At 48.8% G+C, this 125,915-nt stretch overlaps 6 protein-coding genes across 18 annotated transcripts; 1 reads left to right on the forward strand and 5 right to left on the reverse strand.

Moving 5' to 3' along the window:
- The first annotated feature begins 4,567 nt into the window (after positions 1–4,567).
- Positions 4,568–9,379, forward strand: LOC123454770 (leukocyte immunoglobulin-like receptor subfamily A member 5). The gene is made up of 4 exons (XM_045134152.1): positions 4,568–5,238; positions 5,396–5,677; positions 5,828–6,130; positions 9,043–9,379. Exons 1-4 carry the CDS (start codon positions 5,055–5,057, stop codon positions 9,267–9,269), a joined length of 996 nt encoding a protein of 331 aa, XP_044990087.1. The 5' UTR covers positions 4,568–5,054; the 3' UTR covers positions 9,270–9,379.
- A 20,014-nt stretch (positions 9,380–29,393) lies between these two features.
- On the reverse strand, positions 29,394–39,219 carry LOC101608868 (ret finger protein-like 4A). The gene is given in 4 exon segments (XM_045133326.1): positions 29,394–29,450; positions 31,023–31,546; positions 33,998–34,292; positions 39,098–39,219. Coding segments are annotated over 4 exon segments (954 nt in total). The 5' UTR covers positions 39,176–39,219.
- Positions 39,220–45,754: 6,535 nt separating this feature from the next.
- On the reverse strand, positions 45,755–70,608 carry Epn1 (epsin 1). Of its 5 annotated transcripts, none has more exons than XM_045133871.1 (12): positions 70,499–70,607; positions 68,487–68,590; positions 66,961–67,288; positions 55,078–55,243; positions 53,142–53,266; positions 52,703–52,777; positions 52,103–52,186; positions 49,267–49,567; positions 48,794–48,904; positions 48,597–48,683; positions 46,530–46,787; positions 45,755–46,359 (listed from the first exon to the last, which is right to left on the reverse strand). In XM_045133871.1, exons 3-12 carry the CDS (start codon positions 67,186–67,188, stop codon positions 46,151–46,153), a joined length of 1,644 nt encoding a protein of 547 aa, XP_044989806.1. In that variant the 5' UTR covers positions 67,189–67,288; positions 68,487–68,590; positions 70,499–70,607; the 3' UTR covers positions 45,755–46,150. The 5 variants fall into 5 exon arrangements, with proteins under 5 accessions (XP_044989806.1, XP_044989802.1, XP_044989804.1 ...); XM_045133867.1 differs by having other exon boundaries at positions 55,078–55,327; XM_045133869.1 differs by having other exon boundaries at positions 55,078–55,327; positions 66,961–67,305.
- A 493-nt stretch (positions 70,609–71,101) lies between these two features.
- Positions 71,102–96,106, reverse strand: U2af2 (U2 small nuclear RNA auxiliary factor 2). Of its 2 annotated transcripts, none has more exons than XM_004672904.3 (12): positions 95,933–96,106; positions 91,283–91,418; positions 90,543–90,587; positions 90,113–90,216; positions 89,599–89,750; positions 88,206–88,322; positions 86,994–87,132; positions 79,792–79,871; positions 79,592–79,714; positions 79,201–79,299; positions 78,716–78,964; positions 71,102–71,859 (listed from the first exon to the last, which is right to left on the reverse strand). In XM_004672904.3, exons 1-12 carry the CDS (start codon positions 95,979–95,981, stop codon positions 71,725–71,727), a joined length of 1,428 nt encoding a protein of 475 aa, XP_004672961.1. In that variant the 5' UTR covers positions 95,982–96,106; the 3' UTR covers positions 71,102–71,724. The 2 variants fall into 2 exon arrangements, with proteins under 2 accessions (XP_004672961.1, XP_004672962.1); XM_004672905.3 differs by having other exon boundaries at positions 79,213–79,299; positions 95,933–96,105.
- Positions 96,107–97,492: 1,386 nt separating this feature from the next.
- On the reverse strand, positions 97,493–101,781 carry Ccdc106 (coiled-coil domain containing 106). 6 transcript variants are annotated; one of them, XM_045133436.1, is made up of 6 exons: positions 101,645–101,781; positions 100,812–100,889; positions 100,578–100,682; positions 100,306–100,482; positions 98,637–98,849; positions 97,493–98,032 (listed from the first exon to the last, which is right to left on the reverse strand). In XM_045133436.1, exons 2-6 carry the CDS (start codon positions 100,840–100,842, stop codon positions 97,716–97,718), a joined length of 843 nt encoding a protein of 280 aa, XP_044989371.1. In that variant the 5' UTR covers positions 100,843–100,889; positions 101,645–101,781; the 3' UTR covers positions 97,493–97,715. The 6 variants fall into 6 exon arrangements, with proteins under 6 accessions (XP_044989371.1, XP_044989372.1, XP_044989369.1 ...); XM_045133437.1 differs by having other exon boundaries at positions 101,627–101,776; XM_045133434.1 differs by having other exon boundaries at positions 101,563–101,767.
- A 4,095-nt stretch (positions 101,782–105,876) lies between these two features.
- Positions 105,877–108,595, reverse strand: LOC101606847 (zinc finger protein 580). 3 transcript variants are annotated; one of them, XM_045134000.1, is made up of 2 exons: positions 108,444–108,595; positions 105,877–106,831 (listed from the first exon to the last, which is right to left on the reverse strand). In XM_045134000.1, the coding sequence occupies exon 2, from the start codon at positions 106,817–106,819 to the stop codon at positions 106,301–106,303; it is 519 nt and encodes a 172-aa protein (XP_044989935.1). In that variant the 5' UTR covers positions 106,820–106,831; positions 108,444–108,595; the 3' UTR covers positions 105,877–106,300. The 3 variants fall into 3 exon arrangements, with proteins under 3 accessions (XP_044989935.1, XP_044989937.1, XP_044989936.1); XM_045134002.1 differs by having other exon boundaries at positions 108,508–108,582; XM_045134001.1 differs by lacking the exon at positions 108,444–108,595 and adding an exon at positions 108,343–108,392.
- Positions 108,596–125,915: the final 17,320 nt, after the last annotated feature.

Genomic DNA, 125,915 nt, shown 5'->3' on the forward strand with positions numbered 1-125,915 from the left:
AGAGATTCCTGCTACCCCTGGGCAGTTGTTTACTGCCTCTATAAGCTTGGGGAATGGTCCTGTGACCTTTTAACTTTCAGCTCTTCCTGACCTATTTCTGGACCTCCTGAGTCACCCACACCTCCTTCCTCCAGGAGGGAGCATTTCAAATCAGAGGAATTTGCTGCACAATGCCTCTGTCTCATCTAAGCCTCAAGGGAGGCCTATGACCTGTGACCACTGTGTGTCAGAGGCTTACTGGGTTTGAGAAGTTCCACACGGAGCAGAGAAGTCTCGTGGCAAAGGTGCCATCAACATGTGTAAGATGAAGGCCGCATTTTTCTTTCCCTTTTTTTTTTTTTTCCAGTTTTCCGAGGTAGAGTCTCACTCTAGTTCGGTTGACCTGGGATTCACTGTGTAGTCTCAGGTGGCCTCGAACTCATGGCGGTCCTCCTACCTCTGCCTCCCAAGTGCTGGGATTAAAGGCGTGCGCCACCATGCCCGGCAAAGGCCTCATTTTCATTCCCAAGATCAGTGAAGAGCTGCTGCTGGACATTATCACTGTGTCTGCCTGGAAGGTTCCATCTGGTCCCCAGTGAGACTTGAGCTGGAGGTGGCCAGTGAGGATGTCATCCAGGGCTCTGTCCCAGGCTCAGCAGTGAACTAACGTCTGTCCCCAGAAGGGCATTAGTCTTACTTGTCACCACGATGGCCTAGACACAGTTCCACCCTGGATTGGGCACAGAGCTGGCTCTGCTAGGATATGGACTAGGTCCCAGATACGGTGGGAGAACTTTTCACCTCAATAGAATTCGGGTCTTTTGCGCCAGAGAGATGGCTTAGTGGTTAAGGCGTTTGCCTGCGAAGCCTAAGGACCCATGTTCTACTCTCCAGATCCCATGTAAGCCACACGCAAGATCACACATGCCCACTAGGTGGTCAAAGCATCTGGAGCTCGCTTACAGCAGCTGAAAACCCTGGCGTGCCAATTCTCTCTCTCTCTCTCAAAATAAAGAAATAAGTAGATTTAAAATTCATTTCTTTTCACTAGGAGTGCTGTTATTCTGACCTTTCCACTGATCCACTGCTTGTGGTGGACCCAAGAATATGTAGGAACCCTATCTTTGAGACAGGTCACATAGAGAAAGCTTTGGGGTGAAATGTCCCTACCTCTGTATGATCAATCCCCAAGATGTCCTTGGGTATGGTGAGAGACTATAGGAGATAAATAGTTTTCTTGGATAGGTAGACAGAGGCACCTTGATAGGTGGCTTTATTCTCTTTCTGCACTGATCCACAATGGTGACTGAAGATGGCCAAGAGGACTGCTCACTTTCTGGTTCTCCCACGAGGACAAAGGACACAGAGGCACCCTGTCTGGAACATGTGCAATGCTGGGTGTGTCATGGGCCAGTCAGTGTCTCCGTCTTAGTTTAAACTGACCAAGCATAGACTCTGGGTGGAAGGCCTTCTCTTACCCAATACAAAGCCCATTGTTGCCGGGCGTGGTGGCGCACGCCTTTAATCCCAGCACTCGGGAGGCAGAGGTAGGAGGATCGCCATGAGTTTGAGGTCACCCTGAGACTCCATAGTGAATTCCAGGTCAGCCTGAGCTAGAGTGAAACCCTACCCAAAAAAAAAAAAAAAGCCCATTGTCCCAGGGGTGGTGGAATTCCACCTCTGGCATGCCTTCCTCAGATTAGGAGTCTATTTCTTTTTGCCCCTTTACTTTCACTTTTCAAATAATATTTAGTTTATTCATTTTATTTATTTGAGAGAGAGAGGGGGAGAGAGAGAGACAATGGGCATGCCAGGGCATTCAGCTGTTGTAAACCAACTCCAGACACATGTGCCACCTTGTGTTTCTGGCTTACGTGGGTCCTGGGGAATCAAACCTGGGTTCTCTTTAAATAAACTTTGCTCTCGATTGTCTTTAATTAAACTAGAAGTGCCTGTAAGGAGAGAAATGTCTTTGAACCTGTAAGAGAGAATCTGGTCCTTCCCCATCTCTTTTTCTATAAAGAAGTAATTCCTTTCCCTAGAAACCTGGCAAAGTGTCTGGATATCTGGTGTGAAGGCTCTGCCTCTATAAACTCTATAGTAAAATCTTTCTAAACATCACCCCATATGTTCTGCAGATTTCATTTATCAAAATTTATAAGACAAGAACTGATTCAGTGGAAGTTTTGTGTGGCCGTGAGCTTTAGGCACCCTAACTGCTGGATTAGAGCCCATCTGAGAGCCAAGAAAAGCTCCATCACTCTCAAAGATGCCCCACATGCCTATATCAAAAGTCTAGCAGGAGGAAGTAGCCCACCTCAGGGAGGAACAAGCTCATCTTCCTTTAAAACAGAGAGTCTTGGTCTGTAGATAAAGCGCAGCAGTTAACGCTGAGTTAGTTAAGGCATGTGCCTGCAATGGCTATGGACCCAGTTCTGATTCCCCAGTACCCACATAAAGCCATATGTACAAGGTGGCACATGCATCTGGAGTGGGTATACAGTGGCCTGAGGCCCTGGTGTGCCCATATTCTTCCTTTCTCTCTCTCTGCATCTTTCTCTCCACTCTCTCTCAAATAACTAACATAATAATTAGAAGAACAGTCTTTCCTCCCTTCTCGCTTCATTCCTCTGGAACTCAACCATCTTGTGAGTCACAGGCACAGAGTCACTCAGGCCTGGCGTTACCCCCTTAGTTTATCATGTGGCGGTGACGTGACCGCACTATCCTAGGACACCTGCGGGTGACACACTGGCTCTGTGGATGAGGTCAGGATCCAGCACACCCTGACGCTCTGGCAGGGGAGCAGCTCCCGCATCCATGGCGACCAGACGGCTGGTGTGTGCTCACTTGGCAGGATCAGAGCAGACATGGTGCCACTGTAACACCCCAAGTCTCCCGTCCTTTTCTAGGCTCTAAAACAGTCATCTCCAATTGAGGGTTCACAGAAAGCGAGCAGTCGGATCTCAGGAAGCATGGAAAGTGAGCGGGAACAGACTTGAGCACAACTTGGCTTTCTCTGTGTTAGTATCTATACTTACTCATCTACACAGACATCTAGGCAAGATTTTAACAATATGATCAACTTTATAAGGACTGCAGTGATACAGATAGATGTTGCATGCACCCACTGGGAGGTAGATATCGACATCACAGGCCCTATAAGGGCATGCTGGCCAGTGTAGGTAAGTTCTCTGTTAAGACAGAAAATGGCCAGCTGCCCCTCCACCATGACCCTCAGCTGCCGTGCTCAGGCTGAGCTCCATCCACACCGCTCTCCCGCTGTCAGGGCCACTGCTGCTTCAGTGTCTGTGACGGCGTCAGTGGTGACGCTCGGGATCTGTGTGTCCAGCTGTCTAGGTGGACTTGTCTTATCCTCCCCCCTTCACCCTCTCCCCATGCATAAGGGGCCTTGTTACATCATGGCTTCTTCAGTTTCTGGAAGTCTCACGCTCCAATCCGACAGAGGTAGGGGACAACTCAGGGTCCTGTGCCCTGAGGTCACGTCAGAAACTGAAGGTGCTGGAGCTCTGACAATCGTCGCCGTGGGGAGCTCGCACCAAGGTTGGCAGTATGACTGTGGGAATCCCACAGAGGACCCACCTAATGCTCAGCACATGACACCAAGAGAGACTTGGATATTGGGACACAGGAGGGCCTCAAGAAACTGCTAGAGAACTCACATCTCTTGTCTCAGGAATGAAAAGCAGAGTCATTCAAACTTCATCCATGCCAACGTCCGATGGGCCATTTCTGAATGGACAGAGCACATAGAGATACTTCACTGTGCGCCTACATTGTGCAATACCGTGAACCTTTCAACACCACGAGCTTTTCACGCCCCAAACCCATGTTGTTCTCTAGTCCAGACGTTAGTGATGGTGGAGCCTCTGCATGCCCCAGACGTCGCTGGCTGCACAGCTCTGAGGAGTGAGGTGAGGCCCCCAGACTCCAGCTAAGGAAGCCTCGACTCCAGAGACAAGACGCTGACCACAAGCTGCCAGCGGCAGTCATTAACTAGACGGGAAGGAACTCCCAACTAGCCATGGGATTCTGCCACAGAAACATGGGCCTTAAGAAGAGAAGTGTCGGGCTGGAGAGATGGCTTAGCGGTTAAGCGCTTGCCTGTGAAGCCTACGGACCCCAGTTCAAGGCTTGATTCCACAGGACCCAGGTTAGCCAGGTGCACAAGGGGCACATGCATCTGGAGTTCATTTGCAGTGGTTGGAGGCCCTGGTGTGCCCATTCTCTCTATATATCTGCCTCTTTCTCTTCCTTTCTGTCACTTTCAATAAATAAATAAATAAAAATAAACGAAAAATTTTTCAAAAATAAAAAGAAGGAGAAAGTGTCACTCAGGAGTTTGATCCAAGACATATGGGGTGATTTCTGTCAGTAAGGAAAAAGGGAAGTGTGTAAAGAGGACAGCTCAGCAGAGGAAACTGACGCCCAGAGCCACGAGAACAGTCACGCCGCCTCCGTCTCCCTCTTCTCTCGTCTGTGCTCATCCCCAGGAAGAAGCTCCTCTGAGCTGCCCAGCCAGGGGCTCAGTGTCTGCTGCTCGGCGTCTGCCCTGCAGCATCACCTGCACCCTCCCTGAACCTTCTCCAGGACTGGGGCGACAGCTAGACGAGGAGAGGACCCCGCAGTGCTGTGTGGATGGAGAGGCTGAAGTGAAGCTGGAGTGAAGGAGACTCCATGGGGAGGCCCAGAGAGGACAGATCAGACCCTAGCTAGCTTCCTCTGGGGCCTATATGCTGACCTTTGTTGACATGAGGACCAAAAAGTCAGCTGCTGATAGGCTCCGGGAGAAGGTCTGACATATGTGTCTGCAAACAGCCTTGTCCCATTCCTCCTGGTGTCCCAGCCCTAGGAAGATAAGGACCAGGCTCCTGTGGAGGACAGTTCCTCTTTCTGTGTGGCTACTGATGTGTCAATCCGTCTCCCAGAACACCAGGGCAACAAAGGCCACATCCTGCCTGTCTGTCCATAGGCCATTTGCAGAGCAGCAGCCAGTGAGACAACACTATGACCTTCACCCTCACTGTCCTCCTCAGCCTCGGTGAGATGCGAAGATGGGAAGGAGATATGGAGTCTGGGACAGACCTCACCCCACAGCCAGGCACTGGCCTATGAGGAGACACCAGAGCTTCTGGAGGTGGTGGGGGGAGAGGACCTGCTCGGGTTCCAGGGGCAAATCTTTCATAGGGACCTCTCTTCCAGGGCTGTGTCTGGGCTCCAGGAACACAGCAAAGGCAGGTGAGTTTGTGTCCACCCTTCCCAGGTGCCTCTACCTTACTGGCCAAGGTTGTACATCTGGGTAGTGGGTATGGAGAACAGCTGATGGTGGGGATGCCTGGAGGGTCCTGGGGCCAAGGGCTGGGATCTGAGGCAAGAATGTCTGATTTTCTGGCAGAGATCTCCACACCTACCATTTGGGCTGAGCCAGGTTCTATTGTCACCTGGGGGACACCTGTGACCATCTGGTGTCAGGGGACCTTTGGAGCTCTGGAGTATTATCTGGATAAAAAAGGAAGCCCACCACACTGGGACAGACAGACCCCACTGGAGCCTGGGAACAAGGCCAACTTCTCAATCCTGTCCATGACAGAGCGCCATGCAGGGCGATATTGCTGTTACTATCGCAGTCCTGCTGGGCTGTCAGAGTGCAGTGACCCCCTGGAGCTGGTGGTGACAGGTGAGAGGACACTCAGGGGTCTCAGCCCTTAGGACCTGTCCCCAGGAAGGGCTGTGCTTTCAGGGATGTCCCTCTCACACCGCCCAGACCTCGCAGACAGCATGCGAGGTGTGAGTCTTTTTAACAAGCTGCTGCCTCTTTCTCTCCTAGGAGTCTACAGGAAGCCCACCCTCTCAGTCTTGACCAGCTCTGTGGTGGCATCAGGCAGGAACGTGACCATTCAGTGTGGCTCCCAGCTGGCATTTAGCAAGTTCATTCTGAGTAAGGAAGGAGAACACCCGCAGTCCAGGACCCTGAACGCACAGCTTGTGCGCAGTGGACAGATGCAGGCACTGTTCCTTGTGAGCGCCCTGAACTCTACCCAGAGGTGGACACTCAGATGCTACGGCAGTTACCAGAACAAGTCCCATGTCTGGTCAGAATCCAGTGACCCCCTGAAGCTCCTGGCGTCAGGTGAGGATGTGTTGCCATGAGCCCCACTTCCATGAACCACTGTTAGGAATAGCTAAGAGGAGTGGGCACTCCTGACCTAGAGACCAAGACTGTGAGAAACAGTAAGTCCTGCAGAGCAGGGCAGGAGTGGACAGGTGCTGGTCACAACCAGCTCCTCTTCTTCCCCGCTGACTGTCCAGAAACTCCTTCCTCCTGACCCAGAATGGCCTTGTCCTAGCCCACGAAAAATCCTTACCTCACAGGGCCTCTCTGTCATTAGCTATGACAAACTTGCTCTGTCAAGGAAGACAGTGTGACCTCCCCCACATCCCAGTTCCCTGACTGGTAGCACAAGCTGGGCTATCTCAGACCCACTGCCCCTGGATGCTGTGAGTGGCCCCTACAGGGTCCTGTAAAGAAGCTGCAGTGAGCACAGCCTCTCCTGCAAGTGGTCAGACGCCAGCGATGCCCCAGGAGCCCTGAGTACAATTGCGGAGTCTAGAAGGTTCAGCCAAAGACTCAGACTCAGGCCATCCTAGAGGAGGTCAGGAAAGGGTGGCTGAGATGCGCAGCGGGGACATCTGATAGAGAGAGGCAGAAGCAAGGGAATATCGGGAGGCACAGTGTCACAGCAAACAGAGACAGAGAAGCCCGCGTCCTCAGAGGGAGGCTCCGATGATGGCTCAGCTCGGGACGAGGTGTACAGCCCCCATCAGCCTTCTCGCTAGGACAGCCCCCTGTCACACCCGCCCTGTCAGTGCAAGCAGGCTCCACAGTGTCCTCGGGAGAGAATGCGACCCTGCTCTGCCAGCCCTGGAGCCCCGAGGACACTCTCCTCCCCAAAGAGGAAGCAGTCAATCTTCTCCTGTATCTAAGATCTGAAGTCCTAGCTCAGCTGCACCAGGTAGAATTCTCCATGAGTGCTGTGACCATGGCCTTCGAGGTGATATGAAGAGGCTGAGACTGAGTTTCTCAGTCTCCTCTGGAGGCATCAACTCAGGCTTCCTTCTCCCTCCTGCCTTAAATGTCTCCATCTGAGTGAGGGACGCTACCTGGATGTGACCTTGCAAGGGCCCCTCATTGATATTCTGATATTCTGTGGCTTCCTAGACCTGCTCTGGTCCCGAACCCTTATTGGGTCTGTCTTGCTTCTCTCAGTAAAAGACTTGTGAGGGTGAAAAAGGCAAGGGAGGGGGAAGGTGCAAGGCATTTTACCCATAATTCTTGTGGGGGAGGGTCTGCCTAGTAAAGAGGAAGCCACAGTATTATGGAAACAGCAAAGGTTTATGAGAACCCACTGGTTTAGAAGCCCTTCTTCCTGGATGACATCAAATCCTTCTGATTTTATCTTCGGAGCCACTGCATGACCTGGTGGCAATGTGTCCTGGAGTGTGTGCTGGGCGAGGAGGAAGGAGAAAGGGCCCCATTCTCAGAATACGGTGTGCAGCCTGACTTGGACATAGTGGAGATGCTGGGCTGGTGGGAAAGAGGAACTGGTGAGAGAGGGACAGGGCACAGAGCACAGGGACAATCCCTTTATGGCCCTTTTTTTTCCCCAGTTCTTGCAAAATATTTCAGCTCCCTCCTTTACACCTGAGGGGCCGTGAGGCCTCAGACCAGGGTGGGTGTCATGCTAGAGACATGTTTCTTTAGAAAAACACATCCCTGACGGCAGTCACTGCTCTGCACAGTCCCTCCTGAGCTCTCCAGGAGTCCACACTCAGGGCACACCTGAGGCTGAGGGGAAATTTGCACCTGCTCGCTACAGAGGTTTGGGAATCCCTGCCTGGCACATCTTGTGGACAAGTTGTGTCCTCTCTACATTTTCTTATTTTTAAAAAATATTTTCGGGCTGGAGAGATGGCTTAGCGGTTAAGCGCTTGCCTGTGAAGCCTAAGGACCCCGGTTCGAGGCTCGGTTCCCCAGGTCCCACGTTAGCCAGATGCACAAGGGGGCGCAAGCGTCTGGAGTTCGTTTGCAGAGGCTGGAAGCCCTGGCGTGCCCATTCTCTCTCTCTCTCCCTCTATCTGTCTTTCTCTCTGTGTCTGTCGCTCTCAAATAAAAAAAAAAAAAATTTAAATATTTTCGTTTATGATCTGGGGAAATGACTTAGTGGTTAAGGTGTTTGCCTTAAAAAAAAAGCCTAGGACCCTGGTACAATTCCCTAGGACCCATGTAAGCCAGATGCACAAGGGGGCACATACATCTGGCTTACGTGGCATCAGGGGTTCCTTTGCAGTGGCTGGAGGCCCTGGCGTGCCCATTCATGAGAATGATGATGGTTAAGGGGAATAGTCTGGGGGGGATGCAAGGGAGGTGCCCCCAGAATGTTTTCGGGTTCTGGTAGTGACATTGTGGAGCCCCTGAGGACCAGTCCCAGACACCTGATCCCTCATAGATCCTTGGCTGCTGAGAGAATTAATAATTAATTATCTGTGCCCAGGCTGAGCAGAGAGCAGAGAGGATTTCATTAGTTCTGAACTGGGGATCATTTGTCACTCATCCTGAGCTCCCCAGAAACCCAGATAACCGTTTTCTTGCCAGGTGACTGAGACACGAGGCTGAGCTCACAGAGCAGAGCGAGGGTGGATTACGAACGAGGTCAGAGGGAAAACATCTGCTGGGGTCTGCATGAAGTTAGGGCCTGAGACTACGACATAGGAATGTGCATTTCAGGGGAAAGTTGGGGTCTCAGAAAAAGCTTCACACACCCTTTTCTGCTTCTTTATTTATCACACACAGCTGAGACCATCATCCCATCACAGAATAAGTCACACACAAAGACAACTGAGCAAGGAGAACGCTGTTATGGGCGCTAGATGTGAAGGTCCAGTCCTGCCCATGGGAAGCCAGTGTGTTAGATGGGGGTGCAGGGATGCTCAGGTGATTTGTGGTTGTCCCTGACTTCTGTGACTTTCTTCTCCAATTCTCAGAGTCACAGCCCCAGGACCACACAGTGAAGAATCTCATCCGGATAGCTATGGCTGGCTTAGTCCTCGTGATTCTTGGGATTCTGCTGTTCGAGGCTTGGCACAGCCAGAGAAGGACCCAGCACGCAGCCATGAGCTTACATAGGAGAGAGACCCACAGCTTTGGTTCTCAAGCACATACCCAAGTGGGAAATATATATGTGCAACACGATGCAGTCACAAGAATATGAGCAGGAGTGTCTTTTTGGAAATACCAAAGGTCATAAAATAGAAAAGTCCATCTATCCAAACAAAGAACATATTCCGGCCATCTATGGCCACACTGGAATATTACAGAGGAGAAAATGCAGAAACAAGATCTACAGTGAACAACATGGATCAGCTTTCAATACTGATTTTTAATTAGTTAAATATAAAGCCTGAATGATTTAAACAGAGTTCCCAAAAGAATAAATACAAAATCCAAGAAATATTTTGAAGATGTTCAGCATTGTTAGACATTAGACAACTACAAATCAGGCTTCCTTCTCACTCAAGTCAATCTGGCCATGTTCAAGACAACAAATGACAACTGATGACAAGAATGTGGGGAGGGCTGGAGAGATGGCTTAGCGGTTAAGCGCTTGCCTATGAAGCCTAAGGACCCCGGTTCGAGGCTCGGTTCCCCAGGTCCCACGTTAGCCAGATGCACAAGGGGGCGCACGCGTCTGGAGTTCGTTTGCAGTGGCTGGAGGCCCTGGCGAGCCCATTCTCTCTCTCTCCCTCTATCTGTCTTTCTCTCTGTGTCTGTTGCTCTCAAATAAATAAATTAATTAATTAAAAAAAAAAAAAAAGAATGTGGGGAACAGACCTTTGAGTATTGTTGGTGGACATGTAAACGGGTGTACGCATTAAGAAATTAGTATGGATTTGGAAGAAGGAGAATCAATATACAATTTTTTTACTTGAAAATGCCAGAATCATACCTAATATTTTGTATTTAACTACAAAAAACAACTAAAAATAGAACTGCCATATGTCTCAACTGAACCACTTCTGTAAATATAGCTGAGGCTTCCAGGTCAACAAACCACGGAGCTATCTTCACATCTACATTTATTTCAGGATGATTCATATATAGGACCACCTTAGATACCCATCAACAGAAGAATGGATAAAGAAAAGGTGGTCTGTGCCCACAGTGGACTTTGATTCATCCATAAAGAAGAACAAAACTATGGCATTTGAAGGAAGATGGATGGAACTGGGGATTATCGTGTTAAGAGATATAAGCAAGAGGGCTGGAGGGATTGCTTAGTGGTTAAGCGCTTGCCTGTGAAGCCTAAGGACCCCGGTTCGAGGCTCGGTTCCCCAGGACCCACGTTAGCCAGATGCACAAGGGGGCGCACATGCGTCTGGAGTTCGTTTGCAGTGGCTGGAGGCTCTGGCGCACCCATTCCCTCTCTCTCTCTCTCTCTCTGCCTTTCTTTCACTGTCTGTCACTCTCAAATAAATAAATAAAAATAAACAAAAAAATCCTGTATTTAAAAAAAAAGAGATATAATCAAGAGTTTGTCAAATATCACATGCTTCATCTCACATACATACACTAGAATACATACATTAGATAGATAGATAGATAGATAGATAGATAGATAGATAGATAGATAGATGATAGATAGATAGATAGATAGATAGATAGATAGATAGATAGATAGATGGAGATATAGATAGTGTGTGTGTAAGACATGGAAGGTGAAAGGATTCCATTTGGTGTGAGGAACTGTACTAATAGGATGGTGCCTGGAAAACAAGCAATGGATAAAGAAAAGAAAGAGAAGCACCATGCATTCCCTCAAATGTGGAACCCAGATTTAATAAAGCTTGTGTATTTAGACATGAAAGTAGCAGGATTCTGCATGAAGGAAAAGGGGAACAAGAGCACTGGGAAGGCCAAGAATGGACTAAGGAGGCCGTGTTAGTAATGTGCTCTGATACACACATGAAAATGTCACGCTGAGTCTATTGTTTCGAATGCTGACTAAAATAATAAACACAAGAATGCATTTAAAAATACAAATGCCAGATCAAGCTAAATGCATTTCTTGTTTTTTTTTTCCTTTTTTTGTTTTAAAAGTAGAATTTTCTTTCAAAAGGTAGAATTTTATGATTTTGAATAAGTACATAATTATTAGGCTGGGAAATGCCTTTATAATCTGAACCAATGTTAGAAATGCCATTATGGGATTACTTTGTTCTATAAAGTATAATTGCAGTAGTAATAATAATAACCACTGGTTGTGTTACATACTACATATTCAGGACAGTTGAATCTCAGATAAAGACAACAAAATGAATGGAAGGTTTAACGTAATTATCCCATTTCATAATTCTAGATAACAAGGACAGGCGCTGAAGAGAAGATCTGAGGTCTGAAGTTTCCAGGAAGCCATCTTCCTCTTTCAGCCACATGGAGAGAAGAGGAAGCCATGGTCATCACGTCTTTGGGCTGTGGTTAACTGGGAAACCTGGTGAGCTGGGCCCCTCACCGGACCCTGTGTGCTTTGGCTGGGCTCTGTCTCTGGCCAGAGGAAACAGCACCATGTTGCCCACAGCTCCTCAGCCTGCTGTGGGCTGGTGAGTCCTGCCGGGGTGAAGGGGACAGAACACCAGGGTGGCAATACCGCCATGGGAGGCTGGCTCTGTCCACCACAGAGAGCCTGGGTCTGTGAAGCAGGCGGGCATGGTGCCTGGGTTGACCATCACTGACCAGGGTCAGGCTGCTGAACCCCATGCGCCAGACAGGGGCAGAGGGAGAGAGGCAGGGCTTTATAAGGAGGTGAATTGTCCATCATGAATCTTTCTTTTCCTTTCCAGGATTCTTCTTGGTCCAGAGGCCTTGGGCACAATTGAGTGAGCCATTTTCTAAACCTAGGGTCAGCATCCACCCCACAAGGATAACCCTATGAAAGGGGAGCAGGGAGCAGACGGCACAGGTTTGGGGCTGGTGGGTTCACGATGGGGAAACTTGTGGGGGAGTTGATTGTGAACCAGAGAGTAGAGGCCATGGAGACCTGGCCCCAGACTCTTCCACCCTCTCCTAGCACTCTGCCCTCGATGACATTAAGCTTTACAGGCAACTGGGGGAGAATTCAAGAAAGCAGTGTGTCTCAGGGAAGTACGCTTGCCTGTGTAGTAAGGAAGGAAGCAGAGCTGGAAACAGCCGCCCCTCTGGACCAGCTTGGGCTGCAAACACCCAGTACTTACTTCTGTGAGGGAGAAGCATGCAGAGGGTGCCTGCTCTTGTACCGAAAGAGGACGGGGGGTCTTGAACTGTGCCTGAGGGATGTTCTGATGCAGGCTTACATGTTAATGCTGTTCTCATGTTGATTGATGCCATTTCTCTTACATGGATTTGGACCCCTGTTCCATGTCTTGTTTGTTTGAGGCAGGGTCTTATTCACAGAGGCTGACCTGGAACTCACTCTATAGCCCAGACTAGTCTTGAGCTCAAGGTGACCATCTTCCTTCAGCCTCCTAAGTGCTGGGATTAAAGGCATGCACCACCATGCCTGATCCCCATGTCTTTTTGTAAAATTTTAATTAATTAATTAAATTTATTTATTTGAGACAGAGAGAAAAAAAGAGAAATGAGCAAGCTAGGGCCTCTAGCCACTGCAAACAAACTCCAGATGCATGTGCCACCTTGTGCATCTGGCTTACATGGGTACTGGGGAATTGAACCTGGGTTCCACAGGTCATAAGCAAGCACCTTAACTGCTAAGCCATCTCCCTAGCCACCCCCCCCCATGTCTTTGTTTACTTGAGAGAGAGAAAGAAGCAGAGAGAAGGAGAGAGCAGTACATAGAAAGTGAACGGATGCACCAGGGCCTCCCGCCGCTGCAAACACACTCCAGATGTATGCACCACTGTGCATCTGGCTTTACATGGGGACCGTGGAATCAAACCTGGGTCCTTTGGCTTTGCAGGCAAACACCTTAACTGCTAAGCCATCTCTCCAGCCCCCATGTATCTTAGTCCCAGCCTGACTTCAAAGGTGATTGCCCTAACTCTTCCTCCCAAGGGTGCAGATTAAAAGCGTGCACCACCAGGCCCAGCAGGAAGGATTTTCTTGGGGGGAGGGTGTGTGTCCCCATTGTCTAGTGTGATCAGTCACTCAGGTGTAGAGGCACAAAGGTGCATCTCGTGATCTCTGCTTTGGGATGACTGACCAGGAATGCCCAGCTGGCACAAGTGTCCCAGGGGAGCTATGAATGTGCCCAAATGTTTGTAGATGTCAATGTCACATTGTAAAGTCCAGACTTTGTGTGCCTCGGCACTCTTGGCAAGGTGCCTCTGTGGGTCTCAGGACCGCTGTTGGTGGTGGTTTAATGGTAAGGGGACTGGAGCACCTGGGACTGGTCCTGGTGTGCAGAGCAGAGGAGGCCTTTCTCCCTCCTCGGAGCCTCCCCAGCCGGCAGATGGCCTTTACAATCAGAGTCAGCAAACCTGTCTATACAGTGAAATATGGCAAACATGGCTAAGGATGTGGCTCAGGGGAAGAGTGCTTGTCTAGCATGTGCACAACACTGGGTTCAACCTCTAGTACTACAGCAACTCCGTATGGTGGCCCCCACCTTAGTCCAGGCACTGTGAAGATGGAGACAGGAGGATCAGCAGTTCAAGGTCATCCTCTGCTTCCTACGGAGTTCAACACCAGCCTGGATTACATATGAAACTCTGTTTGCAATCACATGAGCACCTGGGTCCAGATCCCAGAACCCATGTAAAGCAGGGCGCAGTGGCAAGTTTCTACTCTCCTAGTGCAGGTATGATAAGAAGGGAGGCAGAGACAGTGGAACCTCCTGGAAGCTCTGGAGCCAGCTACCCTCATGAGCAAACCAATGAACAATGAGACCCTGCCTCAAATGAGGGAAGGACTGACACCAGAGTTATCCTCTGTTCTCCAGATGTCACACACACAGTCTGCTACATGCGTACCATGGAACATACCTACCCCCATTCATATGCACACACACATACAACATCATATATATAGGGACACACAGCCAGAAAGAAATATATCATTCAAAGTTTTTTTGAGGTAGGGGCTCACCCAACCCCGGGTTGACCTGGAATTCACTATGTAGTATCATGGTGCAGCGTGGCTTTGAACTCACTGTGATATACCTACCTCTGCTTTCCAAGTGCTGGGATTAGTGTGTGTCATCACACCACAGCTTTCATAACTCACTGTTTTATGTATATATTATTAATTTGCTAGCAGATAAAAAGATAGATAATGAGAAAAGAGAGAGAGAGGGAGAGGATGAGTCTGAGCATGTCAAGGCCTTTAGTCACTGCAAGTGAACTCAAGATGCATTCACCACTTTGTGCATATGGCTTACATGTGCACTGGGGAATCAAACCTGTGTCTAATTTGGAGCCATCTCTCCAGCCCTGAGATACTTGTACTTTCAAAAGAGGCTATGGGCTGGATCTTACTTGGGGAATGCAAATGCCTCCCTTATAATCCAGGCTGATTTAGGACACCCAAGGGCATAGAGTCATCATCCCAGGGCCAGGCAGACATGGGATCACTTGCCCCACTCTGCTGAGGTAACTCAGTGCTCAGATGCAATGCCTGGGAAGCAGGGAAAGAAAATCATGTCTTCTACCCTGTCAGGTTCTGTGGCTGTGAACTTGCCAAGTTAACCAAGAAAGACAAACCAGGAAAAGGGCCAGTTCCGTAGCTTTTCATAGTTCAATGTCATGCAAAATATCACAGAAAAGAGAGTGAAACCACCGAGAATCCATCCACCCCAATACCTTCCATGTCATTTTGTGTGTGTGAGAGAGAGAGAGAGAGAGAAACAAGAGAGAGAGGAAAAAATGTAGTGTGCCAGAGCGTCAGGCCACTGAAAGTGAACTCAAGACATGTGTGTCATCTTCTACACATGTACAACGTTGCACACTTGCATCACCTTGTGCGTCTGGATTACATGGGATCTGGAAAGGTGAACATGGATCCTTAGGCTTCGCAGGCAAGTGCCTTAACCACAAAGCCATCTCTCCAGCACCTTCCATGGCATTTTAACAGTGGCAAATGTGGGGGGAAGTGATCCCAACTTTCTCCTCCCTCCTTATTCTTCTCCTAGTCCTCCTTTCTTTTTCATCCCTCTCAATCTCTGTCATTCCTGCCCATGGGGTCTGCAGCTTTGCTCCACTGTCTCATGATTTGCAGCCTTTTTGGCTATAGTGATTCATGCTGCTAGGCACTCGGCTGTGGAAACAGTGGCTAAGGTCTGTACTCCCAGTTCTTTGACAGAATCTACAAAGAAATGCAATTGGCATATCACGTAGTCTCTCCTCATTTTTTGAAGGACTGCAGTGATTTGGGGATCTGCAGTGATGGCTCAGCATTTAAGGCACTTGCCTGCTAAACCTACTGGTCCAAGTTCAATTTCCCAATACCCACATGGGCAGATACACAGAGCAGTACGTGGGTCTGAGTGTAGCTGTAGTGGCTGGAAGCCTAATGTGCCCATTTCATTTTATTTTTTTTCTGTCTCTCTCTCTCACTCACTCTTCCCTCTCTCCTCTGCCTGTATTTTCTGCTTACAAATCAATAGAATATTTTAAAACACTAAAATATGTTACTTTTGAAAATTCGTCCAGAGCTCTCATTATGTCCTTTGCATTGTGCTCAAGGAGACAAGTGTGTGACCTGAGTCTTCTCTATCTTCTATCTATGCCTCTATATCTAAATCTATATGGAATAAGTCCTAAATCGATATTTTGCTTTCTTTTTTAAAAATATTTTATTTGCAAGCAGAGAAAGACTGAAGGAAGAGAGACACAATGAGCATGCCAAGGTCTCTAGCCACTGCAAAAATGAACTCCAGATACATGAACCACTTTGTGTATCTGACTTATGTGGGTACTGGGTAATATGGGGGGGCCTGGGTCAAATTAGATTTTGCAGGCAAGCGCCTTAACCACTGAGCTATCTCTACAACACCTAAATCAATATTTTTAAAAAAAGACAGGTTCCTTGTCCCATCCCAACCCTGTGCTCAGCCTATCAGAACCCTGTTCCCTCTACAGAATCCATATCAAGGCTGACCCAATTAGGGCTCCACCCGAATCCCATTTCTGTTCATGGTACTTATTTAAGTGCTGAGCACTCCTCTGTCACTTCTCAGCACCATGGTGCCTTCTGAGTCAGCCCAAGGTCACTGTCATCTGAAAAGAGAAGGTTCTCTAACAAAAAGTGAGAGTAGCGATAATATATGGATATGAACACTAACAGAAGTGCTTACTGGGCAGTTTGTTGAGCATAGTATATACATTTAGGCAGACACCAGCAGACGTTACACACGGAGGGCTTATGACTACCCCTGACATAGGTTTTCAGTGTCAGGGATGTATTCCCTCCCATGGTCTCCAGTCCAGTTAGAGGGTGATTGGCTTTCCCCATAAGAGACATGCCAGAGTAGTACCCATAGTGGTCAAAGGAAAGACTGAGCCAAGTGCAGGCATGGTGGCTCATGCCTTTAATGCCAGCCCTCGGAGTCGGAGGTAGGAAAGTTGCTGTGCTTTCAAGGCTAACTTTGAACTACAGATTGAGTTCTAGGTTAGCCTGGAAAAATTACATTCCGCAAAAGGTGGTAAAGTCTACATATTTTTTTTTAATTTTTTTTAATTATTTATTTATTTGAGAGCAACAGACACAGAGAGAAAGACAGATAGAGGGGGAGAGAGAGAATGGGTGCACCAGGGCTTCCAGCCTCTGCAAATGAACTCCAGACGTGCGCGCCCCCTTGTGCATCTGGCTAAAGTGGGACCTGGGGAACCGAGCCTCGAACCGGGGTCCTTAGGCTTCACAGGCAAGTGCTTAACCACTAAGCCATCTCTCCAGCCCAAGTCTACATATTTATGGGGTAAACAGTCCAAGTGACATTTGCCATTTTTTAGCACTATTGCTCAAAAAAGTGAGCTGCTTTTTGACATAAAAATAATGCAAACATATTACTAAGATGCTAAGCTGACAAGAATGGAAAGGAAAATTTAAATGCTAAGTGCAAAGTTAGATGTAAAAAATCCATAAGATGTCTAATGAAAAGTTTTTTAGATTGTCCTAATATAAGGCAAAAAAAATCTGATACTAAGGTAAAATGATAATGAAAGTTTTGTGTGGATGTCTGTGTAATTTTATGCTGAAATAGAATGCTTAAATGGTAAAAACATATGTAGACATTCTGAGAAACTGTTAAACAGGGATTGAGTGTAAAAACTTAGTCAGATGTGGTGTCACACGCCTTTAATCCCAGCACTTGGGAAGCAGAAGTAAGAGTATTGCCATGAGTTGCAGGCCACCTCAAGACTACGGAGTGAATTTCAGGTCAGCTTGGGCTAGAGTAAGATCCTGCCTCAAAAAAAAATTACATAATAATAATAATAATAATAATAATAATAATAATAAATATTTCATCTTCTAAATTAATCTCAATTCTTAAATCAAAGGAATTGACCTCAAATTATAAATCTAATACCTTGAGGAGCAGTTCTAAGTTTCAGTTCTCCTAGATTTGATTTCCTGAATCAGCCTCCTTCTATTAGGAGGTGCTAGGGATTCAGCAAAGTCTTTGAACCCCAAGCCCTAAGTTTATGTCATATTTTAATCAAAGAATTAACTAAAATAATAATGAGATGGATAATTATTCAATTATCATATTTATTAAGGGAATTACAAAACCAAGGAAAGACACCTGCATGGCATAACGGCCCACATGGTGTAAAAAAGTCCCTGGAAAAACCATTGAAGGAAAATCCCGGCGTGGTGGCTCACGTCTTTAATCCCAGCACTTGGGAGGCAGAGGTAGGAGGATCGCTGTGAGTTCAAGGCCACTCTGAGACTCCATAGTGAATTCCAGGTCAGCCTGGGCTAGAGTGAGACCCTACCTCGAAAAACAAAACAAAACAAAACAAAAAAAAAACAACATTGAAGGTACAGAAAAGAGGTCAAAGAGCTCTGGCCATGAGGAGAAGGTGCCCATGTGGAATATAAGGGCAAGCGCTCTCCCCTCACTCGGGCTGGCTGGGCCTGGACTGAGTTGAGGGGAAATTAACCAGCAACTGAAAGTTCTCCAGTGGTTAGGCAGCTCAGAGACTGGCTTTAAATGTTGAATCCAGTTTACAATGTTTCTCTGCCAACAGCTAGAAAACATAATCATCATGACAAAGTTTATTAATTACTGATTATCCTTTCATAAAGCTACAATTAAGTCTGCCTAAAAATGATGTGATTTTTTAAATAATTATTATTCTAAGGTAAAAACAAAAACTAAATGCTGCTAATTCTACCAAGTAGTCATTTCTAGGTTTATCATTTAAATTTTACATAAAAATAATGTGATTTCAACATTATAGAACTTTTCCTAATAATAATAAAAAATGTTGCTTTATTCTAAAATCATACTTTTTTTTTTTTTTTTTTTTTTAGGTAGGGTCTCGCTCTAGCCCAGCCTGACCTAGAATTCACTATGTAGTCTCAGGGTGGCCTTGAACTCATGGCTGTCCTCTTACCATTGCTTCCCAAGTGCTGGGATTAAAGGCGTGCACCACCACACCCGGCTAAGATCATTCATTCTGACCTAGAAATTGATGTTAACTCCAAATTATAACACTAAATTCAATTATTGATAAAAATATGAATAACATTTACCCATTGTTAGGAACAGATGGGCTCCCAAGATGGAGTCACGAAGATCAGCAGAATGACTGAGGCAAAGGAAAGTGCATTATCCGCAGTCTTCAAGAAACCACCCAGTCATTATCCCCTCCTTGCCTAACAATGCCCCAGGGCATGGTTTCCTCCCCACTTTTCTCATAAATTACACTGTTACTGTTCTGATGTCACACCCCTATTTTAAATGGTTAATGTAATGATCTCCCCTAAAGGAACTTCCCTATTCAACTTAACAAAGGAGTTCTTTCTCTTTTCTTTTTTATTTTATTGACAACTTTCATAATTGTAAACAATATACCACGGAGGAGTTCTTTTTCCTTCTTCATCTTCCCCCAAGTGCAAAAGCGCTATAAATCCCACGACCCAAAACCCAGGTTGGCTCTGCTCCTCTCTTGTGAGTGAGCCCTGAAGTTTGTGCTTTTCTCAGTATAAAAGCTTTCATCTTTGTCTCAGAGGGGTTTGTGTGTTCTTGGTCACTCCCAAACCTTGCATCTGATGCCATGACTCTAATAGCAGGCTTCCAGTTGCCCCCTTGGGCAGCCAGACCTTCCTTCTCCCTACCTAAGTCCACTGAGCTTCCATTGACCCTCTGAAGGCTTTGGGCCATCTCCACCTGATACCGGCTCTCACACCCACCACAGTTCGGCCTCGCTCTTCTTCCCTTCCTCATCTCCTCCCTCCTTCTCAGTAAGCGTCCCTCTTGGATTGGCCTGCTCTTGGGTTTAATCCCTCCTTGTGGAAGCTGAGCAGGCATGCCAGGCTACACCCCTCACCCGCTTTTGGGCTACAACCCTAGGTCTTGAGAAAGACGCACTCTCGACACCTCAGGTCTCTCGGTCTTGGTCCACCATGCCCTAAGAGGCACCTTTTGGTTCAGCTGCACCATCTCGGACACTCTCCCCCTTCCTCCTCTCCCTCTACCTCCTGGGCTCTCATCCTTCACTGCCAGCTGCTTACTCCATCGGGAGCACAGATGCCCACCTTGCCCACTAACAGGCTAAACAGCCAACAGTTGTGACCTGTACGGCCTCTGCCCACGTGGGAGGTGCAGGCCTATTCACCCTATCGGGCCCGGGGTCATATTGGGGTTCTGTGTAAGCCCAGCTTAAGCCCTGGCTCCTTTCTCTCACCCTCCTTTTGCTCTTTCTCTGTCCCCTTAACTTAAAGCCTCTAAGACTCTTGGACAGTCAGACCTCACTGTATGATCTTTCTCTTCACCACTGCCTGACCACAGTATAAGCTGGACAATGGGTCCAAAATGGCCTGGAAGTGGTACTTTCGATTTCCAAATTCTCACTGATTTAGAAAAACTCTGCCAACATGCAGGCAGGTGGTCCGAAATACCCTGTATTGGGCGCTTTTCCCGCTGTGTGCACAGCTCCCTCCCTCTGCGCTACCTCCTCTTTTCACGTACTCGTTCTCACAGGGACAGAATTTACCCTTGACGTGAGGTCACAGGCGCTGAGGAAATTGTTCGCGTTCATGTTCCTTTTCCATGTCTGATTTACCCCAGACTGAGAAACGCCTAGGGTCTTTCTCCACCAATCCAACATGCTATACCAAAAACATTTGCTGCTTCACCCAGGCCTATGACCCGACCTAATGTGATCTCTTTGTAGTTCTTTCCTCCACTCTCACTGATGAACAAAAATGCCTCTAACATACATCATGGTTAATGAATCTAAGATTCTCACTTGTGATTCAATAATTTTACAGCCAACTGACAATAATTATTAGAAAACATATAGTCAAGCAATCTTAATCAATATTGTATTCAAGTGACTCAATTCTAGAATCAAAAAAGATTCCTGTACTTAAAAATAATTAACTCTCTGAAAATCAATAAAATACTTGATGAAATGATTTTTAGATGGCTCTTTGATTTTATATTAAGGGAAAATAAGTACAAAGGTAAATATTTAGAAAACTTGAAACAAATAAACATTTATACAATATATAACTAAAAATGTAAAAACATTAAGGCAAAAATAATCTAGAGCCAACCTCTTTCCAAAAAGGCATTTTGGATGGAGAGATGGCTTAGCATTTAAGCACTTGCCTATGAAGCCTAATGATCCCAGTTCGAGGCTCAATTCCCCAGTAACCACATAGGCCAGATGCACAAGTTGGCACATGCATCTGGAGTTCGTTTGCAGTGGCTGGAGGCCCTGGTGCACCCATTCTCTCCCTCTCTCTCTCTCTCTCTCTCTTTTTCTCTCACTCTCTTTCTCTGTCACTCGCCAACAAATAAATAAAATAAAATTTAAAAAATAAAAAGGCCTTTCCAATAATCAAATATGTCAAATATCCTTGCACAAGGAGGCATCTGGAGTTTGCAGTGGCTAAAGGCCCTGGCATACCCATTCTCTCTTTCTCTCTATATGGCCCTCTCTCTATCAATCTCTCTCTCAAATTAATAAGTAAAATTTAAAAAGCTAGCTGACACGATTTTAAAAATACACATATAGTGTGGGGGGGAAGGTATTACCATGGGATATTTTTTTATAATCATGGAAAATGTTAATAAAAATTAAAAAAATAAAAAACCAACCAAACAAACAAAAACATAAATAAAAATAAAAAAATAAAAAAAAGAATTAAAGTAGTATCAACCAACAAAAATAAGTTTATCTCATCAAATGTGCACAAAGTACTGTTCATTTATGCTTCCATGTAACAAATAACAATGTGGAAATCTGCCTAAAATATTCTACCCAGAGAAAATTCAGAACTGTCTCCATTCACCAGCTTAGTCTTTAAAGTAACCATGATTCCAAAATGTTCATGTGTTTCCTGTACCTGGTAAACAAGCCTTACACAGGTCCCAGTCCTAGAGGGTGGGCAAGACGTGCACGTGTGACAGGATACCCACTCAGATGACTGTGTTACACAATTTTAGCAGCTTAGAAAGACCAAAGCTTCCTTGTAATGAAAGGACAGTATTGCTAAGGTATGGTGGTTCCATATGGGAACTGAAAAACCCTCATGTCTAGGGAAAGATGGAGACCTCATGTCACATAAAAGAAAGTGAGTTCTATTGATGAGCACAGAAAAGACACAGTGATATTCATATATGTATATATACATATTTCTATAAACTGCACAAGCTACCTAATCTGACCAAAAACATATTCAAGCCGCACCAACATTCTTTTTTTTTTTTTTTTTTTTTTTTTGAGTTAGGGTTTTACTGTGGCTCAGGCTGACCTGGAATTCACTATGTAGTCTCAGGGTGGCCTCGAACTCATGGCAATCCTCCTACCTCTGCCTCCCGAGTGGTGGGATTAAAGGCGTGCACCACCATGCCTGGCACACCAACATTCTTAATCTATGTATTACAAAAGATAAAACTATGTCTAAACTACGTAAACTATGTATAATAAGTTTTAAAAATAAAAAATACACATATAATTGGCTAATGCTTCTCTAAAAACAAACTCAAAAGTGAAAACAGAAAATAGATCTACTTATAATTCATTTTTCAAAGCTTTATGTAAACATTAGGGCACTCAAAAGATATTTAAATTATCCATAACCCAACCAAACAAGCCACTATTTAAAAAAAAAAAATCTAACACAACTTAAAAAAACAAAACTGGGGAATCTAGAAGATCATATGACTCCCCAAGAACAAATATGCACTCTCAAATTTTTTAAAAAATTTCTGCTCTACTTAAAACCTTTGGTTGTAAGTGTGTATATATGTATATATACATATATGCGTGTGTTAAATATATTTATATACACACACATATTTCAAAAACCATAATAGATAGACCTCAATGACAAGACCCACTCAATCTTTGCTCTGGGACAAGGGATGTGCTGCCGTTTTGCTTCTACTAAAACTTTAAGGAATCATGTTGTCCTGTGAAACCTTATTTTGAGCTGTCACTGCAGTCACCACATCTTAGTGCCTGACATCAACTGGCTGAACATCAGACCCCTCCTGAGACCATCTCCAGGAAGAGACACTGTGAACACGTCAGTATTTCCCCCTTTCAACAACCATCTGGCAAATATGAGAACAACCATCACTAACTGCTGGGGATTGAGATCCACAGTAACCTGAGGAGACACCACCATGACCATTGTGTCAGGGACTCCTGTCACCACCAGCAGTTGAGATCACTCTCACCTGGAGTCGCTGAGTCCACTGTTGTCAGAATGAGCCGAGAACCACCGTTCACTGTGGGACGTGTGCCATCAGTTACCTTCCTGGTCTCAGAAGAACTGTCCCCTGTTGAATGAAGAAGCTTGACAACTTTGGTCAGCTGAGCCCATGGCTGCCTGCTTCACCTGTATCCTGTGTGGTCTGGAGTGGCTGATACACTTCCTGAGTGAATCACTTTGCCTGCAAAACTGGAGAAGCAGTGAGTGTCCGCTTCCTCAGCTGAGGTACCTTTCATGTGGATTCCGCAAGAAGAATGTTCCCTTGTGGATAGAAGACTATTACGTGCTGGTGGTGACAGCAGTTCTACCTGGGGAAGCGGGAGCAGTGTGCTTGACAAGCAGTGGTTCCTTCCCTGTTGGAGAAGCAGTGATAGGTGTGAGAGTAGACTACCTTGTTCTGGTGGATCTGAGAATGACGGTTGCTGGATGACCCTGAGGAAACAGCTCACGTGGACAGCCCACAAGTTGAATCCAGGCCTGCGGGCTTTGCAAGTCATGCAAGCACTCTTGCTTGAGTGTTGAAAGCGCACTGTTATATGGAGGGGCTGGGACTGTGCTTTCTGCTGAGCAGACAGCCACCGTTAACTTTGCTCTGAGAGGACGTGATTGTGGACCCACCTCGAGACAGGTTCTTGGGTGACTGAGGTCACTGTGACATGGATGTGCTGCGACCATGGAGACCTCACAGAAATCCATGAATGGGAATTCTTGTACCTGGGTTATCTTAGATCATTGTTTCCTAGGTGAATTGGTACTGTTAATTGAAGGAGGGGACAGTCCCTGTCAGCGGGGACTGGGCTGGGGGCTGGGGATGGAGAGCAGGTATCACCGTAACTTGGTGAAGGTAACAAACCTTGGTCACTCAATGAGGGGGGCACTGTTAGCTAGACTTGCAGACAACACTCATCACTGGCTGAGCTGAGATCATCTGGTGCCTGTGGGAGCTGGTAGGTCAGTGACCTGTATGACTTCAGCAGGCTTGTTCTCTGTGGTCTTGGGAGCCATGGTTAACAAGGGCCAAGTGGGACCAAGGTCACTGTGTTGCTCTGTCCCCTGTGATCTGAGTAGTTGAGACCACTGCCACCATGGCAATGTTAATTGGGAGACTTCGGGTCACTGTTTCTTCCTGGAGCAGAAACCACTGTTCTGTGAGTGAGCTGAGGGGACAATGTCCTGTGAGGTCTTCAGGGTCTGAGACTAGTTTCAAGGTAAGTTCAGAACCTTCTGTCACCTGGGGAAGGTGACCTGACCTTTTCCTGCTTCATCTGAGAACCACATTTACCAGGCACACAGTGGTTTGGATGGAATCCTCTGTTAACAGGAGGGTTGGAGCCTGTTAGCCTGTTACAGGAGCTGTCGGCCTCTATTACCATGGTAAGCTGAGATCACTGTAAACCTGGGCGAAGGGAATGGGGTCACTTACACGAGTGGCTGAGGTGACTGTTGCTTGTGGTAGGCGAGTAACACTATTTATGGGGTGTTGGGGTGAGCTGAAAGCCACTATTTCCTGGGTGAACTTAAACATCGGTTACCTGGAGCAGCTGAAAGTGTCTCACCTGGTGGTGTAGAGGCTACTGGTACAGGTGCAGGAGTTCGACCTCTGTTCCTTCCGTGAGCTGAGGACACTGCTCCCTGCCTTGGCACCACTGTCACTGGTCACTGTGAGCTGATGTCACTGTTTTTGGGTAAGTGAGAACTGTTCCCTTTTGATGGGGTTCCCCACTTCATAAAAGATATTCAGATCTTCTTTTCAAAATATTTACCAGGGCCTCTGCAAACTAATGTCTGTCAGGCTTTATAGTGGTGGCTGAGGAGTTGAATGCAGGCCTGCAGGCTTTGCAAGCTAGGCAAGATACATGCTTTTGACTCCTGAGCCATCTCCCCAGTCCTCTTTAGTCTGGTGTGAGAGGAGGTTCTGGGTGTCATTTCAGAAGGAGAAGCATGCAACAGAGAGAAGCAGTTTCCTCCATGAAGGGCTTGCAAGCCCCTGCTGGCTGCAGGCCTGCTTGCTGGGAGCTGATCCTGGCTCTCTACACTGACAAGTAGATAGCGCGGTACTGACGGGGGCCGTATGCGAATGTGGTGGTTCTGGGTGGCGAGTCCCCATAGTTAGCCCACTTGCAGCACACCAGACCTCTGCTTCTGCGTGTGCTCATGTGTGCGCGCAGCACTGGCAGCCTGCTGTGTGGTCGTCACTGAGGACAGTGACGTGACAGGAGACATATGATGAGGGTGACGGGGCGGGCGCTCATAGAGAGCTTCCCTGGGCAAGGGGTGGGCAAAGTTAGCTGAAAACCTCTGGAGGGTAAGGAAGACACAGAGATTCTGATGGAGTGGGGTGGTTTGGCCTCTGTCCTTACTCAGAGACCCATGGGAGCACCCTAGGGCAGGGTTTTTGCAGGAACACGGGGTGCTGTGGACAGGAATGGACTAGTGCTGGGAAGGAGGTAGTGGTGGGTACTTCAGGCCCCTTTAGGATGAGATGTAGGCAGGGATTGGGGGGTGACGGACTTGGAAAACCAGGAGTGAGGAGAGCCACACTGGCCCTGTGGTGACTCCTCCTCCATCTCCTGTGTTTACTTGGGTTTCTGTAGTTCTCCTTCAAACCCCTTCTTTTCTCTCTCTCTCACAGCCATCCCTTATGGATGTGGCTGGTGTGTTCATAGCTCAGACCCCTCTGCAGACCTCAGAACCCTGAGGGGGTCCCGCATGTGTTGTCCTCTGTGTCTTCCCCAAATTCCTGTCTATGTTTATGTGAGAAGCCTCTCCCTGAAGAGACACCCAGAGCCTGGACAGTCACCGCTTGGGATGAGCTGTGAACATGCCTTTCTCAGAAGCCTTGATTGTCCTGACTCAGTGCTGGAAATAGTCTTTGTGCTTACGCGGGTCTACCACTATCTGTGTGACTTGTTGAGCAGTTGAGATGTGGCTCAGGTACATGTGATGACTTTGGATGTGTAAACGTGTGTGCAGGTGCATGGGCGTGCGTGTGGGTGTGGGTGGAGGTCAGAGGCTGATGTGAGCTTCCTTCCTCAATCCCTCTCCACCTTATTTTTGAGAAAAACAGATAGAGGGAGAGAGAATGGGCTTGCCAGGGCTTACAGCCTCTGCAAACAAACTCCAGACGCGTGCGCCCCCTTGTGCATCTGGCTAACGTGGGACCTGGGGAACTGAGCCTCGAACCAGGGTCCTTAGGCTTCACAGGCAAGCGCTTAACCGCTAAGCCATCTCTCCAGCCCTCCACCTTATTTTTTGAGACAGGGTCTCTCACTGAACCTGGCGCTCAACAATGTGTGTAGCCAGCCAGCCCGCCTGCGCCAGGCGTCGTCTTCTGTCTGCCTCCCTGCGCCGGGATTACGGGCGCCCCGCACTCTGCTGCTTGCTGAGCTCACGTCCTCGTGCTGGGGTGGCAGACACTTCACAGACTGAGCCATTCCCTGAATTTAAACAAAACTTATGAAAACCCCTTCCTCTATGTGGTTACTGAAGTCCCTTGAATTTTGGGACTCTTGTGCAGCAGAGGGCGCCAGAGATTGCGGACAGGGCAGGCTGGGCTGCTGGCAGGCCTCAGGGATCCTTCATAAGCCTGCGCTCCTGCGGTGACACGGGCCCACGGGAGGGCAGGTCAGCCAGCAGCTGTCCAGTCCTCGCCCGCCCTGCCCGGGCGTCCTCCCAGTCCCGCGCTCACACACGCCTGACTCTGCTCTCAGCCTCTCCCCACGGTCCCTGCGCCGTCACAGGGTCTCCTTTCACAGGGTCTCGTCCTCATCACACACACACACACACACACACACACACACACACACACATACACATACACACACACACACACAGGCTGTAGGTTTCTCCCAACACCCAGATGAATAGTCACTGTTAGGACTGGATTATGTCTTTCCTAAATCCACGTGTTGATGTCCCAACCCCATTTCTCTCTGAATCAGAATTGTAAATAAAAATCAGTTTATGTTGTTTAAGCCACCCAGTCTGGGAACTGTGTTGCGGTGGCTCCAGCAAATGTGAGTACACCTTCTCCCAAGTCCTTTGGGAATCCACAACATATATGCCTCTTCTTGGCGGGGCGCCTGGCCTGACAAGTCCAACGATGCAAGGATGCTTCCCCATCCCATAGCTAACTCCTTCCTCCTACAACATGATAAGGAGAGGAGAGGTTCCAGGTGGAGCAGTTTTGTTTCCAGGCCCGGGTTGATAAGTGTCCTGAGTGATCCGTGGCACTAACATCACAGACTTCATAAGCATCTTTGCTGGCTACTGTACCACATACACATCCATGATGGACACCTCAGGGAGTCCAGGGGAGATGGAAAGTCTGGGCAGATTTGCAACCATGCCACACCTTGTGTTCTTCACGTAACCATTCAAGGAACAGCATGGAAGCTTTACAGGTCTTGGAGTTAACCTCTCTATCAGGGGCTGAATAGGGAACTTCTTAGTACCTGTAAACCCTAAGAAGCTAGTCTACAGAAGGAATCAGTCTGGATGTGGGGAGAGCTCAGCTGTTAAAGATGGTTCTAGCCATGCCTGCTGGCCGGGGTCTGCGCAGCACCCACCTAAAGCCACAAACAAAACGTGGACTGCAGATTGAGATGATGTAGCGTATTCCTCATTAGGAAAATCCTCATGTAGCTTAAAATGTTCGAGTTGGTGAATATTCACAGGGTGTGGGAAAGCATGATACATCCCGTAGATTCTCAGTTCCCTAAAACGAATGTCGTGTATACAAGTGCAAGATGCAGGCGTGTGTGTCCAATGGAGCTGTCTGTGGCTGGATTACTGCTTTTTGCTTGTGCTTTTGCTTCCAGTAATGTACATGTTAAGAAAAACCATGAAGTTTCTTTTAAAAGCTAAGGAAGGACTGGGGAAATGGCTTGGCAGTTAAGGCATTTTCCTGCAAAGCCTAAGGACCCTGGTTCAATTCCCCAGTACCCATGTAAGCCAGATGCATAAGGGATGCATGTGTCTGGAGTTTGTTTGCAGTTTGTAGTGGCTAGAGGTCCTGGAGTGCCCATTCTCTCTCTCAAATAAATAAATAAATAAAAATAGGTTTTTTTTTTAAAAAAAAAAGGCTAAGGAAAATAGGATGTATTTGCAAGATGAAGACACCCAGGCATGCCCACACAGACACACCTATGAAAATACATAATGAAAGTGCAGTTGCCATAGACACAGTTCATCATTACTGGCAGATCTGTTTTGTCAGCGCACATACCTGTAATCCCAGCACTTGGGAAGCTGAGGCAAGGAGGCATGTGAGGTCAAGGCCAGCTGAGGCTACACTGCAGAAGACATCAACCTAAAGATTCAAGATTAGGGCTAGCCGGGCGTGGTGGTGCACGCCTTTAATCCTAGCACTCAGCAGGCAGAGGTAGAAGGATCTCCATGAGTTCGAGGCCACCCTGAGACTCCATAGTGAATTTCAAGTCAGCCTGGGCTAGAGTGAGACCCTACCTTGAAAAAACAAAAAAAAAAAAAAGAGAGAGAAAGAAAGAGTAGGGGTAGAGAGATGGCTTAGTGGTTAAGGGACTTGCATGCAAAGCCAAAGGACCCAAGTTTGATTCCCCAGGACCCATGTAAGCCAGATGCACAAGATGGCACATGTGTTTGCAGTCTGCAGCAGCTGGAGGCCCTGGCACTCCCATTCTCTCTATCTCCCTCTTTCTTTCTTTCAAATAAATAGATTTAAAAAATAGTTTTTAAAAAATTCAAGAAGTATGTAAGAGCCAAAGGCAGAGTAGGACTCCTTACAACGTGCTCCTCCAGACACAAAATGACCTCAATATCCATGACCTCACAGTGCCTGACACTACCTACACAAGATCATAATAGGAGGAAAAAATCATGACATCAAAACAAAAATGAGACTGATTGAGAGAGGAGGGATATGATGGAGAGTGGAATTTGAAAGGGGCAAGTGGGGGGAGGGCGGGAATTACCATGGGTTATTGTCTACAATTATGGAAATTGTCAATAAAAAACTAAAAAGAGATTCAAGAACTAAACTCAGCAAAAAGAAAACAATGTGTGGACATTATGATAAACTACAGTGAGAAGATGGACCAGCCATTAGAGTCACTTATTTCAAAGGCTGCTAAGACATTCAATCACACACACACATGCACACACACACACACACACACACACACACACACACACACACAATCGCTGCACACAAAGGCGGCACGTGGCAGGGCGCCCTGGGTCGCGCTGTGGTGCGCATGCTCGTGGGGCTTTTCACGTCTGCTCAGGTGCAGGGCTGCAGCTCGGGCCTTGAGCCTGACCCCAGACCGTGGGTTCACTTTTGGAGGAGTTGCAGAAAGATGTAGAAGAATAAAGGTCTTGTTGGAAAATTCCACCAGAATAAAGAGAACGTGATGCCTTTACACGTGAAAAATCCAAGACCGAGACAGAAATCAAGAGCAAGTTGCAGCAGTCGTCACAGGAGGAACCGGAGCTTGCTGACAGTGCAGTGTCCGCTGCTGTGGCTGCTCCTCTTACAACAGGACACGCAGTGCAGATCAGGCATTATGGACGGGACCGGACAGATGAGTTTGTGAAGATCTACATTACCTTCACCAGAGTTCATCAGGTTCACATGTGTGTGCAAACACACACACAGAGAAATAAAAAAATGTAAAAATCTATAAAGAGCAAATGCTAAAATGTTCAGACTAGTAACAAAAATGATATAATCAGCTGGGGGTGGTGGCGCATGCTTTTAATCCCAGCACTTGGGAGGCAGAGGTAGGAGGATCGCTGTGAGTTTGAGGCCACCCTGAGACTACATAGTTAATTCCAGGTCAGCCTGAGCTAGAGTGAAGCCCTACCTCAAAAAAAAAAAAAAAGATATAATCATCAGATTGTAGTTACAACTCATATTGACATTCTGACCCAGATATTTTGATTTGGGAAGCTGCTTTTTTTTTTTTTTTTTTTTTTGAGGTAGGGTCTCCCTCTGGTCCAGGCTGACCTGGAATGCACTATGTAGTCTCAGGATGGCCTCAAATTCATGGAGATCCTCCTACCTCTGCCTCCCGAGTGCTGGGATTAAAGGTGTGCGCCACCACACCCAGCTGCCTCATGATTTTTTACCATAGTTAGGAACATTGGTGAACTCTACCTACTGAATTTATTGTGTGTGTGTGTGTGTGTGTGTGTGTGTGTGTGTGTGTGGTTTGCTCTTGTGAGCCCAGGTGTGTGCACACTCGAGGTGGTCTGGCGAGGTGGTCTGGCGAGAAGAGTCCAGTGGCTTCCTTGATCACTCTCCTCCTTGCTTATGGAGACAGGCTCTCTTGCTTGAGCCCATGGCTCGCTGATTTGGCTAGTTTAGCAGCCACGGGCATTTACGTGGGTGCTGGGGTCTGAACTACTCTCCTCGTGCTTGTGTGGAAAGCACTTTACCCACTTTACCCACTGAGCCATCTCCTCCACCCTGAAGATGCTTTTTGTCATTTAATTGGCCACAGCAATGACAAAAATAACAAATGCAATGAATCGTTTTCTCTTGCGTCCACACTCTGGGTCCACACTGAATGACTAACCAAGGTGCATGCGGGATGAATGTGTGGTTTTCATAGTTGTGGGTGAAACCAGATGTAGACATAGAAATTTACTGTTTTATTTCCTTAGAAAAACAATCAACCTGCCAAGTCATATCTAGATTTTTATTCACTTTATTTACATGTAGATTATTACTTTATTCTACCACACAGTAATTTGATATCAAAGAAAATAAAAAGAAAAAAGTGGAAGCTTATGTTAAAGTTTAGAATACATCAAAAGTTCAAGATAGATTAATGGGAATTAAAATATATAGATACAATTTACAAGGAAAATGACTATGAAATACTTTATGTTCAAAATGTAGTTTTCCCTAACTAATTAGTATTCATGAAATGCACCATATCTTTCTGCAATGTCTCTGTGTACCAAGCACAAAAATTCTTAGCCAAAGGCGATGTGTGGGAAAAGGAAAGGAATAGGAATGGAGAGGGTAATGGAGTAGTGGATATAATTTTAAAAAATGGCATGCATATATGGAAAAGCCCAATTTTCCCTGCAGGACAGCTCCCAGGGGTTCTTGATGACCAGGAGTTGGATTTGGAGGAGCAAAGAATGGTCACAGTGGCTCTGAGGAGGGAATTTCAGTGAATGTGAAGATGTCAGAGGCATCCTTGACATCATAAAAAGAAATGTTCCTCAGCAGCAGGTCAAGGAAGATCCTAAGCCTGCGCAGCCAGGGGTTCTTCACCAGCAGAGGAGTCATGGGCTCTGTGCTGGCCGCATAGACCTCTCCGTTTCGCAGCCCCACGGTCCAGAAGCCCCGTCCTTCCGCCAGGACCACTGGCTCTGTGCGGTCAATGGATTCTTTGCAAACGCCTATATCCCATTCTCGGCTTGATCCCACATCTACTTCCCAGTAATGTCAGTGGGAAGTGAACCTTGAGGAGCCCAGGACGCACACTGAGACCTGGAATCTCTGAGCACATTGCTTCCTTCCCTGTTTGCCAGAGCCACAGTGGACCTTCCTCAGGTCGTCAGAAATGATGAGATGGTCATGGGCTGTGTCCACATCCAAAGTCATGTCCACTGGGGATGAAAACCGAGTAGGTCAGCAAAGACAGACACACCGCACTCAACCTTCACTTCCTCTCCTTTTCCTCCTCCTCCTCCCATCCCTTCTCCATCCTCCGAGTCTCCCCCACCACCTACTAAACCTTCACTTCCACTTCAAGGGCTAGATAGGTCCCTTTTACTTTTGGTTCATTTGGTTTTTGAGGTGGGGCCTCGCTCTAGCCAGGCTGACCTGGAATTCACTGTTGTAGTTAGCATCATGTTGCTGGAGTGAACCTCCAGACCAGACAGTTATGGAGGAAAGAATTTTGTTGAAGCTTATAGATCCAGGGGACATTCCATAATGGCAGAAGAAACTGGCTCCTTTTCCAGGTCCACACAGAAAGAAATACCACCCCCACCCCGCAAGCAAGCACTCCAGGAATGCTGGTATTCAAGGTGGGCACCACCATGCTCTGCTGCTTATACTTATTTTAATCTTCTTCCTCTTGCCCTACCTCACTTTCTTTCCCCTCCTCTCCCTCCTCCTCCTTGTGATCAATCCCCGACAGGCTTACTTTGACCATTTAATAGTCCTCCTCCTCCTCATGTCCCTTCCCCACTCCATCTTCACTTTAATTGCAGTGGAGCAGAGATAAAAAAAGAAATAAAAAAGAAAGAGAGAGAGAGAGATAAAGAAAGTTTTATTAGCTGAGCATGGTGATGCACACCTTTAACCCAGCACACAGGAGGCAGAATTAGGAGAACCAGCATGAGTTCAAGGTCACCCTGACACTACATAGTGAGTTCCAGGTCAGCCTGGATTATACTGAGATCCTACCTCAAAATAATTATTTATTCGTTTATATGAGAGAGAGAGAGAGAGAGAGATGCAAGAAGCCAGTGATGCTGTCCTATAAAACCTCAAGCCCACCCAAGTGACACTTCCTCCAGCAAGGACACATCCTAAAGGTTCCACAACCTCTCAGAACAACGCCACCTGCTGGGGACTAAGTATTCAAACACACGAGTCTATGGGGGACATCTTCCATTTGAACCACCACAGTGTACCAAGAACATGGTACTGCACTTAGGTCCAGAGTGGTACTAGACCTAAATCTACCTACTTTCACATCTGCTTCTGGGGGTGGGGAGGCTCTAGGATGATGCCATCTGTCAGAGTGTGTGCCCTCATGCTCTCTGGATAGAATCACCTGGGGACTGTTTATAAGCACTGCTGATGCTGGGTCTCCCTGCCAGATGCATGGGCACAGGGTCTTGCTACTTGGTGATGGCCCATGAGTCAGTGTCATTTGCTCTACCTGGTTGTTTCAGGAATTCTTCTCATGAAAGCCCAGTACTTCAGGATTATTCTGCATGGAACCAGATCCTCAAGTCCCTTATACATGTCCAGATTTGAAAAACCACCTTCTGGCCAGTGTTGTCAAAATAAGTCCCAAGTGAGTGCAAGCATGTTTTAGATTTTCTTGTAAATATGTAGAAGAAACAGTTATAATCAATTGTGACAATATATTTTACTTAATGTCTTTAAAGTATTATTTCCAGGCTGGAGAGATGGCTTAGCAGTTAAGGCTCTTGTCTGCAAAGCCAAAGAACCTTAGTTCAATTCCCCAGGACCCATGTAAGCCAGATGCACAAGGTGGTGCATGCATCTGGAGTTTGTTTGCAGTGGCTACAGGCCCTGGAATGCCCATTCTCTTTCTCTCTCTCCCTCTCTTTCTCTCTCTTGTTCTCTCTCCCTCTTCCCCCCTCTCAAATAAATAAATAAAAAGAAAATGTTTTAAACAATAAAGTATTATTGTTTCCACATGTGGCCCAAGCTATTTTTAAAGTAGTCAGTAGCTACCGTGGGCTACCATATTGGACATCCCAGGACTGGGAAAGAACTTACAAGTCATATATCCTTTTGTAAAGACAAAATCTCTGCCTCCCAGGCTTGTCTTGATGCACAAGGAAGATGAGGATACCTTGAACTCCTGATCTGCCTGTCTGTGCCTTCTGAGTTCTGGGATTACAGGTGTATACCTCTACACCAGTTTATGCAGTGCTAGGGATCAAACCCAGACTTTTTTTTTTTTTTTTTTGGATTTTTGAGGTAGGGTCTCACTGTAGCCCAGGCTGACCTGGAATTCACTAAGGAGTCTCAGGGTGGCCTTGAACTCATGGCGATCCTCCTACTTCGGCCTCTCAAGTGCTGGGATTAAAGGCGCGCGCCACCACACCCAGCAAACCAGAGACTTTTGAATCATGCCAGGCAAGCACTCTACCCACTGAATTACATCCCAGCCCTGTATTTCCTTAGAAATCTGCAGGTCTTTCTAATCTGTACTCATGCGCAAACACCATCCATGGGAAGAAGAAAAGTTCAAGCTTGACTTGAGCCAATGCCAAATTCAACAGGGAGACGTTTGAAAGGTGACATCCTCAGAGCCCTCCCAGGCTTGGGGAATGCTGCCCAGTCCTCACCCTGGAACTTCCTCACCCTTGGGTTCATCTTTAGAGCACCTTTCATCTGAGGCTCTAGTTCTTTCACCTTGGAAACCAGCGTCCCCAGCTGGACAGCATGCTCAACGTCTTTCTCCTCAGAGACCTCAGAGCAATGGGGGCACAGCAGACCCTCTCCACGGGGATTCTTCTGCATGCTGTCCATGCATCGGAAACAGCAGACATATCCACATTTCAGGTAAACAGGGTTGTCAAAATAACGCAGGCAGACAGGACAGGCGCTTGCATCTTTAAAGTGGTGAGCCACGGCCTGGGTCTGAGGAAAACATGCATGACAGTGGAGTGACCATGAGCTGGATGATGACGCGTCCTCAGACACCCCCTCCTTCCATGCCTAGAGGTGAAGGGGACGACTGCCTGCACTCACTGGCCCTAGGTTATAAAGACACAGCAAAGCCACAAACATAGACGATAATGCTAGAACAGCGCCCGAGACCTGTCACTAACTGAAGACAAGGAAGGGGGAGCAGATGAACGGGCACAAATGACATATGAACATCATGAGGGAGGACACAAGGCAGGGAAGGGGCCCAGGAGAAGTGGGGGATGATAGTCAACCAAAGCCGATTGCATTTAAAAAGTCTTAATACCTAAAATTCTGTATTGCTAACTAAATGTAAAGTATAATTTAGGGCTAGAGAGATTGCTCAGTGGTTAAAGCACTTGCTTGCAAAGCCAAAGGACCCAGGCTCGACTCCCCAGGACCCACTTAAGCCAGATGCCCACAGTGATGCATGTATCTGGAGTTCGTTTGCAGTGGCTGGAAGCCCTGGCATGCCAATTCTCACATGCTCTCTGTCTCTAATAAATGGATATAAAAGTAAATAAAATTAAAGTATAATTTAGCTAGGCACATGCCTTTTTAATCCCAGCCCTTGGGAGGTAGGAGGATCGTCATGAGTTCAAGGCCACCCTATGACTACATAGTGAATTTCAGGTTAGCCTGGTCCTACCTCGATTATGTATATATGTATGTGTGTGTATATTGAAACAACCTCTGGTGAACACACCTAAGGAAAGCCATTTTAGGCCAGTCAGCCATCTTGACATTCTCAAAGAGCCATAGGAGTTTAAAGATTAGCCCACAGCATTAGTTACAAGGAGGATGTGGTCCCAGTAAAGCATCTGGTGTCTGCTCTTGCCCTGAGGTCAAATGGCCTGATATTTGGTATTTGCTTCATTCCTGGTGCTAACTACAAAAATTCTGCTTTTGTAATCATGCTTCCTTGCTTGCTCTTGCTAAAGACAATTGAGAGAGAGAGAAAGAGAGAGAGAGAGGGAAGTAGATGGAGAATGGACGCACTGGGGCCTTTACCACTGTAAACAAACTCCAGACACATGCACCACCATGTGCATCTGGCTTGATGGGTCCTGGGAAATTGAACTTGGGTCCTCTGGCTTCATAGGTAAACACTTTAACTGCTAAGCCATCTTTCCAGCCCTCTTTCTATTTTGTTGTTTTAATTAAATTTTTAAAAATCTATAGCTGGGCATTTACAGTGGCTAGAGGCCCTGGCCCACCCATTCTCTCTATATATCTGCTTCTCTCTGTCTCTCTCTCAAATAAATGGATAAGATATATTTCTTAAAGATTGTTTAAAAGCCAGACATGGTGGCATACACCTTTATTCGCAGTACTTGGGAGGCAGAGGTAGGAGAGTTATATGAGTTCAAGGCTACCTTGAGATGACATAGTGAATTGCGAGCCAGCCTGGGCTCCAGTGAAACCTGACCACAAAACAAAGGGGCGGGGCTGGAGAAATGGTTTAGTGGTTAAGGCGCTTCGGCTCCCCAGTACCCACATAAGCCAAATACACAAGGGGGCACATGCATCTGGAGTTCATTAGCAGTCGCTAGAGGCCCTGGCACACTCATTCTCTCTCTCTGTCTCTCTCTCCCTCCCCCTGCCTATTTCTCACTCTCTCAAATAAATAAAGAAAACTAGAATCTTAAAAAAAAAAAAAACACTAGTAAACTGGGTGGGGTGGTGCATGCCTTTAATCCCAGCACTCGGGAGGCAGAGATAGGAGGATCGCTGTGAGTTCACGGCCACGCTGAGACTTCATAGTGAATTCCAGGTCAGCATGGACTACAGTGAGACCCTACCTCAAAAACAACAGAGGAGGGTACTTAATAGGTTGATATTGTATATATGTAAGTACAATGATTGTGATGGGAAGGTAATATGATGGAGAATGGAATTTCAAAGGGGAAAGTGGGGGGGGAGGGAGGAAATTACCATGGGATATTTTTTTATAATCATGGAAAATGCTAATAAAAATTAAAAAAAAAACTGTTAAAGTGATTACCTATTAGACTTTTTCACTATTTTATTTTTAGTCATGGTTGACATGGAATTCACTATGGAGTCTCAGGATGGCCTCGAACTCACAGCGATCCTCCTACCTCTGCCTCTGGAGTGCTGGGATTAAAGACATGTGCTACCACACCCAGCTATAGAGTTCTTTATGTTTTAATTTAATTTAATTTAATATTTTGATTTATTTGAGAGAGAGAAAAAATGGGCTGGACTGCAGATATTGCTTAGTGGTTAAGGCACTTGCCTGTGAAGCCTAAGGACCCAAGTTAGAGAATGGGCACACCAGGGCCTCCAGCCACTACAAATGAACTACAGATGCATATACTACCCTATGCTTCTGGCTTATGTGGATACTAGGGTATTCAATCTGGGTCCTTCCTTAGGCTTCACAGGGAAACGCTTTAACTGATAAGCCATCTCTCTAGCCCTTCTTTTTTTTTTTTTTTTTCCTAAATAGAATCTCACCATAGCCCAGGCTCACCTGGAACTCACTCTGTAGTTTCAGGCTGGCCTTGAACTCACATCAGTCCTACCTCTGCCTCCTAAGTGCTGAGGTTAAAAGGTTTGTACCACCATACCCAGCTTAGAGTTCCATACTTTGATATCTAATAAGCAATAAATAAGTAATAATTAAATTTTCTTTACTGTGGCTATTAAAAAGTTTATCATTATATATGAGTCATGTTACGTTGCTTGGTTTTGGTTTTATACATCCATATATGTGTTTTGTGATAGGGTGTCATGTAGCTCAGGATAGCCTCAAACTCAGTGTGTGGCCAAAGATGACCTTGAACTCATGATCTACCTCTCAAGGGCTGGGATTCTAGGCACGTGCCAACCACACCTGGCTTTTGTAGTCCTGGTGATTGGACCCAGGTTTTCCTGCATTGTAGTCAAACACTGTACCAGGTGTTTTTGTTTTCTAGTTATTTGAAGCAGGGTTTGACTCTAGCCCAGTCTGGTTTTAAACTCACTGCAATCTTCCCTCCTCAGCCTCCCCAGTGCTAGCATTATAATTGTGAGCCACCAGGCCCGGCGTCTCATTTTCATATTTCTATTCATATAGAAATATTGTGCTGGCCTTCACACAGAAATGTCCCAGCTTCCTCAGACCCCCCCACCCACCCACTCCCCTGGCTCCAGACCATGCAGAATCCAAGAGCTTGGATGAGTCAGCCAAGGGAGCACATCTCCCCACTCATAGCATTGGTCTTTCTCAGGAAGATGAAGACTGTCATTTCTCCAGCCTAGGGACTGGAGGTGTCTGTCCTTCCTTCTGCATCCCTGCATGCACACACTCCCTGTCTGGGAACTTCCGTCTAACAGCAAGGCAAGATAACAAGTGATTTTGCTAGGCAGGCCTTGCTGTGCCCTGGGCAGAGATCTGAGAGGTGAAAAAGAACTCTCCTAGGGCTGGAGAGATGGCGTAGTGGTTGAGCGCTTGTCTGTGAAGCCTAAGGACCCCGGTTCGAGGCTCGGTTCCCCAGGTCCCACGTTAGCCAGATGCACAAGGGGGCGCACGCGTCTGGAGTTCGTTTGCAGAGGCTGGAAGCCCTGGCGCGCCCATTCTCTCTCTCTCCCTCTATCTGTCTTTCTCCCTATGTCTGTCGCTCTCAAATAAATAAATAAAAAATGAACAACAAAAAAAAATTTAAAAAAAAAAAAAAAGGAACTCTCCTAGCCTATTGCTGAAGACTCCACATACTTGGGCTGCAAGGCCATTGAGAAATCCTGCTGGAACTGAGCTGATAACCTCCTCCATGTAGACCAGCTGACAGAAAGCTGGAAGAAGCCATTCTGCATGCAGTTCAATGGAAGAGAGAGAAATCACCAGTGAAGATACTCAACCGTGGACACTGCAAACCTTATATTTGGCCAGCCAGGCATGTGGCATGTCTGTCATGGTGGAAACCAACTGTCCTCTAACTGGACTGGAGGACCGCTCCATGGGAGGGAATACATCCCTGATACTGAAAACCTACAACAGGAGTAGTCATGAGCCCTAGGGGTGTAACGTCTACTGCTGTCTGGCTAAATGTATATTCTATGCTCATCAAACTGCCCGGTAAGCACTTCTCTTAATGTTCATACTCATATATTAATGCTACTCTCACTTTTGGTAGAGAACCTTCTTTTCAGATGGCAGCGACCTTGGGGTGACTCAGAAGAATCATGGTGCTGGGAAAAAGTGACAGGAGTGCTCAGCACTGCAATATCTCTATCACATATTCCAAGACTCAGGGTCTATTGCGGAAGAGGCGGCAGAAAGAATGTAAGAGCCAAAGGAAGGGTAGGATTCCTTACAACGTCCTCATCCACAGACACAAAATGGCCTGGATATCCATGACCTCACAGTGCCTGACACTACCTACACAAAACCATCATAATAGGAGGACAAGATCACGACATCAAAATAAAAGAGACTGATGGAGAGGGGGAGGGGATATGATGGAGAATGGAGTTTCAAAGGGGAAAGTGGGGGGAGGGAGGGCATTACCATGGGATATTGTTTACAATCATGGAAGTTGTTAATAAAAATTTAATTAATTATAAAAAAAGAACTCTCAGGGGCAAACGGAGGGGGGGAGGGAGGGTATTACCATGGGATATTTTTTATAATCATGGAAAATGTTAATAAAAATTGAGAAAAAAAAGAAAAACCAAAATAAGTAAATAAATAAAAAATTTAAAAATAAATACAAAAAAAAAAAAAAAAAGAACTTTCCTAGGATTGCACTCACCTTTGCACTGCTTGGTTCTTTCCTAGTCTCCAGCTGCTTCCACCACCTGCTGAGGTCTGGAGAGGGTTCTGCCTCCATGGGGCTTATACCAGGGCAGTGGCCTCCTCCTCCTCCTCTTCCTTCTCCTCCTTCTGAACACAGCCTGCCTCTTCTCCTTTCTCCTACCAAATTTACATTAAATTCTTTTTTTTAAGATGCTTTAATATATTTATTAGAAAAAGGCATGCCAGGGCTTCTAGACACTTCAAACGAACTCCAGACACATGTGCCACCATGTGCATCTGCCTTACTTGGGACCTGGAGAATCGAACCTGGGTCCTTAAGCTTTGCAAGCAAGCACCTTAAGTGCTAAGCCATCTCTTCTGCCCAAGATTTACATTAAATTCTGATCCAAGTGAGATTCCTTTAAAATGAAGGACACTTCAATTAAAATTTTTCAAATATAGAGCTGAAGGGATGGCTTAGCAGTTAAGATGTTTGCCTGCAAAGCCAAAGAACACTGGTTCGATTCCCCAGGATCCACATAAGCCAGATGCACAAGGGGGCGCATGTGTCTGGAGTTCGTTTACAGTGGCTTGAGGCCCTGGTGTGCCCATTTTCTTTCTCTCTCTCTCTCTCTCTCTCTCTCGCTCTGTCTTGTTCTCTCTCAAATAAAACTAAAAGTAATTTTTTTTTATCTTATGGGAAAAAAAGAGGTTTATTTTGTATTACAGGCTCAAAGGGAAGTTCCACGAAGACAAGGAAAATGACATGAGCAGAGGGTGGACATCACCTCCTGGCCAACATAAGGTGGACCATAGCAACAGAAGAGTGTGCCAAACACTGCCATAGTGAAACTGGTTATAACACCCATAAGCCCACCTCCACCAATACACTCCCTCAAGGAGTCATTAATTTCCAAATCTCCATCAGCACAAAATCTTTCATTCAGAACACAAAGTTTATGGGGGACACTGGAATGAATTCACCACATTCCACCCGTGGCTCCCAAAACTAATAACCATGCGTAATATAAAATGCAATGCAATCACCCAACTTTAAAAATGAAGTGATATAGTGGAGAGTGAAGTTGTGAAGGGGAAAGTGAGGAAGGATGGAATTATCATGGCTTATTGTCTAATATTGTGGAAATTGTCAATAATAAAAAATAAGAAAAGATCCTGCCACATGGTGAAGGCAAGGAAAAAAATTAAAGATAGCAATCTATTTGGTCCAATAACATAGGTGTTACTACAGCCAAATAAACTAACAAGTGCCATAAAGCTTGAAGTCTCCTAAAGCCACATCTGTCTTCTGTTCTCTCCTTCCAGCAGAGTGTAATTAATTTCTACAATACCAGGGCCCATCCGGAAAAGTAATTTTTTAAAGGTTTGATGAACTAATGAGTTTTGGGGCTTACTCATGGAGCAGGGTGAGGGGTTGCTTACAGGAGCAACGGATGACTCAAACAGCCGCACCACGAGAAGTCTCATCCCCTCCTGGATGACGACCTCCCCACAGCTGCTTCCAGGAAAGGCAGCTGCGCAACCAGAAAGCCCAGCGCAGGTGAGGACGCAGGGCGGCCGAGCGCTGGAGCGCACTGCACTCGCTCCGCGGGAGACTCTGCAGTTGAGTGCGGAGGGAGCGGCTGCAGGAGCTGCCCGCTGGTGGTGCCCCGTGCTCGAGACTATGACTGCGTGACCTGAGACTTTTCAGGGGAAAGGTTTCCTGTGACAGAGGCTTAGATTACATCTGGATGGACAGCCATTCACGCAGTCGTTTCCACAGTAACCATTTGGTTGTTGTGTGCCAAAGAGTCTTTCCCCCCTCCCCAGGTAAGGTCTCACTCCAGTGCAGGCTGACTGGAACTCTCTGTACTCCCAGGGTGGCCACGAACTCACAGCAATCCTACGCCTCCTGAGTGTGCTGTAAAGCATGTGCATCATGCTCGCCTGAAGATTCAGCTTTAAAAATATTTAAGAAAAGCCAGGCATGGTAGTGCACACCTTTTATCCCAGCACTCAGGAGACAGGGGTAGGAGGACCTCCATGAGTTCGAGGCCAACCTGAGATTACATAGTGAATTCCAGGTCAGCTTAAGCTAGAGTGAGACCCTACCTCGAAAAACCAAAAAAATAAAATAAAATAAAAATAAAATATTTAAGAGAGCCGGGCGTGGTGGCGCATGCCTTTAATCCCTGCACTCGGGAGGCAGAGGTAGGAGGATCACCGAGTTCGAGGCCACCCTGAGACTACATAGTTAATTCCAGGTCAGCCTGGGCTATAACGAGACCCTACCTCAAAAAAAAGAAAAGGAAAAAATATTTAAGGGCTGGAGAGATGGCTTAGCGGTTAAGCGCTTGCCTGTGAAGCCTAAGGACCCCGGTTCGAGGCTCGGTTCCCCAGGTCCCACATTAGCCAGATGCACAAGGGGGCGCACACATCTGGAGTTCGTTTGCAGGGGCTGGAAGCCCTGGCGTGCCCATTCCCTCTCTCTCCCTCTATCTGTCTTTCTCTCTGTGTCTGCCACTCTCAAATAAATAAATAAATAAAATTTAAAATATATATATATTTAAGAGAGGCAGAGAGAGAGTACTACAGGACAGAGCTTCCTATCTCTGCAACAGAACTCCAGACACATGTACCACTTTGAGTATCTGTGTATGTACTGAGGAATGGAACCTGGGCCATCAGGCTTTGCAAGCAAGCACATTTAAACATTGAGCCATCTGTCAGGCCCCTGAAAATTTATTTATTTATTTCCAAGGAGAAAGAGAAAGAATAAGTGTGCACCAGGGCCTTTAGCCACTTCAACCAAACTCCAGAAGCATGTGCCTCTCGTGCATCTGGCTTTATGTGGGCACTGGTGAGTCGAACCTGGGTCATTAGGCTTTGCAGCCAAGTGCCTTAACCACTGATCCATCTCTCTAACCCCGTGTTCTCTCTCTTAATAAGGAAGCCCGACATACTGCATCAGGGCAACCATAACACCCTCATGTCTCCTTAATTACCTCTCTAGTAGGTCCTATCTCCAAACCCAGTCTCATACTGAGAGCACTGGGGGTTGGGACTTGAACATATGAATTCGGGAAAGACACAGGTGTGAGAGTGCCTACTCATCTGTGTGCGGAGAGCGCTCCAGCCCACGTGTCTATTAGAAATGAGACAGAGAGCCCGGGGAAGGAGAGCTTGTGGCAGCGCCAGGAACCGTGTGCCCACGGGGAGGAGACTGAGACCAGGAGCAGGGGCGCGTGAGAGTGGGACTGAGAGGACGCCGGGGCAGGGCAGGGGGCGGACAGGGCGGGGGTTGAAGTGACCTGCACTCCTGTCTGCTCGTGTCACCAGCAAGAGCTCAGGCTTAAACCAAGAAACCTGCCGCGCCGCCCAGAGCGCCGTCCAGTCTCTGGCGCCCTCTCCTGGACAGAAAATTCAGTCCACTACAGTAACCACCCACGCCTAGAAAGAACTTTGATGTTTAAATTCAGTGTAAATCTTCACAAGCCTGGGAAACAGCTCAGTCTGTAAGGTGTTGGCCGCATGAGGACCTGTGAAGAGTGGACTGCAATCCTGTGTCAGTGATTCCCAGCACAGGATGAGGATACTGGGGTCGGCTGTTGTCTAGTGAAGCTGAACTGCTGAACTCCAGGTTTAGTGAGACCCTGATCCTCACCCCCAGCAACTCCCCCTCCCCCCTCCAGAAAAAAACTAGTAGAGAGAGATTGAGGCCTGCACCAAAAGTCAACCTCTGTCCTCCACTCAAGTGCACACACATGCACCCATGCACACACATATCCCACACAGCAAAACCATCACTTACACTAGCCACATCTCCAGTTCTCGACTGCTGCATATAGCTCGTGACAACCCCTTCTGTGTAAGCACAGAGCATTGCCAGCATTCCAGAAAGTCCTGTCATATGCTCTACCAGTCCATAAAATCCCTGTAAAAATATGGGAACCCCAGACCTCTCCCTCCAATCCACCTACCCCTGTTCCCAGTTCCCCCCCCCCCCAACACACACACACACGTGAGGTGGTGGTCTGGCATGTCACTGGCTGGTGGCATTTCCCACTTTAGAACAATACCATATTGGCAGAAAGACAGCCACAGGTACACACATGCCCTCCCTCCATCAAGAGTCCACAGCTGACCATTTCAGGATGTGAGGGCTTAGGGCCACAGGAGATATTTGGTATTAAAATGGTGAAAGAAAATTGAATGAACATAGTTTGCATGAGGGACGTCAACGTGTTCATTTTGTCAAATTAATATCTGATTTATCAGCCAGGCTGGTTCTTGAAAGCCCAGTGTGTCCATCTGTCCACGGTGGTGCACTGAGATGGACCTAGAAGCAGCAGGCAACTGGGAACCAACTGGACCTTGGAAGTGAGGGACCTGCCGTCTCAGCCAAGTCCCTGCAGTAGCCCAAGGGCAACCCTGGTGCCACCAACTCTCTATGGACCCACAGACCCATACAAAACCTAGGTGTAGGAGATGGCTCAGTGGTTGAAGGTGCTTGCTTGCAAAGCCTGCCTGCAGTGTTTGATTCATTGCCACCAACGTAAAGCCAGGCCTGAAAAGAAGTCAAACATGTGGCATTCATTTTCAGTAGCAAGAGACCTTGACCCACACAAATAAACTCAGGAGTTTGTCCCTAATGTGCTTGAGTTGGCTTTTGTTGTTTCATGTACTTGGTGTGTAGACTTGTGTGGGTGCGCATGAGCACAATCTAAGTTACATGTTGACAGTATCTTCCTTGATGGCTCTCCACACTTTATGTACTGAAGCAGGGTCTCTCACTTAACCCAGGGCTTGCACCAGGGATTCCCTTCTCTGCCAACCCAGCGCTGGGATGACAGGCGGGCCACTATGCCCACTGGCACATATGTGGGATCCTGAGTCAGGCAAGTAACAACCGAACCAGTTCCCAGCACCCCCACCCCTCACACACACCCACACTGGCTTCAAGTCCACCCACCACTCTCTAGGTAAGTCCCTGCAGCCACCCCAAGGTGCTTGAGCCAGAACAATCTTCCTCGTCTGGTTTCCCATGGACACGCCACCCTCAGCTCCTAGGGCCACACGACTACATGGAATCAGAGTGGAGTCAGAGCTCTCCGCCCCAGGGCCAGTCCATGCACAGAGGTCCCTATTCCTAAGGCGACTGGTCCTGGGGAGGCGTCTTCAGCATTGTGTTCTAACAAGAGCTACTGGAGGACAAGGGACATCCTGCCTGGGCATCTGCAGTGCCCGCCACAGGTGACCTGATGTGCCCAGTCATTCCACATCCCATCACGGAGGCCACTCCACACCCAGCTGCAGGACCTCAGGACGCTGACAGCACCTAGAACTCTGGCGGCTGGAATACTCTGGGAGAAGGCATCAGCACACACAGCTCTTTGCCGTTGCTGTTTCCACAGCGTAAGGAATGCACGTGGGGCATGCTGGCACGGAGTCCCTGGCTTCTGTGCATGCTCCCCACTCTACCCTTATGTCCTCTTTGGTTCTGAAAAGAAGATGGGGGACGGAGTCTCAAACCTTCACCCTTTCCTCTTCTTATAGTGACTCTACATCAACTGTCCTCTGCTTCTAACTGACCTGAGGAAAGGCTTGGAGGCATAAAGTCATGGACATCCTACTTCTGGGCACAGGGCCTGACTGCGTGGACTCAAGCTAAGTCACAGGCAGGATAAAGGTCCTGCCTATCCCGTGACCCCACTCACTACCGTCCTAGTAATGGACCCTGACCAAAGTGACTGTCTCCCCACGGACACTATTAGTCTATCCCCACAGGGGGCAACATCCCTCGGATCACTCCGAGGCCCAGGGGCCCAACAACATGCTGTCCGCAGCTACCTGTTGTAGGGGAGGTGCAAAAAGTCCCCTTCCCCAAGGAACAAGGGTGACAGGACAGGCTGTCCCAGAGGCTGCCCTCCCACGTCCTCCGGAGAACTTTCTTGGGTACCTAGCTGGTTTGCCACCCCTGGGCTCAGGCACTGTAGCAAGTTCCCCAGCGACGTGGCCAACTGTCCCCTCGCCCAGGTCCTCTCCAGGAGACAAGAATCAAGTCTATCCCTGTATGTCTTGCTCCCACTCAACCTTCACACAGAAGGAACCCAGAGGTCAGGTTCACACAGGCAATTTCCACAGACACGGAAACGGCAGCAGTGCACGCTGCTCAGGCCGCCCCTCAGCTCTGATGAAATGGTGCAGCAAGAAGCACCACCGCGACGGCCGGCGCGTTGCCGATGGGCCACAAGGCCAGTGGACGGAGCTGACTCTGACGCTTCCAGAGCGCGGGACGGACTCGAGTGGACAGGATGTACAGTGATGGCAATGACACGTACGCTGTATGATCCATCTCAGTAATGTCACCATCTTCAGCCTGACCTCAGCCTCGTGTCCCCTGCCACGTTTCTCAAGTCTGGCTTCCAAGGATCTCATGAGCTCCCACGTGGGATTCTGCTAAGTCCCAACTATCTACACCTACAAGAGCAGCAGCTCCCCCAGGCCACCTTCAGCCAGCCATCCCCAGATACTGGCTCAGGAAATCAAAGTTTCTGATTGAGGCTGGTTCATAGTTCATCCAAAGAGGTGACCCTCCAAGCCCCCGCTCTCCCCTGGAGAAGAGGCTTTTAGGGACACATGAACATGGATGGGAATCTGGGGGAGCCGCACCCATGAGAATTGCCATTTATTCCCGAAGTTGCCAAAATCATCACCAAGGATTCACCATGGGGTGCAAAGGAGAACGAGGAGGCTCAAACACTGATTGGGGTTTGTCAGGAGTTTGGAGGAAAGAGGAATGGGTGGGGGAACCCCAGCTGTCCTCCCCCTTCTAATGCCACAGAAAAGGGTCCTCCTCAGGCTGGCTCCCCTCCCCATCCCCCATGTCCAGTCTCTCTCTGGGGAGGTGGGTTGGGGACTTGGGAAGAGGGTGTAGTGTGAGTGGGCCCCAGGAGGGGGAAGGGCGCTAGGAGGAGTGTCCCCCATTTCACATGCACTCACAACACTGATCTCCCAGGGAGCAGAAAAGGGGGAAGCTAGCTGGACCAGGCTTCCCTCCAGCCCTGGATTATAGGAGAAAGGGGTTAGTGTTGGGGGCTGGAGGGCCCGGGGGCATCATGGGAGGCAAGCCAGGGCCTCCACTAAGAGGAGAGATGTATGCTGGGGGTACCCCAGGGGCTGGGGGCACAGGGCTGAGGCGGAGCTGGTTCAGGGTGAGCGTCGCAGGAGGTGCTGGCTGGAAAGGGTTGGTGACAGATGGTCCAGTGGCTGGAGCTCCTGCAGTGAGAGAAGAAGACAGTCAGGAGCAGTCAGCACCTGCTGCTCTACCTACTGTCTGCCTGGGCTACGCCCTCAAGTGGGGCCATGCATCCCTGCCATCCACGCCCCTCTTGTACAAAGGCTGCAGCGAGGGCCCAAGGTGCAGGAGGCCCCTAGTTCACACTCACCACTTGGCAGGAATGGGTTGGAGGCCTTGGTTCCTGGTGGTGTGGGGCCTGGCCGGCTAACCAGTGAGTCCAGGTCCACAAGGGCTGCGTTGGGCCCCAGGAATGACTCCGGAGTCTTCCGTGTGGGGGGTGTGGGCGTTGGGGTAGCTGCAGGTGGAGGACTCCCCACGGCCTCAGCCAGAGATCCCCCGACCCCACTCATGTCGAATGCCCCAGGGCTGCGAGTGGGCACCTCTCCTGCGAGCAGCTCCAGCTCCCCTGGAACGAGGCAGGACGGGCTCAGAGAGCTTGGCTCACAGGGCCACCCAGGAGCAGAAGGAAGAAGAATGGGGTGACACTGAGAAGCTGGTGTCAGAAACCTCAGGGAGACACAGAATGAAGGAACACCCACACTTGGCAGACTGAGTACACGGGTCACAGAACAGTGAGCGGGTGCAGAGGGAATGGGGGAGCTGGATGTCACTGGTAACCAGAAGAGTTTCAGGGAAAAAAGGTGCCCAGGGCCCTTGATGACGACATTTGTTGCTTTAAGGTCAGATCTTTCTTTTTAATAGATGTAAGAATTCTAAGAAAAATGTTCAAATTCATATTGAGAAAAAGGTTTGTAATAATGAGCTCTGAGATTCAGGAGTTACTCTAACCAACCCCAGCTTATGAGGAGAAATATTTGTAAGAATGAGCTCATAGACTCAGGATTTACTCTATCCAACCCTAGTATATGAGGAAGAGAAATACAGGGGTTCTCTTTCACCCCCGGACTTAATCAGTGGAAACATGCTTTTATGGGACAGAAGCTTGCTTATTCCAGGAAAATCAAGGCAGATGTGTAGGTGGGTGCCTGTAATCCCAGCACTTGGGAGGCTTAGGCAGGAGGATGGAAGTTTCAGGGAGTGAGAAGAAAAGCAGGCAGGGGAGACAAAGTAGACAGAGGAGATGAAGCTCGATGGAAAACACTTGTCTACCATAAGCAACGCTATGGGTCAGACCCCCAGTATCGAGGAGAAACAAGGAAAGGGCAAAGCAAAGGTGTGTAACAGGAGTAGGTGGGAATGGGATAAAGGAGAAAGGGGTAGAGAAAGGGAGAGTGAAAAGGAGGGAAAGAGAAGAAAAAAGCTGTGCTTGTTGGTATGTACCTGTGTTCCCAGCTACTCAGATGACTGGGGCAAAAGGATCACAAGTTCTAAGGGACCCCAGGCCTCTTAACAAATCATTTCAAAAAAGAAAGAAAAGGGCTGGAGAGATGGCTTAGCAGTTAAGGTGCTCGCCTGCAAAACAAAAAGACCTAGGTTCGATTCCTCAGGACCCATGTAAGCCAGATGCACAAGGTGGCACAAGCTTCTGGAGTTTTATTTGCAGTGGGTGAAGGCCCTGGCACGTCCATTCTCTCTCTCAAACAGATAAAATGAAAGCAAACCAGTAACCAAGACAACAACAGTCCTCAGGGGCAGATGTGGTTGTGCTAAGACACTTAGTGGGAGGCCCAAGCCCATTGGGGATGTTTTCAGTCAAGATGTGGAGACCTGACTGGATAGAGGCCAGTGGAGGCAGGTGCTGCCCTGTGCCAGGCTGAGCTCAGCCAGCCACCTAAGCAGAAGACAGCCAGGACAGCAGAGAGAGTTAAGCACAGGAACAGCATGTTGGCACCAACCTTTGATTCCCATCTGCACTCAATAAATAACCCATAGCCGGGCGTGGTGGCGCATGCCTTTAATCCCAGCACTCGGGAGGCAGAGGTAGGAGGATTGCCATGAGTTCAAGGCTACCCTGAGATGACAGAGTTAATTCCAGGTCAGCCTGGACCAGAGTGAGACCCTACCTCGAAAAACAAAAACAAAAACAAAAACAAAATAAAAAAAATAAATAACCCAGAGGCAGACAGGGGTGGGAGGAGGCATGTGGATGGGACTCAGTCACACATCCCCTGGTGAAAGGGGGGTGTCTGGGCCTGACTCATTCCACCACACTGCACTATACCATGAAGGACAGTCAGCCCTGCCTGGGACAAGGAGAGACAGGAGGGGCAGGGGGGCAGGCTCTTCTGGGGCGCCAGAAGGAACGGTGGCTCACCTGTGCTGCTCCCAGAAGTTGGCAGGGCCGTGCGTAGTCTGTCGAAGTCTGAGAATTCGTCAGGCTCTGTGTCAAAGCCCCCAACAGCTATGGGGACAAGGGTGTTCAGCTCAGCACCTGCTCAGGGACTGTGCCTCAACCTCCTCCACCCTCAGGTCCCAGGTGATGTTCTCACCCCAGACTGCACCGCCTAGTACCTGTGGTGCCATTAGTGCTGGGCTTGGCAGGTGAGCCGCCCCATGGGTCCGAGAAGGCCGGAGCCGGTGCCCATGGATCACAAGTAGGGGGTCCACTGGCAGGGGCCCCACCTAGATGTGGAAGGAGAAAGAGGTTTATGAGCTCTGCTGCTGGGGCAGCTGCTGCCTTTCAATCACTGAACTACTTCTAGGCCCTCCTCCCTACACAAGAGTTCCAGCTAATCAGGGTAGAGCGTCACTCAAACCTGCCCTACTCAAAGCCTCCTTCATCAACATAGCCAGGGTCCTCCTCAACTCTGTCCCACCACTCACCTCCCTTCATAGCTTGCCATGCCCAGCTCCAAGTACCACCTCCCCAGATGCCCAAATCATACTCTCTGCCCGGGCTATTTCATCTGAGCCCAAGCAGCCAGGCCATCCTGTCCCAAACACTTAGGTGACCGAGAGAGCTGCCAAAGACTGGTGGTGCTCACCATCAGAGCTTCCCCACGGATCGGGTGTGGGGCCCTCTCCAGCTGCAGGGGCTGGAGTCCCACCCCAAGGGTCAACAGAGGGCCCCGCAGGGGCTGCAGGCCTCCAGGGGTCAGAGACTGGCGTGGGGGCTGGACCACCCCAAGGATCAGCAGCTGGAGGGACAGTAGATCCCCCCCAAGGGTCTGAGGCAGAAGCAGCCACAGGAGTGACAGTAGCCATGGAGGTTGGCCCCCCCCAGGGATCCGAAGCCTGTGGAGGGGCTGGAGCTGTGAAGACATCCGCAAGATCCATGAGGGATGACTGTGAGAGAAAAGAGATGGGGCATGAGAGGAGAACTGCAGAGACCAAAGCAGAGTCCAAAGCCACAAGCTCCTGCACACCTCTCCTCCTCTGCCCTGGGCTGGCCCACCTCCCTCCCCTTCCTCACACTCTGCCTGTCTACACAGAAAGGGACCTACCTGACTTGCTCACCTCCCACCCTGGTCCTAGTCCCCTCCCTCCACAGTGCCGAGTGATCCTGCAAAAACACCTGCCCCAGGGTCCCCTGATGGGTCTCCACATGAGGACAGAGGCCATGGCTTCTCCTCAGCCTACAGAACCTTCATGTCTTTCCCCACCCATAATGTACCTGACCTGACTTTATCAGCTACTTTTGCTCACACTTCTCCCCACCCCTTCCCCAGGAAAACCCTCCATGAGTTCTTATCCCATCCCCCTCATCACACCTCTCTGACGTCACTTCCTGTCACTATCCTGCACTGTCACTCAGCACACTCTTCGAGCTGCATGCACACATAAGCAGAGATGGATACACAACTGGCGCCGAGCCAAGCAGAAGTGTACCACATAAGCAGAGACACCTCATGAGCAAAACCCAGAGAGTGGGCTGGAGAGATGGCTTAGCGGTTAAGCGCTTGCCTGTGAAGCCTAAGGACCCCAGTTCGAGGCTCGGTTCCCCAGGTCCCACGTTAGCCAGATGCACAAGGGGGCGCACGCATCTGGAGTTCGTTTGCAGAGGCTGGAAGCCCTGGTGCGCCCATTCTCTCTCTCTCCCTCTATCTGTCTTTCTCTCTGTGTCTGACGCTCTCAAATAAATAAAGAAAGAAAAATTATAAAAAAAAAAAAACAAAAAACCAGAGAGTACCCATGAGAGAAACAGACCCAGGAAAACAAGAGAACCTGGCAGCTAACACTCATGCTCAGACTATATTAAGGGGAAAAAAATAGGGCCTCCCATGGCCAGACAGAGACCCTCAGAGCTAAGCCCAGCCTGAACAGGCACTGGTGTCTGTTAAGAAATCCTGAGATAGCTCAGCAGTTACAGGCATTTGCCTGCAAAACCTGACAGCACTGGCTCAGCTCCCCAGCCTCCCACGTAAAGCCAGATACACAAAGTGTCACATACACCTGGAATTTGTTTTCAGGATAGCAGGGGGTCATCTCTCTCAAATAAATACAAATATTTTTAAAATTTAAAGAGACTCACTGCACTGGAGACCTAGCTCAGGTGGTAGAGTGCCTGCTTAGCATGCACAAAGCACTAGGCTGGATCCCCAGCATGTCATAAACTAGATGACAGTGCCCATCTCTAATCCCATACCAGGAAGAAAGAGGCACGAAAAGAAACTGAGTCAGATATGGTGGCGCACGCCTTTAATCCCAGCACTTGGGAAGCAGAGGTAGGAGGATCACCATGAGTTCCAGGCCACCCTGAGACTACATAGTGAAATCCAGGTCAGCCTGAGCTAGAGTAAAACCCTACCTTGAAAAATCAAAAAAAAAAAAAAAAAAGGAAGGAAGGAAGGGAGGGAGGGAGGAAGGGGAAGGGGAAGGGGAAGGGACAGGAAAGGAAAAGGAAAGGGAAACTGAAAGTAGGAGACCCAACAGGGGCTATAAGAGACTATCTCAAAAACATATTTTTAAGCCACGTGTGGTGACATATGTCTTTAATCCCAGATGTCAGGCAACAGAGGTAGAAGGATTGCAGTGAGTCTGAGGGACCCCTGGGACTACACAGTGAATTCCAGTCAGCCTGGGCTACAGTAAGACCCTACCTCGAAAAATCAAAATAAAAATTTTTTTAGGCCAGGCATGGTACTGCACACCTTTAATCCCAGCACTGGGGAGGCCAAGGTAGGAGGCAACCCAGAGACAACATAATGAATTCCAGGTCAGCCTGGGCTATAGCAAGATCCTACCTCAAAAAAAACAAAAAAAATAATAATAAAACCTCAAACAAACAAAAAAACCTCACAGGCCAATCACATAGCCACAGGCCCCATTTACTCTCCATATCTCCAAACATGGAAGCAAACTTGCCTCAGGACCTGTCTGCCCTCACGGATGACAACAGGGTCCCCAGAATGACAAATACACTTCAAAACAAAACCCTGGGGCCTGGCCCCATAGACAGAGAAGCAGCCAGTGTGGTTTTCACTGCTGCAACTGTGATTCCAGTCCCCGAGGGTCCTCAGCCCTGACACTGAGGCGTCCTGTCCACTGAGTTGGAAAGGAGACCATGCAGTGTGGCCTGGAAGCCAGGATCCAGGAGAGTCTGCAGTCTGCAGTACAGCGCAGGCTCAGCACCGGCTCCCCACACGCCCCTCAGAGAGTGGAAGGCTCAGGGAGACCTCAGCTCGCAGATTAGTAGACAAAGAGCAAGGTCCTTGGGAGATGCTGAGGAAACAGGACGACCCAAAGAGCCCCATGTTCCGGTGCAGGCCGTCAGGCTCTCCATGTGGTTCTGGGCCCTCTCCTTTCACAGGAGCAGCGCAGGACACAGTTGGAAGGGCAGGAGCTGGTGACCCAGGAAACGCATGCAGCCTACCCACTCACCTCTTCCTTGCCGCCAGTCTCTCTCTTGCTCTCCTCTATGGCCATCTGTAGCCTCAGGTCATCCCCACGGCGGATCCTCTCTTCCTATGTGGTGCCAAAGCAGCCCGTGGAAACAGGGGTCAGAACATGAGCTGCAGAAAAATGCAGCCCCCCCCCCCAGCTTGGAAGGCACCCCCAACCTCTCCCAGCCTGACAAAAGTGATGGGAAAATCAAAATGGGATGTGGACAATGATGGAATGGGGATGGGACACCTGGGTCAGAGGTGGGGAGAGAGGCAGACGAGCATGGGGGGTCTGGGAGGGGAAGGTATAGGGGAATGGGAGGAGTCGGCTGCGCCTGGACTCAGGAAGAGCAGGTGGTCCCTCTAGTCCTGGCCTCCAGTGGGCGTACTCCCCTAGACAGCCCCGGCAGCTCCGCATGTCCTGGGTGTCCACTCTGACTACTATTTGACCCAAGGTCCTGCAGCTCAAGATGCTGAGGGCTGAAAACAATGCACTGGGAGGCTAGGGAGGCATTTGAGGAACAGCAAGGGATAAGGACCTGAGAACCTGAGTAAGGTGTGAGGGAAGCCCTGGGAGGGACATGGAGGCCGCTCTGACCTTATCATGCTCTTCTCGGCTCAAACTAAGGGCCAGCTGGAGCTGGACGTCGTCCTCAGGGCCGCAGGATGGGGGCTGGTGGAGAGAGATGGTGAGGGGATGGGCGGGGGAGCCACAGCCAGAGTCATAGGCAGAGGGGCAGGCCAAATAAGGAGCAGGGTGGAGGGACAGAGCCAGAGAGAGATAGGATCAATAAGGGGGACACTTTTCCCCCACATCAGTGAGGGAGAGGCAGAGAAAGAACACCTGGCAGCTGAGGGCGGGACCAGCTCCCAGAGGAAGAAGACCATGGAGGACCTAGAAGCACCAGAGAGAGCGGCCAGAGCAGAGGCCAAGGAGAGGAAGTGGACAGAACAGGTGAGGAGTGGGCAGCGGGCAAGGCATGGAGACAAGATGGCCGAACCCAAGACAGCCCCTTTCCCGCGAGAGCAGCAGGTACCTGGTCAGCCTCCTCCTTGCTCATAGCCAGGGCCAGCTGGAGCTGCAGCTCCTCCTCCCCGCTGCTCTGCGGCCAGGCCTGTTCCGCCTCGGGTGCTGGCCCTGAGCCCACGGCTGCTGAGGACACTGGGGGCAGAGAGCACGCGACACACAGATGGACCAGGGGACAAGACACGCAAACCCATGGTCACTTGGATGGGCTTCTGCCACCAAACCCCAACACCTTCTTCCCTAGCACAGGCCTGGGCAGGCCAAGCTGTGGGAGCGGAGGGGAAGATGGCAACCTATCCGCTCCCACCTCTAACCACTCACGCCAAGTGTAAGCCCCTCACAATGGCCATGGTCATGGCTTCTCCTGGAGGTGGATCATTAAGACAGCCCTGGCCTGGGCCGTGTGGGGTCCTCAGCAGGCTGAGTACTCAGAACCCACATCCCATTGTCAAACCTTTACCTTGTAAATACCCTTAAGACTCCAGCTCACACTTATGAACAAATAAATAGAAACCATTAGCCAGCACTGCAGGGCCTTTCCATCACCAAGCACCCAGCTTCCATGCTTGCTGAGGTTGCCAGGCCTTCCAGCCCTCTCAGAAATCTTGGAGTGTCACTCCATTACTGCCCTCCTCTTCCCTCTCCAAGCAACTTGCTCTAGGATATGGGTCAACCAAGCATGGCAGTGGCCAAAGCCAAAGCCAGCTCTTTATATGGTTGAGAAAGAACATGAAAGCATATGTCTAGATGTGGAGCTAGGTGTGGTGGCTCAAGCCTTTAATCCCCACACTTGGAAAGCAAAGGTAGGAGAATCACCATGAGTTCAGGGCCACCTTGAGACTACATAGTGAATTCTAGGTCAGCCTGGGCTAGAGTGAAACTCTACCTTAAAAAAAAAAAAAAAAAAAAGTGGGCTCTTGGCCAGTAAAGCTGAAGTCCCTTAGCTCTGGCTGCTCATAAAAGTTTGACCATCTCCAGATGCGAAAATACCTTCCTGAAACCACCAAGGCACTCTCTCCTCAGCCTGCACAGCCTACACACACCTCCCATTCCCCACCGGGTCGGTCCTGGCCTCCTTCGCTTTCTTTTCTCTATTGAACTCCTTTCTTTAAACTGGGCACATCCCAGTGTCCCCAACATCTCTGAATGGAAGCTAAAAGTGACCTCAAACATGATGAATTGGACAGAAAGCCTCCAGTTGAAACCAGGATCACAGGAGCTCCTGCTCTGCCTCCCCTGGCAGGTCCAGCAGGGCTCACCTCCAGGAAAGCATCCTGTCTCCTCCATCCCCTAACTCAAGTACCCCCATACTTGTTCCCCTACAGTCTCCCCAACATTCTCCAAGTGTCCCTGCCCTGGTCCCTAAGAAGCATAACCTGCATTTCCTGGCCCAATATAGGACACGACACACCTGTCAGTCACTGAACATGTGACTTTATGACATGGGACACACACTGACTTTATTCTATTCCCATTTCTTTTTAAATGCTGGTCACCATCACTGACCAAACTGAACTTACCACCTAGAAGCAATTTTAAATTCTCAAAAACATGCCTTGTCATGACATGCAGGTTGTAACCTTGACTGACCCAAGTCACCCTTCAGTGCCTTCCCAGGCCACACAGGGCCTTTGTCCCACCCTTTGTCTAAAAACTATCTACAACAGTACAGAAAGGGAGCTCCCCAAGCATTAGCAGGCATGTCCGTGTCAGGTCACCCTAACCGATATCCCAGCAATCAGGGACTCTGGTGGCTGTTCTCAGGGTCTGGACACCCCCGGACATGTGCAGCAAGATTGGAGGTGAGTTAGGTGAAATTTCCCCATTGTAGGGCCCCACTAAAGACGACTGGAGAGTGTGAGGGTTGAGCCGCTAGAATGGGCCTACAGGAGCCAAGTGCAGACCCTAGCTTGTCAGGAGCTCCCGGAAGTCCCAGGAGACCTCACCCGTGGCAGTCTGTGCCAGCTTCTCCTTGGTCTTGAGCGCATGGGCACGCTCTTCCCGCAGCCGGTCCTCATCACGCAGCAGAGCCACCAGCTGCTTGGCTTTCTCCCGCACATTCACACCCTGGTCCTTGCCATCCCGATCCACGTACTGGAAGTCCTTCAGCGTCTGCACGGCATACATATTCTCCTTGCACTGCTGGGACACGCGCTCAGAGCCAGTCTTGATGAGGTACTCCATCAGCGTCATGGCCTGGGAGGTGAGGACACACCAGTCACCACACACACACACACACACACACACACACACACACACACACACACACACACACAGAGCAGCCATGGAAAAGGGACTGGAGGCAGAGATAGCACCCAGGCCCTGGGACAACTGAGAGGCTCAAGCCCCACAGCCCACCTCACTATCAGTGCACTGGAGACACTGCAGCGCGACACAGGCAGGATGGGGAGAAAGGGAAGGAACACCGTGCTCAGAGAGGAGGTGGGCACAAGAGACCACAGGTGTGGTCCATGGATATGAAATACCCGGTAAAGACAAATTCATGAATCGGCGGGGGTGGGGGGGATTTCTCTCTCGTACAATAAAAAAAGTTCATCACTGGGGCTGGTTAGATGGATCAGTGATTAAAGGCACTTGCTTGCAAAGCCTGCCAGCTCAGGTTAAATTCCCAAGCCACCCAGGTAAAGCTGGGCACAAAAAGTGGTGCAAGCTTCTGGCATTCATTTGCAGCAGCAAGAGGCCCTGGCACACTCACACACACACAAAAAAAAAATTTTAAAGCCAGGCGTGGTGGCATACTCCTTTAATCCCAGCACTCGGGAGGCAGAGGTAGGAGGATTGCCATGAGTTCAAGGCCACCCTGAGATGACAGAGTTAATTCCAGGTCAGCCTGGACCAGAGTGAGACCCTACCTTGAAAAAAAACAAAAAAGGAAAAAATTATTTAAATTTTTTATTTATTTTCAAGCAGCAAGAGAGAAGAGAGACAAAGAGAATGGGCATGCCAGGGCCTACAGCTGCTGCAAACAAACTCCAGCGGCATGTGCTACTTTGTGCATATGGCTTTACATGGGTTCTGGGGAATCAAACTCAGGTTGTTAGGCTTTGCAGGCAAGCACCTTCAGCACTAAGCCAGCCTCCAGCCCATAACTGATTTTTTTCTTTAAACTTCATCCACCAGACAGGTGTGGCTACTCAGCACTGAATGTACCAGATGCCACGGATCACTCCAAAAGGGGCCCAGCCACCACTTCAGCCGGTCTGAGCACTGCTTATCCCACGCTCCAGGTCCTCCAGACACAATCAAAAGCAATATGGCCAAAGTGCCAGAGACTGCCTCAGCTGGAAACATCACCCTGAAGAGCCGGTGACCTGCGTGCAGAAGAGCTTTGAGAATGAGGTGTTCCTGGGGGAGTGAGACACCACAGAGGCCTGGGAGGCTTGGGCTCCCTCAGGAAAAATACACACCTAAGTCAAGAGAGGCACCCGGACAAGGGGAACAAGAAGGCACAGCGGGGACATGGAGCAGCACTGGAAAGAGGACTGGAGGTCCGGGTTTACATCTCACAATCAGTGTTTCCCATCTGCTGGGCACGGGCAGGATAAGGGGAGAAGTGGCAACACAGGCTGTGAGGAGCCTCAACACACCACACTCGGGCAGAGAAGCCTAGCCTACAAGGTCACACGTGTGGGAGTTCAGGGACTTGTCTAGTTTATAAACAGGCTAACGACTTCCCTTCTCAACAACAGCCTTAGACATGGCCCCGTCTCTAGATCAAGCTCAGAGGCTTTGACATGGTGGAAGGCCAGGACACTGTCCTGGACGAAAGGCACACCTTTGGTTTTACAGGTGACTAGAGGGGCTCCCTAAAGCCTCCAAAACGTACCAAAGCTCCCAGGTACAGAATGAATAAAGAAAAAGGGGGTAAGAGGAGGCAGCCACTTCAACACAGCAGTCTGAACAGTGACATTAAATACTGCTACGGGCCATTAACATCTCTACAATTATTATTTTTGGGAGAGGGAGTATGGAGGACATTATTCCCCCTAAGTAGTCTAAGCTGGCCTCAAAACTCAATCCTGACCCCCTCTTGAGTGTTGGGATTACAAATGTGTGTGCCACCACCGAGAACTATGGAAAGGCTTTCTGAGGTGTGTTAACAATCTTACTTACTTCTGAAGTCACGAAATCACTTTTTAAAATATTTTATTTATTTATTTATTTATTTATTTATTTATTTATTTATTTATTATTTGACAGAGAAAGAGGGAGAGAAAATGAGACACCAGGGCTTCCAGCCACTGCAAATGAGCTCCAGATGTGTACATCCCATTGTGCATCTAAAACGTGGGTGGATCCTGGGAAAACAAACCTGGCTCCTTTGGCTTCCCTCCAGCTACCAAGATTAGTTTCTTAAAGGCCCTGGAGGTATTTAGTCTCAGGAGATTTTTTTTTTTATATATAAATATATGGTTTGCTTTTGTTTTTTGTTTTTACTTGAGAGAGAGAATAGGCACGCCAGGGTCTAGCCATTACAAACTCCAGATACATGTGCCACCTTGTGCATCCAGCTTTATGTAGGTACTGGGGAACTGAACCTGGCTCCTTTGGTTTTGCAGGCAAGCACCTTAATGGCTGAGCCATCTCTCCAGCCCTCAAAGGAGATTTCTACCCATAGTCCCCAGGGGAGAGGCAGGCTAAGTCCAGACCCTTATGGTCCTTGCACTTTGGATTCTGGAACCCTCCCAATCAGACCAGTAAAATTATGCACACATCCACATATGGGAACTCTCAGAACAGGAAGTAACACAAACGGTCATGCAACACAATGTATAAATGATTTTTTCACCTGAGTCAGCAATGCACTTTGTGCCAAATGGATCATGGAAAACCTTTCGTTTTCACAGCTTTCTGGACTTCGGAGCTACAGTTGAAGATTGTGAACAAGGAAATAACTCAAATATTCATCTATAGTTGAAGGTACACATGACCATGTAAATTCACACAATGAGGCTACCAAGTGTACTAAATTTAAAAAAATACTAGTAACAACTGTAGCAACAGAAAGAGGTCAACATCCTATACTTGGTGAGCAAAGGCAGCAAGATCCAAAGCACCATGCATAGCTGATCAAATACCTATGACCCAACAACAGTCTCAACAGAGATTCTCCTCACAGCGCCTTTGGATAGGGATGTCATTAGAAAGCCCCATGGGGAAATGAACAGGTCCTCTTCCTCCCTCTAGGGGAAGGCTACACCAGTGCTCACATGTAAGAAAGCTGATTAAGCTGGACACTAGTGATTCACGTGATATACTATACCTCAATGAAAAGCTCCAACCCTAATTTTAAAAGTGGGCAACTGGAGAATCTGAGAGTTCTTGTTAATTTTTTTTTGAAGATTTATTTTTATTTATTTGAGACAGAGACAGAGAGAGAGAGAATGCCGGGGCCTCTAGCCACTATAACCAAATTCAAGACACATGTGTCACCATGTGCATCTGGCTGACTTGGGACCCAGGGAATCCAGACTGAGTCCTTACACTTCGCAGGCAAGTGTCTTAACCACTAAGCCCTCTCTCCAACCCAGTTCTTGTCAATTTTTTCTTTTTTTGGTTTATTGAGGTAGGGTCTCACTCTGGTCCAGGCTGACCTGGAATTCACTCTGGTCTCAGGGTGGCCTCGAACTCCCGGCAATCCACCTACCCCCTGCCTCTTGAGTGCTGGGATTAAAGGCGTGCGCCACCACGCCCGGCTGGGCTTGTCAATTTCTAAAACAGCTTTGCCAACAATGTCCTGCTAATTTACAATGAACACTCAAAACAGGAGCATCTTATTTTCATATAAAACTACATGATCTTTTTCAGGCCACCATCCCTACTCAGCTGTCATATATGAATGGGCCTGGCTGTTCCAATAAAACTTGTAAATAAAAAATTACTGGAAAGATGGCTTAGCAGTTAAGGCGCTTGCCTGCAAAGTCAAAGGACCTCGGCTCAACTCCCCAGTACTCACATAAGCCAGAAGACAAGATGGCATATGCGTCTGGAGTTTGTTTGCAGTGGCTAGAAACCCTGGCATGCCCATTTTCTCTCTCTCTCTCTCTCTCTCTCTCTTTCTCTCTCTCTCCCTCTTTCCCTCTCTCAAATAAACTATTTTTAAAAAAAGATTTACAGGGCTGGAGAAATGGCTTAGCGGTTAAGCGCTTGCCTGTGAAGCCTAAGGACCCCGGTTCGAGGCTCGGTTCCCCAGGTCCCACGTTAGCCAGATGCACAAGGGGGCGCACGCATCTGGAGTTCGTTTGCAGAGGCTGGAAGCCCTGGCGCGCCCATTCTCTCTCTCCCTCTATCTGTCTTTCTCTCTGTGTCTGTCGCTCTCAAATAAATAAATAAATAATTTAAAAAAAAAAAGATTTACAAAACAGGTGGTGCACAAGATTTGGCCTATGACCTAAAACTTGCTGGCTTCTGGCTTAAGATTAAATAAAACAAATAAATAAATAAAACTAAAGCCCTTGTGTTGGAGAAACGAGGTAGCAACCCAGGGTCAAGAGGGGGCCACATGCTAAGTGGCCCCAAAGCTGCCCCTGCCTCCATTTCCTCACCAGAAAAATGAAAAAAAGGGAAAGCTACCTCCTTCAACTGGCAGTTCTGAGGACATGATGAGAATCTGTGTGGGCCATGCAGAAACACACATACAAGGTATAAGAAGTTGTTGTTTACATAGCAAGACTTGTCCCTCAGGGAAAACATACAGAGTCCAGACCTACCAGGCCCCAAAACACATTCCTTCTCTACAGGAGTGACAGGACCCACAAAGTGCCACGAGACAGGGCCACCCCAGCAGGAGTCCTGGCACAACATGAGAAATCAAACAATCAAAGCAAGAGAGAACCCCGTGGACACAGGCACTCCAGCTGGGTGTGTCTTAGCAGAGACAAGCTCAGAGAACCCCAGGGGCTCTGCCAAGTGAAACAGAATCAAAATTGGGGGACAAAGCACTCAGGAGCTAAGGTAGAAGGATTGCTGTGAGTTCAAAGCTAGCCTGAGAGTGCATAGTAAATTCCAAGTCAGCCTGGGCTAGAGCAAGACCCAACCTTGAAAAAACAAATATACAAAATAAAAATTGTGGAGGGATGCCATCTTGACTGTGAGGATCATTATTCATTATGTGCATCTGTAAGAATACAGAACTGTACCTACAAGTGTATATTTTTCTGTACAGAAATTCTATTTCATTATAAAAATTGCAGTGCCAGGGGTGGGATGCCATCCAGAGAGCTGTTGGCCAGGGAAGTCCCTGATTTCCCCAAAGCATTACAAGCCATTGCCAAGGCTCTTGGTTGCCCACCAGAACTAGATGGTAAGACCCTATTGCTGAAGACTCCACAGTGTGCAGGTCACTAAGAAATCAAGCTGGAGCTGAGCTAGAAGCCTCCTACCATTGACTACCTGTCATGATGCTAGGAAGAGCTATGAATCCTATTGGGGAGAAGTTACTAATGGTGTCAACCAGCAGTGGATGGACCCTGCAAGCTTTACAGCTGACCAGCCAGCCCAAATTCACCAACTAGTGCAATGGTGTCTTGTCTGTTATGGGGAAAACCAACTGCTCTTAATGGACTTCAGGCCTGTTCCACAGGAGGCAACTCATGCCTGGTAGTGAAAACCTCATCAACAGTCTATGGCCTGTGGAGGTCCTAAGTCCAGGGGGAGGGGTGGGGAGAGCAGAGAATATTACTACTACTGTTGTCTGGCTAAATGAATATCTGATTCCCACCAAACTGCCTCTAAATACTTATGTTTATGCCCATATAGTAATGATACTCTCACTTCTGATTAGAGACGCGTCTCTTTTCAGATGGTGGTGAGTGCTGGGGTGACTCAAAACTCACCACGGTGTTAAGAAGCAGTGACAGTGGAGTGTACAGGACTAAGTGAAACATCTATCACACCCTCCAAGGCTCAGGGACCACCGTGGAAAGGTAGCAGAAAGAACATAAGAGCTAAAAGAGGAGGAGGACGGTTTACAATACTGTCTTCCAGGACAGGGCAGCTTTGATATTCTTGATTTCAGTGACTAATGCTACCTACACAAGGATCTGCATAGTAAGAGGAAAAAATGATGACATCAAAATAGAAGAGAGACTACTTAGGAAGATGATGGGAGTCAGTGCAAGTGGGGTTCAGTAGGGGGAAAGGAGAGTGTCAGGAAGGAATTATGATCACAGTATATTGTCTGTATTTATGGAAGTTGCCAACAAAAAAATTAAAATAAATAATAAATTAAATTTCTGTAAATCTATCTTTAAAAACTCCCTTAAGGGAGTGAGAGATGGCTTAGCAGTTAAGATACCTGCAGGCAAAGCCAATGGACCCAGGTTCAATTCCCTAGTACCCTCGTAAAACTAAATGCACAAGGTAGCACATATGTCTAGAGTTGGTATACAGTGACTAGAGCCCTGGTGGACCCCATTCTATCCTCTGTCCCTCCCTCCCTCTCCCCATCCCTCACACACAAGTATTTTTTTAAAAATCTGCTGGACATGGTGGCGCGTACCTTTAGTCCCAGTACCTGGGAGGCAGAAGTAGGAGGACTACCATGAGTTTGAAGCCACCCTGAGAATACCTAGTGAGTTCTAGGTCAGCCTGGGCTTGAATTAGACCTTACCTCAAAAAACGAAAATAAATCTTTTATAAAGCCAGGAGTGGTGGCTAACATCTTTAATCCCAGCACTTGGGAGAATGACATAAGAGGATTATTGTGAATTCAAGGCCAGCCAGGGTTACGAAGTGAGTTCCATGTCAAACTAAACCTTGCTTGTATACAAAGCCTAAGGATCCAGATTCAATTCCCTAGTACCCACCCAATCCAGATGCACAAGGTGGTACATGTGCCTGAAGTTCATCTGCAGTGACTAAAGGTACTGGCACACCCATTCTTTCTCCCCCGCACCTCCCCCCCACACACACCTTTTTCAAACAAATACATAATAAACAGCTTGAAGTCTTCCCTGACTTCTGGAAGCTACAGGGTCCTCCAGTAGTCCCCGCTCTCCATGGCTCTGTCAGCCCCTCCACTGTACCAGACCAACCATCCCTGCCTAGGAACTGCCTGAGGGGGAGGGCAGCAGCTGATCAGGGTTGGCTCTAGCACCATCCAAGCTCACAGGAACGGAGATGTGGCATGAACACTGGAATCAAACAACAGCCCTGCGTGGACTACCACCACCCTTAGGAAACAACTCAAGCCCACAAAGCATCTGTGGCCCATTGACTCCTCCTGCCACTTCCCCGCCACACGCCATCCCCAGGCACCAGCACATCACTTCAGAACTCACTGACCGTACCTAAAATCCATTCCACTATTCTACGTTCCTAACAGCACTGCCCCAGCCTCCGGTCAGGAAGAATTTAAATTCCAGTGCCCTTCCAGACTCATCTTCCTACATACAACTGTCCCACTAAGGCCTAAGCCGCTGCACCCCTCCTCCTCAATCCCCACACAAGGGCTAGCCTCCACCCCTGAGCCTTTCCCCAATTCTCAGGACAAATTGTAACCCAGTCTTTCATGATAAATGACCAGAACTAATTTCATCTGTGATTAACTGCAGGACACAACACAATACTCATGTGTTGTGGTGAGTACAAACTGGGCATCAATTCTGTGCTTCGATAAATTGGGGGACCAGGAAGACAGCTCAGCGATTAATGGCACTTGCTTACAAAGAGTACAGACCTGAGTTTAATTCCCCACCTCACCAGCCACTGCCCTGAGTCAGAAGAGCAACCACACCCCAGACCTTCCAATGGAAGACAGTAGAGGGAATGGCCTGAGATCCCACAGCCAGAGTGGAGTTCACCCTCCTGGCCGCAGCTCATGCCCTTAGGCCCTTTGCCAGAACACAAAAAGAACAGTGACCAAGGGGGAAAGGTCAGACCCCAGTCTCCCAAAGCAGTGGTCAAGCTGAAACCCCACTTGCTCAGTCCTACCCTAGCTACATTTCCTTTGCACCAAAGCCTGATCAGGTGTCTGACTCACAAGACACACACACTAGGCCGTATTTTCCTAACTTACATACCCTCTGACCCAGCAACTCCAGTTCCAGAAAATGGCAATCATGTGAGGCTATTCACAGCAGTCTCTCTTTAAAAAGGAAAATACTGGGCTAGGGGGATGGGTCAGCAGTTAAAGGGACTTGCTTGCAATGCCTGCTAGCCTGCATTCAATTCCCCTATACCCTGTACATAAAGCCAGATGCACAACATAGTACGTACGCCTGGAGTTCATTTGCAGTGACAATAGGCCCTGGTGTGCCCATTCTCTCCTCTCACATAGACAGATACAAATTTAAAAAGAAGGAAAAGAATACTGTTGGTCCTGGTGGAACAGGTCTGTAATTCCAGCTACTTGGAAGAATGAGGCAGGATAATCTCAAATTCAAGTAAAAACTGGCTGAGAATGTAACACCGAGTATGTGTGAAGCCCTAGGTTCAAAGCCCAACACAACAAGAGAAAAAGACACACAACAGCCCTATCATCCAGAAGTTCCCCTTTGATCAGTTTTGTGGGCACCCACCCCACCCCTGACAATCACTGACCTGTGACCTGATCTCACGGCCCTCCCATTAGCAGTGGGGCAAATAAACAACAAACTTACATCTGCATGTGACCTTAGGAAAGCAAGGAAACCTGAAATCTACACATGCTGAGCTGAGTGTCTACAGCCCAGGGCCATCGGGGAAAGGAGGCACCAAGTATGCCTGGACAGGCAGAAGTGAACTCCAGAAGCTGGAACTCAACTGCTGAGAAAAGAAGCCAAGTAGCTGGAACTGCATGAGGAACTGTGGACCTTCTTAGAAGCCTGCCAAACCTGTGAGTCTCACCAATGACCACTCATGCACAAGGCTCAAAACAATACAATGACCTCTTGATCCATAGGTTTCACATTGTAGAGTCTGGCAAGCATTGATCAAAAAACATTTGTGGTGAGGGCTGGAGAGATGGCTTAGCACTTAAGACGTTTGCCTGCAAAGCCAAAGGACCCAGGTTTTACTCCCCAGGACCCATGTTAGCCAAATGTACAAGGGCACGCACACATCTGGAATTCATTTGCACTGGCTGGACGCCTTGGTACGCCCAATCTCTCTCCTCCCCCCACCCTTTCTCTGTCAAATAAATAAATAAATAAAAATAGTAAAATATTTTTTTAAAGTAAGCTGGGTGTGGTGGTGCACGCCTTTAATCCCAGCACTTAGGAGGCAGAGGTAGGAGGATCACCATGAGTTTGAGACCACGTTGAGAATACAGAGTGAACTGCAAGTTAGCCTAAAGTGAAACCCTACCTCGCAAAACCAAAAAGAGAGAAAACTAGCAAACCATTTTTTTTAAAAAAAGTTTGCATTTGCAAAAAATGTGTGTGTGTGTGTGTGTGTGTGTGTGTGTGTGTGTGTGTGTGTGTTATTTGGGAGAGCCATGCATGGTGGCATACATCTTTCATCCCAGCACTTGGAAGGCAGAGGTAATTCAAGGCCACCCTGAGACTATGTAATGAATTTCAGGTCAGCCTGGGCTAGCATGAGACTCTACACCTTGAAAAACCAAAAAGAAAGGAGGAGGCCTGGACAATTTAATTTATAAAATTGGGACTCCAGACAGGCATGTTGGCACATGCCTTTAATCTCAGCATTTCTGAAGCAGAAGTAGGATTGCTGTGAGTTCAAGGACATCCTGAGACACTATGTAGTGAATTTCATGTCAGCCTGGGCTAGATTGAGAACCTACCTTGAGAAACCAAAACAAAAAACAAGAAAGAGAAAAACATATTTGAGGGGAGACGAGAGAGATGAGGGATAACTTAGTGGTTACAGTGCTTGCCTGCAAGGCCTAAGGACCCATGTTCAACTCTCCAGATCCCACATAAACCAGAGGCACAAGATGGTGCAAACGTCTGGAATTGGATGGCAGTGGCTGAAAGCCCTGGTGTGCCAATTCTCTTTCTCTCATAAAAAAATTTATATTTATTTATATTTATATATATTTCTGAGGCTAGAGGGATGGTTTAGCAGTTAAAGTGCTTGCCTGCAAAGTCAAAGGATACAAGTTCAATTCCTTAGAACCCATGTAAACCAGATGCACAAAGTGGCACATGTGCCTAGAGGCCCTGGCGTGCCCACTCTCTCTCTCTCTGCCTCTTCCTCTCTCAAAGAAATAAATATTTGGAAATAGGGTTGGTGAGATAGCTCAGGCAGTAAAGCACCTACCTTGCAAGCATAAGGACCCAAGTTCAATTCCCAGCACCCACATCAAAACATTGGACATGGTGGTGCGCGTTTATAATCCCAGCAGAGGCAAAACAGACAGGATTATCTGTGTGGCTCATTGGCTAGAAAGTCTAGCTTAACTGGTGAGCTCCAAGCCAATGAGAAACTCTATCTGAGGTGACCACAAGGTTGAAATCCATGGTCTCCACACACACCTAAAACTTAAGAGCTATACATGTTGGTGGTGCATACCTGTAATCCCAGCACTAGGGAGGTAAAGGCAGGAAAATCCCTGAACTTTAAGGTCACCCTCAGCCACAGACTGAGATCAAGGCCATCCCAGGCTACATAAAACCCTGTCTCAAAACACACACACACACACACACACACACACACACACACACAAACACACACAGAAGGGGGGAGCACGCGCATGCACGCCAGGTGTGGTACTCAGCACTCAGAAGGTAGAAGCAGGAAGATCACCTTTGAAAATATATATATATATCCAGTTCCAGGGCAACCACAGGGTCTCAAAATTATTAAAAAAGGTTCAGGCATGGCGGTACAACACCTTTAATCCCAGCAGTCAGGAGGCACAGGTAGGAGGATCGCTGTGAGCTCAAGGCCAACCTGAGCCTACATAATGAATTCCAAATCAGCCTGGGCTAGAACAAGACCTTACCTCAAAATACCAAAAAAAGAAACAAACAAACAAACAAAAAACACTAGGGGAAAAAAAAACTGGAACCGGGTGTGGTGGTGCACACCTTTAATCCCAGCACTTGGAAGGCACAGGTAGGAGAATCTCTGTGAGTTTGAGGCCACCCTGAGACTACACAGTGAATTCCAAGTCGGCCTGGGCAAGAGTGAGACCCTACCTTGAAAAACCAAAAAAAAAAAAAAAAAAACTGTTCATACTGATTGTTATCATTATTCCCTAAACAATATAGTGTAACAAAAACTCATACTCCAGGGGCCAAGCGTGGTGACACACGCCTTTAACCCCAGAACTGGTAAGACAGAGGTAGGCAGATTGCCTTGAGTTCAAGGCCACCCTGAGACTACAGAGTGAATTCCAGGTCGGCCAGGGCTAGAGTGAGACCCTACCTTGAAAAACCAAACTTAATAAGTAAATCATACTCCATTTGCATTTTATTAGGCTGTACAAGTAATATATGGATGACTAGCCATATGGGAAGATAAAAGTATGTGCAAATACTACTTTTTTTTTTCTTTTTTGGTTTTTCAAGATAGGATTTTGCTCTAGTCCAGGCTGACTGGAATTCACTCTGTAGTCTCAGGGAGGCCTTAAGCTCATGGCAATCTTTCTACCTCTTCCTCCCCAGTGCTGGGATTAAATAAAGGTGTGTGCCACCACGCCCAGCCAAATACTACTACATTTGTATAAGACTTGAACATTGTCAAATTTCAGCAACCATGACAGGCCTAGGACCAATGTCCCATGGGTACTGAATTTGTTCTCAGATTTTCATACAAGTACAGCTCTTCAACTCCTCTAGGGAGCTGAGAGGGCCCCTAGGCAAGGCACACCCTGCTCTGCCCCAGTTCTCAGTCCCAGAGGACGACACCCAGGTACTGACCTTGTAGACATGCCGCCAGTTCTTGCCATGGTCATTGAGCCGCTTCCAGATCATACTCATAATCTCCGAGAAGGCCACAACATTGTAGGTGAGGTCAGCAATCTCTGACATGAGGGAGCTGGAGGGGCCCCAGGGGTCGTTGCTTGTGGCCTCTCGGACTTTGATCTCCGCCTCCGAGTAGTTGTGGACAATGTTCTTCATCTGACGCCGTAGCGATGAGGTCGACATAGTGCCCAGTGGTGGTATCAAGGGGCACAGGCCCCTTGGGGCTTGGAGAGATGAGGCGACTCACAGAGGGAGACCGCAGCAGACTGACAGATCACCGCATCTGAAGGGGGAGAGATTCTTTGGAAACACAAAGGAGACAAGGGACTGACCAGAGCCTGAGGGTGCTCCCTAAGGTTCCCCTCCCCCTTAAGACCCTAAGTGGCTCAAAAGACTCTGTCCCTTATTAACCTCTGTATGAAAAAGATACCCTATCTTTCAGTTCCTCAAACATGCCTGGCTACTTCCTGCTCCGGGCTCCTGCTCACCCAGGCGCAGTGGCAAGTCTCAGGCAGAAGGATACAACTGAGTGGTCTACGGCCCTGGTCAGCCATTTCTGGTAAACAGAAGGTGTCTCATAAAGGCCAGTCCGCTATCAAGAGACCCTCTGTCCAGCTCACAAGTCCCTCCTCCTTTTTCACCAAGACTGCCACTCAGCCCCAAGGCAGCACTTAAATGTCCTGGATCATCTGCACCTACATGACATGATCATTGTTCCCCAAGGGGCTCATGAGTAGATTCTGTCCCCCTAATGATTTTAAACCTGCCTTCATGGTTCTATAGCTAAGGTGTCATATGACAAAAACCACATTTGTCTAGACATGGCTTTTCCAAAGAAGCTGGCCCGGAAAAGCCATTCAATAAATGGGGCCGGAAGGAAGTGAAAAAAGAGGACAGGAAAGACCTCTGAAACGGAAGGGGCCAGAAATTCATGCTGAATAAGGACACAGGGAGGAGAGGCCAAGGAAGGGAGTAAACAGATGGCAGGGAGCTGGAGAAGGCTGTGAGGGCAATGCGAGGGCGGACAAAGCCTGGGGACTAGGTGTCCCAAGGGTAGGGAGTGAGGCTCAAGGGGGAGAGATAAGGAATTCAAGAGTCTCACTAATGGGTACCAACTGTGTGCCAGAAGGCATACATTATCTTATTTAATAGTGCATGCAAACACTGGCCAGTGAAGGTTAAATAACTCAGCCAAGGTCACATCAGGAACTGCAAAGCAGACTCAACTATGAAGCCCACTTTTACTCAGAAAGTTCAACTCTTACCTAAATTACACTAACCTGTGCTGAGACCAGCTTATAGGAAACAAAAGAGAAGGAATCAAGCAAATGAGGGAGGAGAGCAGCAAACCCTTATACAGCCCTTCATGCCAGACACCTTCTAAGTGCTTTACACATATCCTCACAACTCCATGATTCACAGGCACTTTACACAGGAAGGAAAAGACATGGAAGTTAACTCCCATGCTCAGGGTCACACACCTCACAACTGGAGTTGCCTGGATCCAGAGTTGGCTCCAATCACCAGTCTATGTCTCTCCAACAAGCCATGAAGGGCTATTTACTGAGCCCTACCATGATCCAACCTGGGGGAGACATAAGTAAATAGACTGCCCTCTCTCTACCTTGTACTCAGGCTAGAGAATAGAGCACTGAAAACAGACATAACTAGGTGAAAAAAGTAGCCAGAGTACCAAGACAGTAAGAGAGTGATGGGACAAATTCAGACAGAGAGAGAGGGAGACTGATGAACAAAGGAAGAAGAGCATGTTAAGGAAAAGAGGCATGCAGAAACTTGAGCAGAGAGGGCTACCCAGAGGTATGGTGAGACAAGAGGAAGTGACTCAGAAACATCGCAAGACAGCAAGACAGGAGGACAGAATGACAGGGACCCTGAAAAAGACAAAGCACAAACACATACACTCATATTCATTCTCTGTGAGACAGACAGACAGATACACACACACACACACACACACACACACACACACACACACAAGTCTAAGACTGAGAAAAGAAAAATAGAACATAGAGCCTGGTGATTGGTGCACACCTTTAGGCCCAACATCAGGAGGCTGAGGTAGGAGGATCCACTGTGAGTCATCCAGCTCCAGCCTGGGCTACAGAGAGACCCTGCCTCAAATAAACAAAACAAAAAGCGGGGGAGATACATAGAAACACACACACACAATTTACATTAAATTCTTAGCCACATCAGCTAGCAGCAAAACAAAACTTCTTTGACTCAGATCCAGTTAACTCTCAAATGAAGCAAAGAATTTCTACCTGGCAAGCTTATTGATTAAATAAAGAGGGTACATAAAGTACTTGGTTCTGTGCCCCACAGATAGCCAGCGCTCAGTAACACAGCCTGCTATTATTATCAGAGAAAAACATTTCCAAAAGGGTGGTAACTGAAGATGTGCTATCAACACTGCACTTACTTCAAACATGTCAAGACAAAACACACAAGTAGGTAGAGGGGGCAATGAGGGCCAGGAGGGGACTATGATCAAAATACATTTTGCACACATAAAAACTGTCAATAAAAGTTATAAACATGTAAACATATACAGCTAGCACTTCAAATCTTAATTTCACAGAGGCTGCTTAATAAGACTTTTTCAAGTTAAAATTAATTCAAAATTAAACAGCACAAATGATATGGTAAAATCTTCCACGACAGATATCAACACTAAGTGAAACAAAATCCCTAAGTAATAATAATCACCAGGCCTCCTAGTAATTACTCACTTCCTACAGGCCAAACACTATAGGCACTTTAAAATACCATCATAATTAATATTCAAAGATCCTGTGGTGCAGAAACTATGAATGCCTCCACTTCAAAAACTGGGAAACTGAGGTTTGGAGACAGAAGTCACCTGCCAAATGACAGCAAGCAACTGTCTCTGGTTATACTGCCAGGGGCTCTTGAACACCACACTCCAAAGAAATCAGAAACCTGGAAGCGGGCAGAAATCAAATCCTAGGACGAGAGACCCCTGGAAAGGCACTTAGAGAATAAAAGTAAAAGCTATGAGGACAAAAATGAGACGTGAAGACAGGGAAAGAAATTATGCCCCAGAAGGAGAAAGGTCTGGAGAAATGAAGACCCAGAAACCCAAAAAGACAGGCACAGTATCCTGACAGGGGCAGAAACGCAGGCTCGCTTGCTCTCGCTCTCCCAAGTCTTTTGTAGGAACACCAAAACAGACACGGAGGCAGGAAAACACAAGACACGGATGGGCAGAGGCCCGAGGGAGATGGAGACACTGACAGACCAGGGAACGACAGACAGACATGCGAACGGGAGAGCCCAGCTGGCAAGCCTGACTCGGCCCGGCAGAGGCACAAAGGCTGCTACGAGCCACCCGCAGCTGAACATCCAGAGACGCTCAGCGGAGGGAGGCCCTGCGGGGTCCACGCGCGCCACGGCCCAGGCCCGAGCACCGGACACGGCCGCTCCCACCGCGCGCCCAGCCCGCGCTCACCTTGGCAGCTCATGCGGGGCTCCGGGGGGTCATGACGCTCAGCCCCCTGCCCCGCTCGGCCTCGTAGTCGCGGGGCGCTCGCCGGGCTGCGGGCGGCGGAGGCGCGCACGGGCGCACGCACGGAGGACCGCACGCAGACGGCCCCGCCGCCCGGGCGCCCGGGAGGGGCGCGGAGAGCCGGGTGGGGGAGGGGAGCCGCCGAGCGGACAGGAAGCAACCGAAGGAGGCGATGGACCGGAAACGGAAATGACCGAACGCTCCGCCCCCTGTACCGCACCCGGCGGACTCTACTTCCGCGACCAAACCCGTCTGGGCCATCACTTCCGGAGAGCGGCCGGGCCCTGGGCTTAAGTGCCTTTACGTCACTTCCGCAGTCCTTCCGACAGCGGCGAGGCGGGAAGCTGGACTGCCTGCGACCTGCCAGCACTGCCCTTGACCGGCCACCCACCTGAGCATCCGGAACCCACGCGAGGCCTTCAAGCCTCGCCAGGACCCGAGCATCTAGGTAGGCTGCGAGGTATCCCGCGAGCCCGGACCCACGCGTGTTAAGCAACCCTCCCCAACCGGGAAACCAAACACAGGACACACAGGGGCTCCATAAAGTAAAATACAACAAAATGTTTAATGAGCAAATTCGTATTAGCAAATATGAAACTGCCACAGAGAGGAGGAGAGGGGCAAGGGCCACAGGGTTGAGGGGTGGGAAGACTAAAGAGAACCAACTACTTAAGAAACTGGGGTGGAGACCGGGGAGGACCAAAAGCCAGGGGACGGGAGCTGTGGTCCTGCAGGGAAGAGGACAGGGCACTGAGGCCAGACAACAAAATTCAAAATAGTTTGGCCATAAAATATAAACACGCTATGTTCCTACCATGGGAAAGGAGAGGACAGAAGGGATCAGGTAAGGGAGGAGAGGCTGTTTCGGGAGGGGCTGTGGGGGGTTTCCTACCCGCCTTGATGTGCACCCAGTCCCCATCCCAACCCCTTCCCTCTGTGTCTGTGTGGGTGCATGTGTCTGTGTGGGCCTGTGTGCACTTCCCCAGTCCCCTCCCTGCCCTAGCCCCCCACCCCCCACCCCCCTTAATTGCTGCCATTCCAGTTGCTGCCGGCTGTCATTCGGCTGTCACTCCTCTGCCCTTCGTCTTCAGAGGGGGGAAAAAGGGGGGGGACAGGCAGGGGAAAAGACATCCCCAGCCAGCCCCAGCCCCACCCTCCCCCAGCCGCCTCTACCAGAAGTCCCGGCGGTGGTAGGAGTCGGGGTCACAGTACTTTGTGACAACCACTCTGTTGGCGAACTTGCGGCCGGTTAGGCCCTGCATGGCTTTCTGGCAGTCAAACACAGAGGTGAACTCCACAAAGATCTGCGGGAACAAGAGGCAGGTCTGTGAACAAAGCTGGCTCCCAGCAACAAGCCAGTGTCCATCCATCCAAGTCTAGGAAGGGTGCACAAAATGAGGGGAAAAAAGGCCTTGCCACAGGCTGCAGAAAGGGACCCTCAGTTCTTTCTGGGAGTGCTCACTCAGATGTCCTCCAAGGATCAAGGAACAAAGGAGCACAGAACAGGGACAGCACAGGACCAGAGAATAGTGGCAGATAAGACAAGTCACCTGAGCCACACAGGCAAACCATCTTAGGAGGGGTCACTTACTCTGCACCATCCACTACACAGGGTGCTCCCAAATCAAGGGCCATGCTGTGCCCAGACAACAGATGAAGACAGCTCAGAAGTTAAAATTCAAACCCAAGCACTTGATTTCACTTACCGGATTGAATCTACCTACTTCAGTATGGGAAACTGTATAAAACTAATGACCCTCTTTCTCTTTTTGTAGTTACTTGAGACACATAGAGAGGCAGAGAGATGAATGGGACAAGGCCTCTAACCACTCGACAAACCAACTCCGGCCACAAGCACCACCTTATGCATCTGGCTTACTCGTGGGTACTGCGAAATCAAACCTAGTTCCTTAGGCTTCACAGGCAAGCACCTTAACTGCTAAGCCATGTATCTCTCCAGCCACAATGACCCTATTTCAACAAGTACAACAGTTGGATTTAATAAAGGGATACGAAATAAAACTTATAGAAGAAAGTTGGTAACCAAAAAAAGAGCCTTCTTAAAACAGATTTTTGATTAGGAACAGATTTTTTCCCCCCCAGAGGTAGGGTTTCACTCTAGTCCAGACTGACCTGGAACTCAGTGATTCTCCTATCTCTGCTTCTTGAGTGCTGGGATTAAAGGCATGTGCCAACACGCCTGACTCAGACAGAGATTTTTGTATAACATATAAAACAAGAATTAGATAGCCACCAATATGTTAAAGTCAGTCTTGTTACTACTACAGTGGTATTATTTAGTGGAGAGTTACATTGGAGGGTAAGGCACTTGCCTGTGAAGCCTAAAGACTCATGTTCAGCTCTCCAGTTCCTGCACAAAGTGACGCAGGCACACAAGGTTGCAAATGTGCACAAGGGAACACACACATCTGGAGTTCCATTGCAGTGGCTGGAGGCCCTGAAGTGCCAACTCCCTACCCAGCCCCCAATTTTAAAAAAAGGCCAGTCTGTAGAACTTCCCTCAAAAAATAAATAGAAAATAGAAAAAAATATTTATCTTACTAGGCATGGTGGCAAATCCCAGCACATGAAAGGCAGAGGTAGAAGAATCACTGAGACTACATAGTGAATTCCAGCCAGGTCAGCCTAGGCTACAGTGAAAAACTACCTCAAAACACAGCACAAACTTCCAAAACAGTTTACTGGGCCCAAAATTCAGTAAGACAGCCTGAACTACACACATTAAAATAAAAAAATAAAAATCCAGGAGTGGTGGTGCATGCCTTTAATCGCAGCACTAGAGAGGCAAAGGCAGGAGGATTGAGGAATTCGTGGCCACCCTGAGACTACACAGTGAATTCCAGGTTAGCCTGGGATAAAGTGAAACCCTACCTCGAAAAAACAAAAAATAAAAAATAGTCCAAGCGTGGTGGTACACACCTTTAATCCCAGCACTAGGGAGGCAGAGGTAGGAGGATCACTATGAGTTCCAGGCCACCCTGAGACTACATAGTGAGTTCCAGGTCCGCGTGGGCTAGAGCCAAACCCTACCTCGAAAAAAGTTTAAAAAAAAAAAAAAAAAAAGAGCTGGAGAGATGACTTAGCAGTTAAGGCCTGCAAAGCCAAGGGACCCAGGTTCAATTCGTCAGGACCCACATAAACCATATGCATAAGGTGGGGCATGTGTCTGGTGTTTATTTCCAGTAGGTGGAGGCTCTGCCGTGCCCACTCTTTCTCTCCCTCCCTCCCCAAATAAATAAAAATATATTTTTTTAAAGTTGCAGATCTAGAGCCGGGCGTGGTAGCGCACGCCTTTCATCCCAGCACTCAGGACACGGAGGTAGAAGTTCGAAGCCACCCTAAGACTATATAGTGAATTCCAGGTCAGCCAGGACTAGAGTGAAACCCTACCTTGAAAAAAAAAGTTGCACATCTGTTATGGAGGTAACTCTCTGATCAGATCTGAGCCCACTCCATGGGAGGGAATCCATGCCTGATACTGAAACCTAATCAAACGCCTATGGCCAGTGAGGCCCTAAGACCCAAGGAGGAAACTCCTACTGCTACCTAGATAAATGGGCATATTATGCCCACCAAATTCTCCTCTAGATTGTTATGTTTATGCCTATGGATTACTGCTGCTCTCACTTTTGGTTAAGAGAAGCTTTTCCTTTCAGATGGTGGTAACCACTGGGATGAGTCAAAACTCAAAGTGGGGGCTGGAGACATGCCTTAGCTGTTAAGGCGCTTGCCTGTCAAGCCTAAGGATCCAGGTTCAATTCTCCAGGTCCCATGTAAGGCAGATATACATGGTGTCATATGCACCTGGAATTCATCTGCAGTGGCTAGAGGCCCTGGCGCACCCATTCTTTCTGTCTCCTTCTGTTTCTAATAAAGTTTTTGAAAACATTAAAAAAAAAAAAAACAAACTCAAGGGCTGCAGGGATGGATGGCTTAGTGGTTTTAAGGTGCTTCCTGCAAAGCCAAAGGACCCAAGTTTGATTCCCCAGGACCCACATTAGTCAAATGCACATGGGGGGGTGCACTTCCCTTGCAGTGGCCGGAGGCCCTGGTGTGCCCGTTTCCTCTCTCTCTTTCTCTTCCTTCCTCCCTCCCTCCCTCCCTCCCTCCCTCCCTCCCTCTCTCTCTCTCTCTGGTCCCCTCCCCCTTTCTGTGTCAAATAAATAAATAAAATCAAAGTGCTGAGAAGAAACTACAGTGGATTGTTGGGCACTAAATGAAACATCTGTATCACACCAAGGCTGAGAAGAGGTGGCAGAGAAAACAATAAAAGCCAAAGAATGGGGAGGAGTGCTTTATAGCACCATTTCCAGACACAAAGTGGCAGTTGTATTTATGACCTCACAGCAGTTGTTGACATCTGCACAAGACCTGCATAACATGAGGACAAAAATGACATGCCCAAAGGCTGGGCATGGTGGCACATGCCTTTAATCCCAGCACTCGGGAGGCAGGAGTAGGAGGATCACCACAAGGTCAAGGCCACCCTGAGACTACATAGTGAATTAGGTCCGCCTGAGCTAGAGTGAGACCCAACCTCAAAAGTGGGGGGAGGGGGGCTAGAAAGATGGCTCAGTGGTTAAGGCACTTATGTGCAAAGACTACTAACAACCCAAGTTCAATGTCTCAGTACCCATGTAAAGCCAGATGCACAAGGTGGCATATGCATCTGAAGTTTGTTTGCAGTGGCTGGAGGCTCTAGCATGCCCATTTTCTCTCTCCCTCTCTCTCTCACTTTCTCAAATAATTAAAAAAAAAATTTTTTTTAATGACAAAGGAGGGCCCAAAGAGATGGATCAGTGGTTAAGATTGCATGTTTATAATGACTGGATTCCATTCTCCAGTGCCCACAGGAAGCCAGATGCAGAGGGGCAAATGCCTTTGGGCTTTAGTTGCAGTGGTAAGAAGCACTGATGTGCCATTTTCTATCTCTCTGCTTGCAAATAAATACTAGCCAGGTGTGGTAGTGCACAACTTTAATCCCGGCACTCGGGAGGTAGAGGTAGGAGGATCACTGTGATTTGGAGTCCAGCCTGAGATACAGGGAGACCCTACCTCAACTAAAAGAAAAAAAACAAAACAAAACAGAAGAGTAGCTGAGTGTGTATTGCACATGCCTTTAATCCCAGCACTTGGTAGGTAAAGATTAGAGGACCACCATGAGCTCGAGGTCAGCCAGAATTACAGAGGAAGTTCCAGATAAGCCTGGGCTAGAGACCCTACTTTGAAAAGTAAATAAATAAACAAGCAAACAAACAGAAAGGGGACAAGTTGAAAATAAGCAGTCATTGGAGTGGAGGACAAAGAAAGGTGGTGGGTAAGGGGTATGATCAGAGTACATTGTGTATATGTACGGAGGTTGCCAATAAAACTTTTTTTAAAATATTAATTGTGGGGCTGGAGAGATGGGTTAGCCATTAAGCATTTGCCTGTGAAGCCTAAGGACCCCAGTTTGAGGCTCGATTCCCCAGTACCAACATTAGCCGTATGCACAAAGGGAGGCACGTGTCTGGAATCCATCTGTAGTGGCTGGAGGACCTGGCGTGCCCATTCTATCTGCCTCTTTCTCTCTCTGTCAGTCTCAAATAAATAAATAAAAATAAACAAAAATAATTTTTAAAAAATCAGTTGTGAACTGGAGAGATGGCTTACCAGTTAAGGCACCTGCCTGTGAAGCCTAAAGGACTCTGGTTGATTCCCTCAGTACTCATGTAAGCCAGATGCACAAGGTGGTGCGTATATCTGGAGTTTGTTTGTAGTGGCTAGAGGTCCTGTCATTCCCGTTCTTTCTATTCCTCAATCTGTCTCTCCCTCAAATAAATAAATGCATAAAATATTAAAAAAAAAAAAAAAAACAATGTGGGCCAGGTGTGGTGGTACACGCCTTTAATCCCAGCACTCGAGGTCAGCCAGAATTACAGAGGAAGTTCCAGATAAGCCTGGGCTAGAGACCCTACTTTGAAAAGGAGGTAAGAGGATCGCCGTGAGTTCAAGGCCACCCTGAGACTACAAACTGAATTCCAGGTCAGCCTGGGCTACAGTGAGACCCTACCTCAAAAAAAAAAAACAAAAAAAAAAAACCAATGTGGGCTGGGGCGATAGCTCAGTTAAAGTACTCGCCTGCAAAGCCTAAAGACCCAGGATTAATTCCCCTGTACCATGATAAGCCAGGTGCATAAAGTGGCATGTTTCTGGAGTTCAATTGCAGTGGCTAGAAGCCCTACTGTGCCCATTCTATCTGCCTCTTTCACTAATAATGAACATATATTTTTTAAAAATCAGTTATATACCGGGAAAAGGGGTAGGTTAATAAGCTAAAGTAGATAACATAAAATACTGATAAAGCTGAGTAATGAGAACTACAACATGTTATAACTTAAATAACAGGCGCTGGGAAGACAGCTGTCAGAAAAGCTGAATCCTAGCTCAGAGAGACCCTGTCTCAAAGGAGTGGGGAGCACCTGAAGAATGACGCTCAAGGTTGTCCTCTGGCCTCTACATGCACACCCATGGAACCACATGCATATGCACATGCCCATACATCACTACCAGTCTCTTAGGCATATTAAAGGTAATACAAAGTTGCAGAACACAACAGAAATTAGCAGTGTGGTGATCCACACCAGTCATCCCAGCACTAGGAAGGCAAGGGAAGGCCAACCTGGGCAACATAGCAAAACCCTCTCTCAACACCACCAAAAAATGTCAGCTGATCCCAGAGGCCACCTAAGGCTTCTACTGCAGTACCAGACTGAAGCACAAGGTGACCTATCAGCTAGTGCACAGACACAGGCAGGAGCTTCAGGGAGAAGAGAGCCTCTGTGGGCCATCTTCCTCATAACACGACCTTCTCACTTGCCTCTACCCTCCCAAGATGCTCTTTGAACCTCATCCAGTCCCATACATCTGTCCAGCTAACTGCTTCCTAGCCATCTCTCTACAGGGGTGTTGATGAAACTCAAAACCAGCTGGCCCAACACTAACTATTGCTGCCAACTTACCTCCTCACTGTCCTTTCTCACCTGACAATCAGCATCTCCTGGCCCTTCTTCCTCCCTCAGCAAACCCAAACCAATCAAGGTCTAAGCAGTTAAAGCCTCAAGTCTCAAAACCTATCTACTTCTGTTCAGCCCATTACTATAATTACAAACCACTACAGACACAGTTATGCTCTGAAGGTGTCAATGGACCCACTTCAAATTCAAATTCTAGAGTGTACAGCTGGCTACAATGTCACCAGATGACAGGATCTTACAGGCCTGTCCGGCACAGGACTGCACTTTAAAAGACTGCCATCTTTCAGCCAGCTTAATCCAAGAGACTCTTCAGATCACTCTGCTCATGCTTGGGTCCTCTCTAATCCAAATAGCTAACATCACATTGGCCCTTCTCTCTCCTTAAAACACGACTACTACTACAGAAAAAAAGCCTGGGCTTCTAAAGGTCACAGGCCATTTCCAATCCACCTTGCAGAGTAGACCTCTCCCTTCACAAATCCTGCTCATGCTCATCCACACCAAGGGATCCAGAGAATGAATGACTATCAAACTCAGGCCTCCTCCAGTTCTTCCTCCTCACTCCTGCTGAGCAGGGCTCAGCTCCTACAAGTGTCCTCAGGATCCATCTGATTGTGGCCAGAAGTTTCATTCACAATGAATCTTCAGTTTAGATCAGTTTGGCACAGTATGAATTCCATAAATATGCCTGCCAATCAGGTGGATGAATGCCATTCACATTCCCTCAGCACCACCTCTCTGGTAGTAGTAAGGCGCTTAGACCTGTCACGGTACAGAGTTGATAGGAATTAATTGATAAGTGAAGCCTGGCTGTGTGGCTTGTCACCTCTCACAACCCATGGATGTGCTCAGGGGCTAATGGGAGAACACACTTCAGTGGAGTTCCTAGTACACAACACACAGTACTGTGCTGACTGCATTTGGTACTTTTCCCCTCACCTCACAGACAAAGCAAAAGATCACCTAACAAGGGAGAGGAAAACCTAGGCTTTGAACCAATGTTGCTTCAACACAGAGGCCAAGCTCTGTCTTACGGACAGGAGGCCACCTATGTCAGGAAGGGTTCTCTGCCAGGGGTGTGGAGGAGGGAGGAGATAAGTGAAGGCAAAGGGGGCATCCTGACCTTTCCACAGCCAGGCACCTCGACGCCATCCACCGGCCGGGGGATCTCAATGGACTTGACAAGCCCATACTTGCTGCATTCATCTCGCACATCCTCCACAATCTCCTCATACTCCTCATCATCAAGCAACTCTTCCGGCAGCACCATGTTCATGAGGCACAGGACCTCAGTCGGGTGACCGCCCATCTGCACCTGAGAACTCATGAGGCCTGGTACTTGCAGAGTCACAGGTGTCTGATTGATGGTGCTCTGTGGGATCAAGAGAGAGCAGGGATGTTAAAGGATGGTTCAGAGCAGTCTCCCTCCACTCAAGCCTGTGCCCTCACACCCAACAAGGGGAGGACCATTCTTACACATGAACACCTATGCACCCCACTCCCCACATCCCCTCCTCCCATGAAAGCTGGGGCAGAACTTAAAAAGAATCTTCCCATGCAGCCCTTCCCACCCACCAGGGCCCCTCTAGCCAATGGAAGATGACGTGCCGGGAGGCTCACCAGCGTGGCATTCTTGGCTCCCACACTCGCCCTCTGGACAAGCAGCTTCTTGTCCCCTAGCTGCATCCCATTCAGACCCGCAATGGCCTATGATCAGAGGACGAAGGGTGGGAGGGGTACGGAAGAGGTGCAGGTCAGGAACCAGGAGCCCCACCCTTCCCCTAAAACTGGGGTACTGGTGGGGAAAGATGGGTAGGCGAAAGGTATTGAGAATTTGGAGGCAAAACCAAGGTCAAGAGAATGAACCCTACACAAGGCCTTGCTTCAAGCTGGCCACCACCTCCCACCCTAGTCCCTAGGAATGGGAGACCAAGGCCTGGAGACAGAAAAGGAAGGGGGGAGGTGGGATATAGCCAACAGTCAGGCACCCAGGGCTCACCTGGTCCGTGACATTGATGTCCACGTACTCACAGAAGGCATAGCCCTTGGAGAGCCCTGTGGCACTGTCTTTGACCAGGTTGAAGGCCTTGAGAGGCCCAAATGATGTCAGAAGCTCCTTTACCTACAAGAGACCAAGAATATATCAAAGCTCTATCGGGCTGCAGGGAGGAACAGACAAGGGACAGAGGATTTATTTACCTGGTCATCATTCAGGTAGTTGGGTAAGCCCCCTATGAACAGCTTGTGGGCAGAGTCAGGGACCACGGTGGACACAACTCCTAAGGAGGGAAAGTATAAAGACTTTAACTCCAGTAAAAGATCATCTCCCAAAAATCTGGGGGAAAGCTGAGTGTGAGACACACACCTGAACTCTCAGCACTTGGAAGGCTAATGTAGGAGTACAGGGACAAGTTCAGGGACAGCCTGAGCTATACAGCAAGACCCTATCAAAAACATCTACAGGGAAGCCAGGTGTAGTGGTGCACGCCTTTAATCCCAGCACTTGGGAGGCAAAGATAGGAGGATCGCCATGAGTTCGAGGCCACCCTGAGACTCCATAGTGAATTCCAAGTCAGCCTGAGCTAGAGTGAAGCACTACCTCGAAAATAGAAAAAATAAAAAAAACACAAAACATAAAAACATCTACAGGGGATAGACAGATGGTTTAGCAGTTAAGATACTTGCCTGCAAAGTCTAAGGACTTAGGTTCAATTCCCTGTGACCCATGTAAGCCAGATGCACGAGGTAGTGCGTGCATCTGGAGTTCCTTTGCAGTGGCTGAAGGCCCTAGCATGCCCTTTCTCTCTGTCCCTGCCTCCCCCCCCCCTTTCACCCTCTCTAAAATAAATAAATATTCTTAAAAAATCTATAAAGCCAGGTGTGGTGGGGCATGCCTTTAATCCCAGCAACTGGGAGGCAGAGGTAGGAGGATTACCAAAATCTATAGATGGGTAGAAAGTGGCTTAGCAATTAGGCAATCGCTTGCAAAGCCAAAGGACCTCAGTCAATTCCCTAGAACCCACATAAGCCAGATGCACAAGGTAGTGCATGCGTCTGAAGTTCATTTGCAGCACCTGGAGGTCTTGGTGCCCAGTCTCTCCATCTGCCTCTTTCTTTGTCTTTCAAATAAATAAAAAATAAATTAAAAAAAAATTTTTTTAAACATACAGCTGGGCATGGTGGTGTGCGCCTTTAATCAGGAGGCACAGGTAGGAGATCACTGAGTTTGAGGCCCCCCTGAGACTACATAGTGAATTCCAGGTCAGCCTGTACTAGAAACAGACCCTACCTCAAAAAAGCAACAAAAAAAGTGAAAAAATCTACAAGGAGCACCTCAGAGGTCTTGGATAGAAGGGGAGACAAGGCCACACGCCACCCTAATCTGATAAGAACAAGCACAGAACACAAGCAAGGGAGCACAGCTGCTCCCCGACAGCAGTTTCTCACAGCAGTCCTACCACAGGAAGCTCCATCTAACCACCACAACTCAAGCACCCTGAGGGCACACACACCTACATTCACATGCTACACATATGCTGCCTGTTCGTGTGTGACCCTGGCAAGTGACCTTAGTTCGGGACAACAATCAGGCTTGAACTCAAATAGATAGACCTCTCAACCCATTAAACCACTCAGTCCCTGCATCCATCAGCCTTGATCCCTTTTGACACAAGGGGTGGGCCTGCTCTCACTACAGAAACGTAAGGAACAGAGAGATGATGGGGCTCTCAGCTGCTGACCCTTCAGTGGTGACTGAGATTCGTACTTGGGATCTGTGAAGGCTCAAATGGCATGGCGTGGTTCCATCAGATGACAAGTACAACAGGTCCTACTCCTATGCTCTCTGCTCAACTTTGGGCTCATGGGCAAGTGCCTACCTGGTTGTTCAAAGTGGCATCACAAAGACTTTACCAATACTATCAATTCTTATCAGGCCCCTCCCCCAGGTTCAGCATCACCCAAAGCAGCTATTTTAGATGTCAGCACAAAGGTAGCATACAGAGAAAGGCTAGCAGGGATTCCAGGGTCAGGTGGGCAGCCATGCCCTCACCAACTTCATGACCTAAAACAAGTTGTTTTCTTCCTCTGGGAAATGAAAAGTCCATCTACTGCTGCAGGAGCCAAACACTATGGTGAACACAAGGCAGCTCCAGATGCATGCCCGTGATCTGTGATGCCAGCATGGGGCAGGGGAAAGATCAAGTTGAAGGCCAGTCTGAGACACTTGTATCCCCCACCAACCATAAACAAACAAACAAACAAAACACTGGGAGGAAGGGAGAAAGGAAGGAGCATGGTGGCACAGTCCTGTAATCCCAATTACTCAGGAGGTCTAGGAAGAAGGATCCAAAGTTCAAGGCCAAGACTGGAGAGATGGCTCAGCAGTTAAGGTGCTTGCCTTCAGAACCTAATGACTACAGTTCAATTCCCCTGCATACACATGAAGCCAGATGCACAAAGTGGCACATGGATCTGGAGTCTGTTTGCAGTGGCTGGAGAGCTCTGGCCCACCATATCTCTCTGGCCCCTATGTCTTTCTGCTTGCAAATAAATAAATGAGTATTCTTTAAAAAACAAAAAGCCATGATGGCACATGTCTTTAATCAGAACAGTTGGGAGGCTGAGGTAGGAAAAGACTGAGACCAAATACTGAATTCCAGGTCAGCCTGAGATAAGAGCGAGACCTTACATCCAAAACAAACAAACAAAAAAAAAGTAAGAAAGAAAAAGGTCTAGAGAGATGGCTTAGTGGTGAAGCCTTTCCTGTGAAGCCTAAAGACCCCAGTTTGAGCCAATACCCCAAGACCCATGTTAGCCAGATGCACAAGGGGTGCATGCGATTGGAGTTCGTCTGCAGTGGCTGAAGACCCTGGCGTGCCCATTCTTTCTCTCTCTGTCACTCTCAAATAAATAAAAATGAAAAAAATTATTAAAAAATGGGCTGGAGGTAGAGTTTAGCAGCTGCAAAACCAAGGACTCAGATTCAATCCAGATAAATCAGATGCACAAGGTGACACATGCATCTGGAGTTTGTTTGCAGTACCTGTTGGCCTTGCTGTAGCCATTCTCTCAGTCTCAGTCTCTCTCTGTCCATCCCTCCCCTTCCCTCTCCTCAAAAAAAATTTAAAAAATAAAGTTCAAGGCCTGCCTGGGCTAGAGTGAGCTTAGACTGGGCAATTCATAAGACCCTGTCTCAAAATTAAAAGCAAAGAGGGGGCTGGAGAGATGGCTTAGCGGTTAAGCGCTTGCCTGTGAAGCCTAAGGACCCCGGTTCGAGGCTTGGTTCCCCAGGTCCCACGTTAGCCAGATGCACAAGGGGGTGCACGCATCTGGAGTTCGTTTGCAGAGGCTGGAAGCCCTGGCGCGCCCATTCTTTCTCTCTCCCTCTATCTGTCTTTCTCTCTGTGTCTGTCGCTCTCAAATAAATAAATAAATAAAATTTAAAAGCAAAGAGGGCTGAGCATACAGCTCATTAACAAGCTGCCTGCTTAGCATGCATAAGACCACAATCAAAAATATACAGATAGGCACCTCGTGTGCCCGTTCCCTATATCTCTCCCTTTCTCTTCTCTTTCTCTCTCATATTTAAGTAAATAAAATACTAAAAAAAAATATACACACACACACACACACACACACACACACACACACACACATATTACATACAGATAGAAAGCCGGGTGTGGTGGCACACACCTTTAATCTCAGCACACTGGAGGCAGAGGCAAGAGGATCACCATGAGTTCAAAGCCACCCTGAGACTACATAGTAACTTCCAGGTCAGCCTGAGCTAGAGTGAGACCGTACCTCAAAACAACAAACAAAAAAAATATATAGATAGATAGAGCCAGGCGTGATGGCACACCCTTTAATTCCAGAAATTGGGAGGCAGAGGTAGGAGGACTCACTGTGAGTTTGAGGCCACCCTGAGACTACATAGTGAGTTCCAGGTCAACCTAGGCTAGAGTAAGACCCTACCTTGAGAAACCAAACTTAAAAAAAAAAAAAAAAAATACAGATATATCACCGGGTGTGGTGGCACATGCCTTATATCTCAGCATTGGGAGAGGCACAGGCAGAGGTAGGAGTAGCACCATGAGTTCAAGGCCAGCCTGAGACTACATAGTGAATTCCAGGTCAGCCTGGGCTAGAACAAGATTGTATCGCAAAAATAAATAAATAAATAAATACACACACACAGAGAGAGAGAGAGAGAGATACATAAACCCTAACAAACCTGACTATATGCCAATAAACAAACACTTGGGCTGAAGAGATGGCTTAGCAGTTAAGGCATATGCCTGCAAAGCCTAACAACTCCGGTTTAATTTCCCATCCCTATGTAAAACAGGACACACAAAGGTGGCACATGCATCTAGAGTTTGTTTGAGCAACTGGATCCCTGGCTGTCTCTCTCCCATAGAAAACAAATAAAATGTATTAAAAAAAAAAAAAAAAACAACTTGGGCTGGAAGAGATGGCTTAGCAGTTAAGCGCTTGCCCATGAAGCCTAAGGACCACAGTTCAAGGCTCGATTGCCCAGGACCCACGTTAGCCAGATGTACAAGGGGACACACTAGTCTAGAGTTTGTTAGTTTGTTTGCAGCGACTGGAGGCCCTGGTGCATCCATTCTCTATCTGCCTTTCTCTCTCTGTCTGTCGCTTTCAAATAAACAAACAAAAAATTAAAAAAAACTTACAAGCTGGAGAGATGGCTTAGCGGTTAAGGCACTTGCCTGCAAAGACTAAGAGCCCAGGTCTGATTCCTTAGTACTCATGTAAGCCAGATGCACAAGGTGGTGCATGCATTTGGAGTTTGTTTGAGGCCCTGGCACACCCATTCTCATTCTTTCTCTCTCCCAAATAAATGTATTTAAAAATAAATAAATAAATAGAAGATAATAAACAATTATAAAAAGCAGGTGGAACATGGGATATTTTTATAATCATGGAAAATGCTAATAAAAATTTAAAAAAAGCCGGGCGTGGTGGCGCACGCCTTTAATCCCAGCACTCGGGAGGCAGAGGTAGGAGGATTGCCATAAGTTCAAGGCCACCCTGAGATGACAGAGTTAATTCCAGGTCAGCCTGGACCAGAGTGAGACCCTACCTCGAAAAACCAAAAAAAATAAAAATAAAATAAAAATAAATTTAAAAAAAATAAAATAAATAAATAGAAAAAAAAAAAAACAGGTGGGCCACATTTGTCCCAAAGTCATAACTTGCAAACTCCTGTACTTTTAATACTGTCATGAAAAGTAAAAGAATGTCCTTTCATTTTCTTGGTACACTTTACCCACACACTACAAACCAGCAGGGGGCCAGTAATGTAAATTAATTATTTCCAACACAGTGAATTTACAGCTTTACATGAGTCATCAACCAAAGCAGGCATGGTGGTAGAAAACTACAATCCCAGATATTTGGGAGGTATAGAGGATTCTAAGTTCAAAGTTCTCCCAAATTCAAGACTTGTCTAGATAACTTAGTTAAAAATACTATCATAAGCCTGGACATGGTGACACATGCCTTAAATGCCAGCACTCAGGAGGCAGAGGAAAGAGGATCACTGTGAATTCGAGGCCATCCTGAGGCTACCTAGTGAATTCCAGGTCAGCCGAGATACAGCAAGACCCTACCTAGAAGAGGAAAAAAAGGCCTATAGCAGACCATTTTTGTCTAGAAAGCAACAAGGCTCTTTGAGTTCATCCCAGTACCACAAATGTTATCAGGAGGCCAGGTGTGGTGGTGCAGGCCTTTCTTTAATCCCACCACTCAGGCGACAGAGGTAGGAGGATTACAGTGAGTACAAGGTCAGCCTGGGCTAGAGAGAAAGATCCTACCTCGAAAAACAAACAAACAAATATTATCAAGAAGTACACTGATGGGGTTGGAGATGGCTTTGTAGTTGAGGCACTTGCCTGCAAACCCAAGTTTAATTCCCTAGTACCAACATAAAACAGCTGCACAAGATGGTACATGGGTCTGGAGTGTGTTTGCAGTAGCTGAGGGCCCTGCCAAATCCATTCTCTATCCCCCCCTCTGAAATAAATATTTAAAAAAAAAAAAAAAGGCTGGAGGGATGGCTTAGTACTTAGGTGTTTGCCTGCAAAGCCAAAGGACCCAGGTTCTATTACCCAGGACCCATGTTAGCCAGATGCACAAGGAGGCACATGCGTCTGGAGTTCATTTGCAGTGGCTGGAAGCCCTGCCACATCCATTCTTTCTTTCTTTCTCTCCCTGTCTCTCTCTCTTCCCCCCTCCTTCTTTCTCTGTATTTTAAAAAGAGCACTGAAAGTACAGGTTACAAGGGGACCTGAGGTACACACGGAGGTGTACACTGCATGAAACACACCTGCAATGAATAAGCACTAGATGGTCAGGGCCTTGGCCTAGAGTCCAGCACTGACATGCATATGCCTCCCTACCCCAGTGCCTGTGGACTCCAGTGTCTCTCTATGAAGTGCAGAGATGAGTGTTTCTTCTACAAGTCCCAACCATACTGTCACCTGGTCCTCACTCATTCAGGTAGAGCTCCAGCCATGATTGTTTCCTGTACCCCAAAAAGGGCCTCAAAACAAAGCTAAATCCCACCCTACTTGTCAAAAGATGGAGCCTGCAAAATAAAACGTCACTGTGTATGTCTGCAGAGCCTGTACAGCTTGGTATAAATTACTGTGTGAAGCCAGGCGTGGTGGAGCACGCCTTTAATCCCAGCACTCAGGAGGATCGCTGTGAGTTCAAAGCCACCCTGAGAGTACAGAGTGAATTCCAGGTCAGCCTGAGCTACAGTGAGACCCTACCTCAGGGGAAAAAAAAAAAAAATACTGTGTGACATAAAAATGACAGAAAACTCACTCACCTTTCAGTGGCCCTATGTCAGCAGCTTTCACACATTGTAGGTCTGTTGTGACCTGCCTATCAAAGCTGATACTAAATACAGAAATGAGAAATGGCCTACATACAGGATTCAAATTCAAGCACATGCCTAGACACTAGAGAAACAGCCAACACCAAGATGCCTGGGCCACAAATCAACTGCTATGCTGAATGTCTGCTGATATGCACCTGCAGACATACACATGTCAATCAAGCCCTGTGGCAAAAAGGTCAGATCCAAGAGGCCACAGCAGAAAAAAAGCCCAGACATGAAGACTGTAAGCTCCACACGTCCCAGAACTACTGGTCTGGTCCTGACCCAACCACTCACAAGCTCACCCCTCAGGAACCCAGGAATGGTCCTGACACTACAACTCACAAGCTCCACATCCTCAACGAGATCACAACTTCCCCCAACCCCAGAGCCCCAGGGACCATACCCGCCAAGCTGAAAGAACACACTACTTCCTAAGCAGTTCCAGCTAGGCTGAGATAGGAAACTCAATGGATTCCCCACTCACCAGGCACATAAACAGAGGGGTTCTCTGACATGCCAGGCAGTGGCTGGTAGTCATGAGGCCTGCGAATCTTCAATGACTGACCCTGGAAGATGATGCCATCAAAAGCCATGGCCTGGGTAGTTTCATCCACTGACCGGAACTGAAGGAAAGAAGAGGCAGTAGTGAGGGACAAGAGTCAGGAACTAGACCAGCCTCCAAGGCTCTGCACTGGGTGTTTCCTCCTTTCCTTTCACTTACATGAATAAATACCACATGGCAAGCCCTGGGCTAGGCACCAGGAGTACAGAAATGGTGTCACCCCCACACAAGGGTTCATACACACTCTACCAAGTGTAGATACTATCACCCATCGCAGATGCAAAGGCAAACACAGGGCCACAAGCTTCCATAATGCTGAGGAGGCTCAAAAATGTTGAGGACAGGGCTAGAGAGATGGCTTAGCAGTTAAGCCCTTGCCTGTGAAGACTAAGGAACCTGCTTTGAGGCTCGAGTCCCCAGGACCCCCATTAGCCAAATGCACAAGGGGGCGCAGGTCTGGAGTTCGTTTGCAGTGGCTGGAGGCCCTGGCGTGCCCTTTCTTTCTTTCTCCCCCCACCCCAGGCTGTTGCTCTCAAATAAGTAAGTAAAACAAAAAAAAAATTTTTTAATTCTGAGGACAGCATGGGGAAGTGAAATGAAGTGAGGAAGCCACAGTGGTACATTGCAATAAGGTGACACTGAACTCCATCCATCACAGTACAAATCAAAATGGACTGTGATAAGCAAGAGGACACACCCAAAACCCTTTCCAGTAACTAGCATTTTTTACTGCCTCTAACTGTATTTTCTAAAGCTATTATCCATACCCAGTACATTTAAGAACTGACCAGATGCCTGAAGAAAAAAAGTGAACCACCTCAGTCAGTCCCTGTCTGAAAAGGGTAAGGGTCTGTTATGTCCTGGGAAGGACTGCATACAGTGGACTGGACCAGAATAGTCTGGAAAGACCAAGGAGGCATGCAGGGGCCAAATTAGCATCCAAGGCCATGAGGAGAACAAGAGAACACGGGAGGCAGGACGGAAGCTGCAGAGCTCACTCTAGCAACCAGACGGAAATGGACTAGAGAGAGCAGTAGGGACGGGCAGCACACACAAGCCCTGCACACCAGAGAACAAGGGCAGACAGCTCCCTGCACCAAACACTATTAACCTGTCCCACCACTTGCAACTTACCTCCAAAAAGGCAAAATTCTTGTCTTGGTTAATCTGCACAGCCAAGACTGGGTTTCCAGGGGCCTGAGTCAGTCCACCCAGGCGCATCTGAGCGTTGAAGAAATCCATCATGGCCTCCTGCAGAGGGAATAGGAGACAGGGGGAGGGCGGGGAGGGAGGTGGAGAGAGGAGGGGAAGGGTGAGAGAGGGAGACACAGAGGGGTTTGGGGGTAAGGGGAAAGGGATGAGGGGAGGGTGTGGGAGGGAAAGTGGAATATGGGTCAGGGGTGTGGAGAATAAAAGCAAGAGGAAAATGAGAAAAGGGAAGAAGCCACAGCCAAGGACAGAAGACAAGAGCAAATGGGACAGCGGGGTGTGGGGGGGGAGCCATGGGGCCCCAAACAATTAGGAGAAAGGGGAAATGTTCAAGACAGATGGAAAAAAAATCCAGAAAAGGAAGAAATACACAGAGAAGACAAGGTGGTGACAAAGGAAGAAACACCCAGTGCAAGACAGAACAGGAAAATGGTGGAAAACAGCAGGCAGGAACAGAGAGAAAAAGACAAACAAAGGGGCAGAAAGGGAGACCAGAGCAGAGGTGGAGCGAGGATTGAGGAGGAGGTTGAGTGCAGGAGCAGTAAGGAAGGAGTCGGGAGGAAGGGCAGGGTGGGAGGGGAGGAGAAAAGAGTGATGTGGAGGGATCTGGCCCTGGAGTCCGGGGGCTGGTTATCAAATGTAGCAAAGTGCAGGTTGAGAAAGTCAGAATGGACCTTACTTGCCTTCGACGATGGTAGCAAACTTTTTGTTGCTACGAGGGATCTCAGCCCCACAATATTTCACTTTAAAGAGAAATGGAAACAACTCTTTGATCTCGGGATTCTCAGGGGGTGCCACGGGAAGGGGTGGGGAGAGGGATGGGGAGAGGAGCAATGGGGAAGGTCGGGGAGGTCAGGGCTATCAAAAATAAAAGAACAGCGACCATGGGAGGGATGTGGGGAAAAAAGGATGTGGACAGACGGCAGAAAAGGAGAGCATGTCAGAAAAACTGCAGGGGCGTGCGTCGTGTGTGTGTGTGTGTGTGTGTGTGTGTGTGTGTGTGTGTCCGAGTCTCCCTCTCTGTCTCTCTCCAACACGTAGGTACGATGTGTAGGTAAGTTATGTGTGTGGTTGATCCCTGGGTTTCTGGAGGAGGTTGGGGGAAGGGAGACGGGAGAAGGGAAGAGGGAGGGAGGGAGGGGCCACCCCCAGCCCGGCCCCTGGCTGGCTCAACTCCATCGGTCCGTCTGGGAGGGGGCCGGGGGGTCTTGCAGGAACAGAGTCTTACCCGTGCAGGTTTGGGAAAGGGAATGGAGGGGAGGGCAGGGGAGGGAAGGAGAGGGCAGGGGAGAGGGCAGGGGGAGGAGGAGGGCAGTACCTCAGTGATGCCAAAAGGGATGTTGCCCACGTAGAGACGTCTGGCCTGTCTAGTCATCTGGCTCCCAACCACAGGTACCGGTGTTGGAGTCACAGCCAGACCATCAGGAGTCATGGTGGGAAGAAGGGCAGTGGCTGGAATCTGACCCGCAGCTTCAAGAGAGGTATAAATGGGGTAAAACCACATTAGAGAAACCCTCAACACAGGACTGCCAGGCACACCCTGAAAAGCCCCCTCACCCGGAAGCACCTCAGTCACTTAATTGCAGCAGCAGGGCCACCAGAGTGTAACCACTGCTCTAAAGAAGGCCATTTCCAAGAAGACCCAGGTGGAAGGCATGGCCTCCCCCAGCTGCAGGTGCTTCACGTCATCTCCTCCTTCAGCAGAGCTTAGAAAAGGCAGAAGCCACAAGCCTTCAGGTGTTAAATTCCATCTCAGCCACACACACATACAGAACAAGTGATGGTAAGAGTCCCCCCACCTAATCTCTCCAAGAGTGCAGCCAGAAGCATACCTTGCATGGCCTTGTACTGCATTGGGGTGATATGCTCAAAACCAGGTGGTGGCACATCCCAGTATTTACGGACCTTTTTCTTCTTCTCATGGCGAGGAGAACGACTGAAGGTGGGAAGAGGAGAGGGGAGGGGAGGGCGTGACACGAAAACCTCAGTCTGACCACAGTGGGCCTGCAATCCCCTCCCAGGATTCCCTCCCAGGAGCCCCTCCTTTCACCCTCCCCCCATAAGCTCTGCTCTCTCCAAGAGGGAGAGGATCCACCAGAGCTGGGCCCATGCCTGCCAGGAGTGGGGCGCTGGCTTCAAGGCAGGTGGACTTTTCCCCAGCACTCTGGCCAGGGTGGACTCAGGCCAGGTAGGGTGCACAGGACGTGAGGAAGGTGAAGAGGGAATGGACATGGGGCAGAAGGGGCAAAAAGAGAAGCTCACATCAATCCACCGTGCTCCTCTTTAGCGCCTCTGGTCAAAGGTTTGCTGGGGGGGTGGGAGGGAAAGGTATGGGGAGGAGTGACTGGGGACCCTCATCTTCCCAACACACCTCACCCCCCCAAGGGCACTGGGCCCCAGGGCTGGGGCAGGATCAAGAACAAGCAGCATGCAATCCCCCTGAGCCCTTCCAACCCCTCCTCCTGCAAACGCTCCCACCTCCAGAAAGAAGGACAGGAAAGAGCAGGAAGAAACTACACCACTGTATAGGGAAACAGGTAATAAGCAGACCCCCACACATCCTCAAGGGGTAAAGAGAACAGAGAGAGCCTAGGGAAGGAAGAGGACTTGGAACAATGCTAATAGTCCTCAGCTGGAAATTAAGCCCATTTGGATACTGTCCCTCTCTATGACAGTCCCGAAGAGGAGAGAAAGAGAACAGGAAAGAATGAGCACTCAAGAGTTAGGTACAGAGACCATCCCTAAGAAGGCAAACACAGAACCAGTCCAAGCCTCTAGGTAAGGAAACTTGCTCCAAGCAACCCACCATCACTAACAGGCAAAACTGGAAAAAAAAATCCCAGAACCAAGGGAAAACTGAATTCAACACAGGCCAAGTAGCAACCCTACCCGCTACCCACCCAGTACACAACTAGTCACGCAGCCATCAGCACAGCACAGGCCAGCTAATCTGCCTCCCAGCTCCCAGGCTGACCCACCAAGGAATCCCCAAGTTCTTGTACCTTCGTCGCCGCCTGTCCCGGGAGGCGCTGCGCTGGTCCCGGTTGCGTCGGTCTCGGCTCCGGCTCCTGCGTTTACGGTCACGGCTCCGAGAACGGCTGTGGCTGCGCTTTCGGTGCCGATTCTCCTTGTCCCGCTCTGGACAAGGGTGAGAAGAAATGGAATAAGTTGGGGAACAATGCAAGCCCAGCCCACCCTGCGTGCTGGTGGCTATGCCCCAAGACCCAGGGAGGCCACCCCACCAGGGGAAGGGAATTTAATGAAGGGAGACAACAGGCCTCCTGGGTCCATACCCAAGTCCCCACAGAACGAGAGGACCAAGGGGACAAGGCCTGGAAACGTCCCGGGGTGTGAGATACCTGAAGATGCTCAAGAGGAGCTGAGGAGCCAGAGAAGACAGAGGAAGCTGGCTCCTGGTCCCCCTCGAGGGCTGAGGGGCCTGACCCCAGGGTCGTCCCTGGGAGGGGCAGGGCTAGAGGCTGGGGAAGAGACCCAATGATGTTTTCCTGAAGAGACCAGGCAAACCCCACAGAAAAAAACCTCTGCAACCAGCTGGCACCCCCAGTCCCACCATGAGGCCCAGGGGTCAGGTGCCAGGTAAGATCTAGTAGCCCCAAGAATAGAGGAAACCCAACCCCATCCATTCCCAACCAAGTGAATAATGCATTCCTACAGAGACGAACTCTGGGAATCTGTAGCTGGTGCAAAGACTCATCCAAACCCCCATCCCAACACCACCAGAGTCCTTGTCAGTCCCTACAGCAGAAGGGAGGCAAGGCTACAACACAGGCTTCATTTGCCTCGAGGCCATGGCTAGGAACGGAACACAGCCTCAATAGCAAAGCTACAAGTCTATACAGCTCAAGGCAATGGCCATTCCACACACTTCTTTAATTCCAAAACATGACTGATTTCTCAACTATCCATCAGGAACATAAATAGATGAGCACATTAACATACTCAAAAACTTTCCTAACGCTGTCTCTTAAGAGTGATGACTTCTGAGGACAATGACAGGAAATAGCAATGAGAATCAGTGATCACAGGAGATTTTAATCTCACCACAAAACTGTTAGAGATCCTAATAGGAACTTTTTGAAATCCATCTCAATTCTATAATTCCTAATACTCATATAAGCCTCCAGAAAAGAAAAAAGAAAAAAGAAAAATCATCAGTAACAAACTGAGATGTCTCCTACAACTAGAATTTACACTAGGTATTTTCACTTCACTACTGCTTGGAAAAACACTGTTGGAGGTAAACTAACAGAAAAGGAAAAAGGTATAGGGAAATCACAACTTGTCCAAGGCCTAACAGCCAGAAATAGTGCAACCCAAAATCGAACTGTAGCATCAGCGATTAGTTGGACACCAGTCAGTACTCCTGAATGAAAAGGAGAAAACTCCAGAACTACTAATGGCAATCAACTGTGTCCTCATATACATACACGCATGGCTGAAACGAGAAAGGACGAGGCAAGCAAGGTGAAATACTGGGGCAAGCAGACAGTTACAGCACCTGGCAGCTCTGGCTCCACACCTTCCCTACAAGAGGGGCGGGCAGGCTGTGAGTACCAAGAGCCTTTTCTGCTGCTAAGGCTCAAAACCAGACCAGCCAGCAAAGGAAGCAGTGACAATGGGTATTTAAGACAGAGACAAGCTCCCTGTAGATGTAGGTAGCTGAAGAAGGGGTTGAGAAATGTAGAGATGGTCTCAGAGATTTAAAAAGAAAAGAAAAAAGAAAGAAAAAAGAAGGACCCACAGGCACAGGCAAGGTGACAAGTGGGGCAGAGTCTTCCCTATTAGAGGTACCTTTCTACACACACTGATGCTGAACAGTTAATGGTGTCTGCTCAAAATGCTGTACTATGGAGCTGGAGAGATGGTTTAGCAGTTATGTCATTGCCTGCAAAGCCAAAGAACCCAGGTTTGATTACCCAGGACCCAAATAAGGCAAATTCACAAGGTGGCACATGCATCTGCAGTTAGTTTGCAGTGGCTGGAGGCACTGGCACACCCATTCTCAATCTACCCACCCTGACTGTTTCAAATACATAAATAAGATTTTTGGCCAGACATAGTGGCACATGCCTTTAATCCCAGCGGTCAGGAGGCAGCAGTAGGAGAGGTATGAGACAGAGGCTACCCTGGGACTACAGAATGAATTCCAGGCTAGCATGGGCTAGAACGAGACCCTACCTCGAAAATAGGGGAGAAAAAAAGAAATTCAAATATGTGTGTGTGCATATACACATACATATGTATACACACATGTGTATGTATTTTTTAATGCCATATTATGTTCACATAATGGGAGTAGTTTCACTATGCCCTATGTGCCAGATCTCAGGCCCAGCTTCTGAAATCAAGAGACACATCCAGAAGCTGGAGCAACCCATCTTGAACTGCCTCAAGAGCTCGCTAAAGCAGCCCCACTCTGCAGATAGTCAGAGCTCTACATAAAGCCACGAATTCATCTTTAACATCTGGTTTTCTCTTCTGTAAATGAAAGCCAAATCCACCCCTACCAGAATATTCAAACAATCACCTTTCTCGGAATGGAGAGTTGGCTTAGCAGTTAAGGTATTTGCCTATAAAGCCAAAGGACCCAGGTTTGATTTCCCATGATCCATTTAAGCCAGATGCACAAAGTGGCGCATACACCTGGAGTTCATTTGCAGTGGCTAGGGCCCTGGAGTGCCCATTCTCTCTACCCCTCTCCCTCTCTCAAATAAGTTTTTTGAAAAATCACCTTTCTCCATCCTTCTCCAACCCTATACCCCATGTCCATGTGCCAATGACCTGCCTCTGGGGGGAGGGGGGGTCCAGGCTGAGTCTCACTGTAGCCCAAGCTAACCTGGAACTCACTATGTATACCAGGGTGGCCTTGAACTCACTGGGATCCTCTTACCTCAGTCTCAATACTGGGATTAAAGGTATGCACCACCACGCACAGCAGGATCTGACTTTCTAAGTATATTAGAGGCTTAGCATAGGCCACACCACACACTTTCATTATTATTCCATTTAACTTTAGCTCCAGCCTCTGATCAGCTAAGGCCTGAGAGTTTGAGAGGGGTAATCTTTATGACCCTCAATTTTCTCTCCATTAAAGAGGGAATAACTTTGTCCTCAGAAGGCTATTTCAATGACTCACCTAGAACTATGCAGGGGGCTGGAGAGAGGGCTCATGATTAAAGCACTTGCTTACCTGCAAAGCCTAGTGACCAGGATTCAATTCCCCAGTATCCATGTAATGATGTAATGCCCAATGCACAAAGTAGTGTGTGCACCTGGAGTTCGTTTGCAGTGACAAGAAACCCTGATGCACCCACCTCATCCACATGCTCTTTACAAATAAATTAAAAACTAAAATAAAAGAGGATACCTACTAAGCAAAACTGTAGGTATTCAAACTCAAGTATAATCAGCTCAAAATCCTAAAACTCCTAAAGCTGTCAAATACATCAGGGTGAGGAAAGTTTTTTATTCCACTGGCTCGGCTCTATTTCTGCCACTCCTCTACTCAATTTCAGCCTGAATTCAAAGAACTGAGTCCTTCCTGCAGCCCTCCGACCTCCACCTTGAAACAGGAAGCTTAATCCTCAACTGTCATGAGACAAGTACCCAAGTTTCTCTGGTCCTAAATTTCTGCTCTCTCAAATCTAATTAGAGGCGGGGAAAGCAGTTCCTTGAAATCCGTACTCGACATGGTCCGGGCTTTGTGATCACCTTCCCCCAACCACACACACACCTGTCCACTTCAGGAGTCCCCTCTTCCCCATTACCACCCACGTGGGTCAGCAACTCCTTTCTAGCTTCAAGCTTTAATTCTACCTCTAGAAGGAGCTTCCTAGAACTGAATGGCTGAAGATTCGGACGAGACAGGATTTGGTTTTCTACAATCAAGGATTTCAAGGACACTAGTCATATGGCAACTGTCGGCCTCACAAAGCAATGGGCACGGCACACAGGACCAGAGTGCAAGGAGAGCCCAGAGCCTGCGGGGCATGCCTCCTTGGGCGGGTCAACAGGGTCCCGCACACCGAGTGCCGCACCGCTGGCGGTCCGGGCAGAAACGCCCTGACAGATGAGCTCTTGGGAAATCTGGAAGTGGCAAACGGGCGAGGAAAATAGATCGCGGCTTGTGAGCACCCAAAATCGCTCAACGCCCAGTCCACGTGAAGGTGGCAAGGCCAGTCTTTACCACCGCCATTTTGGAAACAAAGGGGGCGTGGAGACCGGAGACCGTAGGCCCGACCGGAAGCGGAAGCGCCAAGGCCGCGGGAGGAAAAAAAAAAAAGCACTGAAGGAATTAATTTCACCTTTCTTTCCCAAAGGGGGGGGGCCGAAAAGAAAAAAGACCACACAGGACTTGACGCGCTCGTACAGCGCAGTACCAGCGCCACCTCCGCGGCGAACCACGTGGGCACGAGACCGCGCGACGCGCATGCGCCATAAGCCGCACCCGCTACCTCCTTCCCTCATCATGAGAGGGGGCTGTAAAAAAAAAAAAATACCGCGAGATCACGTGGGCGAGGAGCGCGCCGCGAGGGGGAGCACAGCGCAGATCTGAGGGACCCGAAGAGAAAATGGCGGGTGGGGGGCAGGGAGCGAATCGAAGATTCGCCCCGCAGCCTGGGGACCCTCACCTTGTTTATTCTCGTTGAGCTGCCGCTCGAACTCATCGAAGTCCGACATGCTTTAAGCGGCCGCGTAGGGCCCACTGCAGCTCTCTCTCCTCGCCTTGCCGCCCGCCCGCTCGCTCCGGCCGCTTCGGCTACTTCCGCCGCTGGCTTCGGCTACTTCCGGCCCCCGCCGGCACTCCGTCGCCCTACCTAATCAAGTCGCCCGCGTCCCGCCCGGCCCCCAAGCTCCGCCCCCTCGTCCCGCCCACCCCACCCCTCCTCGAACTGCCCTTTCTCCCGGGAGCCTGGTTCCGAAGCCTGGTCGGCTGTTCCCGAACGGGCACACCACCAAGGAGTCAGCAGGCCACGGCAACGGCTATTCCCGAAAACACCCAAGCGACGATTTCGCCCACTCCCCAAGTTTTCGGGAACTTTTCGGAGATGATCGTCTCAGCGTTCGGCGATTTCCGTACGTCCTTGCGTTCCTCAGCACCAACCTCCCCCCCCTACAAAGGTTCGGACTCTTCCGAAAACTCAAACCGTTCCGGTCTTCGGCTTCTAGCAGGCCCTGCCAACAGCAGTCGGCTGCATCCAACTAAACTAACCGTCCAAACCTTCAACTCTTCAGCAAGGTCTCCCCGCGCTCGCCCTTCCAGAGATTAAGCGCGATTCCAAATCTTCGGCTCTTTCCGGAGCTTCCCACTCGGTCACTCCGCCTCTTCCGGAGAATTTCGTCTCCTTCCGCCAATGCTTCGGAAAAGACCTTCACGCTCGGATGGGGTCGGGCGGCTTCGGCTTTTTCCGTCTCCTCTTCGGCTCCTTCCGACTTTGGAAACCGAAAAGGGAAGGGAGGACTGAGGCGTGGCGGGTCAGGGAGAAGGGATCTCAGGAGAGGGGGCGGGATCCTGCCTCTCCCTGTGAGGAGAGCGGCAGGGGAAGGAAAAAAAACAGAGGCCGACCTCGCGGAAGGTGTCCCGAAAAGTGCGCGAAACAAGCAGCCAGCCGGGCTGAAAAGCGCTGGCGGCCGCTGCGGAGGTCGGAAGCACCGCTTTGCGCGCTTGCGCGCGGTGTCGGGGAGAGGGGAGGGGGAGCGAGGCGTCTCTGCGCATGCGTAGTAGAGCTCGGTCGGAGGCCGGTTCTCTCACTGGTAGGGAGGTGGCGCAGTTCCATAGGAGGTTGAGCTGCGCGTGCGCAAATTTCCTTTTCAGAATGGAGGCACTCACCGCGGGACCGTTAAGCTAGGCCTCGCTCTCCTGGTTGCCTTAGCAACCGCGTACGGGCCGCACAAACGCTAGGGAGGCGGCGGAAGTACCTTCTCCAGGACCACTTTCTCTTCAGTGTCTCCTGGCGGAAGCGAGTCCACACGCACGCGCACCCCTCCCCTTGTTTCCCGTGCGGGCCCCGGGTCTGGAGGTCATCGAGTTCCGGCTTCTGCCGAGTCCTCACAGTCCTGCGGGCGGCACCCACGCCCGGTCTCTGCTAACCCCCCGGGGCTAACTGCACCCTCTCCTCCCCGCTCCCGCCTCACCACCCCGGGTCCCAGTATCCCTGACGACGGCCGCCCCTGTAAAACCCGGGGCCCGGTTTATTCCAAATTTTCACGTCTCTTTAATTTAAATTCTCTGAATGATGCTCTCTGTCTCACATGGGATGCGGGTGGACAGCTCCCGGCTGAGGAAGGCCGAGCAGGCGGTCTCCGCGGAGGGGGGAACGTGGCCCGGTGCTCCGGTCACGGCGCAGGCCCCAGCAGCGCGGCCCGGCGAGCGGTCGGTCGGCGGGGCAGGGGAGGCGTGCGGGGGCGGCGGCATCACCGCTTGAAGCGGTAGGTGATAGGCAGCAGCAGCTTGCTCTTCTTGAGGGCCTGCACCTTCTTGAGAGTCTCGTCGTCCAGCGCCAGGAAGCAGCGGCGCGAGTACTCGAGCAGGCGCTCCTTGGAGGGGTCGAACTCGCCCACCTCCGCCAGCTTCTCGGGGGCCACGATGAGCAGCTCGGCGATGGGCGTGGTCAGCGCCACGGTGTTGCGGTCCACGCGGTGGTGCTCAAAGGCCCGCGACATGCTCTTCAGCTTCTGGAAGGTGCCCAGGATCTTCTTATAGCGGCAGAGGACCCCGTCGGCGTCCTTCACTGCAGAGCCAGAGTGGCAAGCGGGAGAGGGAACGGGGAGGAGGACAGGAGCGAGGAAGAAAAAACACAGGAGGAGCCACGTACAGGCAAAGAAATGAAAACAGGAGGGAAAGGTGATAGATGGGAGAAAATGAGACAGTTGAATCAGTGGGAGATTGAAGGCAGGCAGTACACCCTATGAAATAAGGAGCTACATGAAGCCAGTAAGTCCCCCGACATCCACCTTAACACATCCTCCCCTCCTGACTTAAAGGGTTATTTTTTTTTTCTGATGGGGAAGGGTCTCTCTAGCCCAGACTGAGCTGGAACTTACTAACTAGTCTCAGGGTGGCCTCAACTCACTCCACCTCCCAAATGCTGGAACTAAAGCCCTCAGCCATCCACTCCTGTAGCCTCCCACAGCTAGTGAGGAAACAGTTGGGCAGCTAAGATAGTACTCGAGATGACCCTGCTAGTGAATGTGAGTGTGGACCAAAACAAAGTAAATCGAGGCCCATCCAGCAAGGCTGGGAGACGGAACTCTGGTCTCTTTACAGGTGGAAGGGCGGGGGCTCTGCAAAAGCCACTGTCCTGAGCGGACACCCATCACATGTACCCCACTCACCTCGCTGCCTCTCCCTGGCCTTGGGTTTTCCAAATCGCCGGCGGCCAGCACCTCCCTTCTGCTTCTGCCTCTTCCTTTCGCTGGCACTGCCTTCTTCAGATGCTCCACTGAGTGAGGAGGCTGCCGACTCGGGGTCTGAGGCCTCTCCCCCAACTCCAGCCCTGCCATCCCCATCAGCCCGCCGTGGCCCAGGCTTCATCCGGCAGTGGTCCTCTGAGGAGAGAGACAAATAGTGAACTGTGACCCTAAATGTCACATCACTGGGGAAGGAGACGAGACAGGATGGCGGGGATGGACTAGAGCACCTAAGGAGACAGGTGGACAGAGTGCAGTATTGGCCCCCTGCCTTGCTGAGTGGTGTGGAGCCAGCTGGGGCCTGGAAAAAGGGAGAGCATTTTCCTAGTCTCCTAAACTTGCCTGAAACAAGACCTAAGAAGGTTCCAACAAAGAGGGGGAGTTGGGGAAATCAAGGTTGGGGGTACTCCAAAAAGTAGAATCAAAACCCAGGGACAGGGCTGCAGAGATGGCTTAGAGGTTAAGGCGCTTGCCTGCAAAGCCGAAGGACCTAGGTGGCACATGCATCTGGAGTTCATTTTCAGTGGCTAGAGGCCCTGGTGAGCCCGTTCTCTCTCTTAAAAAAAAAATAAAACTTAAAAAGAAAAGAAGGGGAAAAATACCCAGGGGCAAATAAGGCTTCTGCTGCGGTGGGAGGGTGGCTGGCAAGCACTAATCACTTTACCTGGACAGGGAGCTCCCTGGGACTGAGACTCCGTGTCCTCCAAAGGACGATCAGGGGGAGTCTAGAGGGCTCTATGTCCAGGGCAGAGTAGTGTCACCCAAGATGGAACCCTCAATGTGAAGAGGGGGACAAGATCCACAACTCCTAGTGGATGTACACACATGTGGGGGAGATGCTGAGTAAAGGTTAATTTCTCCAGAAGGGAAGCCTTGAGCTCTGGGGAATAAGGCAGAAGGAGCAGTCAAAATTGATTAATAAGGCTGGGTGTGATGATGCACACCTTTAATCCCAGCATTCAGGAGGCAGACATAGCAGGGCTGTCTTGGTTGGGTTAAAAGCCAGCCTGAGACTACATAGTGAATTCCAGACCAGTCTGGACTACAGTGGGACTAATACTAAAATAATAGAATAAGCAAAGCAATCAGAAGGGATACCACTGAAGTTGTTAATGACCATGAGTTAGAGCCAGGTGAAATTGGGGAGTTGCCTAGAACCCTGAAGCAGGGTTTACAGCACAACAGGTTTTGAAATGGAAGAAGTATTAGTTAGCCAAGGTATGGGACAGAGTGGGTGGGAAGACAAGCCCCTGAACTACTCAGTCTGGGGAACCTCGAGGAAGAAGGTGGATGAATGCAGCCTTCAAGAGACAAAGCTGGATTTTTTTAAGAGACAAAGTTGGGGTGTAGGCAAGGCACCCCATGAGGGCCTACCAGCAAGGAGGTACTGGCACCTTTCCCCCTAAAGAGTAGAACAAGGAATCCAGTCTGAGATTCCAGAAGGAGAGGCTCCAGGTTGCTGGACTAAAAGATGGTAGGTTACGATCATAAGGAAATGGTTAGGGGTCAAGATGCCAATTGCCGGCTGAACCAACCCAACAGTAGGGTTTGGAGTCTGGCTGCCAGGAGGAACTGTCCGTGCCCGTTCCCCCACCTGAATCCATCCGGGCAGAGGAAATGAACTTGTCCAGCTGACACCGCAAAAAGTCCCTTTCCTCCTCCAGGTCCTCGATGCGCTTCTGCAGCCAGGAATTCCTCTCCAGGGCCATGTGCAGCTGGGCCTTGATACCGTTCATGAGGGCCTGGGTGGGAGAGGCAGCCTCTGCAGGCTCTAGGAACAGCAGGGAGAGTGCCAGTCCTGGGTCATGCCCCAGGACCAGACGGCACCCCCAGCTGACTCCTTCCCCTCCTCGCTCCTCATCTCACCCTCAAAGTTTCTCCGAGACGGACTCAGGCTGTAGAAGATCTGTGGGTCTAAGTGGGGAGCCTCTTCGAAGGGGATGGAAATCTCAAAGGTCTCTTCATCCTTCACTGGAAAGACGATGCCCAGCATAGGTCACTCCAGAAGCAGCCTGGACTTCTCAAACACCCCCGCCCATAGCTACCCAGGAGTAGAGGGGACAAGGATGGCAGGCCAGGGGGGAGGGTCAGGGTCCTCACTTGTACGCCTACGGCTACTTCGGTCAGTCATAGTAAGGCGAGCTTCCTGTAGACCAGCAGCTGAGCGCCTGAGGGGCACTGGATAGAAACAGTCACCACAAATGGGGTCAGTCCCCAGGCAGGTAGGGTACCTAATCACTGATGAGGGAACTCGGGTCTGAGGACGACAAGGACCCAGACTCCAGCACTGACACTGAGTTTCAAATTCCTGGAGCGAGAACGAGGGGGGCTGAGGACCCGGACTCTGATGGTGAGAAAGGTGCCGGACTCCTACATTTTTTTTGGTTCTTCATGTAATCAACCAAGCAGGGACACTCTGGCCTGAATGGGGACCCTCCTGGCGGGCCACCTCCCAGCCAAAATTAGACATAGTGCAGTGGGGAAACCGCCCCAACTTCCAGGCATTGGGTTGAAGGGGGGAATCCAGCCGGAAAGCACAGCTTCCCCCACCCTGGACCTCCCACTCCTCCCCCCACCTCGCAGTCGCGAGGGCTAGCAGGGTCCCCTCTCCGGCGGTGGGGGCTGGGCGCGTGCGCAGTGCGGGGGAGGTCACGCGTGGGCATGCGCCCCCGCCCTTTGTCCCACGAGTGGGAGGGGTGAGCGTGGCAAAGCCTTCCAGCAGAGGCACACAGCAGCAGGCCGGGGGGGTCAAGAGTGACCACCATCCCCCCCATGGATACCCAGGGCCCTCCGCGCTCACCCACCCGCGCGCGGACTCCAGCCCAGGGTCCGACCGCAGCGGCGCCCATACCCATTCCCAGCGTTGGGGAGCGTCTGCAAAGTGCCACGGGATGCGGAGAGAAGAGCCCACCCACCAGCAAGCGGGCACACACCGGCAGAGGAGGACGAGTCTCGGAAATGGGCGGCGGGGCGGGCAGGGACCCGGGCACTCGCCTAGTCCAGCCGGTTTGGCGAGCATCCAGGAGTCTAGAAGCTCAGGTGAGACCGGCCGTTCGCGCGCAGATCAGGGCTGCACTTGCGCGATGGCCCCTCGCAGCCCCCCCCCTCCCCCCCCCCCGCCGCCTGCGCGCCCTACCCAAAACCTAAGCAGGGAACGTCACAAAATTCTCATCCTACGGAGCTTGCGCGGCTCCGGGGGTCCTCCAAGTGGAGGCTATGTTCTCGGTGTGCCCAGAACAGTGGGGCGAGGGTGTGAGGCAGTAAAGAAAGTTGAATTCCCTTTTAATAATTTCTTCAGACAGGCTGGTATCCCTCCTCCCAACACTGGTCCCGTATCTCTCAACCAGTCTCCTCCCCAACGTTTCCAGGGATATGGGGACTCTGGATGTAGGAGCTAGTTGGGTTATGTAGCAGTTACTCCCCAGAAATGATGAACAGTCCCCACTATAGCTGGCTATGGAGCACAGCTAGACCGGACCTGGCCACTTCTAGTTCTCCCTGACCTCAGTTTACTCGCCTGTTATAGGAAAATCACAGTCCCCTCCCAGGAGGTTCTCGGTTGAGGATGCGGTGACATCCACCAAAAGTCAGCCTGGGCCAGGCCACACTTGGAGCTCAAGATTCAGTTGCTGGCTGGGCGTGGCGACTCACACCTTTACTTCTGGCACTTGGGAGGCAAAGGTGGGCGGATGTTGGAGGGCCAGCCTGGAACTAGACTGAGTTCCAGAAGGAGGAGATCCAAGTGTTGTTATGTGAGGTCAGAAGGTGGGAAGAAACACAGCCTAGAGGACACTTTCCAGTCGGGCGTATTAGTTCTGCCACCCCAAGTGGTGCTAGTGGAAAGGAGGCCCAAGAGTGCCTGGCACAAAGTAGGCAGTAAAAACGCACTCTGAAACTCTGAAGGTAGCTGGTTATTAAGCCTACAGCTCAGTTCTGCCTGGCTCCCCGATGGGCAGGCACGAAGCACCGGGCTCTGGGATTCTGAAGACCGGATAACACTTTACCCCTGTGGGGAGATTGACTTGACTCAAGGAAACCAGCCCCTTCTCCTACTTCACTTAGAAGTAGACTGCAGGCTAGGTCAGAAAGCCCAGGGGAGCCACCTGCCCTAGATTAGTGGTTTTCAAACTACAGGTTTATAGGAAGAAGAGAGTTTTATATAAAAGCATGGACACTATTATTTTATTTATTAGTTTTTCTAGATTTAAAAGGCCAAAAGAGCAGGACATGGTGGTGCAGGCCTTTAATCACAGTGCTCAAGAAGCAGAAGTAGAATTGCTCTGAGTTCAAGGCCAGCCTGAGACTACAGCGATTCAGGTCAGCCTGAGCTAGAGTGAGACTCTGCCTTGGAAAAATTAAAATAAATAAATAAAAATAAAATAAAGCCAAAAGAGGTCTTTTTGGCTGTTCACTTCTGAACTTCCAGGTTCCTGTTCTGGTAAACCCCCACCTCCACGTGGTCCCAGGGATACAAGGCAGGGGAGAGCCTACTCCTACAGGGGTTTTACCCGCTCTCACTTCACTCCTGGTGAGAGCTCGCTATACTTCCTCCTCTTTCTTTCTCTTAATTTAATAGTCTCTATATGGCTGCAGAAATGGCTTGGCAGTTAAGGTATTTGCCTGCAAAGCCAAAGGACCCAGGTTCAATTCCCCAGTACCCACGCTAGCCAAGTGGCACAAGCATTTGGAGTTCATCTGCAGTCTCTCCCTTTATGTCTGTCAAATAAATAAATAAATAAATTTAAATCCTTTAAAAAAATAAATTATCTATAAATCTTAGCTGGGTGTGATGATACATCTTTAATCCCAGCACTCTTGGGAGGCAGAGGTAGGTGGATTGCTGTGAGTTTGAGGCCACCCTGAGACTACATAGTGAATTCCAGGTCAGCCTGGGCTAAAGCAAGACCCTACCTTGAAAAAAAAAAAAAGTTGGGGGTGGTGGCATACATCTTTAATCCCAGCACTCGGGAGGCAGAGGCAGGAGGATCGCCATGAGTCCAAGGCCACCCTGAGACTACATAGTGAGTTCCAGGTCAGCCTGGACTAGCTTGAGACCCTACCTCGAAAGAAAAAAAAAAAAAAAAACGAAGATCAGCATGATGGCACACACCTTCAATCCCAGAACTCTGGAGGCAGAGGTAGGAGTACTACTGTGAGTTCAAGGCCAGCCTGAGAATACACAGTGAATAGTGAATTCCAGATCAGCCTGGGCTAGAGCCTCAAAAAAAAAAAAAAGGAAAACGTCAAAAGACTATAGTGTCCTATACACACACAAAAGGGCAGTCCATGTATTTGTATTCTGGGTTGTCCTACAAAATGGAACAGTGGAGGGATACTGAAACAATGGGGGGGGGGAATCAAACACATTCCCACATATTCAGGGGCTGAGGCAGAAGAGATAGACTTTCCCATTCCCTAGCCAGGCCAGCCAAGGTCTGCCTTCTAGGTGGTGAGCAGCGACCAAAAACATTTCTACAGAGATGTCTCCAAAAACAAGTGTTGAGGGTGTGGAAAATGTGTTTATTGGACCAGAGCCCTGGTTGGTGGTGGGAGGCAGAGCTGGGCCGGGCCTCCAGTATTAGACTAGAGGGCAATCCCGACAGTTCCCAGCCCATGGTGCTCTCTGCTCCTCTAGTCAGAGCACCAGGGCAATACCGCAGGTCTTCAAGGCTGTAGGGCTGTGTTCTGTGTGAGGCTCATCCTTATCACAATTCCAGAGCATTAGGATGCCTCGCTGGCTCAGACTTCTCCAGGCAGAGCTCACTTCCAGGAGGCCGACCCAGGGCTCCAAAAACCAGTCTTGCAGCTCAGGCCAGTGTATGAGACTTTAAGGAGTCCCAAGTCCCATTGTCCCTGGGGTAGCACGGAGGGCAGATGGATGTTTCTACCGGGCATGCTTCTGCGGTGTTCTTCTTGGAGCAGAGCAGGCAATGGAAGCACTGGAACCGGCGCTCCCAGGAGTGCGCGTGGTTTGCTTGACTAGCTCCCAGGCATCCCGGAAGCGGAGGGAGCAGGGCGGGCAGCTTCAGAGAAGCCTCCCACCAACCCCGCGAATAGGAGTGGGGGCGCTCCAAGTAGCTGGCCCGCTTGAAAGCTTTCACACAGGGCTTCACCTCCGAGTTCGTAATATTGTGTCGCTGTAGGTGAGACTTACACGCAAACACCCTAGAGCACACTGGGCAGCTATGACACTTTTTCTTTTTCTGGGCTGAAGTCCCATCAGATCAGGGCTTCCTCGGCGATCTCTCACCCACCAGCACTGTATAGAGGACACCCTAGGTGTCAATGAGAAGATAGTGGTTGGGCCTCGGAGGAGATGAAGTTTGGGGAAATCCGGTAGAGGAGGAAAGTCCAGGATCTGGGAATCCCTCTGCCCGAGGAAGAGAGGCCTCCATGGGCTCAAAAGAGGCAAGAGCCAGGGGCTGGGAGCTGGGAGAGGCGCCAGAATCCGTGGAGATGGCTGAAGCCTGGTAGGTAGGAGAGAGGACCACAGAACCGTGGAATCCGATCTTATGTACTCTGCCCACATTCTACATGGCCCCAGCTGCCTGGTCTCACTAATGCATCTGCCCGCATATGGACTCTGGCGCTCTATAAGGCCGTGTGTGTGTGGGGGGGGGGGGTTGTCTCCTGTGTTCCATCATCCACGGTATTCATAAGACCTCGCTCCCCTTCCCCCGTGTGACCCTCCGGGACCCCCGCGCTCAGGCCCCGGCCTGGGTTTAGGGGCGAGTCCATCCTCTACGACCCCGGCACAAATCTCTGGATCATCTTGGAGCAAGCTCTCGCACAGAGTCCACTCTGGACGCCACCCTCATGGGCCTCGCAGGTGCCCGGGCCCGCTAGAATCTCCGCCTCTGGTGTAGCAGCCTGTCGGGTCCGGGCGGCCCCACGTTACGCGCAGTTGCAGACCGTGGAAGGACAGAGACCCCGGTAATCCCTAAGCGTTGACGGTGCCAGGTAAAGGGAGCGAGGACCCACGGAGGGAAGGAGGGTGGGGGTCGGGCGGGGAATGGGGGGAGGACGGTAAAGGCAGGGCACCTTGGGTCTACGGGAAACTGCTCCGGCCGGAAACATATTAAGAGCAGGAGGTTCCACGTCTGCTTAGCGGTCTGGTCCCCAGTCTTCACCCAATACAGAACACACGGCAAGAAGAGCCTAAACATGGAGTGTGGAATGTTTATTGAGGAACGAATAGGGGAATCAGAGGCATAAGAGGGAAGTAAAGAAATGAACCAGGCCATGCTCCCTTTGCCACGCCTTCCACACACACATTTGCTCAGAGAGGCCGCATCGCCGGCAACGGCTCCCACATAGCACAGTTGGACTGGAGCCCACGTCCAGCCGGCTCCCAGGCCCGAAGGGGGACAGATAACTTTGGTCTACATCACACAGCTAGACAGGAGGGGACAGCGGGGGTGCGGGGAGAAGAAAGAAAAAAAAAAAGAAAGATGCTTGTCTTTGGGGGTAGATGGGGAAAACCGAGGCCCAAGGGTAAGGCAGTAACCTCGGAGGAACCGAGAACAATGTGTGGGGTGACGCTGTGTGGGGTGAGACATGGTGCCACCCCGGCAGGGCGGGGCGGGGGCTCAGTGCAGGCGCACGTGCTGCGCCAGCTCCGAGGCGTCCTGGAAGCGGCGCGGACACAGCGGGCAGGTGTGCGGCGGGCCGGCGCGCGCGCGGTGCGTGGCTCGGTGCCGCGACAGGTGGCTGGAGCGCTTGAAGGCCTTGCCACAGGCGCCGCACGTAAAGGGCTTGAGGTCCGAGTGCGACACGCGGTGGCTCTGCAGCCTCAGGGGGCTGGCAAAGACACGGGCGCACTCCGGGCAGCTGTAGCCCTTGCGGGGAACGGGTTCTCCCGGGGTCGCCTCGCGCTGCGGCGGGCCCCGAGGCTCCTCCTCCAGCTGCACCGTGTACGTGTAGGGTACCCCGTTGGCGTCGATGAGCAGGTGGCGGCCTAGCCGTGGTGGCCGAGGCCCCGCCGCCGAGGACGAAGTGGAGGAGGGACCTTCCGCCTTGGGGAAAGGGGGAGTTTTGGGGGGCGGTGGGTCCATGACCTCCGGAGAGGCGGACCGAGGGTGGGGTGTCCGCGGCGGCAGCAGCAGCATCTGGAGCAGCAGCTGGGAGCGGCGGAGGGGAGAAAAGTTTAAATCAACTCTTCCTTTCAGAAAAAGAACCTTAACAAAGGTGTGTATCCCTCCCATCTCCCCCACCCCCTTCTCTGCGCCAGACTCTGACTCTGCCCCGCTGACCTATCTCCCTACAAAAATCAAAGCTGAAGCCGGGCCTGGTGGCGCACGCCTTTAATCCCAGCACTCGGGAGGAAGAGGTAGGAGGATCGCCGTGAGTTCGAGGCCACCCTGAGCCTACAGAGTGAATTCCAGGTCATCCTGGGCTAGAGGGAGACCCTACCTTGAAAAACCAAAATAATAATAAAACCAAAACTGCTTCCAGTCCCGGTCCCAGGGACGCCTCCATCCTGGGATCCTCGCTTAGCACTTGGGGAGTCAGGTCCCGCGGATATCCTCCTCCCGTCCACTCCCCAAGTCCGTTTTTTTCTTGTGACTTGGCTCCTCTAACACCGAGGGCTCTCATGGCCTCCGGGATTTCTCCCGTCTATCTTTTACCCTCTCCACTGCTCAACTCCAGCTCTGGCTGGGTCTTTTATCCTAGGTCTGGCAAAAGTCTTGGAAGAAACCTCTAGGTCTCCACCTTAGATGACCCCCAAACACACCCAGGAGGTCCTCATTTCCCCTGACATTATGACCTCTCATTTGCTGCCTGAAGCTGTTCCTGAACTTGGCACCGCGGTCTCGCCATTCTCTTCCCCGCTTGGAGTCCATCCTTTCCACTGGGATCCTCAATACCCAATCCCTACCCCCCTTTTTTTCGAGGAAGGAGCTCACTGTAGCCCAGGTTGACATGGAAGTAGTTCCCTTTCTCTGACAGCCCAGGGCTGGCCTTGAACTCAGTGTGATCCTCTTACCTCAGCTTCCCAGAGTTCTAGGATTATAGGCATGCGCCACCATGCCCGGCTATGTCCCCACAAAAACCCCACAAACCCCTTTCCCCCGAGGTAGAGTTTCGCTCTAGCCCAGGTTGACTTGGAATTTACTCTGTAGTCCCAGGGTGGCCTCGAACTCACGGAGATCCTCCTACCTCTGCTTCCCAAGTGCTGGGAATAAAGGTGTGCGCCACCACGCCCAGCTACATCCCCACACCCTTCCGGTAACATTTCATTCCCCACTGTAAATGGCACTGACACCTTAGTCTCTCTACCCTCGGGGCCTCCTTTGGAGACCCTCGGGCAGGCGGGACTTTGGGGGGGGGTGTCCCTTTTCCACACCATCTCTCCTGAGCCCTCTACACTCCTTCTTAGAAGCGTGTCTATTTCTCCTTCCCCCTTCATATCTCCATCCCTCCCTTCCCGAGTTACAGTGGCCATGGACCATGGACCGTATGCTTTGTGATGTTCCGGCAGCCTTGGTCCCGTGCACCCCGGCGCCCTACGCCCCCGTCCTGTTAGTTACACACACACGCGCGCACACACACACACACACATCCGAGTCTTCCTACTCCCCACGTTTTCATCAGGCGCCCTGACACCCGTATTCCCCTCCAGTCCGCGCACCGGTACCCAGCGTAGCGGTCCCCGCCTCACCGCCCCCAGCCCAGCCGGCCTCGCGCCATCGCCAAGAAGCCAGGCTCCTCCCTCCATCCCGGCCCCCGTACCCGGTGCAGCAGCCTCTCGGGTCCGGGGGGGAGGGGAGAGAGCGGGCCGAGGTCCCAGGCGGACCTGGGCTTGCCTTGGCGAGCGCCGAGGCAGGACCGAGCTTCCGGGTAGTTCCGGGCCGGCGGCGGCGCCGGGGACTCGGGTCCAGGGGGCGGGGGTTGGGGGGGCGCGGGGGAGCGAGGGGCGGCGGCGTCCCTGAGAAAGAACGCCGGTCGGAAACCAGTGCTCTACGCACAATAGTTCCGCCGTCTGCGTCGCCCCTCTGGTGGGAGCGTGCCTTGGGGAGAGAGGGTAGGGTAGGGTGGGGTGGGGTGGGCAGGGAGAACGACCTCCTAAAGAACCGTCGCTCTGGCAAGGATGGCAGCGTACTGGAGCTAACGAAGATGGAGACGTGCAAACATCCTGCAAGGAATTGAGGTGCACAGCTTGTCCTCTTGCAGAGACAGTCAAGACAGAGAACTAAAGAAGGGAATGTTTCTTGTTGTTGAGCAAAATGAGATCCAGAAGTCAGCTGTTTGCTGTCCTGTGACATGGCCATCATTATCTCATCTCCAAAGTGGGGAGACCGAGGCCCAAAGAAGACGTTGCTACCTAAGATGAGGTGTGAGTCCTGGAGGGATGGCTTAGCGATTAAGGCACTTGCCTGCAAAGCCAAAGGACGGCGGTTCAGTTCGCCAGTGCCCACATAAAGCTAGCCGCACAAGGTGGTGCATGCGTCTGAAGTTCGTTTGCAATGCCTTGAGACTCTGTCGCACCAAACACCTACATACATGTGCCCACACACATATGAACATGGATATACACATGAACACACCCCACACAACAAAAACATTGCTGGGCATAGTGGTCCACGCCCTAATCCCAGCACACTTAAGGTGGAAATAGAAGGATCACTGTGAATTCAAGGCCAGCCCTCAACTACACAGTGAATTCCAGATCAGTCTGGGAAAGAGTGAGACCCTGCCTCGAAGAAAAAACTAATAAATACATAAATTTTTATGAGGGAGGCCCTCACTCTATCCCAGGCTGACCTAGAACTCATTCTGTAGCCCAGGCTGACCTCAAACCTATGGTGATCTTCCTACCTCAACCTCCCAAGTGCTGGGGTTAAAGATATGTGCACCACCACACTGGGATCAAAATACATATTTAAGAAAATATGACGCTTAAGTCTTTAGTTGCAACACTTATGAGGTTGAAGTAGGAAGATTGTTATGAGTTTGAGTCCATCCTGGGCTACAGAGTAAGTTCCAGGTCAGCCTGGGAATAAGACACTGCCAAAAGAAAAGAAGGGCCAGGCATGGTAGTACACGCCTTTAATCCCAGCACTTGGGAGGCGGATTGCCATGAGTTCAAGGCCACCCTGAGACTATAGAGTGAATTCCAGCTGAGCCTGAGCTACAGTGAGACCCTACCTCAAGAAAAAAAAAAAAAAAAGGAAGGAAGGAAAGAGAGTAAGGGGGAAAGAAAGAGAAGGAGCCAGGCATCGCTTCACACTTTTACTTCCAGCACTTGGGAAACTGAGGTAGGAGGATCACAGTGAGTTCAAGCAAACTTGGGCAAGAGAGAAAATTCCAGGTGAGTGTGGACTAGAAGATTATTATGAGTTTGAGTCCATCCTGAGCTACAGAGTAAGTTCCAGGTCAGCCTGGGCTAGAATGAGACACTGCCAAAAGAAAATAAAAGAAGGGCCAGGTGTGGTGGTGCCTGCCTTTAATCCCAGCACTCGGGATACAGAGGTTGGAGGATTGCTGTGAGTTCGAGGCCACCATGAGACGACAGAGTGAATTCCAGGGCAGCTTGAGCTAGAGTGAGTCCCTACCCTGAAAAACCAAAATAGGAAAGAAAGAAAATGAAAGAAGGAGAGGAGAGAAGGACGGGAAGAAGGGAGAGAGGATGAAAGGAAGGCTGGGATACAGCTTAGCGGTTAAAGTTATTTTCTTATAAATCCCAGGGCTTAATTACTCAGCCATCTACATAAAGCTAAGCGGATATTTATTTGAAACAACAAGAGACCCTGGCATGCAGCATGTGCATACACACATAAAAAAAAAAAAAAGGGCTGGAGAGATGGCTTAGTGGTTGAGCGCTTGCCTGTGAAGCCTAAGGACCCCGGTTCGAAGCTCGATTCCCCAGGACCCACGTTAGCCAGGTGCACACGGGGGCGCACGCGTCTGGAGTTCATTTGCAGTGGCTGGAGGCCCTGGCGTGCCCATTCTCTCTGTCTCTCTCTCTCTGGATTTCTCACGCTGTCTGTCGCTCTCAAATAAATAAATAAAAATAAATTTTAAAAATCATTAATAAATAAAGGAATAAAAATATTTTTAAAAAGTTGTTAGAGAGGGAGGGAAAAGGAAGGAGGGGGGAACCAGCTGGTTGTCATGCACGGAATTTTTTTTCTTTCAAATTTTTATTAACAACTTCCATGATTATAAAAAAAAAAAATACCCCATGGTAATACCCTCCCTCCCCCACACTTTCCCCTTTGAAACTTCTTTCTCCATCACACTCCCTCCCCTTCTCATCATGCAAGGACTTTGACAAAGGAATCCCCTAGGCCTTATGGGGGCGACAAAGTTCAAAATATTCATTAACCACTAAAGACACATTCACCATCATTAGGAAATCTGCCTAAGCAAAGATTAGGATTCCAAAGGAGAACATCATTTCATTTCTAAAATTCAGACACGACTTTTCCCACAGGAGAAAACTGACTTGGGGCATGCATTTAATCACAGCATTGGGGAGGCAAAGGTAGGAGGATCGCTGTGAGTTCAAGGCCACCCTGAGACTCCATAGTGAATCCCAGGTCAGCCTGGGCTAGAGTGAGACCCTACCTCGAAAAAAAAAAAAAAAAAAGAGGAACCTAAAAAAAATAGACTGTACCAGGTCCAGTTGAGAAGAAGACTGTAACTGTTTGTGTTCTTGTTCAGAATAGGCTTCTTCAGCCAGGGATGTTTAAGGGAGGATACTCAGATGGTCTCTGGTCCTGTAAGTCCATCTAGGCTAAGGGGAGTACATCAATCAGGGAAGAGTACCAAACTTAATGAGGCCAAATGCCTGTTTGCCTTCTTTATTGCAGACCAGCTTTAGAGATAGTTATTAACTCTTTAGTTCCTTTTAGTTTTCAGGGAAGGCTATTAATTCTTCACTCACAAAGGTGAGGCAAGTGCAAGGTCACACATACCCACTAAGAGGTGCAAGCATCTGGAGTTCTATTGCAGTGGCTTAGGCCCTGGCACACCAATTCTCCTTCTCTCTCTCTCAAACAAAACAGGAGGGGCTGGAGGGATGGTTTAACTGGTGTTTGCCTGTGAGGTCTAAGGACCGCAGTTTGATTCTCCAGTACCTATGTAAGCCAGATGCAGAAGGGGCACATGTGTCTGGAGTTCCTTTGCAGTGACTGGAGGTCCTGTTGCACCCATTCTATTTGTGCCCCCCAAAATAAATAATTTTTTTAATAAAAATAGGGAAAGACTTATTGAGATGGGGAGGGGATATGATGGAGAATGGAATTTCAAAGGAAAAAGGGGGTGAGGGAGGACATTACCATGGGATATTTTTTATAATCATGGAAAATGTTTTTAAAAATTGAGAAAAAAAAATATATAAATAAATAAATAAAAAGAGGGCTGGAGGGATAGCTTAGTGGCTAAGGCACTTGCCTGTGAACCTTAAGGACCCAAGCTCAATTCCCCAGATCCTATGTGAGCCAGATGAACATGGTGGTGCATGCATCTGGAGTTCATTTTAAGTGGCTAGAGGCCCTAGTGCACCTGTTCTCTCTCTCTCCCTATCTCTCTCTATGAAAGAAAGAAAGAAGGAAGGGAGAGAGAGAGAGAAAGAGAGGGGTCATGTTTTGGAGGAGACTGCTTTGAAAGAAAAATAAACAAATAAACCCAGATAGGTTACACAGGGAAAGGTTAGTCCAGGCAACAGGAACAGCCCAAGACTTAACACTTGCAGGTGTGAAAGTGTGAGGGTGTTCAGTGAGGTGTGTCATGTTGCATTTGACCAGAGCACAAAGTGGTGACAGATGAAGCAGGACAGCTTGGCTGGTATTGCCTCAGGAAGAGCCTCAAATTCCAGGATGAAGGGTTTGGGGGTGTGCTCAGTGGCAGAACTCATGTCTAGCATGCCTGACACATCTGGGATCAATCTCATAGTGGGGGAGGCGGAGAATCCTAGCTGGGGAGTTGAAACTCTTGATTGCTGAGTTTGCTGTGGAAGGGGTTTGAGCTGGGAAAGAACCGGATCTAGTCTTAATTTTGGAAGGATCTTGGAAGCTAGGTATGGTGACACATGCCTGTAATTTCAGCAATTGGGAGACTGAGAGAATGATCACAGTTTCAAGGCCAGCCTTGGGTTAGTGAGTTCAAGAGCAGCCTGGCCTATACAATGCTATCTCAAAAAAGGAATGAAAAGGGCTGGAGAGATGGCTTAGCGATTAAGGGGTGTGCCTGCAAAGCCAAAGGACACAGGCTCGATTCCTTAGGATCCACATAAAACAGATGCACATGGTGACACATACATCTGGAGCTCGTTTGCAGTGTCTGGAGGCCCTGGCCCACTTTTTCTATCTGCCTTTCCCTCTCAGCTTCTTTCTCTCCCTCTCAGCTTAAATAAAACAAATGGAAAGAAAAAAAGGGGGAGGTAGAGGAAGAAGAAAGAGGGGAGAGAAGGGAAAGGAGGTTAATGGTGACCACGTAAGAAAGAATAAAATATGAGTTGCTAGAACTTTAAAAAAAAAACTTTTAATTAATTTATTTATTTTGTTTTTCGAGGTAGGGTCTCACTTTAGCCCAGGCTAACCTGGAATTTACTATATAGTCTCAGGGTGGCCTCGAACTCAGGGTGATCTCCTACCTCTCTGCCCCCAAGTGCTGGGATTAAAGGCGTGCACCACCATGCCTGACTATAAATTGTAATCTCAGATTTTAAAAAAATATACAAGTGCTTGGTTTTAAGGCCATGAAGAATTTCAGAGCCGCAGAAAGTATTTCAAAGTGTGAAAACAATACCTGCGCTTGTTCGCTGTCCAAAGTACTTAATTTTATTGCATAAAGAATCTTTTCCTTTACAGAATCTTTTGTTTTACGAGTGACAAGCAGGACGCACAGAAAGGGACTTCACAGCCCAAGAGCCACCCTGGTAGCGATGGCTGCAAGATAAACGTCTCTCCGTCCCCCAACAACCCCATCCTTCCATCCAGGGAATCCTTATAGATCGGTCTGGCTCAGGGCCTAATGCCCTTCTCCACACCTCCCGCACCCCCAGGCAACAATTGACCTTCTAGCCGACGCCAGCCTTTCCGTGGTTCTCTTCTGACCCATCTAGCCACACGCTTCCACTCGTTTGCTTCCCACCCTGACCCTTCTATCGGCCACCGATCTCTCTATGATGGCCCCGCTGACCCTCCTACAAGCCCGTGGAGGAGCGACGTCAGGCAAGAGTGGGTTAGGGACTCTGGGCGGAAGTCGCGCGTTGTGGTCTTGGTAAAAGATTCCGACTGGAAACAAGGCTCAAACACAAGAAAGATCCACTACATTGCCTTGGACCCCGCCCACCTCTCTGATGTAGGGGGCGCCTAGTCCCCAAAAGAGTACTCTCCAGAGGACTTTGCTGTTTTTCTCTTCCCTCTTCTTTCTCTCTCTCTCTTTTTTAATTTTAATTTTTTAGAGACAAATGGCACGCCCAGTGCCTCAGCCACTGCAAGCGAACTCCAGAGGCATGCACCACCATGTGCATATCTGACTTATGTGGTTCTCGGAAAATCGAATCTGGGTCCTTAGACTTGGTAGGCAAGCATCTTAACCGCTGAGCCATCTCTCCAACCCCGCTCTTCTATTTCTTTTTGCTTTTCGAGGTAGGGTCTCGCTCTAGCCCAGGCTAACCTGGAATTTACTATGTAGTCTCTTTGGCCTCAAACTCCTGCAATCCTGCTTACTTTGCCTTCCAAGTGCTGGGATTAAAACTGTGCGCCACCATGCGCAGCTACCCTCATATTTTAAAAAGAATGTTTATTTGCAAGCAGAGACAGACACACAGAAAGAGACGGAGAGAATGGGTGTACCAGGCCCTCTAGTCACTGCAAACAAACTCCAGATGCATGTACCACTTTGTGCATCTGCCTTTACGTGGGTACTAGGGAATCAAACTCTGGTCATTTGTTGTTGTTGTTTTTTTTTTGTTTGTTTGTTTGTTTTGTTTTATATTTGAGAGCAACAGAGAGAGAAAGAGGGAGGGAGAGAGGGAGGGAGAGAGGGAGGGAGAGAGGGGGAGAGAGAGAGAGAGAGAGAGAATGAATGAGAATGGGCGCGCCAGGGCCGCCAGCCACTGCAAACAAACTCCAGACGCGTGTGCCCCCTTGTACATATGGCTAACGTAGGTCCTGGGGAATCAAGCCTCGAACCGGGGTCCTTAGGCTTCACAGGCAAGCGCTTAACCACTAAGCCATCTCTCCAGCCCTGGTCATTTGGTTTTGCAGGCCACTTCCTTAACAGCTGAGCAATCTCTCCAGCCCCCCACCCCATCATTTTTTCCCCTGCTATTATGCAGGTCTTGTGTAGATAGTGTCAGCCACTCTGAGGTCATGAATATCAAGGCTGCTGAGTGTCTGGAAGACAGCATTATAGCAACCCTCCCCTTCCTTTGGCTTTTACATTCTTTCCACCACCTCTTTTGCAAAGGTCGCTAAGCTTTGGAGTGTGTAATAGAGATATCTCAGTGCTGAACACTTCACTGTCACTTCTCAGAACTATGGTTAGTTTGAGTCACCACAGTTGTCAACACATGTTGAGTGTCAAGTTGGTTGCCAATATATATATATATTATTTTGGTTGCCAATATTTTTGTTTCAAGATAGGTACTAGCAGGAAAGCTTATAAAGTCACCAGCAGAGGGCCCCACAATCAAGTTCCAGTCTGAATCCCAGCAAATAATACTCTTCTGTAAAAGTAGGTGGGACTACATGGTGAATTCCAGATCAGCCTGGGCTAGAGCAAGAACCAAGCTGGGGGAGGGTGGAAGTAGATGAGGGGCTGAAGTGATGACTTAGCAGTTAAGGTGTTTACCTAAGAACCCAGGTTCGATTCCCCAGGACTGGATACACAAGGTGGCACATGCATTTGGAGTTCCTTTGCAGTGGCTAGAAGCCTTGACACACCCATTTTCTCTATCTGCCTCTCTCTCTCAAATAAATAAAGCTGGGCGAGGTGGCACACGCCTTTAATACCAGCATTCGGAGAAGCAGAGGTAGAAGATTGCCTCAAATTCAAGGCCACCCTGAGATACATAGTGAATTCCAGGCCAGCCTAGCTAGAACAAGACCCTACCTTGAGAAACCAAAATGAATAAATAAAAGTTAAAGACACTTGCTTACAATGTCAGGCCCTGGTTCAATTCTCCAGTAAAGCCAGACATCAAGAAGTGATGCATGGCTGGGTGTTTTGGCCCATGCCTTTAATCCCAGCTCTCAGGAATCAGAGGTAGGAGGGGTCACCTTGAGTTCGAGGCCACCCTGAGCCTTAACTGCTGAGCCATCTCTCCAGCCCAAGATGACCCCTCTTCCTTTCTTTCTTCTTTCATTTTTCTTTCGAGGTAGAGCCTGGCTCTAGCTCAGGCTGACCTGGAGTTTACTCTTTAATCTCAGGTTGGTCCCAAGTCCCGAACTCACAGCAATCCTCCTGCCTCTCACTCTAGCTCAGGCTGACCTGGAATTCACTCTATAGTCCCAGGGTGGCCTTGAATCCATAGTGATCTTCCTACCTCTGCCTCCCGAGTGCTGGGATTAAAGGCATGCACCACCACTGGCTATGCTGGCCAAGATGACCTTTAAATTTTTAAAAAATATAAGGTCTCAATTTAGCCCAGGCTGACCTGTAATTCACCATGTAGTCCAAGGCTGGGCTTGAACCCCGAGTGATCCTTTCATCTGCCTCCCGGGTGCTGGGATTTAGTGTGTACCACTACACCAGGCAAGTTTATAATTTTTGTTTGTTTTTGGTTTTTCGAAGTAGGGTTTCACTCTAGTCCAGGCTGACCTGGAATTCATTATGGAGTCTCAGGGTGGCCTCAAACTCATCGTGATCCTCCTACCTCTGCTTCCTGCATCTGGCTAATGTGGGACCTGGAGAATCAAACCTGGGTCCTTTGGCTTTGTGGGAAAATGTCTTAACTGCTAAGCCATTCCTCCATCCCTTTTTTTTGTTTAATTAATTATTTATTTAATTGAGAGCAACAGATACAGAGAGAAAGACAGAGAGGGAGAGAGAGAGAATGGGCGCGCCAGGGCTTCCAGCCTCTGCAAACGAACTCCAGACGCGTGCGCCCCCTTGTGCATCTGGCTCACGTGGGTCCTGGGGAACCAAGCCTCGAACCGGGGTCCTTAGGCTTCACAGGCAAGCGCTTAACTGCTAAACCAATTCTCCAGACCCCTGATGTGCAGTCTTTATATCGATCTTCTTTCACTTAATATGTTTACTTTTCATTTATTTTATTTATTTATTCATTTATTTTTTGTTTTTCTTTTTCTTTTTTTCTTTCTTTTTGAGGTAGTGTCTCACTCTAGTCCAGGCTGACCTGGAACTCACTATGTAGTCTCAAGGGTGGCCTCGAACTCACAGCAATCCACCTACCTCTGCCTCCCGAGTGCTGGGATTAAAGGTGTGCACCACCATGCCCGGCTATTTTTGGTTTTTCAAGGTAGGGTTTCACTCTAGCCCAGGCTGACCTGGAATTCACTATGGAGTCTTAGAGTGGCCTCAAACTCATAGCGATCCTCCTTACCTCTGCCTCCCATGTGCTGGGATTACAGGCATGTGCCACTACACACTGCTAAAAAATATTTTTGAGGTAGGATCTTGCTCTAGCCCAGGCTGACCTGGGATTCACTCTATAGTCTCAGGGTGACTGGGAACTCATGGCAATCCTCCTACTTCTGCCTTCCAAGTGCTGGGATCAAAGGTGTGCACCCTACCTGGGAGGTGGGGAGAGACCTAGCTGAGGCCTGGTGGTGCATGCCTTTAATCCCAGCACTTGAAGGCAGAGGTCGGAAGATCACTGTTATTTCAAGGCCACCCTGAGACTACATAGCGAATTCCAGGTCAACCTGACCTAGAGTGAAACCCTACCTCGAAAAACAAACAAAAAAATTTTTTTTAATGTTTTATTTATTTATTTTGAGAGAGAGAAAGGCAGATGGAGAGAGAGAATGGGCATGTCAGACCCTTCAGCCACTACAAATAAACTCCAGATTCATGTGCCACCTTGTGCATCTGGCTTATGTGGGTACTGGGGAATTGAACCTGAGTTCTTAGGCTTTGCAGGCAAGTACCTTAACAGCTCATCGCAGGCCTCCTTAAGAAAATCTCTTTATTAGCCGGGTGTGGTGGCACACGCCTTTAATCCCAGCACTTGGGAGGCAGAGGTAGGAGGATCACCATGAGTTCGAGGCCAGCCTGAGACTACAGAGTTAATTCCAGGTCAGCCTGAGCTAGAGTGAGACACTACCTTGAAAAACAAAAACAAACCAACCAACAAGAAAATCTCTTTATTTAGGGCTGGAGAGATGGTTCAGTGGCTAAGGTGCTTGCCCTTAAAGCCTAACATCCTGGGTTCAATTCCCCATGACCCACGTAAAGCCAGAGTTGCATGCATCTGGAGTTCATTTGCACAGTCTGGAGGCCCTGCCATGCCCAGACCATTCTCTCTGTCCATCTCTCTTCTATTTCTCTGTGTGTGCAAATAAATAAATAAAAATATTAAAAAACATATAGGCCCAGACATGGTGGCACAGACCTTTAATCCCAGCATTTGGGAGACAGAGGTAGTAGGATCATTGTGAGTTTGAGGACACCCTGAGACTACATAGTGAATTACAGCTCAGCCTGGGCTAAAATGAGACCCTACCTTGAAAAATCGAAAAACCAAAAATAAATAAATAGGGTTGGAGAGATGCCTTAGCTGCTAAGGTACTTGTCTTCGTGGCCGAAGGACCTATGTTCAACTGTCCAGGTCCCACATAAAGCCAAACACACAAGGTGACATGTACACAGGTCACGCATGTGCACAAGGTTCTTTATATTTCTGGAGTTTGAATACAGTGGCTGGAGGCCCTGGCATACCAATTCTCTCTCTCCCTCTCTCTCTGATCACCTTCCTTTCTCTCATAAAAAATTAGAATTTTTTTTTTGAGGTAGCGTCTCACTCTAGCCCAGGCTGACCTGGAATTCACTATGTAGTCTCAGGGTGGCCTCAAACTCATGGCGATCCTCCTACCTCTGCTTCCCAAGTGCTGGGATTAAAGGCGTGTGCTACCACGCCTGGTTTACAAATATTTTTTAATAAAAAAAAATATTTATTTGCCAGAGAGAGACGGTGGGTGCACCAAAACTGCAATCAACCACGTTTGCATCTGGCTTTACATGGGTATTGGGGAATTGAACCCTTGGCAGGTAGGCTTTACAAGCAAGCATCTTTCACTCCTGATCAACCTCAGCCCAAATGTTTTATTTATTTATATTATTAATGTTATCAGAGAGACAGAGACAGAAAGGGCACAACAGGGCCTCTTGCCACTGGAAATGTATTCCAGACACATGTACCACTTTGTGCATCTGGCTTTACATAAATACTGGAGAATCAAACCCAGGCCATCATTTTTATTTTATTTTTATTATCATTATTATTTTGGTATTTTGAGGTAGGGTCTCACTCTAGCCCAAACTGTCCTGGAATTCATTATGTAGTATCAGGCTGGCCTTGAACTCAAGGTGATTGTCCTACCTCTGCCTCTCAAGTACTAGGATTAAAGGCATGCACCACCATACCAGCTCATTTTTAATTTTTTGAGACAGGATTTCATGCAGCAGAGGCTGGCCTCAAACAATACTATGTAGTCAAGGATGACCTTGATGTCTGCATTCTCCTGTCTCTATCTCCAAAGTGCTTTTATTTTTATTGTGTTGATAATGATTTTAATACATAATGTTTCTGTATAAAATGGTGGTTTTGTATTGTTTTGCTGGGAAGCATGGTCTCACTCTAGGCCAGGCTGACCTGGAATTCACCCTGTAGTCTCAGGCTGGCTCCAAACTAATAGTGATCCTCCTACCTCTGCCCCCTGAGTGCTGGGATTAAAAGGTGTGTGCCACCATGCCCTGCTAATTTTATTTTGTTTTTAGGCAAGTCCAACAGAATGGACTTTTTCTTTTAAATGCAGGGAAGGGGGAGGAGAGAATTGGCACACCAGGGCCTCCAGCCATTGTAATCAAACTCCAGATGCTTGTGCCACCTTATAAGCATATGCGACCTTGCATGCTTACTTCAGTTTGTGCGTCTGGCTTTTGTGGGACCTGGACAGTCAAACTTGGGTCCTTATACTTCACAGGCAAGCACCTTAACTGCTAAGCCATCTCTCCAGCCATAATTTTACTTCTGTATTTGCACATATGTGTACAAGTATGTGTACCAAGTTTCTTTTTTTTTTTTAATTTTATTTATTTATTTATTTGAGAGCGACAGACACAGAGAGAAAGACAGATAGAGGGAGAGAGAGAGAGAATGGGCGCGCCAGGGCTTCCAGCCTCTGCAAACGAACTCCAGACACGTGCGCCCCCTTGTGCATCTGGCTAACGTGGGACCTGGGGAACCGAGCCTCGAACCGGGGTCCTTAGGCGTCACAGGCAAGCGCTTAACCGCTAAGCCATCTCTCCAGCCTTGTACCAAGTTTCTTGCTGTTGCAAACAAACTCCTAACCAGCCTTATGTATGTGGCGGAGAACCTGGGTGTGGTAGGTGAAATGTATGCCCCGTTAAACTCAGGGTTTTTTTGTTTTTGTTTTTGTTTTTTGAGGTAGGGTCTCCCTCTAGCCCAGGCTGACCTGGCATTCATTATGTAGTCTCAAGGGGGCCTTGAACTTATGGTGATCCTCCTTACCTCTGCCTCCCGAGTGCTGGGATCAAAGGCATGTGCCACCACACCAGGCTGACTGAGGAGTTTTATTAAAACTGAGTTCAGGGCTGGAGAGATGGCTTAGCGGTTAAGCGCTTGCCTGTGAAGCCTGAGGACCCCGGTTCGAGGCTCGGTTCCCCAGGTCCCACGTTAGCCAGATGCACAAGGGGGCACAAGCGTCTGGAGTTCGTTTGCAGAGGCTGGAAGCCCTGGCGTGCCCATTCTCTCTCTCTCCCTCTATCTGTCTTTCTCTCTGTGTCTGTCACTCTCAAATAAATAAATAAAAAATTTTAAAAAATATTTTAAAAATTACTTATAAAAAAAAAACAAACCTGAGTTCTCTGGGCATGGTGGCACATGGCTTTGATCCCAGCACTCGGGAGGCAGAGGTAGGAGAACTGCCATGAGTTCAAACCCACCCTAAGACTACATAGTGAATTTCTGGTCAGCCTGGGCTAGGGTGAGACTCTATCTCTGTTAATCAAAAATAAAATAAAATTAATGGAAAATGTTAATAAAAATTTAAAAAAATAAATAAATAAAAATAAAATAAAATAAGGGCTGAGGGAATGCTTAACGATTAAGGCACTTGCTTGCAAAGCCAAAGGACCAAGGTTCAATTCTCTAGGACCCACATAAGCCAGATGCACAATGTGGCATATGCATCTGGAGTTCATTTCCAGGGGCTGGAGGCCCTGATGCGCCCATTCTCTCTCTCTCTCTCCCTCTTTCTCTGTCAAATAATTTAAAACAAAAAATATATATATATTTCAATAAAGTAAAATAAAATTGAGTTTGCAGGGGCTGGAGAGATGGTTTAGCAGTTAAGGAACTTGTCTGAGAAGCCTGAGGATCCAGGTTTGATTTTCTAGTACACACGTAAACCAGATGCACAAAGTGGTGCATGTGTTGGGAGTTCATCTGCAGTGGCTAAAGGCCCAGGCACACCCATTCTCCCTCTCTCTGCCTCTATCTCTGTCAAATAAATTTTTAAAAAAAATATATATATATATATATAAACATACATATACATATATATGTATATGTATATGTATATGTATATGTATACACACACACACACACACACACACACACACACACACAAAGATTAAAAAAATTGAGTTTGTACCTTTAGTCCCAGCACTTGGGAGGCAGAGGTAGGAGGGTCACTGTGAGTTTGAGGCCACTCTGAGACTACATCATGAATTCCAGATCAGCCTGGGCTAGAGCAGCACCCTACCTTGAAAAACCAAAAGAAAAAAAAGTGAGCTTGCAACTTTGGCTCCTAGCAAACAGATTCCTGCTACAGGAGGCACGTTACTCGGGCGGGATCTGAATTCCAGCCAATGGTGTGGGGAGAGGAGTTTGAGCTCCGGCTCTGCTTGCTGCTTTTTGGTACTTGCTGGCTGTTTTGGGTTTCTCTCTGGATCTGTGAAAAGAAGCCAGCTTCTTCCAGTATTAATGGAATGTTCCTTGAATCTGTAAGCTTGAAGTAAACCTGTTCCTCCCATAAACTGTGTCTGGTTGGATGCTCATCCCAGCACCGTGGAGCTGACTACATCATGGAACTAGCAAGCTTTACAAGCAAGCACCTTTCTTTAACTGCCATTTCCCCAGCCTGTAAAAGTTTAACTTAAAGGTTATATATACAGGGCTGGGAGAGCTTCATAGGAGAGCACATGTTTAGCATTCCAAAAGGCTCTGGGCCAATAAAGGTTTACTGCTTGAATGATTTCAAAACTCAATGGCTTAACACAAACAATATTCATTTTAACTGTATTTAGCCAGGTATGGTGGTACATGCCTTTAATCCCAGCACTAGGGAGGCTGAGGTAGGAGGATCCCTGTGAGTTTGAAGCCAGCCTGAGCTGAGGGTACATAGCGAATTCCAGGTCAGCCTGGGCTAGAGTGAGACCTTACCTTGAATAGGAAAAAAAAAAAAAAGTTGTGCCAGGCATGGTGGCGTATACCTTTAATCCCAGTACTCGGGAGGCAGAGGTAGGAAGACTGTTGTGAGTTCAAGGCCACCCTGAGACTACATAGTGAATTCCAGGTCAGCCTGAGCTAGAATTGTATCTGGGCTGGAGAGATGGCTTAGAGGTTAAGGTGCATGCCTGTGAAGCTTAAGGACTCAAGTTCAATTCCCCAGTACTTACATAAACCAGAGGTACAGGTGGCATGTGTGTCTGGACTTCCTTTACAGTGGCTGGAGGCCCTGGCATGCCCATTCTCTCTCTCTCTCTGCCTCTCTGTCTGTGTCTCTCAAATAAATAAGTAAAATTTTTAAAGCTGTATCTAAGGCAAGCAAGCACTAGATTTATGTCCATTTCAATTATTCTGAAACAGTCTAATGGAAAGTCCACTTATTTAAAAAAATGTATTTATTCATTTGAGAGAAAGAAAGAGGCAGACAGAGAGATGGGTGTGCCTGGGCCTCCAGCCACCATAACTGAACTCCAGATGCATGCACCACCCTGTGCATCTGGAATTATGTGGGTACTGGGAAATTGAACTTGAGTCCTTAGGTTTGCAGGCAAGCACCTTAACCCCTAAGCCACCTCTCCAGCCTGGAAAGTTCACTTCTGTCAACCAATCCTCTACTAAAGATCCAGGTGAAGGGAGGGTTCTGAGTTGCTCCAAGAGGACACAAGTCACTTTCATTTGTTTGCCATTAGTCCAAGAAAATCATATAGTCATAAATAACTTCAAAGAGAAATGCAATTGTCATACTTCCAGAAGGAACAGAAAACATAGGAATACTGGCAGTATTTTCTTTCCTTTATTTATTCATTTATTTATTTTTTTATTTTCAAGGCAGGATCTTGTTCTAGTCCAGGCTGACCTGGATTTACTATGTAGTCTCAGGGTGGCCTCAAAATCATGGCAATCCTCCTTCTTCTGCCTTCTGAGTGCTGGAATTAAAAGCCTGGGCCACCACTGCTGGCTTTTTAATTTTTAAAAAATTTTTATTGTTTATTTATTTATTTTTTTAAATTTGAGACACAGAGGGAGGGAGAGAGAGAGAATGGGCATGCCAGGGCCTCTAGCCACTGCAAATGAACTCCAGACGCATGGCCCGCCTTGTGTATCTGGCTTACACAGGACCTGGAGAATCTAACCTGGGTCCTTAGGCTTTGCAGGCAAGCCTCTTTACTGCTAAACCATCTCTCCAGCCCTAATTTTTTTGTCTTTCTTTTTTTTCAAGGTAGGGTCTCGCTTTAGCCCAGGCTGACCTCACACTCACTACAACCCTCCTACCTCTACCTCCTGAGATTAAAGGAGTATACCACCACGCCTGGCTGTTGTGTTTTGTTTTGTTTTTGAGGCAGTATCTCGTTCTATCCCAAGCTGATCTGGACCATCCTGTAGCCCAGGTTGGCCTAAACTCATAGCAGTCATCAGACCTCAGCCTCCTCAGTGCTGGGATTATAGTTGTGTGTCACCATACTCAGCTATTATTTAGGGTCCTCTTTCCCTGCCCTTCCAAGAAGACAGTTTTCCAGTGTTTTCAATTTCTCCTGTGTCTTTATTTTTCCTTTTAGTATGGAATTTAGTAATTAGAGCTACTATTTACAACATTCATTTTCTTTTTTTGCTAATTACTTTATTTTTTTCTCAATTTTTTTAACATTTTCCATGATTATAAAAAAAAATCCCATGGTAATACCCTCCCTCCCCCCACTTTCCCCTTTTGAAACTCCATTCTCCATCATATCCCCTCCCTATCTCAATCAGTCTCTTTTTTATTTTGATGTCATGATCTTTTCCTCCTCTTATGATGGTCTTGTGTAGGTAGTGTCAGGCACTGTGAGGTCATGGATATACAGGCCATTTTATGTCTGGAGGGAGCACGTTGTAATGAGTCCTACCCTTCCTTTGGCTCTTACATTCTTTCCGCCACCTCTTCCGCATTAGACCCTGAGCCTTGGAAGGTGTGGTCGAGATGTTACTCAGTACTCCAGTCACTTCTTTCCAGCACTATAATACCTTCTGAGTCATCCCAAGGTCACTGCCATCTGAAAAGAGAAGATTCTCTACCCAAAGTGAGAGTAGCGCTAATATAGGGGTATAAATATTAAGAGAAGTGCTTACTGGGCATAGTATATACACTTATCCAGACATCAGCAGATGTTACACTCCTAGGGCTCATGGCTATCCCTGTTTTAAGTTTTCAGTATCAGGGATGTATTCCCCCCATTGAACGGGCCTCCAGTCCTGTGTCTTTTTGTGTCCTAATATATGGTCTATTTTAGAGAATGTTCCATGTGCTGCTGAAAAGAATGTATATTCTGCCAGTCCTGTGTCATTTTATCTCACTATTTTTACAATACAGTTCTCTACAGAAGAAAAAGTAATGGAGTAATGGTGACACATGCCTGAAACCCAATACTCACCACAAGATTGTGTTTATTTATTTATTAGAAAGAGAAAGAGGCAGATAAAAAGAGAATGGGCACACCAAGACCTCTAGCCACTGCAAACAAACTCCAGATACATGTGCCACCTTGTGCACCTGGCTTATGGGGAATCGAACCCGAGTCCTCAGGCTTCACAGGCAAGTGCCTTAACTACTAAACCATCTCTCCAGCCCCTGAAATCCCACACTTGGAAGGCTGAGGCAGGAGAATCAACAGTTCAAGACTAGGGCCAGTGATGTAGCTCAGTTGGCAGAGTATGTGTCTAGCATGCACAAGGCCCTGGGTTCCATCCTCCACAGCACAAAAAAGCAAGCATAGTAATGCATGTTTGTAATATCAGCACTGAGGAAGTGGAGGCAGGAGGAAGAGAAGTTGAAGGTCATTTTTATAGCAAGTTCCAGGCTAGCCTGACCTACATGGAACTGTCTCAAAAAAAAAAAAAAAAGTTCAAGGAATCCCAACACTTGGGAGCCTGAGATTGCCGTGAGTTCGAAGCCAGCCTGTGCTGCAGAGTGAGTTCCAGGTCAACCTATGCTAGAATGAGTGAGACCTTGCCTCAAAAACAGTACCAAGGAGCTAGGTGTGGTGGGGCACACCTTTAATCCCAGCACCAGGGAGGCAGAGGTAGGAGGATTGCCCTGAGTTCGAGGCCACCCTGAGACTACATAGTGAATTCCAGGTCAGCCTGAGTCAGAGTAAGACCGTACCTGGAAAAAAACTAAAAACTAAAAAACAAAAACAAACCAAAAATCAGTATTAAGGGCTGAGGAGATGGCTCAGTGGCTAAAGGTGCTTGCTTGCAAAGCCTAATGGCCCAGGTTCAATTCCACAGGACCAGATGCGTAATGCGTGGTACATGCGTCTGGAATTTGTTTGTAGTGCCAGGAGGCCCTGGCACACCCATACATTCGTTCTCTGTCTCTCTCTCAAATATATATATATATTTTTTAAATTAGGGCTAGCAGAGTGTGATGGTGCACGCCTTTAATCTCAGCATTCGGGAGTCAGAGGCAGGAGGATAGCTGTGAGTTCAAGGCTCCCCTGAGACTATATAGGGAATTCTAGGTCATCCTGCAAAGCCTAATGACACAGGTTCGATTC

This window comes from Jaculus jaculus, chromosome 14 (assembly GCF_020740685.1).
Source record: "Jaculus jaculus isolate mJacJac1 chromosome 14, mJacJac1.mat.Y.cur, whole genome shotgun sequence".
Lineage (NCBI taxonomy): Eukaryota > Metazoa > Chordata > Mammalia > Rodentia > Dipodidae > Jaculus > Jaculus jaculus.

Coding starts and splice junctions, on each gene's coding strand:
- Epn1 (XM_045133868.1), bottom strand. CDS start 67,188: ATGTCGACCTCATCGCTACGGCGTCAGATGAAGAACATTGTCCACAAC. Junction 53,267..55,077: donor GCTGGCACAGACTGCCACGG/GTGAGGTCTCCT, acceptor CTCTGCCCCCAG/TGTCCTCAGCAGCCGTGGGC. Junction 49,568..52,102: donor AGACTGGCGGCAAGGAAGAG/GTGAGTGGGTAG, acceptor TTTCTCTCACAG/TCATCCCTCATGGATCTTGC.
- U2af2 (XM_004672904.3), bottom strand. CDS start 95,981: ATGTCGGACTTCGATGAGTTCGAGCGGCAGCTCAACGAGAATAAACAA. Junction 90,217..90,542: donor GAGGAGCACGGTGGATTGAT/GTGAGCTTCTCT, acceptor TCCCACCTTCAG/TCGTTCTCCTCGCCATGAGA. Junction 79,715..79,791: donor ACTACCTGAATGATGACCAG/GTAAATAAATCC, acceptor GGTCTCTTGTAG/GTAAAGGAGCTTCTGACATC.
- LOC101606847 (XM_045134000.1), bottom strand. CDS start 106,819: ATGCTGCTGCTGCCGCCGCGGACACCCCACCCTCGGTCCGCCTCTCCG.
- LOC123454770 (XM_045134152.1), top strand. CDS start 5,055: ATGGGAAGGAGATATGGAGTCTGGGACAGACCTCACCCCACAGCCAGG. Junction 5,678..5,827: donor CCTGGAGCTGGTGGTGACAG/GTGAGAGGACAC, acceptor TTTCTCTCCTAG/GAGTCTACAGGAAGCCCACC. Junction 6,131..9,042: donor CCTGAAGCTCCTGGCGTCAG/GTGAGGATGTGT, acceptor TCCAATTCTCAG/AGTCACAGCCCCAGGACCAC.
- Ccdc106 (XM_045133434.1), bottom strand. Junction 100,683..100,811: donor AAGTAGCCGTAGGCGTACAA/GTGAGGACCCTG, acceptor TCGTCTTTCCAG/TGAAGGATGAAGAGACCTTT. Junction 98,850..100,305: donor CTCTGCCCGGATGGATTCAG/GTGGGGGAACGG, acceptor CTCTCTCCTCAG/AGGACCACTGCCGGATGAAG.